This window comes from Furipterus horrens, unplaced genomic scaffold (assembly GCF_987537825.1).
Source record: "Furipterus horrens unplaced genomic scaffold, mFurHor1.1.pri manual_scaffold_10, whole genome shotgun sequence".
Classification (NCBI taxonomy): domain Eukaryota; kingdom Metazoa; phylum Chordata; class Mammalia; order Chiroptera; family Furipteridae; genus Furipterus; species Furipterus horrens.
The window spans coordinates 10,951,976-11,070,098 of NW_028327180.1; the positions used below are offsets into that span (position 1 = coordinate 10,951,976).

Sequence of the window (118,123 nt, forward strand, 5' to 3'; positions counted from 1 at the left end):
ACACTAAAAAATTCACTAGAGATATGGGCAGATAGTTCACAGAAAAAGAAATGTACATGGACCTTAACCAAATGAAAAAATTTTCAACCTCACTCTTAATAAAAGGAAATGCAAATTAAAAATACACTGAGATATTTGTCATCTATCACATGATCAAGATTCCAAATGCTTAAGAATATACTCTGGCAGGAAACAGGCACTCGCATACATGGCTATTTTGGGAGTGCAACATGGAATGGCTCCTATGGAAGGACTGTTTCAATAGCTAGCAAAATTACATCTGTATTTGACCTAGCAATCCCTCTTTCAGAAATCTATCCCAATGATACACTGGCAAAAATGCAAACAAACAAACAAACAAAAAGCATGGAACTATTCATTGTAGCAATATTTGTAACAGTAAATACTAGAAGTAACTCAAATGTTCATCAGTAGGAGACTGAATAAACCTTGGAACCCACACATGGAGTTCTATGCAACCGTGTAAAGTAACGAGGACTATCTCCGTGTACTACAATAGCGTCATCTCCAGGTGCATAGCTAAGTGAGAAAAACAAGGTGGAGAACTGTATGTATGGTATACTGCAGTTTATCTGACAAGGAAGGGTAACAAATATATACGTACATATAGCTTATACCGAAATATGGAAGAAAAAACACCCCACAAAGTGGAAGGAACCAGATGGAAGGAATAAAGAGAAAAAGTAAACTTCTCTGCATATGTCTTGTTTCACAGATTTCACTTTAGAACCAAGTAAGGAGTTTACATCGTTTTTAAGAAATTTAAAGTAGTCTTAAAAGGCAGTCCTTCAAAAGCAATATGAAACTGATTTGAGTTATGGCAAAGCTGCACACAGAGGGACTGTTTGTTGCATGTGGCGTTAAGCCTCAGTATATCACTGGTTATACACTAAGGATAAAAAGTACTCCAAATAGATTCTCACATGTTTTTAGTAATTTTATTATTAATGAAAGCATTTGTTATTTTGAGACTGCAGTTTGTATTATGGGGTAATTCACTTGAGTAATTATGTTGGTGTCTTTGAGATGCAAATTTTTGGAGTAGAATGGAAGACTGATGAGGTTAAATAAAAAAACCTGTGGTTCTAACTTTGAATTGGAAGTATCAGTATGAATTTATGATGTATTTTATCTTTAAAAAAGAACACTTCTTAGCTCTGTCTACTTAAAGGCCTAGATACGGTGGCCAGCCCAGTAGCAGCAATGGACACCCCTTAGTCACCCAGATTGTAGTTTAAATCCTTAAATATTACAATCACATTAAAAAGAAGCAGGGCTCCTGCTGATTTCAGTTCTAGGGTAGGATATTTACATCTTATACCAGAAAGCAAGGATGATATCCAAGACTATGAGCATTAAGTCAAAAAGATTCAGAGGCCCACTTGAAGAGTCTCCCATTTGTCACTGATGGAAAATTTGAGCATTAATAAGGATAATAACTGCAACTGATTGAAGTGCATAAATTATGTTTAAATTTCTGAGTTTATAATGATGCTAAAAAATAACATTGCTCACCTATGGAGAACGCCATCTTATGGATTTGAAAACTGGGAATAAAAATAAAGATCCCGTTATTTATTCTATCCTCCCTGTATGAACTGTATCTTAGTGTAACCAGTTGGTGAAAGAAGTTTCCCTTTAAAGAAGTAGTTCTGCTAATACATAAATAATGATAAAATTACAATATCACTATTTTACAACTCCTAATGAAATAATGGATAAATAACATCTAACATCACAAAGGGAAAAATCAGACACGTGCATCTCCTGATGGAAAGAAGAACCCCACCTATGAAGTATTCCTGCCAAAATGATATACCTAACACTGATAAAATCTCTAGATCTAAAGATTGTACCAATGGGCAGGAACATGTTAAAACAAAACAAAAAAGACATGTTGCAATAACCAAAACCCAGACTGTGAAAAATTCTGCAGATCAAATGACCTCATTTATTTAAAAAATAAATTGCAAAAGGGAGGTGGAGGGGGTACCTCTAGAAAAGGGGACTTAAAAATATGTTGACCAATTGCATTTTGAGGATTTTTATTTGGATTCTGGTTCAAAAAACAAAGCGAAGCGGGGGTGGGGGGTGGTGGAGACCGGGGCAGGGGGTGGGGGACCTTTATGAGGCAGTTGAGGAAATTTGATCACTGACTAGATAATTAGGAATATTGGAAAATCACTATTGTTGTTGTTACTACATCCAGGCAGGGGTCGTGGTGGAAGGTGAGTGGGTGGGACCGTGAATACCAGGTTTGCCCAGAGTTGAGATCATTAGTAAATCTGCGTGTAGAGCCTGTGAAGGTTCCTTACGCTGTCCTCTACACTTGTATTTGAAATTTTCCACAACTTCTATTTGAAAGACTTCTAGTGGACATTATCGTGGCTCAATAAAATACCCCAAATTGTGATGATTCATCTGGTAATTAGGAGGAAAGCCTAGCAAGGATAAAGACCACATGTTGCTAGATAGAGCCCTCCTCAGATTACAGGATTTCAGGATGATATTGCAATGTTCATGTAATGTTATATGTGTGTATGTTAATATATGCTATATTATTTATACATATAAATATTAGTAAGTGAAAATAGAAGCACTAAGGATTTTCCAATTTTATTCAAGTGAGTTCAAATCAAAACTGAAGAGTCTAGATTTACATATATTACAGTAAGGTAAAGGTAAAGCAAAATTAAAGCGAATGCAGTTGTATAGATAGCTCAGTTCCTATGACATGAAACGTAAATCCAGACTTGAAAGTCTTGAAGCTCTTTACTGTAACAGCATGTTCTGACCTTAGAGACTAGACAGCGTCAGACCCATAACATCTAAAATCTTTCAATCCTGAAACCTATCAAGTAGATACCAAAAATCTTCAAGGCACATGAAAGTTTTCTAGAAAAGAAGCCTTTAAAAAAAAAAAAAGAAAGAAAAAGAAAAAAGGAAAGAAAAGAAAAAGAAAACCTAAGATGACCAAAACTACAAAAGCACCTGTCAGGCACTATGGCTTTTTTTGCCGAAGTGTCAATCTGCATGCGATTAGTCTTGAGCTGGGGTGGCCTCAGCCCCGACCCCGGCTTCTTCCTGTAAATCATCCCCAGCGGAGGATTCTGACTCAACCGGAGAATTTTCTTCTTCTCGTTCAGCACATTCACCAGAGCGTTCGTTCTCTGTCATACCTTGATCATCGTTGATGGCAACGACTCCATCCGGAGCTGCGCCGCTGACCTCCGAGGTCGCTGCGGCGCTGCCTGCGGCGGTTGCGGCCACGGCCGCCCCGGGACCGTCGGGCCCGGGGTCAGCTCCGACGGCGGTGCTCTCCACCTGCGCAGCCCGCGCGGCGTCGGGACCGGCTGCAGCCTCTGAGATTTCTTCAGCATCGACCACCTGAGCTTCCACTGAAGGGCCTTCAGGGGCTCCCGAACTTGCTTTCTCCGCTCCTACAAGGTTCTCTTCTTCACCTTTAAGATTTAGTCCATGAAGCAAAGTATAATATTAATTGAAAGAGCATGGGTAGACAGTGGAACACGGTGCAGTCACTTAAAAAAATGAGACAGATCTACGTATATGTACTGATATGTAATGTCCTTCAAGGTAAACTGTCAAGTGAAAAAAGCAAGGAAAAGAGCAATGTATACAGTTGAGTACCATTTGTATTAGAATACAAGAAGGATCACTTACTCTGCCTAGACAGTTATATTCGCGGATATTCACAGAGATTCTCTCCAGGAGGATTCAGAGAAACTGATATTATGGGTTAACTCTGGGAGGGAAAAGGGGGGGAATCGACTTTTCTGCAAACCCTTTGAACATGTTGAACTTTAAAAAAGGATTTACATATGTGCATTATTTATTCAAATACAAAGAACAGGAAAACAAAGAGCCAACTCATCATGAGGTAGTGTGAAAAAGTAACCAACTTACTAGCCAATGACTGAGGAATCACTCATTTATTCTCAGCCTCAGTTTTGTCATCTGTAAAATGGGCAATATTAAAAATATCACTGTCACAGATCTATTGGGAGGATTGAATAAATTACTGTATATAAAAGGGGGTTTAAAACCACTAAAATGCTATGGAAATGCTGCATTTTATTATTATTACAGTCAGTCTTCTCTTCATTATACGTATTCAATAATGTTTACTAACGACATTGTTTCTTATTGTTGTCATGACTGAAAGGTTAAAACTGGTCCATGAGCAGCTATTATCTGACACTAAATAGTGATCATAGTAATTGATAATAATAATAGTATTACAGTTGAGATGGAAGGAAGTATAGTTTAAGCAGGTATTTTAAGGCAAGAAATATTTATTAGGGTGAAAATATAAAGTTTCTGTTCCTGTAATTGCCATTTTATTAATCAGATCAACAGAGGGACTCGACAGATATGATTGATTCTACTAATGTCAAGTGTACTTCGGGCAAAGATACCTGGATGGTCTTAGCCAAACCTGAAACAAAAATTAGTTTTCTGAATTAAAAAAATAATGAGGGGAATTGGAGGTCAGGCTGATGAGAGGCAGATACTACAATTATGCCTGCATGAGTGGGACCCTGGGTAGGGGAAAGGTAGTATTACCACACAAAGAAGTCAAATCTGCTGGTCAGTGGTATAAATGCAAAACGATTTCATTTATTAAATGTACTCATCCAAAACATATAACAATATTCTCTAAGTTTTGATTGGGCTTTTCCTTTCTGAACAAACTCCTACCCAGAGTCATTCTGGATTAAGTTAGTGAAGAAGCCAAAAGCAAATAGGGTTCATTGTTAGGATAAGATGATGAAAATCAGAGCCTTAAGGGAAAAAAATAATAATAAGAAGAAGAAGAAGAAGAAGAAGAATAGATTCACTTTACCTTGAAGTGGCTGTAACTCTGCTTTGTTTTTTTCTTTCAAATTTGTTATAGGTTCAGTGTGTCTGGCTTGCTCTGATATTACTGTCCTATAAGTCTGAAAGCAAACGTATAATTAAGTTTATTTCTTCAGCTATTTTTCTGTCATGATTTATATTTATCATGCCAAGTTCAAAGGTAAATACACAATTCAAACAGAAGAAAGCAATACACATCATGTAGTCTTTTATTTCCTTTTTGGAAACCTTTGTCATTAGGTAGAATCCATAAAGAAGGAAAGGAACAAATGCTCTAACAGGGGTCAAAGATAACGGAAAACATGCATAGTAGGTAGAAAGACAAAGACAGCTTATAGGACCAATATGCTGAGTCAGCACCCTCAGTTCTCAGGATACCAATGCTGAACCTGTGCAGAAGTTCGCATGCCAGAATTAACCATCCCAGCAGCAATGTCCCAAGGGATGTTAGTCTTATTGTTTAAGGGGCTAGAACGCAAGATGAGGAAAAAAACTACTTTAAGCAGAATTAAAGAGATGGTGATATTAGAATAATTCACACTCATGTGTGGCCTAGCTTTGTCAAAACTAACCTAGTCAAACACAGAGTAGGCCTTTAGAAGAGAGGGCCTCAAATTTAGACCTTGGAAGTTATTTCCAAGTGATATTGTTTGTTAAACATAAGCATTTAAAGTATACCACAAGTTTCACAAACCAGTCTGGCATTTCAAACAATTGAAATGACTGGGCCTTTCTCAGAGTCCCATATCCTGACCTTAACATGGCTTTGAGTTTACCACAAATTCCTGAATGCTATGCATAAATACTTACATAGTATCCACCAGCACTGGCTGTAATACCTACAACCAAATAGTAGATGGTGTTTGATCCAGATGACCCAGGGAACTTTTTAGATGACATCCAGCGAAAAGATGCTAGAAAAACAAGTTTAAACACAGTTAGCTCTACCACTTAGCAAAACTTCTAAATAATTGTGTCTTTAAAAAAATTTCTGCTTAGTGAACCTAGAATCTATTAACATCAAGTGACTTTAGCTTAAGGGAATATGGTATTATGAGCCATGGTAATAATTCCACTTGACATTTCCCCAATCTAATTTGACAGGTACTTATGAAACCTGTCACTTTGATGCTTAGCATTATGCTTTTCTTGGAAGGAGTGTAGGCATGAGTAAGGAGAAATGACAAAAGCACTAAACAATTTTAAAGTCAAACAAGATGCACATAAGCAAAAGAAATCCATCTGCTAAATGTACTCTACCACAAGATTTAGTGGAAAAGATTATTTTCCCCCCAAAATGAGTTAAATATATTTGTACTTAAAGTTTATATGTTAAATAAAACATTATATTGAAATCTAACATGCTTCTATAAGTTTATAATACAAATGCAGATATATTTTTCTAATATAAAGCCTTCGAAGATGGGCAATAAGAAGCTTTTCTAAGACAAATGTTGCAACAAGATCATATCTGAAATAGAAGTACAATTCTGTACAAACTAATTGGTAAAAGTGCTGTGTTCTTTTTAAAAAATTTCTTTTTTTATTGTTGTTCTATTACAGCTCTCCCAATACCCCACCTGCTCTCCCCTGCCCCGCTCATGCCTACCCCGCTCCCCCAGTCAGTCCCCATCCTGTTGTCCATGTCCATGGGTCATTGATACTAGTTCCTTGAGGGTGTTCTTATATTTAAATATATTTACTCTGTGGTGCTGGAATTTGTATATAACCTACTCCCTGGAATTGAATTTTTATAATAGACTTAAAGCCAGAAGGAGCTTTAAGTTCACATAATTGAAATTCTTTATTTAAAGATAAAAATGTAGAGACATTTATTTATCCATCAACAAACACAGCTGAGTACCTATTATGTGTTTGGTATTCTTACAAGTAGTAAGGGTATAACTGTGAACATAGCACACAAGATTCCTGGCCTCAAGGAGCTCACGGTCTAGAAAGAAGGAACCGATGTTCAGACAAATAACTGCAGACAATAATTTCAATGCAGTCTGATACATGCTGCCATCGATGTTAGTAGAAGCTGCAACAATAGCATGAAGACGCAGTGAAAAACTTAGCCAGCTGGCTCACGGTAGTTGTCACAACTGAAAAGGAAGGGGCTGAGTTTGGGAGGAACATAGGAGTTTGTCAGATAAATAGGGGAAGGGAAAGTGGGCAGAGGCTGTGTGACTGGGAAAAGACAAAGGAATCTGATGTGGCCTGACACAGAGTATAGGTGTGGGGACTAGAAATTTGCACTGATTACAAGTCTTTGCAGTAATAAAATTGGAAAAATTAGTATAGATGGCCTTAGTTTGAATATAAATGTCCATCTCTTAGAAAAAAATATTTTCCCTACAAATGTGCCCAACTAGGCCATGATAAGAGGTTATGGAATTGACTTGTAATGGGGCTTTTGTTTGTTTAAAATATATCTGTTATTAAATAGAAAATATGTAAGACATAAATATCAAAAAGAATTTTTAAATAGAAAGAAATAAAATTATTAGAGATTTAAGTAAAGACTCAAATACAAATACAATTATGGCAAAGTTATTTAAAAGAGCAATGAAATTGGAAATAAATATTCCATAAGGACTAGTTGGACAAATTTTAGCATATTCATACAATGGAAACAAATAGACACTCTAATTTTTCTAGAAGAACATTTACTTACTTGAGAAAATATTTACAATATATTAAGTGAAAAGTTATACCAAAATAATCTATATAGGACTATCCCAGATTTGTGCATAAGGGAAAAATGCATGAGGAGAAACAAAGGTCTGGAATGTTATATATACTAAAATGTAAGTAATAGCATTCAATGAAGAGTAGGATTACAGATGACTTCTCTTTTGCCTTTCTGTGCTTGTTTTAACGATCTGTTATAAACCTAAGTTATTTATTCATTAAAAGGCTACATTTTAAAAGGAAAAACCAGAGAACAAAATTTGATGAGGCAGTTACAATTTTATCCTTCACTAAAACTGAAACAATTTTATTTTTCGTCAAAGTAGAAAGAACCAATAAAAAGTTAATTAATGTCCATGACTGAAGCCAAATTTCCATTCACTAACAGTTCTTCAAACACACAAGCAAATCAGTGCTACAAAAAAGTAATTAGGTGAAAACTAGAGAAAGACCAGTACTGCTACAACTAGTATTACTAACTACCTATTTAAGAATTTTAAACCACTTTTCTTTTGCCCCAAGGTGGGGAGGAAATTATTTGCATCATCTGCAGACAGACAGACAGACAGACACACACACACACACACACACACACACACACACACGTGCGGGTGCACAATGACCAGTGGGGTATGCCGATGGATAACTCGCAAAAGGCCAGGTCAGGGGGTCTCATCTTTCATCCCACCCCACCCCCATCACAACAGCCCTTTACCTTCAGAAGTTTAAGATGAATGGCTTCTCCATTTAATCAGTGAAAAAATTTTGCTCTAATTTACTTGGCATAAAGTCCAAGAAAAACGAAGATGCGTTATTTCTGTTACTTGTAAGGGAACTTCTTCCCACCAGCATTTTAAGAGAAAAATAAAGCTAGTTGGACAGACCTTCCCTCCCTCCCACCACCATGACCAGCATAGAGCTAATCGAAGTGAGGGAATAGAAAAAAAAAGGCCCATCGGATTTCCGCAAGAGTTTTCCTTCTCTCTGGCTCAAATGCACAAACTAGGCTAACGCTACCTGAAAATCTTTAGGAAGAGAGACGACGTGAAGGGGAACTGAGAACTTCCCACTAAGTGATCTAGGAGCAGCCCCCCAATCATGGACACGGAAAAGGGTGGGGGATGGATGAGGACTCGGGAAGAGCCGGCCGGAGCAGAACCGCATCCAAGCGCGAGCGTGGTGCGATTGACAAACACTCCCACGCTCACACTCCGGCACCTACGGTGACCCAGGCAATGTGCTAGGCGCTTTGGTGCCTGTCAGCTGTTAAGCTTCTGGTTCTCAGTGCAACTTCCCCGCGAGGAAATTTCTGAATACACTGCCTTTTCGCACATCGAAAGGTGATAGACACACGGATGATGGAGGCAAACGGTTGCCCAGCTCCAGGCCTATTTGCAGCCGCCAAGGAAAGGGCTTCGAAAGCCGCTTCCTCGCCCGGGGATGCCAGGACCCGGGCTCGTGGGTTGAGGCTGCCGCGCGCAGGCCAAGTCTTGAGTTTATTTACTTAAGAGTCTTACCAGCTTCCACTGGGCCGGCACTCTGTCCTGCACCGTGCCTGGCTCCCTGGCCAGTGCCCACCTCCCTCCCCACCTCCCCGCGCCTTCACTTCCCCGCAAACTTGGAGAGTGCATTGGTTCCTACAGTAATAAAAATGGTAAGCCAAGAGCATGTTAGCCGGGCGCTTTTCTAAGCGCGTTAACTGCACATTAACGCATCAAAACTCAACCATATTGTCCCCATTTTACAGATGAATAAAATGAGGTTAAAGCACTGGCTTAAGATCAAGATTTGAACCCACGAAATCTAGTCCGTATCCAGAAGCCACGCTGGAAGAGTCTCCTACTTTCAAAGTCTCCAAGATCTTCGAGGCGTCTTCCCCGTGACCCTCCCCTATTACTCCCCCACCCCCACCCCCAACTCAGGCTTATGCTGCTCTGGGTTGGTTTTGGCCCACTGGGCGCAGACTGATACAGGGGCGAACGCGGGATCCACGCGCAAGTCTCCGGTCCTCTTCAGTTTCGACCACAGGAGAGGCGCCCGCGCCCGCGCCTGGCACTCACCGTCCTTTCGGAGCGGCGCGGGGCTGGGGGGCGCCCTCCATTGAAGCGCCAGGGTCTTAGAGACGGCTCTGCGAAGATACATCGTGCCCATGGTCCACCACACCGCAGCATCTGCAGCCCAGCGCTCTGCCGAGTCGCGGTGAGCCCCGATGAGCCACGCCCCGGGGAGGGGCGCGGACCCCAGCCCAGCCCCGCATGGGTGGCTCCTGCGGGTGGGTAAGGGTGAGTTGTCAGCACCACCCCCCTTGACCGCAGTCTCCAGGCTCTATTGCTTTCTTAGAGGTCCAGGAAACTGATAGAGGCATCTCAGAAACAGGATCGGAAACCGCGGAGACGTCGCTGTCACCTGCCTGCTCGGTACTGTTGCGCTAAGCGGAATCCCTCAGTGAAGGATGGAAATGTTTCGGAGTTCGTATCCAGAATAAGGCATACACTTGGTTTATCGTGCCAGATGAAATAGGAACCCACTTTAGCCACGCACTCCGTTAGCTCCCTTAGGCGAGGAAAGGGAGCGGGGAGAGGGGTAGCCTCGGCGTTCCCTTAGGGCAGCAGGTGATGTTCAGAACCTTCAAGTCCCCAGGCAACGGCTGACTCCCTAAGCACTTGCCTGTTAACAATTACTTTACCATAAACCCACCAAATGCTATGTGTTCCTCTATGAGACGTGACACTGGTATTTCCACATCAGTTAAATCATTAATTTCTTCACCCAGATTTCAGTAACGTGACTCATTGTCGCTAATCTGTCGGAGTTTGAATATGAAAACCAATCATTTATAGCATTTTCTAAATGAATAACCTATGGTAGAGATGGTGCCCGCTATAATCCCGGATGTGTGTTTGGCACGTTACAGTTTATAAAGCACTTTCCTGTATTATCTCCTTTCATTCTTGTTTGAACCCTCTGAGGGACGTGGCCATTATCCCTTTAGCAAACAGCAGGGTGGTGGGGAGGAATGTCTAGGGATTAATGGTCATTTAAAAAAAAGAAAAGGACACGAACATCGTTTTTCTAGTTCCAAGTTCTCTAAGGCATGTTACAGACAAAATATTTCCTCATTTGCTACTTGATAACTAAACATTCTTTGGAGATTCTAGTTCTGGACATAGTTCTAATATTATTTCACATATTATCACTTGGAGAGTACAAACCAACTGTCAGAACTGTTTTTTCTGATACAGTAGCTAGCTATCCCTAGGGATAAAACACTTAAGAGCAATCAGGTAATTTGCAGTAATGAAGAGGTCAAATTCAGACTTCTAAGCAGCACAAGAAGGGGCTAGACCTGGACCCCCCACCAAGAAGTTGGGTAGTCATGAAAGTAACAAAATAAAGATCAGTACACTGGGCACCTCTGACCAGCATCAGGTACACATCCTCCTGCAACCAGGGGTTAACTATCTCTTTAAACATAATGTTTAAAGAGCTGCTCGCAGTTAAGACAGATTGACACATAAAACCAAATCTGCCCAGCGCACTCCTAACCACCCCAGTTTGGTGAGACCAGATTTCAAATTTAAAAACAAATCTGTCTGCCTCTACCGCTCATTCTTTCCTTCTTGTACTTAGGGCTGAATTTTGATTTGGTTGCCAGGGAGAGGAATAGTCAAAGGTAGTAAATCCATGCATTTATATTGCATGCATTATAGTTATTTAATGTGTTGGAAGCTCCCCTAAAAATAATTCTTTCTGAGTGGACATTTGTAAGTGATGATGGCTCCCAGGACATTATTTTAGACTCCCCTTCAGAATTCAGTTATAGGCTGGGGTCTGGGTATAGTCTGAGGTCTTATCCCCAGGTTTCATCAAACTGTCTATAAGTATTTGTCAAAATGCCTACAGTATGCTAGGGACTGTGCTAGTTGCTGGGGACTGCTCATCATTTATTTCACAAACATTTACTGAGTAAAATGTATTAGGCATGGTTCGAGGGCATTCTTTGAGTAAGATATGCTTTCTGCTGTCATGCACAGAGGTTAAAATATCAGGCTGAAGACACTGAACCAAGCCCACCATCAATGAGGCCAATGATCACAAAGAAAGCTCTGGTCAGATGTCAATAATAAATATAATATAAGGCCTTTGGTTACAACCACACTGGTTTAAACCATGCAGAACTAACACACACGTATATAGGGTCTTAAAAACTTTTCCCAGAGTATTGTCACACCTATTTTTGTAGTTCATCCTCTTAACATGCCTGAAGAGTAGGTAGGGGAATGCTGATTATGTTACATATGAAAACAAAATCAAGTTAGTATAATAGTGTGGGTAAGAGCATGAGTTTGAGAGTCAGACACCAAGTCTGATTTACTGGTCTGAGTAAAATGTGGAGCCCTGAAGCACGGAAACATGGCAGGCGTGAAACACGCCCAGCCTGCTGCAGGAGGCAGTGCTAGATTTTATTTCAAGCCTAAGCCAAGGTCAAGGCTCCCTCACTATGTCCTACTGCCTCTCAGTGTGCACATGACGGGATCCACTGAATTCCACCGTCTTCTCTGATAGATGGTACAGTCCGGCGGGGAGCTTATCATGTCCTTTAAATTAGATGTGGCCTCCCAGCTGAGAAAGGCAAAAATGGTGAGAGAAGTAGTCACTTCTCCAGACCCCTTTTCATCTTAGTTAAGAACTCATGCCTCTTGGATGGAAGAGGATTTTCTTCCTACTCTACTTGCTCCTGGAGGACATTTGACTTTCCATTTTGATAGCAAACTCTTTTCACATACTGAAACATCTCTCAAGAGGGGACATGCACCCTGGCTGGTGTGGCTCAGTGGATTGAGTGCCAACCTGTGAACCAAAGGGTTGCTGGTTCAATTCCCAGTCAGGGCACATGCCTGGGTTGCGGGCCACATTCCCAATTGTGGGCACACGAGAGGCAACAACACAATATTTTTCTCTCTTTCTCCCTCCCTTTCCCTGTCTCTAAAAATAAAGTAAAATCTTAAAAAAAAAAAAAAAAAAAGGACTTGTTTGTGGGTTGTCAGATTCACTGCGGCAAGCTGTTTCTCCTTAACCTGAGAGAATTTTAACATTGGGTCTTTGCTGTAGAATGCTATGTGGGGCTTGGGCAAGTTTCCCAGCTGTTAGTCTCATTGTCCATGATGCTGCCCTTGAGCACATCCCTGACATTTTCCTTGGTCTTGGAAAAACAAGAATCTAGGCTCAGAGATAACTTGGCTTATCTAAGATGACCTCCACCTAACTGTGACTACTGACCGAAATACTGTCAATAGTTTTGAAAACATACTGGAAGAGTCCTCTCCTGGCAATCTTAATCATTACTTACTCAAGGCTTAAGTGGTATATAATTAAAAGCAATTTTCAAAGAAGATGAGTGATTTCCTGAACTCCACAGAAAGCTAGAAACAGCCTTGTTTTTCTTAGCGCTACATTCTTAGGGTGTGACCTATACTTTCACCTTACATGGATATAAACTGAAATAATTTAGAAGAGTGTCTAGGAAGACAAATGAGCAGGCAATTAAGAAAGTCCTCATAAGCACCCTCCTGATGGCCTAAAATATTTAGATAAAATGAAGGGGAAAGGGTAATCAAAATGGTAAATTCTGAAACTATTCTTGGGGATCACTTAGTACTCTCCCCATCTACTCACTTTCTCACCTGTAGCAAAACAAACATGATATTCCGAACACTTCTGTTTTATTTTCCTAAGGCTACCATAAGAAATCACTAAAAATTTGGATGGCTTAAATCAGAAATGTATTCTCTCCTAGTACTAGAGGCTAGAAGTCTGAAATCAAGGCCTCAGCAGGGCCCGGCCCCTTCTCACACCTGTTGGGGAGAACTCTTCCCTGCCTCTTCTGGCTTCTGATGTTTGCTCTAATCCTTGGCTTGTAGATGTATCACTTCAATCTCTGCCTCCATCATTACTTGGCTGTCTTCTCCTTGTGTCTTTCCTTGTAAATACACCAGTTATACTGGATTAAAAGCCTGCCCTACACCACTATGAACTCATCTTCATTACAATGACCCTACTTCCAAATTAGGTCATGTTCTGAGATACTGGGGTATTAGGACTTCAACACACCTTTTCTGGGGTCACAATTCAACCCATAACTTCTTATACTTGGAATTGAGTTTATATAGCCTGTTTTTTCCATGGCAAGAAAATAATTAAAATCACTGCCTCACAGACACTAAATCTGAGAAAAGGTCAATCTTATTTTGATCTCATAAAAAACTTGACGGTGTTTGATGTATGACTACATTTTGTCTGCATCCTCTTTTTCATGGAGTCTTTTACATTATTATTAAAAGAACCATCAATTTGATCATGGTTCCTCTTGGGAATTTAGAATCAGAATGATTCTTTTCCAGTCCAGTGACTCTCTGGAACTGAAATATAAACCCAGGAACTATTGACTTTGGCCAACTCTTTACAACATGGGTTGGGGTAGAGGTCTGTATGCAGAGGCTCTAAAACAGAGCCAAGAGCAAAAGTCTCAATGACATTTGAGTCCCAGGCCTGTTATCCTGAGCCCAGATGTATTCCTATTGTTGGGGTCTGAGAGGCACTCTGCATCCTCACCTCCTTTTTCTAGCTTAGTGCAGTTTGAGTTAGGTTTCAATATTTAATTTAGAAAGTTGTTTTTGTTGTTTTGTTTTGCCAACAGCACTCTGCAGTACAACTCTTAAGACGTGTTTACCCATAGGATAATAACCTTTGTCTGTGCTAATACAGCAGCTACCAGCCCCTGGTGGCTACTTACATTAACTAAAACTAAGTATTAAAAATTCAGTCACATTAATGACATTCCAAAAGCTCAGCAGCTGTACAGGAATAGTGGCTGCTATCCTGGACAGCAGACAGAGCGTTTCCATCCCTGCTGAAGCGCTCCTGGACAAGCCCTGTCTTCCAGAATGTCTCCCCTTGGTTATACTGGCAACAGTCATGATGAACATCCACACACGGTCACAACTTTCAAGGCCAGACATATAGTAGACGGTATGTCTATTGCAGTTCTGTTTATTTCCCACTAAGGCTCCCAGCTTCCAGAATTTCAAGTGTCCTAGTTTTTTGTTGCCTCCAGGAATACGAACTTTTAAGTGTTTTAGTGAAAAGTGCCTTGAATTGGGAGTTGATACTTCACTTCTTGGTCTCTATAGCCCTGTGATAACAGTAGTTTAAAACACAAAACCCGACAAGGGACTCAACGGGCTAAAATCAAGGTGACAACAGGGTTGTGTGACTTTGACCTTTCCATCCGCTGGCTCTTGGCCCCCCTCCATCTTCAAAGGCGGCAATGGCCTGTTGAATTGTCCTCACATTACTTCACCTACATACGCTTGTGTATCCCTCTTCCACTTGTAAGGACCCTTGTGATTACAATGGGCCCAAAAAGCTAATCCAGGACAATTTCCCTACCTCAGTGCCAGCTGATTAACAAAGTTGATTCCACCTGCAACCTAATTCCCCTCTGCCATGTAACCTAACATGTACATAGATTCCAGGGAGTAGGACGTGGTCATCTTTGGAGGTCCATTATTCTACTTACCACAGTGACGTTGAACAAATCACTCTTCACCTCTGGTTCTGCATTTGTAAAATTCTGAGCTTGGTCTACATGATCCCTAAGGTTCTTTCAGCTCTATCAGCAGGACTCCAAATGGACAAAAGTTAATAGTTACTGTTATATCTGGTCTTTCACTGAATTTTGATTAAATAATTATCCCAAACAATGTAACTCTAACTCTGAATTTATTTTCAGAAGTGACTTCCCAAGATATTGTCATGAATCTCCCACAATAAACATTGGCCACAGCCCAAAACATACAAAAAGCCAATTACAAGGCAATAAATCTTTCTATTTAACACCAGAATGAAGACACAAATAATTAATTTTTAAATATATGATATACTAAGTGTTTAAATTACAAGTTAACAAAGTGGCATGTAAGTTTTAACTGATTCACAAGAAAGGGTTTTGATGAAGAATAAATGAAGTGTGTTTTAATTTATGTCTATTACTCTTCCTTTCCTCCCCTCCTTTTTAAGTCAGGAGTTTGCTATTCATTGGACGAAAGTAACATTAGCAAAAAGGGACAACAAATTTCTGTTGCCATAACCAATCATCCAAGTGAAAATCACTCAAAATCAAAGAATTGGGGTGAGAAGAAACTCATATATATATAAAAATAATAGGATTCAGCTTTACTTTATGACTTAACCAAAATGACTTCTCTAAAAGAAAAACAGTATTTGGGCTCTTTTGTATTTTGATTAATAAAGTAATTCTATCATCCTAATACACTAAAGAATAAGTGTTCTGATTAAAAATTAGAAGTTAATATAAGGAATAAATCCTTCAGCACTGATTTTTTAATCTAATCCTTAATAAGTTTTCTTACCAATGGGTTTTTAATTACCACTGACCCTGTTACCAGAGAGTACCTTTCACAATGAAATACTTCTAGTAACATACCTTAGAACTGACATTTTCCACACATTGTCACAATATTCACAATCTGAGGAATACAGAAATATTTTTATTTTTTCATTTAATGATGTAAAACAAATGCTAATGACATATATTCACATATAACTTTTCTCTCACGTTTACAACTCAACAGACTGGAACTGCTTTAATCACGATATGGATATCTACAATGAAGAGAAAAAAATTAAAACTAGCATTAACCAGCAGAAATATTAAAATCAGACCATTCTAAGTAATTCACCTTAAAGCATCACGGCAAGTCTAGAAAACAAACCCACAAAGAGTATCCACCCCTCATTTTAAGTTGTAGCAAAAAATATTTTATTTGAACTATAAAAAAAGAATAGCAAAAGCATCTGGTTTTGATTTAAATACCTATTTCATTTTTATCTCTTGATTGGCTGACTAAAATAGGGATATGAGCAAGGTGACATTAATAGAAAAAAACTCAAAAATTTGGATAATCAAATCCTTAAGAGTCAAGTTTGAGAATATGGGAGAAAAAGTATAATTAGTGATTACTCTTTTATTTAGCAGATGTAAGTTATCTACTTTAATCAACCTAATCTATGGAAATTGAGATTTTAAGTGTGATTTTTTAATTTTTATTTTTTAACTATATTTTATTGATTATGCTGTTACAGTTGTCCCAATTTTTCCCTCTTTGTCCCCTCCATCCAGCATCCCTCTTCCTTCCTGATTATTTTAAAAGAGGATTAATACAGGATTTCCTTCAAAGGATTTGCAAAATTATAACATATATATGTATATGTATAGATACACATACACACATATATACTGTAACACACACACACACACACACGCCAGTGTGGCTCAGTAGCCAAAAAGTTGTGGGTTCAATTCCTAGTCAGGGCATATACCTAGGTTGTGGGTTTGATCCCCAGTCCAGGTGCATATGGGAGGCAACCAATCACTTCCTTTCTCTCCCTTCCTCTCTACTTAAAAGCAATGAAAAAATGTCCTCAGGTGAGGGTTAAAAAGAAAGTGCCATGAAGGCACTGTGTATAGCCTTCTTAGATTTAATTAAATAATATGATTTTGGTTTCATTCTTCAAAAATTTTATTTATTGATTTTAGAGAAAGAGGAAGAAAGAGAAAAAGACAGAAACATCGATTTATTGTTCCACTCCTTTATGCATTCACTGGTTGCTTCTTGTATATGCTCTGACCAGGGATTGAGCCCACAACCTTGAGGTATCGGGACGAAGCTCTAACCGACTAAGCCTTCCTGCCAGGGCCTGGTTTCATTCTTAAATATGATTTTCTTTCAACATAAAGCATAATGGTTAAAAAGGATTGTGCTAAGTGATGCTAGAGCCAAGGTATTAAAAATTCATAGATTTGTCACAGACAGGAATATATGTGCTAAAAACATAAACCGAATTTTTAAACAAACCAAAATACATTATTTAAAGAGTTTAGATTAACTTGGAAAAATCTACTCATTCTATAAAATTGTATACTTACTGTATTAGTATTTAAAGTTTATTCCAACCCATTTCTTCTTTTATACTCTGAAACGTCTTCGTTATGTTGCGTGATGAGCTTGGAGGAGGTAAAAATTAAAATTAGAAATGTAATCTTCCTGCAAGTTAAAGGGGATGAGGCTAACTAATATTTACATTTTGCAAAGGAATAAGGATAGATTAAAAGAATTACAACTACATATTCTAGTTAGAAATAAAAGGCTAGGAGATGCAAAAGTCCAAAAACTATCGTTAAGTATATGCTTGTTCATTACAATTTGACATACTCAATTTGACAAAGCAACTTTTAAAAGTTTAAATTTAACTTCTTCCAAATAAATCACTTCATTCAGTGGGTAGTTACTGGAATACCTTACCACAGAGCGGTTGAACCAACAACAAAGCAGGACTTCGTTATTAAACGGGGTCCAGGCTGGTTGGTGGGCGTGCGTTACACTTCTAACCTTAGCAATCGGATACTGTGAGTGAATGAATAGCCCCGCATCCACTAGATGGGTATTAATTACATGTCAGGGAGGACAGCCACTTTTTTAGAACCATTGTCTGACAATGCACAACTGGAACAATGGTTGATGACATAGGGTGACATTTGCTGCAATTAAAGATTTAATTTCAGTCAGAGCTCTTGGCAGCAATCAACCTCCTTTTTAGGAAAACTTTAAATGAAAAATGCATATATCTGTCTACAGTGCAGCTAGCTCTGAAGTTAGGGAGAACAGGGTTCAGCAAATTACTTTTCCAAGTGTTTGCCTTTAAAGGTCAACAATAATAGTACCATAGAAATGGAAATATACGTATGCACCGATGTGCTTTCGGGTGAAAAAAACAACAACAACAATAATAGTACCTACCACACAGTGTTGTTGTGAAGATTAAATGAGTTTTTACATATGAAGCATTTAGCATATTGTAAAGACCAAAAACAAAAAACAAAAGGCTGCCCCGTACCTATATACTAATTACCATTTCTAAGAATGTATTTATACAAACCAATGATTAAAATCTCATGTTTTGGAAGCCCAATGGGGTTTATGTTATGTTTTTTAAGTTTTAACTTCAGACCATCCCATGTGGTTACTTTGGTTCGCTGAGATTTTTTGTTTTTTGTATTTTAGAGACAGGGGAAGGAAGGGAGAAAGACAGGGAGAGAAGAACATCAGTGTGTGAGAGACACATCCAGCAGTTTCCTCTCACGCGCCCCCAACTGGGGACCTGGCCCGCACCCCAGGCAGGTGCCCTGACTGGGAATGGGACCTGCCACCCTTTGGTTCGCAGGTCGGGGCTCAATCCACTGAGCCACACCAGCCAGGGCTAATGGGGCCTAATTTATAACAGCTTGTTCATTGATGGCTTGTCTCTATGGCATCTGAAAAAAAGACTGCCCTCATAAACTCCCAAGCAACCTCCATCCTCATTAAGAAATAAAAGATAATATGCAGTAAAACTGCCATTCACGACAAAATCATGTTAAGTAACAACGAATGAGGGAAATTTCAGCTTCATCAAATTTTCTCGATGCCGATGAAATCTTACTATTTTTGGGCCTTGGGATCTCCCTCAAGGAGAAATATGTCCTCAGCAGTCCCATCCCTACGCTGCTGCACGGGACACGGGCTCACACCCTGCCCTCTCCCGCGGGTGTTTCCCCTCCCCGATGTGCTGGGGTCGCACGCCGGGGAGTAAGACTTACGAAGATCCACAAGAAGACGGAAGTGCCCAAGGTCAGCCCAACTTTCGGCCAGTCAGGTTTGTCGTGCAGCGGCTCCCGCACGTAGAACTTGGCCCGCGCAGGCGCTGGAAGGGGACAGAGAGTCTGTAAACCTGCAGCTTGTCGCCTTGCTGGGCAAACACCTAACGGTTACGTGTGCAGCGTCGCCTTTAATTCTCCCCTCGCCACCACCCCACCCTTAAACAGTCAAGGAAACAGAGGCTCGGAGAGGTCGATTCACTCGCCCTGGGCCACCAGCAGAGCCGGACAGGTTGCCCCTGCAGGCTCGGGAGTGGGCGTATAACAAGCGCCTCCCGGAAGGTCTCCCCTCCTTCCAAGAGGGGGTCGGAGGCACCCCAAGTCCATCCTCACAGACCAAGGGGGGGTCGGGTGGCACGCGGAGAAGGGTCGGCGGAGAGCGATGGGGAGCCGAGAGTCGGCTGGGGGTAGGCGCGGGCTCCGGCCCGCGAAGGTCACGGCAGGACGAGCCCGGGCCGCAACCTCTCCCTGCCCCCCGCGAGCTGGGCTCACCCTGGGAGGGGCCGGCTGCGAGGTCGGGTCGGCGCGCGCGGGGAGGGATACTCACAGCCGCCCGGGAGCCGGGCCGGGGCCAGCAGCCTGGAGAAGGGCCGCAACAGCCTGGAGGGCGCCATGTTGCCGGGCCGGGCTCCGCCTCCCCCAGCGCGGCCTCCCCGCGCGTCCGCGCCCGGCCGCGCGCCCCCTGGCGGCAGGAGGCGCGGGGCTCCCGGCTCTGCAGCCGCGCCCCACCGAGGCTGCCGCTGAGAATGGATCGCAGTTACAGCCCCATAACCTGTCTGTAAAATGGAGAGTCGGGAAGGAAAAGATTAAAGGTGTCGGTGGTGGGGAAGAGGGCGGGGCGAGGAGAAGGGAGTTTATCCTCTGTCCTCTTAGAGTTTATTTCGGGCCCCTGCCCTAGGGACACTCACCAAGACTTACCAAAATCTGCCACCAGGAGCCAGAAAACCGAAAATGAAGCGCCCTGTTGAGTAACTAGCATGCTGATTGAATTCTGTGTTCCAGGTACTGTGCATTAACTAATCACACGGTTTTCCATGCATTGTCTCCCTTCATCTTCCCCACGGCCGCATGCCGAGTCATTATTATCTTCACTTTACAGATGAACCTCAAAGAAGACAAGCTATTCATCCAAGCTGACATATTCCACCTTATATTTGGAAAGATCTCTTGGAGTTCCTGAAATCGGTTGACTCGCACTGTCATAGCAAAGCCTCACAACCCTGTGAGGAAAAGAGAATCCTTGCATTTTAAAATAAGTGCCCCGACGTTTTCAAGGTCACCCAGCTGGGGGAGATGGGACTCAGACAGGTCTTCTGATCCCGGATCGAGGATTCAGTGATCCTCCTTAGCCCACCTAACAGGCTGGGACAGTCTCCTGAGGCCACCAGCGGAAAGGCAGGGTTCAAAGTGCCATTCCTGCTCACACCTTTTTAGCTGAAGGACTTTTTAGGCAAATGACTTAACCTCTCTGTGCCTCAGTTTTACACCTGGAAGATAAAACCTGTCCTATAGGGTGGTTGGGACACTTAGTACTTAAACTACTTGGTTTTGCCCATTAAAGACATCGTACTGATCAGTAGGTTTTGTTTTTCACAGTCGAACCAGATTTTTGTGCATTCAATTCTCATCTTGATCGGATGTCTAAAGACCTTGTAAAAATATGTATAGGTGCAATTTGAATACTTTAATCCTCTAAGCCTTAGGTCATTTAGGTTCGTTTTAAAAGCAAGATAAATATTAACAAATCTCTTTTCCTGCTGTATTTTCTTTAACTATGTCTCTGGGGAAAATTGGTTTAACAAAAAATTATCCACCAAAGAGTAAAATAATTGTATTATGCTTTCTGGTTCACTTTTACATGTACTTGGTAGCTAAATAGATTGCCTAAGTTGTGCGTCACTTTATAGTTGGTAACCTAGTTTGAGCCTCTTGGACTCATGCTCATGTAAGCAAACTGCTCAACTAATATGCTGACTCGGTTGTTGGTTCTCAGCTTCTTCTCTTCTTGTCCACTCAGCAGCCCTTCAGTTGTATATCCTTTCTGCACCATCCCTCAGAAGCGTGTCCTGACACAGCTTTTGCTAGGATCCAACAAGTTGGGACGAAAGCCATGGTTTAGTCAGAGCATACAAATCCAGGAAGCAAACTGCTAATTTCAGTTCTGCTCCTGGAAAAGGCTGTTTTGTTCTGTTGGTCCCTGGACCCTTCTACTGGTGTGTATTTTAGGAAAGTGATGAAGTATAAGCACATTTCTCTCACCGTGTTAGAGCGGATAGAACCTCACACTTGAGTAGGCAGCTGTAGGTGAAACCACAGCTTGGAAAGAATCCTGGTGAAGCAATTCTAGCCAGGAGCTAATAGGTCTGATATCTTGGTAGAAGTTGCTACATGAAATTATTTAAGCATCTCCAGAACTGGAATGCTAACACCTTATTTATGACCCAGGCAAAGGGAGAGATTTGAATTAGCAGCTAGAAAACCAGAAATTTAGTCCCTCTACATATCCCCTTTGTGGAATTAAAGTTTGCAATGTAAATAACTTACTTGTTTATTTTTGGTTAATTTGGGGGGGAAGTAGCATTTTAACAGTAGTCATATACAAATATTTGGGGTAGGATGAACTAACCACCACCATCATCATCTAGCCTTGGATATGTTAACTCCCTGCATAGCTGTCATTCACAGCATAAATAGAATCTCCATCTGTCAAATAGTGGTGACCTATCAGAGTAGATATTTTATTGTTGAGGTCAGGCTATCAAGTCACTGTGTGGTCCAACTGTTATCTCTATCTGTAGGTCCATTTTAAGTAGGATATGATTCAGATAAATGTTGACACAGACTAGTATTCACCGAATCTTAAAAATTGGTATTTGTTATTAACCAAAAAGAATGTAACATTTGTCAAACTATATTGCTGACTCAACTATTTAGGAGCTTAGCTTCTGGTGGAAACTGTTTCAAAGGCCAGAAAATTTCTTCCCCCAAGGGAAAAACAGTATATTATTTATAGGAGAAATTTAGAGAACCAGAGCAAATAATAGGGGCTTTTGGATATGAAGCCAACCCTAACCTGAAACCTAACTGAACCCTAACTCTAAACCTAAATCTAACCTCAGTCCTGAAACTAATCTAACTCTAACCCTAAACCAAAGCCTAATCCTAAACATAACCCTACCACTAACCATAAACCTAACATTAATACTAAATATAATCCTACTTTAACGCTAAACCTAACTCTAACCTTAAACCTAACTTAAAAGAAAATTCTAAACCCAACACAATGTAAAGTTGGGCAATTTTCCTATCTTTTTACAGTTCAGATAGTTAAAAGAAAGACCTTTTAAAAAGGGGGCAGTGAATTTAAAGGTTATTACAAATCAACAACAGTTTTTATGAATTCTAAGTCTGTTTTTAGTTTTATTTATTTATTTTAAAGATTTTGTTTATTTTTTTGAGAGGAAGGGAGGGAGAAAGAAAGGGGGAGAAACATCATTGTGTGGTTGCCTCTGGTGCACCCCCAACTGGGGACCTGGCCTGCAACCCAGGCATGTGGCCTGACTGGGAATCGAACTTACTGCTCTTCGGTTGACAGGCCGGCACTCAATCCACTGAGCCACACCAGCTAGGGTTAGTTTTATTTATTTATAAGATAAGATTTAAAAAAAACTGGCCATATTCCAAAATAATTTTCGCAACGAAGCTTTTGAAGCTAGATCACAGAAACTGAGGGCATTCCAAGATTTGAGTCCTAAAGCCTTATTTATGAGCCAGGCAAACAGAGAGAGCATTCGAGATAGCAGAAAGCCCAAGCATCAGTCCCAGATTTTTCCACTGGGAAACAGCTTACTTAACTCACACCTTCTAGAGGGGGTTAAGGAAGAGGAAGCTGAAACCAGTAAAATATCTGGGTAAATAAATTTAAAAGAGGAAAGCTACCGCACATATTGCTTAACGATTCATGATGCAAAGAATGCTATGGATCAAATTCAGGATCTGGAGAGAGAGAATTAAAAATAACGAAGGGTAAAATGTTCATATGTGAAAAATTGTAGATCATCAATGGAATGCCACTTTTAAAACTTAGTTCACTTCAGGGGGGTGGACGGAGGTGGAAGAGGGTATAAGGGGGATAAATGGTAATGTAAGAAAATAAAATAAGTGAATTATCAAAAAGAAACTGAGATTGTTAATGAAATGACGTATGTGGAAGAGGCCTTAGCGGGTACCTAGTCTGACCTCGCCTACGGCAGTAGTTTTCTGCTATCAATGGCAGATACCCGTAGGCTTCTGAGATTTGAGGATTTCGGGTGATGGGGAGCTCAATGAGTCACAATGTCAAGCACTAGCTGCAAACCAGCTCGCGAGGAGTCAGTGTCCCTAACTCGACTACCCCAAGGTGACTCAGACAGTCGTCAACCTTGCATTGTATGGACTCAACAGTGAAATAAAAACACTTTTATGTTCAGATGCTTCTGTGCCAGTGCAAAACGACGCTTTGGATCTGGGCTGACTACCTTTCCAGGTTCGTCTTAAGGAATAAACTAAATCACCGGTACTCCAACCAAGTCCATTTCATCGCTCAAGCTCTTTCACGCTTAGTAGACTCCATTAAGCACCCTCCTCTCCATATTTGCAAGTTTCCACCGGCCTGAAGCCTCTTCCACTCCGCCCCCTGCTACTTAACCAGGCACTTTGTCCGTGATCAAACAGTGCTTCTTGAATCCCTGCATCTTAGCATTGCAGGCTCAAGCTATGTCGATTCAATGAACGAGTGGCCAGTCCAGCAGCAGGAAGGCTATTTTTAACGCAGAGGCGGTCGGAACCGAGTTGACTACTGCGTTCGCTCACCCTCGCCGCCCCTGAAACACTCGGCACGGAAGGGATGGGCGGGGCCTCCGGCGACCTTCCCGGCCGCGGCCCGCCGGCCGCCTCCAAGTTTCCCAGCAAGCTCCAGGACAGAAGAGGTGGGAGAAAAGAGGTCATCGCGCCTGCGTGCTAGGAGGTGTGACCCGGGTGCGAAAACCCTTCGCGTCCGCCATTTTGGTTGCTCTGTCGGTCTGTTCAGTTACCACGTGAACCGCCGACGGAGACCCGTGGTGGGAGGGGGGGGGAGGCGGCGGTAGCATTAAGTGAGAAAGGAAAAAAGACAACGAGGGGAAGGGGGTGTCAGGGTTGGACGACGCTGTGACACCCGAGGCCTGGTGGCGGCGGTGGATCGGGGCAATCAAGGCTGAAGCAGCCAGGGAACGGCGGCGGTCGGACAAACACACTGACCGAGCCGGGCGGTGGCGGGAGCAGCGGGAGGAGCCGGAACGATGCCGGCCGTGAGCCTCCCGCCCAAGGAGAACGCTCTCTTCAAGCGGATCTTAGTAAGTGGGAAGCTCCGGGCAAGCAATGGGAAAGATTCCGCCGGTGCATGGGCCTGTCACCCTTAACCTCGGCCCGACGGGCACCGAGCCACCTCGGCCCGGGACCCCGCCTTCCTACTCCTAGTCAGGCCGAACGAACTCTCTCGTCCCCTCCTTGAGGTTCCCGCTTCAGCCCGTGCGCGGGGGACCCGAGGCTTCCTCCTCCCGTCCTCTTGCTTCGGAGGCCGTGATTCCGGACTAGGCCCTGGTCTCCCAGCTTCTAGTTCGCCGGTTTCCATACGCCCCACGGAGCGAAGGGAGGCGAGGCCCGGCCTCTAGGAGAGAAGCCGGCAGTACGGGCAGGAGCCACGGCCCGGGTGGTGCGGGAACCCTGCCGGCACCCTTGGAAGGAACAGGTGGCGCGGATGCAGCGCAGCTCATTCATTGCCCGAGCGCGGCTCTCCCCGCGTCGTCTGTCCCTCCCTCTTCCTCTCCTCTCGGGATTCACCTGTCCCCGCCCGGAGTCACTGAATGACCCGAAAGGAGGGAAAGGCAGGAAGGAGTTCGGAAGAGAGAAGGAAGCTTTCTTAACGACTACCTCCTTTGGGTCAGGTGCATCCTGGAGTCTTCAGCTCCTCGGCCCCTCTCTCCCTCCTCTTAGAGCAGGGAAAAGGACATTTATTTCTTAGTTTCGGAGCGGGAAACGGCCCCACCCCGTTATCCTCCCGTGGAGGTGGGGCGCGTTGCTTGGGGGCGGTCCGGTAGGAAGTGAAAAGTTAAGCGCTTTTAGTTGAGATGTTCTAGACCCGGATTTTTCTTACAGACCCAAGTGCATGAACACCGATGGAAAAATGTAGCAGCAGAGAAAGAGAATATAAGAACTTTTGAGATGGATCTTTGACGCTCACTCAAACCCACTTATGCATTTCGAATGTGTGTGGTCTTTCTTCCTTTTTCTTTCTTTCTTTCTTTCTTTCTTTTTCTTGGAATCGTAAATGCAATATTCGGAGAGACTGTGGTACTGTAAAGGCAATGATGTTTGGAGGGACTGTTTATATTGTAAAATAGGTGGTGTCGCCTTGGCGCTATAATTAACACACCGGAGCACATTTGTTGTTTGGCACTTAGTGTGTGGGTTGCCTCTTTCAGGCAAACGTTTCTTCTGAAAGCATTAACTGTGTTTGCCCAACTTAAGACTTAACGTTTGGACTGTGTTTATCAAAGTGTTTGCTTTTTTCTTTTGCTGTTTAAATTTATTCAGTTGTTTGGAAAGTAGAGCAACTCTGGGGATCCAGTTTTTCTAGAAATAAGAAAGCAATTCAATATGTTGAACTACCTTCGAGTTTATGAAAATACTCATATGCCGTACAGATTTAGTCGATTCATGTTGAAAAGCATCAGAAAGTGACGTCAGATACCATGTAGCTCTTAACTTCCTTGAAACCCTTATTGCCATTATTTAAAGACTAATTGGAGCGTAGGTGGGACTATAGTATAGTTTTGCCAGAACAGTTTATTTATTTTTAAACTGCTTAAGAGACTAATTGGTGTGTAGGTTCAACTATAACATAGTTTAAGAGTAGCAATTTGTATTTAACCACCCCCAAATCTCTATTTTGAAAAACTTTAAGTAGAGGCAAGAGTACAAAAAGCACTCATAAACCCTGTACCTAGATTTAATATTTAACATTTTGCTAGATTTGCTTTCTTTCTCCCCATATATATAAAAGAGTTCAAAGTGAGTTGCAGACATAATACTTCATTCCTAAATGCTTCAGCAAGCATCTCCTAAGAATAAGGTCATTGTTCTGTAAAACCATAATATCATTATCAGTCTTTCCCTACCACTGTTTAATATCCAGTTCATGTTCAATTTCTCCCAATCGGTAGGGTCGCACTTTTAAAAATCCCACTTTTTCATTTTGAGCCACACGTAGTTTTAACAAAAACGCGTTGCGGTGCCTTGACCCCATCCAGGTGCCACAGTGCTAATGCCTTTTAAAACTAGTTCAGTATCATAACGTCGATACAATCTGCGTCTTGTTCGTCTTTCTCCGCTTTACTTGCACTCATTTTGGGTGGTCAGTTCTAGCCTGAGTGTGTCACTTGTGTGGATTGTGGTAACTCCCACCGCAGTCAGAGTACAGGACAGGTCCATCCGCGCTAGGACCCCTCTGTTGCCCTATTCGAGCCATACTCACCTCCCTTCCGCCCTGTCTGCCCCCCAACTCTGGCATCCACCACTAACTTGCTATGTTCCTATAGTTTTGTCATTTGGAGAATGTTTACTAAAAGGTATATAACTTTTTAGGATTGGCCTTTTTTATACACCATAATTCTCTTCAGATTCATTTAAGTTGTTGGGTGTATCAATAGTTTGTTCCTTGTTATTGCTGAGTAGAATTCTATGATGTGGACTTACCACAATTTAACTTCATAGAATAACAATTTTTGATTAAGCATCATTAACAAGTTTTTCTGGTAGTGACAGGGAGACAAAACATTTAAATTCATTGCTAAAGTCAAAGCGCTAAAGGATTAAGGTGTGTGCAGAAGAAATGTGAAAATCACACGAAATGGAAGAAAAGGGGGATTTAATGTCCTTGTTCTCTTACATTGGGAATGAAGAAAATGTTACTAACCAAAAGTAAAATTAGTATTTCCTTTTTCAAAATGGCTTCTGCTTCCTCAGTTGTTATAACAGTTAGCTCTTTCGACTAAGCCTTTTTTCCCCTGTGGGATACTCTAATGCCTTGTAATCAGGTGTTGCTGGGTTGGTAATGTCATTTCAGTGGCATTTAGTTTTTGAGCTGCTTTTTGTTAGTTGTACTATACTTGTAATAAGCTGGGTAAGAAATGAAATTAGTTTGTGTTTTAAAAAATTTGAAACTTCAATTTCGAAATAATGAAGTATGTTTTTGCCTTAATTTTTTCAAAGAAAACCTCGTTTACACATCACTTTGCAAAAAATTTCACTTTCTGTAGTGGATCTGCCTTGTCCTGGTGTAGTTGATACCTAAAATTTAATCTTGTGACATATTTGGACCATCTTTCCCACAGTAGTTTTCTGACTATAAAACATTGTAATAGTTGGTTAGAATGCCTGCAAAATGTGTCTTGTTTATAATTTGTCTAACAAAAGGGCGGGGATGAGTTTATTGTAATATATATTGTGTAGGAGTTTAAAGAAAGGATATTTGTTTTTGTCAGAAGAGATTTTGTGGGGTTTTTTGTTGTAATTACACACTATTTTAACAATTTGAAAAAATAAGTCATTAAAATTATGGCTTTGCCTACTCTTGATGCTATTTGTTTATATAAATAGTTTGAGAGATGTTATCAGATTTTTATACCACTTTCTCAGGATGTAGGTGAAGGGTAGGAGAAATGAAGTGGTCAGGGTAAAACAAAATCCACCCCTCTTTAGATTTTAGCCCACTTGGAAAGGTTGGATATAGCCTTGCAGTCAGTGTGGCGAGGCTGGCCACTGTTGCTGCTTGCTTTCTTTTAATGTTAAAGTGAGCTGTAAGAAAAACATCTAAGTTGGGAGGACTTAAAATATTGTACATTATTAATCTATTCTTGGACTTTTGCCTGAATGATTTATGTTGTTAGTTTCAAGTCTAAAGGACAAAATTTTCCTTTCCTAGAAAAGTGGTAAGAGAAGTAGCTTAGCATGGTGATAATATTTGTGATTTACTGAAAACTTAACATTTGCACTTGAGAACACAGCTTTCTGTGTGATGGGAATGTTCTACATCTGCTTTGTCCAACATGATGGCCATTAGCCACATGTGGCTATTGTATACTTGAAAAATGGCTGTTGGGAATGAGGAACTGAATTTTTATTTTTTTACATTTTATTGACTTTTTAGAGAGAAAAGAAGGGAGGAAAGGAGAGCGGGGGGGAAAGGGAGAAACGCTGATTTGTTGTTCCATTTATTTCTGCACTCATTGGTTGAGTCTCGTCTGTGCCCTGACTGGGGATCGAACCTGCAACCTTGGCGTATAAGAATGATGCTTTCACCACTGAGCTACTGACCGGGGCAAGGAACTGAATTTTTAATTTTAATTAATTTAAATTCAAATAGACACAGGTGAAGGGTTATCATTTTGGACAGTTAAAAGACAGTTTCTACAGAGGCAGACATGGTGCTCTGTATGATGGGAGGGCCGGAGAGCTACTGGCCAACTGGCCTTGACAATAGGGATCTCTGCTTAGTGTACATTCTTAGTTTTTAAAGTAATTCTGCTTCTGAGAATGCAGTTCTCAGCATTGATTCAGATCTATCTTTTTTGTTCATAAAAGTGTTTTTGGACATTAAAAAAAAAAAAGGGTTATATAAGCATCATATGCAAAGGCTTGTTGGTTCAGAATTTTCTCTCCCAGATAGCTGCATGGCTCATTTCTTCTCTGGCTTCTTTTAGAATTCTGCTCAGATGTCCTCGAAATGTTATATATAGAGGCCTTCCTTGACCAGGACAAATCCTCCCAATCCAACCTTCTTATTTTCTTTGCTTTCTTTTTTCTCCATATGTCCTATAACCACCATCTGACATATATGTGCAAGTAATTTGTTTTTCATGTCTTGCACACTTAAAATGTAGGTTTTATGAGGATAGGAGCTTTTTTCTGTTCATTGCTGTACCCCCATTGGTTAGAATAATGTACCATAACAGATTTAAGAAATATTGCTGTGTGAAGTGAGTGTTAAAGAGTGACTACAGGGCAAGAAAGCAAGCTTTGGATTGTGTGCTTGCACAGAGAGGTTTGTAGAAGGGAGGGAAGCTGCGCCCTGGCTTTGTAGAGTACGTTACTATGTGAGGTAATTGTAGGCTTTCAGGCAGAACCTGTACTGCCTGGTAGGAGCTTGGACGTTTCATTTATGAATGAATCATGGTGTTAGTTTGTTTATTACATGGCCTTTCTCCCACCACAAAAACATAATAAGAGGAAATTTGTTTTTTGAAAAATTGTTTTAGCATGGGAAGAAAAATGGCGTCTGGGTTAAATGAGAATGTTTGTTGTGAGGCGCTCGCTGAATCAGATAGCAAGGTTCAGTCATCTGTGGTTTCATAAAGCTCTACAACTGATACTGACAAAGTCAGGGGTGAGGACTTCTGTGTATGCTATTATGAGTATAAAATGGTAGGAGGAGAAACTTTTTTAGTTTAGAGTTCCTTTGTGATTCATTTTGAGAAAATTTTAAAACTCAAGTTGAGTTCTTAGACTTTGGAAGGCTATGCTGTTAGCCGCGGGGTCAGAGCAAGCCCTTTAACTGATCAGTGAGCCCAGCCAACCATCTCGTTCACATCTCACTACTACTTTGCTCTCTGTTTGTGGCAGTAGCCAGATTGAGCAGAGAAGTGCAAGTTCTTAGTGAAAACGGTTTTGAGGAGAATGTCATTTGCCGCTGCTAATGGCAAGAGGAGCAAGTGAAGTTCAAAAGAGTGATGGTTCTTAGTATAAAAATTAGGGTGTGGAAGGGAGGGAATTTTATGCTGTGATTGTATTCTTGGCTTTTGGGAACGTCCCTGGTATATCTACACTGTTTGTGATGCATGCTGTACAAACCGGTATTGGACTTAAAAAAACTAGCTTAACTTGTTGCATATGGTTTTTCCCTCTTAGGTAAGCTGTGAGTTATATTGTCCACTGGGTAATTTGGAATTAAAATGATTGCTTAAATTTTTAATTTAATAAAAGCAGTCTTTTTTTTTTTTTTTTTTTTTTTTTTTAGCTATTTAAAAGTAAAATCACTCTGGCTGGTGTGACTCAGTGGATTGAGCGCCAGCCTGCGAACCGGAGAGTCGCTGGTTCGATTCCCAGTCAGGGCACATGCCTGGGTTGTGGGCCAGGTCTCTAGTTGGGGGCAGGCAAGAGGCAACCACACATTGATGTCTCCCTCTCTTCCTCCTTTCCCCTCTCTCTAAAAATAAATAAATAAAATCTTTAAAAAATAAAAGTGAAATAAAAATTGCACTGTAGAAATAAATGAGAGGTTAATGTTTGTTTGTTTTTTAACCTGATACGCTCTATTCTACTGAGATTTTATTAGTAAAATAGGAACATAATTTCAGTTGATATAATTTGAAATTTCTACCAAAGCCGACAAGGGAAATTGTAATCTTATTTTTTTAATTGAATTTATTGGGGTGACATTGGTTAATAAGATCATATAGGTTTCAGGTGTACAGTTCTATAATACATCATCTGTATATTGTATTGTGTGTTCACCATGCCAAGTCCTATTCCCCTGTACCCCTTTATGCCTCCTAACCCCCTTCCCTCTGGTAATCACCATACTGTTTATGCATTTTTTTTTCTTAATCCTTTCACCTTTTTCAGGTAGCCCACCAGCCTTCCTCCCTTTTGAGAGCTGTCAGTCTGGTCTCTGTATCTGTCCATTTCTATTTTGTTTATTCATTAGATGCTACATGTAAGTAAGATCATAGCACATTTGTCTTTTTCTGACTTATTTCACTTAGCATAAACCGTCCAGGTCCATCCATGCTGTTACAAAAGGTAAGGTTTCTTTTTTATGACCAAGTAGTATTCCATTGTGTAAATGTACCACAGCTTTTTTATCCACTCATCTACTGATGAGGACTTGGTCTGCTTCCAAATCTTGGGTATTGTAAATACGCTGTAATGAACATGGAGGTGCATATATTTCTTTCAAATTAGTGTTTTGCGTTTCTTTGGATATATACCCAGAAGTGGAAGCACCGGTTCAAATGGAGTAGCTGTATCAGTCTGCAGTGGCGACACGAATCTGCATTCCCATCAGAGTGATGAGGGTTCCCTTTCCTCCACATCCTCGCCAACACTTGTTTGTTGATTTGTTGATGATAGACATTCTGACAGTTTTGAGGTGATACCTCATGGTGGTTTTAATTTGCATCTCTCTGATTAGTGACAGTGAGCATCTTTTCATATGTCTTGTTGGAGAAGTGTTTATTTAGGTCCTTTGCCTATTTTTTAATTGGAGTGTTTGTTTTTTTGGTGTTGAGTAGTATTTTTTATAAGTTTTGTATATTAACCCCTTACCAGGTGTATCAGTGAGTATGTTCTCCCATTCAATGGGTTGTCTTTTCATTTTGTTTTTGCTGTGCAAAAACTTTTTAGTTTGATGTAGTCCCATTTGTTTATTTTTCTTTTATTTCTCTTTCCCACAGAGATATATCAGAAAAAATATTGCTATGAGCAACGTCTTGAGATTTTACTGCCTATGTTTTCCTCTAGGATTTTTATGGTTTTGAGTCTAACATTTAAGTTAATAAACTTTTGAGTTTATTCTTGTGTATATGGTGTAAGAAAGTGGCCTAGTTTCATATTTTTTGCATGTATCTGTCCAGTATTCCCAACACCATTTATTGAGTAGACCTGTCTTTACCTCATTGTATTGTCTAGTCTCCTTTTTCAAATATTAGTTGACTGCAAAGGTGTGGGTTTATTTTGGGGCTCTCCATTCTGTTCCATTGATCTGTGTCTTTTTTTTTATTTATTTAAATTTTTATTGTATTTTTTTCCATTACCATTTAGTCCCCTTATACCCCCCCAGCAATCACCATGAGTCCATGAGTCATTTTTCCTTTTTGCTCAATCCCTCCACCCCCTCATCTCCTCACCCCCCACTAGCTGTCATTCTGCTCTTCATCTATGAGTCTGTCCCCATTTTCCTTGTTAGTTTCCAGTTTGTTCATTATATTCCACATATGAGTGAAATCATATTGTATTTGTCTTTCTCTGGCTGGTTTATTTCACTTAGCATAATGTATGTATGTTTTTATGCCAGTACCATGCTGTTTTTTGTTTTTAAATAATTTGTTTATTTATTTATTTTTAGAGAGGGGGAAAGGAGAAAGAGAGGGAGAGAAACATCACTGTGTGGTTGCCTCTCACTTGCACCCCCAAATGGGGACCTGACATGCAACCTACTAATGTGCCCTGACTGGGAATCGAACCAGCAACACTTGGCTCGCAGGCCGACGCTCAATCCACTGAGCCACAGCAGCCAGGGCCATGCTGTTTTGATGGCCTCGTAGTAGTATAGTTTGATATCAGGTAGCATGACTCCTCCAATTTTGTTCTTATTTCTCAAGATTGCTGTGGCTATTTGGGTTCTTTGTGGTGCCATATAAATTTTTGGAATATTCTAGTTCTGTGAAATATGGCATTGGTTCTTGATAGGAATTGCGTTGACTCTAGATTGCTTTGGGTAGTATGCATATTTAAATTTATTTTATTTTTACTTTTAAAGAGGGGATCACTCTTTAAAAATATTTTATTTTGTAGAGAGAGGGGAAGGGAGGGAGAAAGAGAGGGAGAGAAACATCAGTGTGTGGTTCCCTCTGGCACGCCCCCAACCGGGGACCTGGCCCACAACCCAGGCACATGCCTTCACCTAGGAATCGAACAGGCCACCCTTTGGTTCACGGGGTGACATGACACTTAGTCCACTGAGCCACACCAGCCAGGGCAGTATGCACTTTTTAATGATGTTAATTCTTCTATTCATGAACACAGTATATGCTTCCACTTACTTGTATTTTCTTCAGCTTCTTTCTTTAGCATCTTATAATTTTCTGAGTACAGGCCTTTCACATCTTTGGTTAAATTTATTCCTAGGCATTTTATTTTATTTTTTGATGCACTTGTAAATGGGATTGTTTTCTTAGTTTCCCTTTCTGACAGTTCATTATTGGCATATAAAAATGCAACTTATTTCTGGATATTTATTTTGTATATTGTTACTTTACTGAATTCATTTATCAGTTCTACTATTTTTTTTTTTTTGTGTGTGTGTGTGTGAATCTTTAGGGTTCTCTATATACAGTGTCTTGTCATCTGCTTTTAACCTTATTTTGAAGCTAGTGATATTTGTAATCTTAAAATTCCATTTGATGTTTTTGTAGAGATTATTTAAACATTTCTGTGTGTCATCTGCAAGAGTTGTTTTATCTGATTGCACATAAAAGGAGAAATGAAAGTTTGCTTTTAAAAATAGAGATCTAGAAAAAAGTATTTTAGGGGTCTGTTTTCTGCTTCCACGTGTGGTGGTTCCAATTTAAAAAAATTTTTTTTTTCATATGATAGTGGCTTCCATTAATATGGTACTTCCTTATTTTTCAGAGAGCTGTCTTGGAGATTACAAGATCACTTTTGATATCAGTTTGGGAACTGAGACAGAATCTTTAGGAAGGGGGAAATGAAGCAAACTGCATTTACTTAACATCTATTTTGAGCAAGACTATGCTAGACCTTTTTTACACATTAGCTGATATAAACTTTGCATCATTCTTTTGAGGAAATTATAAAAAACATAGCCAGTACTTGTGATTACATTGTTGAAAGTATATTTCTAGTTGCTTTATATAGTCAGTTGTGCTATATCAAGAATACGGGTTCCTAAAAGTTACTGTGCTATGCAAAATCATGCAATAAAACCCACCAGGCTTGTGGGAAGTGGGATTCACACAACACTAAAAACCTTCATTAGTGACATTAAAAACAAAGATAAGAACCTAATGAAAATGATAGCACAGTTTTACAGATGGCAAATGGTTAACAAAGACAATGTAAATACCGCACTTGGCCTTGGAAAAGACCTGAAGTTTCCTGATCGAAGTAGGTGTCAGAAGGATTGCAGTGTATGAGTTAGTGTGTGAAGTGAAGGAAGGAAAGCTATCTGAAGTCTGAGGGAAGCCAGCACCAGGTGTGGATGGGTGTGGTCTATACTACAAGAAACCCGGAGGTCGGTGTTCCAGGTGTGTGTCTGCTGTCCATGCCTGTTGGCCTCGTTTCAGCGGGGTGCAGTTTTCTGTGCTCACCTGGTATTTCTGGTAGACAAAATCCCACAGGAGCAAGCGGGAAACTTGAAATTCAGTAAGCTCAAAATGCTCCCTGATCCATTGTGTTGGGGCAGATGTGTGTTTTCAAAACAAACATTATCGCAGCCTGACTGCATTGTCTGACACAGTGATGTGGAAATCACACAGCCTGGGCCTGGGGCAGCGCCTCCTTCACTTTGAAGTGTGATGGTTACTAAGCCAGAACGTTTCATCTAGTGCCTGAAGGGTCACATTCTCTGCCATCTTAGTTGTCACTGCCACTAAGGAGACTTAAACTTCTTTCAACGTTTTTTTAGAAGAAACTGTACTTATCGAGTATCAAAGTTTTAGGCTGGTTCTAAAGATTTTTGTGGGGAGACTAATCTTTTAAAAACAAGGAAATAAAGTATTACACATAAATGTGTGTTTTGAAACAATTTTGATGCTCAACTGGGTCTCCTGGTGTGAAAAGAACAATGGAAAGATTCTGGGTTTGAATCCTGGCTCTGCTTTCCTTCATTCCTTACCCTTTTTAAGACTCAGTTTACGAACCTGAGTAAAAAGAAAGCAGTACTATCCTAACCTACCTCTGGTCAGGCAGTGAGATAGTCTGAAAGTGCCTGGTACTTGCTCTGTTGTAAGTGTGGTCTAAAGAACGTGGCCTTTTCATCGAATTGTCTCCGTCTTTGTTTCGTTACCGTTACCATGTGTCTTACATTCTATTTGATATTTTTATGTATTTACTTATTTTTATATTTTTGGCAATTTTGAAGTTTTATATTTTTGTTCTAGTCAGTTACCTTTATGTTTATACCTTTAAAAATTATCTTAGTCCTTTAAAAAAAAATTAGGCTTCTACTATGAGATATATTAGCTTTAAATTTCTTATGTGCGAGGCAGTTAATGAGCTTATTCTGCTTTACTTTTTTCCCCTTTCTTCTGACTTTTAAAAGTTATAAAAATGACTTCTTTTGTGAGAGCATGTTATTTTACACACCATTCTTTTACCTTCATCAATATCTTTGTTTTAGATTTAGTTCTGTAATTAAATATCGTTAATATTTACCAACAGACCTTTTGCTCAGGGTTTTTCCCTGTCATCCCATCGTTGGATGAAGCTGTTGTCTAGTAGAGTTTCCTCAGCAGTGCTTGTGAAAATCTCTTGTCCTTATATATTATAACAGATTTCTTATAGCCTTGATATTTGAAGGACAACTTGGCTGGATATAAAATCTTTGATTCATATCTTTTTTAATTTCTTGAAAATACTGTCTTGCTCTTGTATGTTGCTGATGTCAACCTGCTTTTCTTTGTAGATGAGTTGGTCTTTCCTTTTGGAGATTCGAAGGGTTTTCCGTAATCCTTAATATAGAAAATTGAATTGTTTTGCAAAATATATCTGTTGATTACTCTGGATAAATTTTCTCTAGAATGTGGTTTTGAATGTAGATTGATTTTTTAAAAGTTTTTAAATAAAGTTTTTTTTTTCAATTACAGTTTCTATTCAATATTATTTTATATTAGTTTCAGGTGTACAGCACAGTGGTTGAACAATCATATACTTTACATAGTGTTCCCCCTGATATTTTCAATACCCACCTGGCACCATACCTAGTTATCAAAAAATTATTGACTACATTCCCTGTGCTGTACTTTACATCCCGTGACTGTTTTCTAACTACCAAGCTATAACTCTCAGTCCCTTCACCTTTTTTTACCTAGCTCCCCAACACCCCTCCTCTCTGGCAACCATCAGTCTCTTCTCCGTATCTGAGTCTGTTTCTGTTTCATTTGTTTGTTTATGTTCTTTAGATTCTACATGTAAGTGAAATCATCTGGTATTTGTCTTTCTCTGTCTGACTTTTCACTTAGCATAATACTCTGAAAATCAATGTCTCCCTTTAATTCAAGAATTAGTTTTGAGCATTCTTTTTTTTATTCTTTGAAGCTCTTTGCCTATTGGATCTTCTTTGCCTTTCTTTTAGATCTATTTTCCTTCAATTCTTCTTTATTTTTTTTTTATTTGAAAAGCATTCCTATTTTCTGTCTTTTGAGATTATGTATCTTGTAATATAGTTGTTATTTCCAAGATGATTTTGTGTTTTCCTTGTTTCTTAAGTTCTGTCTGTTCCTGTTTTATATCTTCCTATTGTTTTCCACTCTGTTTTAAATTTTGAATATTGGACTATGACAAGGATTTTTGGTGTGTTTTTTATCTGCCAATTTTTTTTCTCCACTTCTTAAATTCCATGTAAGTAACTTGAATAGGGATGCTGGGTTCTTTTTTCTGTTCAGGTTACTTATGATGGATTTTACTGGACCAACAATACAGACAGTTTAATTTTTTGGAGTGAGGGTGGCTTCTTTAATCTCTTGGTCAAGAGCACCCTCTTTTTTTCCCCTACAATGAAGTGCAATTTTTAAAAATAAACGCAGGCACCGCCCCCCCACCCCCCAGGTCTCTCTTATTTTAGTAAGGCCTTTATCTTCATTCACCTCCTTCTCCACAAGCCTTCAGTTGACACTCCTACCTCCGCAGCTGCCTCTTTCTTTAAAGCTGTGTCTTGCTAAAACTGCCACCTTTGGTCTTACAGACATTTCTCATCCTCTTCTTTTTGACTCCCTTAGTGGCCGTTGCCCGTTGGGCTCATTCAAAATGCCTCTCAGTCCTTCCTCCCAGCAAGTGGCCCTCTCCTTGTGAGGCCGACCCCTAGCTGATACTGCGTGCGCTCAGCCACCACTGGCCCCTGCTGCGTGGTTCTTTTGGACAGTTCCCATGGAGCTTCTGGTCTTGGATGCTTTGCATTTACATGTAAATTGGAGTTTTTAGTTGTCTTGTCTCCTTATAATGCTCTGGATGATTTTATTAGCTATATTTCCTGGCCTGTATCATTTTTAGGTGGATTTGTGGAGTGTTTGGAAATGAGGGGGCAGCCATTATCCTGTAAGGAATTCATTTTTGTTTTTATCTGCTATGCTTGGAAATATTAGAGCTTGCTTTAAAAGAATTTGTATTTCAGGTTTTATATAATTGAATACTTGGTTATAGATCTGTTTTTGTGTCTCCATGGCCACTTCCTTATACTCTTCATAGTCTTCCGTGAGCATTTATTATTGAAATAATTATGAGGTTCTATTATGTTGGTTATATGTACATACGTTGAGTTTCATTGAATTTTGTTCTATCCCTGTAGTCAGAGTTCGTACCTTACAGCATTCCTGTAGCAGAATTCTACTCATATTAAGCAGGAAACCTAAATCTTCCTTCAACTTTTTCTTAAGTCACATAATTTAATGCTGAAAAAAGACAGAAAAAGATAAGATAAAATCTGGTGCATTTTACAGATTATATCTGTAATTAAAAAATTTTATTTATTTATTTATTTTTAGAGAGAGAGGGAGAGAAACATCAATGTATGGTTGCCTCTTACACACCCCCAGCTGGGGACCTGGCTCACAACCCAGGCATGTGCCATGACTGGGAATCGAACTGGCGACCCCTTGGTTCACAGGCGGGCGCTCAATCCACTGAGCCACACAAGCCAGGTTGTACTTGTTACTTTTAAAATATTTTAAGATCTCTTGTGTTCTTTTTGAAATCCTAATGACAGATCTTTAAGAAATGGTTTATTTAGAAAAATAATTTAACAACCCAATTTAAATTATCCAGTTTTTTAAATTTTTACTAGTTTTAAAAAATATACAAGTATGGGAACCATATTGTTTCAACCTCACAGGGTGGCCATGAGTGTCAAAGTACTTTAAACTCTAATATAAGGAACAGCCAAAAGAACAATTGTGTTTAGCTTGAATAAGAGGAAAACTGAACTCTTAACAAAGCTAGAATCAATAAATGGAAGTTTGAGGAAGATGGAGTTTGGCTCAGTGTGTCTCAAAACATTTTAATAAAGAATGAGCTGGAACCATATGTGAGCTCTGACAACTTGCACTAATGTTAAAGTCTCTTTTGATGAAGAAGAAATTCTATAAAGTAGCCTTGATTTCTTACGTCTTATCTCAATGAATCTTATTTTGTCTTTTATTATAGAAGACAAGCTTATTTTTAAAATAGCATAAAACTAAAAGGAGAAAAATAATTCTTAAGATTTGTTTTTATGGTTGTAGTAGTTTTCCAGAAGTCGTGTGATATGAAAAGGACAACATTGTCTGCAAATGAATGTTCTAACGAAAAAGAATTTTAGGAAAGAGAGGATAAAGGTAGTTTTTCAGAGACTCTATTAAAATTTCTTGAAAAATTAAAGTGTGATTTACCTACAGTAAAATGCACGGGTCTTGTGTGTACTGTTGGAATGGTTGTCTTGAGTGTACTATTCTATTAGTTTTGACCAGTGTGCACAACCTTTCAGCCCATGCCCCTTTCAAGGTGTAGAACATTTCCATCTCAGAAAGACCCCTTGTTCCCCTTGAGGGTGTATTTTTAAAAAAATATATTTTTTTATTTTATTTTATTTATTTGTTCTTAGAGAGAGGGGAAAGGAGAAAGAGAGGGAGAGAAACATCACTGTGTGGTTGCCTCTCACCCGCCCCCAACTGGGGACCTGGCGGGCAACCTTGTCATGTGCCCTGACTGGGAATCGAACCAGGGACACTTGGTTCACAGGCTGCTTCATGGTGTATTTTAATTCAGTTTCTGATTTCTCTATAGTTAGTCAAGCTGGGCTGGCCGGCCATGACTGCCTTTTAAAGCCAAGTTTGGCTTTTATCATTTACCTTGATTTGAAGTTGCATTCCTTTAATCAGTTCCAAAGAATGAAAATTTTTTACATTAGCTGAAGGAATTGACAGAAAGGCATGTTTAATACTGATGAAAATCATCTAACCTTATTGCCAAATCTAAATGGTATGTATTTTATTGAAGTTTTTGGTGTCACTGTCTAATATTCATGTGAATAGCCAGTGTGTCCTGTCACAGTTCCTGCTTCTAGGGAACTCGTTTGTTTGTTTGTTTGTTTGGTTTTCTAGTTTTCCTTCCCTGTAATAAGGATTTGAACAAAGAATGAATTTTATTCCTTCAGTAGATCACCTTAGGCTCCTTTTTTTCCTTTTTTTTGGCTTGTCACAACTTGTTTAATTGTTCTGTAAATAAAAGCAGCCAATTGTTTTCAAGATGATTTTCAATATTGTGACAAAAATTCTGTTTCTTAACACTGCATAAGTGCTTAAGGCTGTCCATTAAAAAAAAAAATCTTTCTCTGTTCTTCAGAATGGGTTAATTTTGTTGTTCCATTTTTCAATACACGGATTCCTGTTAATCTCCAATCTGGTATTGAGCCCATAAAATGAAGACCCTTCCCCCCTCAAAAAGAAAAGTGTTCCCAAGTGTTCACTAGTTGCTTCCTCCAGCATCTTTGTAATAGCTAAAGTCTTAAATATCTCTCTCATCTAATTGGTGGCTGTTGATTGTCTTTTCCCATGCAGATTGAGATTTTCCTGTTTCTTTACATGCCACATAATTCTCGATTTTATCCTGGACATTTTGAATATCAGTTTATCAGACTCTGGGTCTTGTTGAAGTCCTGTACAAAGAAGAATGTTCGTTTTGTTTTAGCAAATTTGGTTAGATTCAAGCTGCAAGTCCCAGCTCTGTGGGCTGTGGTTCTGGTTTCATTTCAGTTTTCCAAGTCTTTGGTCCTGTTTAGATCTGTCCTGTTTCTGTGCCACCCAGTAAGTAGCTCATCTGGGGCCCAGGACAATGTGTGTTAGTTCAGTTCTCAAGGTCTTTGCTTTTGTGAATAAATCTATGAATATGTAGTTGAGGGGGATGAACACTGGAACTCACTAAACAACTGTGAGGGGTTGCTTTCCCCAGTTTCTCCTCTGTGATCTTATGATCACTGTCTTCTTCCCTGAGGCTCCACTTTTCATTGTTTGACTAGAAAGCTGGGGCTGTGGTTTTTCACTGTTTTGTGCACTTTTGTGATTATGCCCGTGTCTGCCGAGAGATTTGTCAATTTTATTGACCTTCTCAAAGAACCAACTTTTGCTTTCACTGATTTCTATCTCTTTTTCTCTTTCATTCACTGCCTTTACCTTTTAAATTTTCTTCTGCTTACCTTAATTTGCTCTTAATTTTATAATTTCTTGTTTTTATTTTTATTTATTGATTTGAGAGAGAGAGAAGCGGGGGGAGACATGGATTTGTTGTTCCACATATTTATGTGTTCATTGACTGATTGTTGTGTGTGCCCTGACCGGATTGAACCTGCAACTTCCGTGTATCGGGATGACACTGTCACCAATGGAGCTACCGGGCCAGGGCACTAATTTTTCAGGTGATATTTGGAGACCATTTTATAATAGAGGCCTTTTTTTTTTTTTTTTTTTTTTTTTTATATACTACTTTCCAGTTTTCTTCTTTTGCCATTAGTTTTCAGCGCTTGGGTTGTAATGTGTCTGTGGTTTCCTTTCTTTTCTTTTCTTTTTTCCTATCCTTTTAGTTTATTCTGCTGGGGTTTGTTGAGATTCTTGGATCTGTGGGTTTAGAGTTTTCATCACATTTGTAACTTTTATATTTATCCCACTTTGGTCTTTCTGTTCTCTCCTGATACCATTAGTATTGTTCCATGGCTCATTTAATTTCTGTATCTCCTCTCTCTCTCTCCCTCCCTCCCTCTCTCTGTGTATATAATTTGCTTCCATTCTGGATTATTCCTATTTTATATTTTCACTACAGTGGTTTTATTTTTCACTGCAGTGTCTTAATATTTTAAGCCCTTCACAATTTTCATTTTTTTAAAGTTTTTATTTGTTGAGATTTTCTATTTTAGTTGTGTCCATGCTTTCTTTTCAATCCTTTATTATTACATACTATTTTAAAGTCATTGCTATTAACAATTATTTTTGAGTCATATATATCAGTAGGTCATGGGTCAAAATTTTGTTTCTTCCCATTTTTAGTAGTTTTTCCATAATATTGGATATTGTGCAATGTCTGGCTCCTGCTGTCTAGTAGCTTTTTGTTTTGGCAGTTAATTTGCTTGTGCATCAGCTTGTTCTTTTTGGAACAGATGGGTCTGGAAGCCTTATTCCTAAGGTCTGGAATTCCTGGGTCTCTGCTGAATCCTGGAGTGTTTATTGAAGTCTCTAACTGAATGTTTGGAACTCAGCTGTCTCCCGGCCTAGTATGAGCAGCAGTAGTTGCTCAGGTCATGCTTCTTGGCAGTTGATCTTTGCCCACCTTCAGTAGAATCTTCGAGTGTGCCTGCTCAGCTTCATGTTTTACCAAAGATTCCTGTGCAAGTTTCTGAAGCTTCATCTGTGTACAGTTCTCTGGTACCTGCCTCGTGAATTCCAGCTGTTCAAGTAGTTTCTAATTCAGATACCTGCTTATGAGATCAGTGAGACTACCGTTTTGTGTATGGGTTTTCTCTATTCTGCATTCTGGAAGATGCCTCCAGGATTTTCTTGGGATTTACTTGGTTTCCCTTCTGAGATCACTGTCCTGTGCTGGCTCTCATCCAAGAGTTGAAAAAATATATTTTATACTTAAGTTTTAGGCTTGGCAGAAGCATGATTTTGTGTCAGTTATTCCTATACTTTTGGAAGCAGGAATTTCAGTGTGTATGGTAGCAGTACTTGGCACATAGGATTTTTTAAATCTCTTAAAACAATTTATTCTGTTTAACTTATATCCTGTTTTGCTTTACTGTTTCTATAGCACAGTGTGAAAATTTATTTGCTAATAAAAGATAATAGTCTACTGTGTTCTAGTATTTTTTGTTTAATTTTGAATTAACATATGCCCATATTATAGGCAGGAGGACAAATAGAGTACTGCAGCATTCAGGCTGTCCCGAGGGAAACCCTTATTCACAATTCTGAAATGTCAAGAACTTCTCCAAATACAAGTTTAAGAGATGGGGTTGTATAATTATATTTTTATTTAATTGGATATTTCTGTGGAGAATTTGTCTAGTTACCATGCATGTCATTTTACAAAATCTTTTTGAAATGCATTGAATATGAAACCTTTGCTCAAAGTCTACTAATGTGCAGTATTTTGCATCTCTTCCTGTAAATAAAAGTAAGTACAAACTTAGCCAATGGGTTTGGTTAAGAATTAAGAATCTTGTCATGATACCCTTCTTCCCATATACTTCTATAAAATGAGCTTAGTGATAGTGGTTACATAGAATTAAAAAAACAGATAAACCTGTCTTTAAATTTTGTACATCTCCTACACCTTTTGAATGGTTCATAAAATAATTCCTTATGATTATATATTCTGTCATATTTTAAGACTGCTTTTGGCCCTTGCCAGGTACCCCAAGGTTGCGGGTTTGATCTCCAGTCAAAGCACATACAAGAAGCAACCAGTGAATGCATAAATAAGTGGAACAACAAACTAGTCTCTCTCTCTCTCTCTCTCTCTCTCTCTCTCTCTCAAATGAGTAAAGGTTTTTTAAAAACTGCTTTTATAAGACCCATTTTAATGAGACAAAAACCTGTGTTAAAGCCAAATTATATATGGATACATAGATCAGACTGCAAACGTTTGTAGGTTTTCTGTAGTCCCAGTTTACTTTTACTTTTGTTGCCTTTGTCCAAGGAAACATATCCAAAAAAAATATTGCTGAGACTGCTGTCAGAGAGTTTATTCCTAGGAGTTTTCTTCTAGGAGTTTTATGGTCTCTGGTCATCTTTTTTTTTTTTTTAGGGAAGAAGTTTAATGTTTTATTACTAAACTTTATGGTTTTCCTGAAACAAACAAAAACCTGTGTTAGAGCGGAATTATGCATAGATCTGATAGATCTGGCCTTATATGTTTGGGGGAAAATTGTTGAAAGAAATATGGTACTCTTATTTCCTATTTTTCTTGTTAACCCTATTTGCTAGTAGGGTTTATCCTTGGGCAAGAGCAGAAGTTTCGAGGAAATTTTATGAGATAAGCTAAGTTGAATATTTGTTACTTTTTCCATTAAATTGTGAGATGACTACTCTCATTTGTAATGCGTGACCTATTATTATAGTAGTGCTTTTAGGACAAAAACATATTGAGACATCTATTTCCTTAAACACTAATTCTTGATGGGGAGAATAAATCCTAGCAGTTATTTGGAGAAGTATGCCGTTCTGAATTATTTTTACAGGTTATAGTGACAGGAGATAATTGGGTTAATGGCATTGAGTATAATTTCAAAATGGAAGACTGCCAAAATTCATTAATTGGAACATAATCATTAGGAACTGAAGCTTAATTACTGTTCTGAAGTGTGATGAAATAAGAAGCTAAGTGCTGTATAGTATTATCTCATTTCAAGAAAGTGGAGTTTGATTTTTAATTTACTTATTGCGGGCTCATTGTATCGCGGGATTTTTAAAAATATTGTATTTAATTATCGTGGATTTTTCGCTATATCGCGGGATTTTGCAGTACTGTGTATACATATGTTGTTAAAGTTACGTAGGTTTAAGAGTGTAGAATATGTTTAAGAACATAAGTAGTGTTTAGGAAAGTGTGGAAAAGGTTAATAATGGAGTGGGAAAGGTTAATAAGGGACTGGGAACGGTTTATAAGTGTGTGGGAAGGGTTTTAAAGCCTTAAAATATATGTAAGTACTAAAATAAATGTAAGGTTCCTACTTCGCGGAGTTTCACCTATCGCGGGTGTGTGTGTCTAGAACGTAATACCCATGATAAGTGAGCGAATACTGTATTAAACTCAAGTTATTTGGTGGAATTACCTCGTTGATTTATTTTGTGTGTGTATTCATTTTTCTCACCTCGTTTTTGGCATTTTTATTGCCAAAATTATAATAGTACTGAGTAAGCAAAGAAAACGAAAGGTGAGATAACAGTGTTGAATTTTTTGATTAGAAGATCTGTTAGAAAATTTAAACTCTTGGTTTTAATAGTAGTAATGTTAATAAAATTTAATACAATTTCTGTGTGTGGTAGAAAGATCTTTTCAATTGGTACTTAAAGCGCTTAGAATATATTCTAAATTTTGTCACTGACTAGGTTTGTAGTCTCTGGTCAATTGCTTGTTTTCTAAATCTTAGCTATACAGTAAGGATTGACCCTTTTGTGCTTGTGTGAAATCTCTTGGGAAAAATGTGCTGTAAACAATGTAAGGAATTTCCAGTAAAACCAAGGAAAAATTAAAAAACAACGGGAATCCTGAGTATTTTATGTTCAACTATACAAAATAAAGTTACATTGTGCACATTAATTTAGAATATCAGTGTCTCCGATTTTCTATGCTAGTTATGAATTATATTTATACATGCTCACTTTACACTGATATAGTAGACTGTTCTGTAATTTTTGGATTGAAACTTCCTTGTTAAAAACAGAATGTTAATAGCATTTGTCTCTGTAAAAGAGATTTTTTTTCTTTAGCTCTTTTCTACAATGACTTTATATTGTTAATGCTTATGTTAGTGGTTTTATTTTTGAAAAACACCTTTTTTTCCTTTTCTTTCTGTTTTAGACTACTTGACTGTAGTATAGAGGTAGTTGCAATGGTTACGTGGAATGGCTTTGAATCCCGATTGTCTGGATTCATGTTTTCCCCCCATCACTTAGTAGCTGTGCCACCCTGGCCACATTTTGTAGTGATTTCCCTGGACCTCAGTTATCACATCTAAAATGAGAATTAAAAGTACCAACTTCATGCCATTGTTAAGATTAAATGAACCAGCAACAACAAGAATTTATATTATAGTAAAAATAAGTAACAGAGACAACATGTTTAAATGAGTTTTCTCTAGAAAGCACTTAGTACTGTGACTAGCATGCAGTAAATGCTCGGGAAGTATTAGGTATTATTATTAAGTATTTCAGTTGTCTTTCTGACGGTTTTTGATTAAGGATTCATTTTGATATTTAGCTAACTACTTAAGGTTAGGTTACATAATTAGGTTTATTGTCTGAAGTTAGTGTTTGAAACCAGAGTGATTTAAAAGGCAGCTCTTTTTACTACTTGACTAACAACCCCTTGGAGTGAAGTTTTGTTTCTGGTATGTAAAAACTACCTAGGAATGTAATGGTAGGTTTAGAACACAGTGATGATACTTATGATTTGTATACAGAGAAGACCTAGATTTCTTTTGTATCATATTTACCGTATTGGCTTTGGTAAATTTAAGCCTTAGGTGTAAAAGTAAGTTTTAATACAAACTAAATTAAAATATTTTAATTTTTAATTCAGTTTTTTATGCTTTACTACTGTTCTACGAATAACTCGATTATTTTTGTCAATTTCATGGGTTTTTTTTTTGGCAATCTCAACTGTTGATAAACCACGTTTTTCTTGTCTTTTGGTGAACATATGTCTGTATTTCTGTTGGACATATACCTAAAGTTGGAATTGCTGGGTTTGTATATGTGTATGGTTAGTTTTATTTAGATACTGATGAACAGTATATTAAAAAATATTCTTATTTTATGTTACTGTTTTTAAAGATTTTATTTTTAGAGAGAGGGGAAGGGAAAAAGAAAGAGAATAAGAGAAACATCAATGTGTAAGAGAGAAACTTAGATCGGTTGTTTCTTGCACACCCCCAACCGGGGACCTGGCCTGCAATACAGGCATGTGCCCTGACAGGGAACTGAATCCGTGACCTTTCAGTCTGCAGGCCGGCACTCAATCCATTGAGCCACACCAACCAGGGCAGTATTTCCTTTTTTTAAACCTGATTTATTGAGGTATAATTTTTATACCATAAAATTATTCTGCCAGCCCTGGCTGGTGTGGCTCAGTAGACTGAGGGCCAGCCTGTTCACCGAAATGTCGCAGGTTCGATTCCCAGTCAGAGCACAAGTGGGTTGTGGACCAGGTCCCCAGTTGGGGGCATGCAAGAGGCAACTGATCAATGTATCTCTTACACATTGATATTTCTCTCCCTCTCTTTCTCCCTCCCTTCCCCTCTCTAAAAAATAAATAAAATCTTTTAAAAAATTTCTTTTTCCAAACAGCTGAACCAATTGGTTAATCAATTTCCTTTTCTACCAGCAATATGAAAGTTTCAGTTGCTTCAGAACTTCATTGGATATTGTCTAATTTATTTTATTAAATTATATTAGATTTAATGGTATGGCATTGTGGTTTTGATGTACAGTAGTTAATTACCCTTTCTGTGTTTATTGGCCTTCAGGTTAATCTCTTCTGGGTGTGTTTTTTCTGTCTTATTGTTAGTGACTTTTAGGGCTTATATATTCTGGATACAAGATCTCTGTCAGACATACTTATTGCATATGTCTTCTTTGGCTTGCCTTTTAAAAAACACTTCTTGCATTTTAAATTTTCAGAAAGCTAACTGAGGATTTTAAGAACAGTTTACTTAAACTGTTCTTTGTATGTATGGAGTTCGCGGAAAACTGTGACAAATCAAGTGTCCCTTTTAACTGCCTAGTCTTTACATCATAGCTTCCTTTAATGCCTTTTACTGTTGTTATTATAATTATATAAGAAAAACATTTTTAGGCTTTCTGCTAAGTAAATAGGAACACTAAGTTTAGTTGCTTGTCTTACCGTTTCTTTGGTGATATTTGGTTAATGATAGCTCCCAAGTTACTCCAGCTGTCCCCTCCCTCTCCTCCCCCAGGGCCTTCGGCCTGCTGAGTGCTGAGTTGGTTGCTGGAGGGGCAGTTGTAGAGACTCTGGGACTGGTGGGACCTGCTGGAGGGTTGGATGAGTTGAGGGGAGGGTATCTACTGAGATGGTGAAGTCTTGGAAGCGACTAGATTCTGGGGTAAATTCGTTGTGTTTTGGATATATTAGGTTTGAAGTGTGAACAACAAACAAAAGGTGGTGAGTGTGTGTTGGTGTAGAACAGCTCTATGTAGTTGGCTGTAGCTTTGAGGTGGAAGCAATTGATTTCTTAATGTTAAATGTAAAAAGTTACATTTTTATTGTTTTGTTTAGCACATTTTTCAGATTTTGAATATATTGTTTCAAAAGTTGTGGGTAAATTTGTTTAAATTTATGACAGTGAATTCTGGCATGGATTATGCTTTAGTCACAGGTTTTTTGTTTTCTTTTTCCTGTAACAATTAAAATGGTTTCAAGAATAATTATGTTGATACTACCTAAAAGTCAACTAGCACTAAAAAGTTTCTGATGAAAATAAAAGTCATTGCCCGTCTGCCACCCAAGCCTTCCTACTCCAGAGTCCAGTACCCTCAGTCCTTCTAGCCAATTTTTCTATTTGTTTTCTTGTTTAATAACATATCACTATTTCTTGATAAACATTTGTTGGCTTCAGGTTATGGAAAATGAGGACTTAGAATGTCATCATTACCACATGTGCCCACTTTCCTTTTCCTTATTACTTCATTATAGTTATATCACAGTATTTTGGTAAATGAGTGCTTAATATTTACATTTTTAAAATTATGTACCTATTGTTTACTGTTAAGCCAAATATTACACTGAGACCACTCTTTCTTATATAAGCCTTTATTTTTCCTGAAGTTAATACCTGTGTCATTTATGCAGTTGCCTGGTTTCCCGTAGACCTGTTGCTTTTTCCCCCAGATGTGCTTGTATTTCTGTCTTGTGCTTATAAATAGTATTTTTCATATCATGAAGTACGTCAGTTCCATTTTTACTCTTGCTGCAAACTTATTCCATGGTGGTTTACGGATTCCTGTTTCATTTTGGAGTGGTCGTTCTCTCGTTCTTTTTTCCCAGCATTAGATTCCTTATTAACTAAAGTTGCATGGTGTCTTGTTAAATTTGTTTTGATTCTTTTTAATAGCTTCCTAAGGGAGAGTGGATAGAAATAAAATTTTAACTTTCTGAGAAGCCTTAAAAATGTCACTTTATTCATATACTCGATTGATAATTTGGCTGGGTACAGAATTCTAGGTTGAAACTTAAGTTCACACTGAATTTTGAAGGCTGCGAATGGTGTTTTCCAGTTTTTAGCAATATTCTATTATTACTTTGGAATAAAAGTTCAGTGCCATTATGATTACATATCCTTCTTATGGTTTCCCGCCCCCACCTTGGGCCTTGAAATTTCGTTGTGATGTTCCATGGTGTGGGCCTTTATTTATTTATTTTTTCCCTCCCCTTCATTACTTTGCATGCACTTGTTTGTTCTTTTGCAGCTTGAGAGACTTCTTTCCTTCAGTTAAAAATAAAATGTTATTTTGAAATATAATAAACACTTGTACCTTTTGGAGCGAGCTAATGCTTTTCTTACTTTTTCTAATCTATATTCTGTCCCTTCATTTTGCTTTTACTTTCTGTATTTGAATCTTCTGTATTTTTTTTACTGGCATTTTAGTGGGATTTAGGAGACTATGGAAATAACATTTGATCATTCTGTTGTCTTTAAAAGAATGAAAAAATTAGCATTGGATTTGAACTTTTTGCATTTCTTGCTAAGCTCAGTTTCTTTTTTGCTTTGACAGAGATGTTATGAACATAAACAGTATAGAAATGGATTGAAGTTCTGTAAACAAATACTTTCTAATCCCAAATTTGCAGAGCATGGAGGTAAGTGTAAATACCACATACTTACTTGTAAGTGTAAGTAGATAAGGCTTTGCTCACTTGTCTGGCTTTACTGCTTGGCTTCTGTCGCTCCCAGCTGCCTTACTTATTTTCCAGAAAGAACGGACCTTATCTTTGACTCCTGTATTTGAATGTAGTGTCAAGAAAACTATTTAACACATCCTACTTGAGTTCTGATTTATTCTTATTTTGAAAATAAGTGCAGTAGGAAAGGCAGAAGAACCTAGTAGGATGGATATGCTTATTTGAGTTTAATAAATACATTTATTTAAGATGTTGTAAGAAAAATTTGCTTTAGAATTTTGGTTGAGCTGGAGAATTTCATTTCTTGTCATAACGTATTCAGAAAGTGAATCAGCATCTTTTTATTTAGCATTGTATCTTAATTAGTTTTTCAAGACAGTCATATTGAATGTATGATTTGTATATTAAAATGTTCTGAATTTTTTTTGCCTTTTAGCTTTTGCCTATGCAAGGGTAGAAGATTGGATGGTGAGATGTTTATAGAATAAGGGTAGACTGTTTAGCTAAACTTGTGACGAGGCAAAGGAAAAATAAGATTTCACACATCTGATTTGTACAGCTAGGAAGCATGGCTCTTTGGTAATTAATTTGATAATGTTCTCTTAGTGATTTTTAAAAAACTATTTTTAGAGAGAGAGGAAGGCAGGGAGAATGAGAGGGAGAAAAACATTGATGTACGAGAGATACTTCTTTGGGCTGACTCTCTCACGCCCCTAGCCCCAACCAGGACCTGGCCTGAAACCTAGGCATGTGCCCTGACCTGAAATTGAACTGGGGACCTTTCGGTTTGCAGGATGATGCCAACCAACTGAGCCACAGTCCGGGCTGAAAACATTTTTTAACAGTACATAAAATGATGGTTTCTACTAAACTTAATGACAGTCCGGGGTTTCATTAATTAAAGAACTTTAAGATGTTTGGTAAAACTTGTAAGAAGACAACACAGGGCTACTTTCTGCAGTACCTTGCTAATTTGTCTTTTTGCCAAATATATTTATTTGCTTTTAATTAACATGATTTATAACAATTTGTACATGTTTTCTCCTCTTTTTTTGCTTCAGTTTCTTTATCTGTATTTTCCTATAAATATTGATTCTTCAGTATAATACCTTTATTCCTAAGTCATTTTTCTGTAAACTTAAAATTTTAGTCAAAAAAGGCAAATAAATTATAATGAATATTTTTATTTTTGTACTTTATAATATGTATATAATAAAGTTAGAGATTTTTTTTTCTTTTTCTGAAAGCAGTATTGCCCTCAACTCCCTCTCTCTCTCTGTCTTTCTCTTGCTCTCTCTCTCTCCCTCTCCTCACCCGAGGATATGTTTATTGATGACAGGGAGAAAGGCGGTGGGGGGTGAGAGAGAGAATAACATAGATATAAGAGAGAAACATCAGTCGGTTGTCTCTAGTATGCACCCCAACCGTTGCTGAAACCTGCAACAGTTTGGTATATGGGCTGACGCTCCAACCAACTGAGCAACCGGCCTCGACTTTCTGCGTTAGTCTGTAGATTGTGAGTGACAGGAGTCTCCTGTCTTCTTTTACTTGTATATTTAATAGTATCCTAAATAAACATTGTAAAATCATGAAATTTTATGCAAACCAGAAATATATCTGTGTATAATTTATGTGTATGTTTTAATCATAGAACTGTGATTTTAATCTTTATGTAATTTGGGATCAAAGAAGTAAAGTCTTGTTTCTAGATAAAGTTTTTCATACTTTAAAGGTGTAGTTATATAAGGTCATTTAATGGAATTCCCCTGAAGAACAGTAATAGAGCCATTGTATCTTGTTTAGCATATGAATTACCAGATATTAATTCATTTTTGTACCATTTAAGAAAAAAATCTAGGGAGGCCTAGAGTAGAGAAATGTGATTTAACTTGGTTTGTTGATTTTTAAAATACTTTAATTCTGTGCAAACCTAGAAATTTTCACAATAATCTTCAGTTCTTAAAAGTAATTTAACATTTGTTTTTGAGATTATGATTACCTGTTTTGTTGTTTATTATTTTTAATGTTTAATTATTTTTTCACCTGCCTTTTCTTATTTTTAAAAAAATAGAAACCCTGGCTATGAAAGGATTAACATTGAACTGTTTGGGTAAAAAGGAAGAAGCTTATGAATTGGTTCGTAGAGGTTTGAGAAATGACTTGAAAAGTCATGTATGTATCCTTTTTGATCTATATGTAAGAATTAGATCGAGTATCTTGACCTAAGTCAGTTGTCTGGGAGTCAGAAGTTTTCTGTTCATGTTCATACATGTACAGAAGAGTGTATACTAAGAACTGTTGGAAACAATCCGGTACAGTGATGAAGAGCACAGGTTTAGGAGTAGCTTCACTTGGGTCTGCATCCCAGCGGTCCTTCTTTCTAAGTGACCTTAGGGCGTAGTTCCCTCGTGTGTAACATGAGGGTAATAAGAACCGCCTCATTGTGGTGGTGTAAAGATTTAATGATGCTTAACAAAGTCCTTGATATTGCTAATTAAATACTATAGTAGATAAATTTTATTAAAGGAAGTACAAGGATAGGAGCAAGTACGATATCTGAGGGAAGATAGAGGAAAAATTGTGGGTTGCTATTTATTAAATAGTTGGGTTTTTTTTAAAGATTTTATTAATTTATTTTTAGAGAGATGGGAAGGCAGGGAGAAAGAGAGGGAGACAAACATCACTGTGTGGTTGCCTCTTACACACCCCAAACAGGGGACCTAGCCTGCAACCCAGGCATGTGCTCTGACTTGGAATTGAACCGATGACCCTTTGGTTCACAGGCTGGCACTCAATCCACTGAGCCACACCAGCCAGGGCTTAAAAAGTTTTAAAACGAACATTTTCCTGCTTATTTTGTGGGCAAACACAATGTTAAGTGTTTACCAGCCGCCTCCCCCCGACCCCCGCATAATACAGACTAAGAAACGATGGGGATTTTGCTCTTGAGGACCAGTCCAGTGAAGGAGGAAGATACTTATTAGAAGTGTATACAGAATGTTTCTGATATTACATAAAATATTAACAGCATGTAAACAAATTACTGCTGTTCTAGTAAAGCAAAAGGAAGTGTGTTGAGAATAACCAGAAACTAAAGAGGTAAGCAAAGTATTAATAAGATTGTTGTAGATATTTCTTCATCACTTTTAATGATTGCATAGTGTTCTATGTTATTTACCATGATTTCTATAATTGGGTTCCTCTTGTTGGACGCAAGACTCCTTGAGGGTAGGTTTTTAGGAGTGAAGATTAGAGGCAGGTAGACGGGAATGGGGAGGTGGGGAGGCCGTGGGGATGACATTATAAAGGGGTGGTAGTGTGTCTTGGGCTTTTTAAGGCCATATTCCAAGCAGTTGAGAAGATTTTGTTAAGCTTTACTTTGTCATTTAATGAAAATGAAGATTATTTTTCAAGTAAAATTTTATAATATTAAATATGTATTTTTAGTTATACATGCTATTCCTAGACACTGTATTTTACTACTCCGTTGAGTATCCCTGGTATAAAAGTTGTTAGATGGAAAAGTTTGAACATAATCTGAAAGAGAAACTTCTATAAATTTCTGGAAAGGGGAGTGGAGGTTTTTTCTTTTAATTATGTATGTTTTAGAGAGGTTACTTTGGCAGGAGAGAATAAAAGCAGACAGAGCTGAAGGTGGGAGGATGGGTGACTGCTGTCGTAATCAAGATCTAAAGCGAAAAGTACCTGTGGTAGGGGAGTGGAATTACTTACATATTTCCCTCCTTTATGCCATTTTTTACACCCTGTAATTTTGCTTACTTCTCTGTGTCCCTTACTAGACTAACTTATTTGCATGCTGGAGACTGCCTGTTTTGGTCACCGACCATCCTAATTATTAAGAAATTTTAAATATGAAGTGAATGATTGTTTTTATTTTATGTGTAGGTGATTTTTTTTAGGAACTGTGTACTGTACTAAGGGTTCTCTCCTAAAGACCTTGTTAGCCAACAAAAAGAAAATGTACATTATTTAAAATTTAAAATAATTATATGTCATGGATACTCATTCCCTCCTTTTCCTTTAGAAATTATCTAATATTTATTGAGCATTTATTTGGTGACAGCCAGTGACTATTTTATATGTATTCCATTTAGTCACCAAACTGCTATGTTTCGCTTTACGGAATTCTATTTACATTTTATAATTGAGGAAACATAACCAGACTAAATAACTTATCCAAGGTCACAAAGCTAACAAGTCAGGCTAAACCTGTTTTCTCTGAGATGCTTGAAAAGCTGTACTATTTTTCATTGTATTAAACTACCTTTTATCTTTATATCTTCTTCTTTTCTTTTAAGCTTGTAATTTTATAAATAGCTACAGTTCTCTGTGTTTCCTAGGGAATATTACTGGAATATTATTTCTTGACTTAACTAAATCCTTTAGGTTGTATCCTTAACTAAATCCTTTAGGTTGGCATGTTTATGGCCTTCTCCAGAGGTCAGACAAGAAATATGATGAAGCCATTAAATGTTACAGAAATGCGCTAAAATGGGATAAAGACAATCTTCAAATCTTAAGGGACCTTTCTTTACTACAGATTCAAATGCGAGATCTTGAGGGTTACAGGGTAAGTACGATAGAAATTTTTTTTTATTATAGAGGAAAATATTGTTGAAATATTTAAACCTTTTTGAGTATTTCCTGATAACAACAGTTTTTATTTTTCAAAAGAATTTAATTTAATCTTATACACTCCCCCCCAAAAGAGTTGTGTTTATCACTGAACTAATTAAGATTTTAAAAATAAATTTACTGTGTGGTAGAGAGTTAGATTACTGCATAGGATTTAGTAGATGGATTCAGTGAAAATTAACATCAATATTCCTCAAATGGGCAGTGCCTTTGTCTGTTATTAACATATAAATAGTCTTTATTACAGTTTTGGGGGAAGCAAATTTTCTTTTGTTTCTTATTTTACCTTCATTGAAACTAATATTCTCTTTGTAGCTACATTTTAATTCTTGAATCATTCTATTAAATCAGATCTATTTTGTTCCACTCTTTTTTCCATGTAGTACCTGCTGAATTGTTTTCTATAGATCTGAATTCAGTAGTTGGACATTGTATTTTCAAAAATGTTTTTTATTTGTATTATCTTTTCCTTCCTGTCTTTTCCTAGAGTAAGTAGATCAGGAAATAATATAATAAAGAGTACTTGTTCATAATTTAAAAAATTACAAAGATTATCTTGGAGGCTTCATTGGGCTTTTTAACAAATAACTTTTTTACTTCTATAAAGCTACACAATATGGATGTTTGAGACTGTTTTCTGTTACTATTCCCAGCATTGTGTTACAGATTGCTCAGTGCTGTGGGGGAATTAATGTCATCTTTTTTAAGGAACATTTGCTTTCACTGTAAACCTAAGAAAAAATATTATTTTCCACTTAAAGGAAACAAGATATCAATTACTTCAGCTTCGACCTGCCCAGAGAGCATCATGGATTGGTTATGCTATTGCTTATCACTTATTAGAAGATTATGAAATGGCAGCAAAGATTTTAGAAGAATTTAGGAAAACACAGCAGGTAAACTAGGTTCGATTCTAAATATAATTAAAAGAAAGAAGTGTATGTAGACTTGCTAACTTTTTATTTTGAAATAATTTCAAACTCATTGAAAAGTTGCAAGAATAATATGCAAAGAACTTCATAGAGGAGTTCATGCACATTAATTGTTAATATTTGACACATTTTACTTTGTAGTCTCTATATCTATTTAGCTATTTAAATTTTCTTCCCAAAACACTTGAGGGTAATTGTAGACATCATGTCCTGTTACTCCTAAATGCCTCAGTGTGGAATTTCCTAAGAATGACTCTGTAATTCTGAATTCGGTAGGTAGTACTATTATAGATTATTTAAAAATTAGGAAAGTTAACATCGATAGGCTGTTATCTAATCCATAATCTATATTCAGAATTTATTAATTTCTATAGCCTTTCCTGAATTATTTTTTCTATTTCAGGATCCAGTTTAGGATCATACCTTGCCTTTGCTTGTCATTTCTCTTTGGTCTCTTTTAATCTTTGGAAGTTTTCAAGACTCTTTGTATTTCATGACATGGATATTTTTGAAGAGTATAGGGTAGTGCTCTTGTAGAATGTCCATCAATTTGGATTTGTTTGGTGGTGTCTCATAATTAGACATAGTTACGTATTTTTGGCAGGAAACCACAGAAGTGATGCTGGGCTCTTCTCAGTCCATCACCTTAAGAGGCACATGGTATCTGCTTGTTCCTTTTGATTTCTTGGTTAAGGTGGTGTCTATTCGGTTTCTTGGCTGCAAACTTATTTTTTCTCTTTCTGTTTAATAAATAATCCGAGGGTTTATGAGTAGCCTTTTCTTCATCAAATTTTACCACTGGTTTTAGCATTCATTTGTTATTCTTGCCCGAATCAGCTGTTCCAATGGTGGTTGTAAAGGGGTGGTTCTCTGATTCCCCCTAGATTTATTATTTGACATTCTGCTGCCAAGTAAGAGCTTTCCTTTTCTCCTGTTTATTTATCATATGTAAGGACTTCAAATTCTTAGTCAGTGGGTTATAAGTTAATACTGTCATTACTTAATTGCCCCCTGGACAGATATTTAGAAATCTTTAAAAAATATGTACTATTAATCAGATAGTATTCTTAGACTTCTTGTGTGTATTTGAATGTGTAAGCAATTTTCTAATATGAAAACAAAGTTCTTACTGTTAGTGTTTCTTATATCCATATATAGACATCCCCTGATAAAGTGGATTATGAATATAGTGAACTCCTTTTATATCAAAATCAAGTTCTTCGGGAAGCAGGTCTCTATAGAGAAGCCCTGGAACACCTTTGTACCTATGAAAAGCAGATTTGTGATAAACTTGCTGTAGAAGAAACCAAAGGTATTTTTTTCAAGAATGCTATTTTTTAAGTATATTTATTGATTATGCTATTACAGTTGTCCCAATTTTTTCCACTTTGCCCCCCTCCATCCATACCCCCTTTCCCTCCAGCAACCCCCACCCCAAGAAATGTTATTTATTCTAATATCTAATTATGACTAAGAACAAGGCTGAAATTCTAATTGCTGTTGATAATTGCATATAATTCAATTTTTTGATGATAGAAAATTGTTTCTTAAGTATGTACTTTGAATAATTGGTAATGTGAGAAAATATACCTTTAAACAATATTATTGATATAATTTTTTAAAAATTGTGAACAATAAGTTATTGAAGTGACTCAGTAAAAATTTTTTTTTTTTTTGAAATAAACGATTTTTATCTTAAAATATTACAGGATTTGATCAAAACACAGGTGGTGATTGCTTGATTTTATAAGGCATAGGATGAAAATTCTTTGAAACATCTTTTTAGCAGAACAGATTGTACACCAGCTTTCTTTATTGCCAGTCATATATATATATAATAGATAAATTAGTCTTTACTGAAGAATATATGGGATATCCCTAGAGTCCTTTAAAGTTTATCTGGTGGGCATAGAAGGAACATGAATCAAAACCAGAGATTTGGGTTGTTATGTGTAGATCGCAGTAGGAGGGGTAGATCTTTAAATAAAGATCTTTAGTGCTGCTGTTACTGGAGGGCTGAGGAAAAAGAGTCTTAACCAGTTTTAAGAGTTGAAGGAGGGAGTGATAATGGAAAATAAAAAAGTAACAATTGAAAATACAAGTAACTTAAAAAAATTTTTTTAAAGATTTTATTTATTTTTAGAAAGGGGGAAGAGAGGGAGAGAAACATCAGTGTGTGGTTGCCTGTCATGTGCCCTCACCTGGGGACCTGGTGCACAACCCAGGCATGTGCCCTGACTGGGAATTGAACAGGCGACCTTTTGGTTCACAGGCCGGCACTCAGTCCACTGAGCCACATCAGCCAGGACAAGTACTTTTTAAGACTTACCATCTGAAATGTTGCTTTGCCTCTGTTAGCCCAGGTAACTAAAGTTTGCTGGTTTCAGATTCCCTTGGCTCCCCTTGAAGTTGAAAACAAGAAAAGTGTGTGGTATCTGTATGCACACTGGAGATAGTCATTATTTGCCAGGTGAACTTTGAACAGATGATAAAGCCATGGAAAGAAAAAAAATGGAAGTTTAAGGTTCCTGGACCTCAGTTGTGAACCATAGATTCTGAGCAGCTCTTTTTCATTTGAGTTGTCAGTCCCTTAACCATCCATTAGTTATAAAGGGAAGAGCTTTATGACTTACTGGGAAGATCACAAGATTGGAAAAAGTAGTTCGGTTCCTTCATTGGCTGGCAGCTCACTAGCTATATGGTCAGGGGCAAGTCTTGGGCCTCAGTTTCTTTATGAAAGTACACAACAGTTTTCAAAATACTCTTTAATTCCATCATTTCATTTGCTCCTCTTGATAACTTTATTAGTGAGGAAGAATGACAGATAAATCAAGTTAAATGAGGACTCAGAATTAGCCAGTGGATTTTAGCAATTTGGAAGTCATGGTTGACCTTAACTAAAGCACTTTCTGGATGTTTGGAAGGAAGGTGGTAAAAGCCCAAGCAGATCTAGTATATTTAAATGAGATTGAAAGTAGAGGAATTGCAGGTATAATGTGTAAATGGCTCACACAAGTTTTGCTATATAGAAAAACAGTGGTGGATAAAATGGGTTATAAGATTAAATAAAAGGTTTTTTTATAGCATGTGCTTATTTTCACTTGGGAATGATCTAGTAAAACCATATACAGTAGAGGGATTGTGATCTGGTGGATACATTGAAGGATTAGCCTTGGGTAACACACGTGCCTGATCCCCAGTGACAAGAGATGGTAGAGCATATGGGCAAGTGGGCGTGGAGATGGAGTGGGCAATTGGGAGTTCTGGTTTCTTCCATTTTCTCAGTGAAATAGGCAACGGCCATCGGTTCATTCCATAGTCTGTATGGAACACCTGTGGTGAGTCAGGTATTGGGGACAGTGTATGTAAAGAGAATAGAATGGAACTGACAGAAGAGTTATCAGTCTTTGGGAATTTCAGGAGTAAAGGCATTGTTGTTAGTGGCGGGAGGTCAGAATAATTTGGGAACTTCCTGGAATGGGTGAGTGGGCACACAATTAGGTAGAAGTTTCATTAATTCTTATTCTACCAGCTCCTTTTACAAAGAAAGTGTGGGAGAAGATTAAAGGAAGGAAAGGGGGATGGCTATAGTGTAGAGGAGAAAAGTCGCAGGATATTTTGTTTGTTCTTGGTGAAGCTCACTTTTGGTTAGTACAGAGCAGGCTGTCACCCTCAGCACTTTTGAGATTTGGGGACTGAGGTGTTGGAGAAAGAAGTGTCCTGTATGTTGCAGAATGTTTAGCAGCATTCCTGGCTTCTACCCATCAGATACCAGTAGCACCCACCTCCCCTTTACTGTGACAACTAAAAATTCTCCAGATATTACTAAATGTCCCCTGGGTGGCAAAAGTACCCCCGGTTAGAACCACTGGTATAGACATTAAGAATATGGGCTCTTCAGACAAATTGCTTGGGTTCAAATACTGACTCCAGCAGCTGACTAGCTGGGAGACCCTCAGCGGGTTTACTTAGGTGTCTTCTTTAAAATGGTGAAGGTTATGATAACCTGCCTCATAGCATTTTGAGAATTGAGTTAGTTCGTGCATGTGAAACATTTTAAAGTCACTAGCACACAGTGTTCATTTTTATTATCTGGTGAGAGCCAAAGATGTAAGGATAAAATTATGGTTTGCAAATAATACTTTTGGTTAATAGGAGTCCATTGAGGATAAGGTTTCTGAGCAGTGTTTGAGGCTTATGTGAATTTGGAGCTCATATTTCTAGTGAAACCAGTGCCTCTGTCCATTCATCTGATGACTGCTTTCTTTTGTGAGAAAGTGTGGAGCAAACAAACAAGTGGAATGACCCAGGCCTTAAAATTGGTAAATAAGGGAGCTGAGGTTTTGAGACTGATTTTGATACTTGAGACTACTAATAATATTCAGGGATAAGATTGGTGCAGCCCAGAGGAGACAACAAGGAAGGAGTCTACTGGTTGCCGAGACGGCCTAAAGAAAAAAAGGGAATGGTTTTTCCAGAAGATTGACAGATAGGATTGGTGAGAGAGGAAGAAGGAAGACAAGCCAATTAAGCTTAATGCAAGATGCCTGTTTGGTAGTCAGAAGCGCTAGAAAATGCAGGTTTTAGATGTGGTCATGAATGTGGGCTGCTACAGCAGAATAGTTTTATAGTTGATGAAAGGATGATATATTTAGGGTATTGGATTGATTCATTGATTTGGATGTTAAGCGCTGACTGTTGTGGCTCAGATGGGCATCATCCCATTAACTGAAAGGTTGCTGGTTTGATTCCCAGTCAGGGAGCATGCTTGAGGTTGTGGGCCAGGTCTCTGGTTGCGGTGTCTGAGAGGCAGCCGATCAATGTTTCTCCAGCACATCGATGTTTCTCTCCCTCTCCTTCTCCCTCCTTTCCCCTCTCTCTAAAAATAAAGTAAAATCTTTAAAAAAATAATTTGGACATTAAAATTGTCACTATGATGTCAAGGATGATAAGCTGAGTAATAGGTACTGGTTCGGTGATTGTGTTCAGTGAGTTTGGGAAAGTAGTTTGGAGTTAGACCAATATTAGAATACATTGAGGATGTGACGAGAATGGCATCTAGATGGGAACTTCAGAAAGGGGGAAACAATAAAATTACATGGCAAAAGGTCCTGTTAAAGGAAACTGGGAACTCAGGAGGATGCCTAATCCATCCACTTCCCAACACTAAAGAGATTTTAAGGGAAAGTTGGAGGGAAAGTTAAAGTTACAACTAGAAAATATTTAATTTGATTTGTTTTTATCAGGGGAACTTCTGTTGCAATTAAGTCGTTTGGAAGATGCAGCTGATGTTTATAGAGGATTACAAGAGAGAAATCCTGAAAACTGGGCCTATTACAAAGGCTTGGAAAAGGCACTCAAACCAGGTAGCATTGTTTAAAACTTTATAAGTTCTAATTGCTTCTTTTGCTATTGTTGGCCAAAAAGTCCATATGGCTTTTTCCATAAAATAAAAGACACATTTTCATTTCCACCATTAACTTTATTGATTTGGATATTTTGAGTATGTCGGCTACTTCCCCTGTGGTGTAGCATTGATTGTTCTCAATTAATGTCTCAATTTGGTCGTGATCAGCTTCAACTAGTCGGCCTGACGGTGGCGCATCGTCGAGCGAGAGGTCCTCAGCACCATCCAGCCACTCACAGCGTCTTCTCCGCAGGCTGCACAGATCTTTGTGTTTCAGTTGCATTTTTACCTTTCTTTCTTTCTTTCAAGGTTTTATTTATTTATTTTTAGAGAGAGGGGGAGAGAGGGAGAGAAAACATTGATATACGAGACATACATTGATTGGTTGCCTCTCGCGTGCCCCCAAATGAGGACCTGTCCTGCAGTACAGACATGTGGCTTGACTGGGGATCAAACTGGTGACCTTTTGGTTTGCAGGCCAGCACTCAATCCACTGAGGCACACCAGCCAGGGCTTTAAAAAAAAATTTTTTTTTAAGATTTTATTTATTGAGTTTTTACGTTTCCTGAAATAAGCATAATATGCCAAAAGTGTTGTGTATTTCCTTCCATATTTAATATTAAATGCCTACACAGAAATTCACCAGTTATGATACTTTTTTTTTTAATGCATGCTGATATGACAGCTGTCACAATACAATCTAACGAAATTGTTTCAAATGACGTTAAAGACAACTAAGCGCTACTAGAGCCATCTTACCGAAAAAAGGCAAATGAACTTTTTGGCCAACTCTGTATTTTATTAACTCATTGAGAAACATAACTAGAAAAACAGTGGCTAATAATTGGTTCAGAATCTGAATACAGAAGTACATTTGCAAATTTCCATTGAATATGGCAGATGGAGCATTTTCTGAAACCTCTCTTACACACAAATTTATAGAAATAGTTGAGAAAAAAATTACAAACAACTTTAAAAAATTCAGAAATGCATAGCAACACCAAAAGCATGAAAGGGAAGTTTCCACGGACAGAGATGTCTCCCTAAAGGAAAGAAGCAAACAAACTTCTGCGGTAACACGTGGCCACAACATAGTGGCCTGCCAGGGGCACATGATTACAGCTGAGAGAACTGCACTTTTCTCTGTGGGAAGAGGGGCTAAGTTTCCATTACTCAGATAAACTTGGCTCCAGAGACTCTCTTCTCCTCTCCCTGTCCCAACCCTTTTTCCCCATCACCCTCTCCAGTGAATGGTACCCACTTGTGAGGACAAGCCCAGAAACATGTCGTCTACAAATAGGCCTGCCTGTTTCTCAGCCATGAGGTTTCCTTCGAGACTGGTGCTGAGCCATTTCTGATCATTGCTATATGCAGCAGAAACTTCATAACACAATGTCATGCCACCGTAGGAGCACCAGCACAGGGGTGATACTCACCTGTGCTGGTGTAAGGGAGAGTAGAGGCAATGGGAGGAATCTGGGACAAGGACAGGCAGTTGCAGCCGTGAAATCTGAATGGTTATGAGAAGGTACCAATTAGCCCTCTGGGGAAAGAAAGACCTACTTACATAAAAATCTTAGCAGAGTGAATAAAAGAGAGGCCATGGCTGAAGAGAAATTGGTATAGGGAAGATTAGTGAACCTAGGAAAGGTCAGAACTGAGAGTGAAAGAGAAAATATAAAAGAAACTGGGAAAGATGGAGCTAGGGGGCAGATCCAGAAGCTCCAAAATAAAATCAGAGGAGAAGAGGTAGAAAAGCAGAGGCTGAAAAGAGAGGTGGGGAAGCCATGTGTCGGAATATCATAATCCAGCCTTTCTCAGAACTAGAGTAAAGGCCGTCTCAGGGTTTGAGAGGCTACCTAGGACAGAGCAGGGTAAAGAAAACTATGCACTTTACACGAGTGTGGGTATTTAAAATGTGAAAATATTAGAAGGAAGGGAATATTCTGAAATGATTGTTGATATATTTAAGTGGTTAGGTTATAAATAATTTCCTTTTCATCTGCAAATTTTCTGTTTAACATGGTAATTTTTGTATACTTTGAGTAATTTGTAATTTGCTAGAAAAATATATTATAATCATATATAAAAAGAACTTTTTTTTTTTTTTTTGTCTCCAGCTAATATGTTAGAACGACTAAAAATTTATGAGGAGGCCTGGACTAAATACCCCAGGGGACTGGTGCCGAGAAGACTGCCATTAAACTTTCTATCTGGTGAGTGAGCATACTTGCAAAGAAATGAAAAGGATGCTATGGTTTATGGTTTCCTTGTTTTTAAATATATGAGTGTGAATACTGAGATTAAAGTATGCATTGTTAGAGTTATCGAGGTACATGTAAGTCAACAGGATTTTTTTCTTTCAAGGTGAGAAGTTTAAGGAATGTTTGGATAAGTTCTTAAGGATGAACTTCAGCAAGGGTTGTCCACCAGTCTTCAACACTTTGAGGTCCTTATACAAAGATAAAGAGAAGGTAAAGCAAAATACCTATTTTTTAAAAAACTATCACTTGTTTACTCACTATTTGGAATAATTGATTCTTGCATATCTGTGCACATAGTACACATTTTCTGAATCCAGAATCAGTCTTCCTAGCGTGTAATTTAAATGCTCCCATGCCTCTTCTTTTTCATCCTCTACTTGAGCTACAAAATGTATTCTTTGTTTTCTCTGTCTTCTCCTTCTGCTGTATACTTCGATAAGTCAGTATAGGCATGAAAAGTTGGTAAGGTACTGATTTCTTCAGTATTTTCTCGATACCTTACTACTAATGGTGAAACTCAGAAGTGATTTCTTTTTTAAAACTAAGTTTGAGCTTAACAATCTTTTTCCTGCCCTGGCTGGAATGGCTCAGTGGATTGAGCACCGGCCTGTGAACCAAAGGGTTGCTGGTTTGATTCCCACTCAGGACACATGCCTGGGTTGTGGGCCAGGTTCCCGGTTGGGGGCACATTGATGTTTCTCTTTCTCTTTCTCCCTCCCTTCCCCTCTCTCTAAAAATAAATAAAATCTTAAAAAAATAATAATCTTTTTCCTTTTTATTTGGTAGAAAAAACTTCTGTCAGAAGAGTCTCTTTGCTATCCCAGCAAGTTGACTTTCTCTTTCAGCTATATATTACAATATTCAAATGCTGTTAAGAGGATACTTTGATCTTCATTTAGATTATTTTGCTTGCAAGTGCAGTGGCATCAAGACATGTTGGTTGGGTTTTTTGTTGTTTTTTTAAAATCATTTACAGTGAAGGATCAGAGAAGATGGGACAAATTAAACATGCTAGACACTTAACATAAAGCACATAAGGTACACTTATTTGCCAGTCGTTTGTTAAATGGCCCAAGGTATGGGCTTGATTGATGACTGTTTCACTTATTTTTCTTGCATAAATCACTTATAAAATGTGGTCTGTTATTTTCAGTTTGGATAGAGTGTGAACTTGATGATTGCAAAGCATTCTTAATTGTAGAATTCCTATATGTTTTTATGGTATATAAGATTCTCATTTAAAGCTAAATTGGTTAAAAATATGATTTATCCTTGAGTCTTTCCACAGTGTTCAACTTATAGAAACAGCTCTTTTTGTTCTCATTTCTTAAGTTTACATAACATTGAATTAAATTCTGCAATGATGATAATAAATGCAACTGATTCAAACAGGTTTGGCAGAACAAAACTCTTAGTAAGGATGTAGCTCAGCTTGTGGGAGCAGAAGAACATGGGCACACCAGCATAACCTAGCTGTGACCATTCAGTCCTCACAGTTTCCTGAGGTAATGGAGAGAGCTGGTGTTACTCTGTCGGGTCACTTACGTTGAGGTTATTTAAGAGAGCTTCGGTAGTAACAAATCCATTATAGGTGGATTAAATAGAGAAGGGAATTAATAAATTAGAAGTACTCATAGATCTCTTAGGAAGCCAGGGGCAAGTAGTATAGTCATGACTCAGGAGAAGCCAAACCTGGACAGCCACTCATTCTCGTGGACCTCAGGAACCCACTCATGGTTCCATGTTGGTTTCCCTGATGCTGTCCCCTGGGTTAGGAAACTGAGAGCTGGTACTCTCGTCTCCTTACAGAATTTCTCTTTTCACATAGTATTTAATTTTTGATTTCTTGAACAGTGAATGCTAACTTGGGTGTTATTTATATGGATTGAGATAAATATGAACCAAGATAAAAATCATCAACAACATTATTTCTTTGTGTCCAACTTTTTTCTGATTATCTAGTTCAGCTCGATGCTTTGTTTTCTAGCAGGGAATGGAGTTGCCAGTAAGTTTTTAGAAAGTTATGTCTTAATACACACCTTTAAAAATAAAAGGTTTAATTTGCTTAAAAAATTTTTTCCATAGGTTGAGATTTATAAAAATGTGTCTCAATATTTATTGAGCCCTTTAATAATAAGTAACACATTTTGCACAGAAATGGTAACTATATATATATATGTGTGTGTGTGTGTTCTTTAAATTAAAGCGTGTTTGTGTATTTGTGCTCTAGGTGGCAATCATAGAAGAATTAGTAGTAGGTTATGAAACCTCTCTTAAAAGCTGCCGGTTATTTAACCCCAATGGTAAGTGCTCAAGTTTTGTTTTAAAAACATTTTGAAGTTTTTAATATACCATGAAAGTCTTAATTACAAGATCAGTGTTGTTCATTATTTAGGCAGTAAGCTTAGTATATTACACTTTTTCCCCTATAATATATAGAGATGCATTAATTTGAACATTGTGTGAAAATATTGGTAAAAAGAGAATCACATTAGCTTATTTAAAAACATTTTATGTAAAATTTAAAACTAGATATAATAACAGTGATTCTCCATTTACCCACCACCGAACTCCAGTAATTTTTAACTCATGGTCAAGCTTACTTCAGTTGTATTCTTATCTACTTCCTTCTACTGCATGTTATTCTGAAGCAAATCCCAAACATCACATCATTTCATTGATGAATATTTTAATATTCTGAATATTTTAACCATAATATCACCACATCTAAACATTAATACTTTCTTAATATCAAAGAAAAGAGGTGCAGGCTTATATTTCCAGTTATCTTACACATGTAATTTTTTGTTTTTGGAGTTTGTTTGAAGATCCAGATGAAATCTATACTTTGAATTTGGTTGGTGTGTCTCTTAAAGCTCTTTTAATCTGTAGGTTTTCTCTCCATTTTCTCTTCTTCCTTCAAATTCTTCGTTAAAGAATTTAGATTTTTTTTCTTGAGTTTTTCTACAGTCTAGATTTTGCTGAATGTACTCTCATGGTGTACCTTAACATGTTATTTCTCTGTTCTCTAAATTTATTATAAATTGGTAGTTGGACGTATAGCTGTGCTGTCTAGTATGATAGACATTAGCCACATGTGGCTATTAAAAATTTTAAATTTCAATTTCTCAGTTTCAGTAGCCACATTTTAAATGCTGCTCAATAGCCATCTGAAGCAACTGCCTACCATGTTAGACAGGGCAGATACAGAACATGTCCACCTTCGCAGAGACTTCTAATGCACTGGTCTGACCAGGGGCTTGATGAGCTTTAAAACTTGGGGGGTTGTTTGCTTTTTTGTTTTGCTCTAAACACAGGAGTCCTAAGCAAGATTATTTCGCAGGTGGTGGTGTGTCGTTCCATCAGGAGGCACATAGTGTTTGTTACACATGTTGGTAACTGTTAGGAATTACAAACTGGTGATATTCCATTAAAAGAGAACAACTTCTGCATCCATTTCTGCTTTTTCTTCCCTGCCTCCTCTACCCTTTTTCCTCTACCTGTTCTTTACCAGTTTTCAAAATAATGAATTGGTTTAGTAAACATCCTTCAAAGATGGTTCGTACACACGTTTTAAAGGTATTATGAACTCCTGGATTTAAACATATTTGATGTTTTAAGTCATTGCAGTTTTAAGTGGGAGTAGATGATAGCTTCCTTGCAGTTTGGTATGACAAGATTATTCCAGTTTATCTTGTACACTGCCCATAATGGACCTGGAATCAGCTCTTTTTCCCGAGGAGCCCTAGTTCTGACAGGGGAACACCCAATATGGGACCTGGGGTGCTCATTGCTGTTGGGGTGATCATTGTTTTTAGGTCTCAGATTAATTTTAATAATACTTTTTAGAAGACGTTACCATGGTTTCATTGGTTAATCATCATAATGTTCCTTTGATTATCAGCATTTTCCTACATATTTTACAAATGTGGAAGAGGTTCAGTGACATGCCCAAGAATATGCAGCACTTTAGTTGCAGATCTGTCAGATCGGGAGTTGGTGAGTTCCACTCCTATTGTTTGTCCGCTGAGCCATCCTACTTTTACCAGAAAAAATAAGCAATCTCATGCTTTCTCTGAAAGCAAATAAATAATTCTGAGCTTAGAAATTTGTGTTAAAAAAGCACTTTTTAATGTGTGGGTTGTATATTTAACTTACACATTTTCTTAATGATACATAAAAATTAAATGACAAACTAAAACATAGAATAAGCATTTTTACTTACCTCCTTTTTGGGTGTAGTGTTTATTCTACCTCAATTATGAATTGTTGCATATTCAGCATAATACTAAAATATATTAAGAATATTATAATCACCAAAATTTAATATAACCACATCACAAGTTTATTTATGTATAGTTAATACGTTAGCTAGAAACCCAATTAAACAGTTGGGCCTCTTTTTTTTTTTTTTTAACCTCACATTAATAGAATTTTTTTTTTCTTTTCTTTTTCTTTTTTTCTTCTCATATAACATCCTGATCATACACTCTCATAGTTCTAGTACAACTTGTCTTCCCCCACACCTTTCAGTTTCCTTTCAGGTAATTTCTTGTATCTTTGATTTCACTTATCTGCCATAGTTATGTGAAGAAAGTTCTTACTAAACGCAGAACATTGTGCAAGGGGCTATCATGATACAGAAAAGAAAACGTGGTCACCTTCAAAGACCTTATAAATTTAGGGGTAGTTTTATAGCTAGGTACATAAATACATGGTTCAAACTAGTTTCCTAATTAATAAGGTATCCATTTTGAGGTGGGTACCCTCTGTGTGTGTGTGTGTGTGTATATATATATATATATATATGTATGGTGTATAAATAATGACTAATCTTGTTGTTGTTTTTTTCTTTCTCGCACCTGCCTCCCCTACTTTTTAAAGATGATGGAAAAGAAGAACCACCAACGACATTACTTTGGGTTCAGTACTACTTGGCACAACATTATGACAAAATTGGTCAGCCATCTATTGCTCTGGAATACATAAATACCGCCATTGAAAGTACGCCTACGTTGATAGAACTCTTTCTTGTGAAAGCTAAAATCTATAAGGTAAAAATCTATTCCTTTTTTTCTTATAAGGTAATGAGACTTATGAAAAATTTTTCTATATTTTACAGATTCTGAATGCTATAAGAACAATGACTATTTGATGGCTCATAGACCATGGAATAACAAGTATAGTACATATTTCTCAGTCTGATTACTTGTAAATTTGTCATGGTCATGCTAATTGGATCACTCATATCTATATATACACATATACATACATATATATGCTTATTAATATATGGTTATTCATATTATATATCCTCATACATTTAGTACACATACATCTGGTTTTTTTCTTGGTTTTAAGTAGTAAGAGTATAGGTAATTGAAAGTAATTGTATTTTCTGTGAGATACTTGTTTCTATCAACACTTGAGTATGAGCATGTATATCTATGTCTGGTAATGTTAATAAAATTAAACTAAAGATTTTACTGTGAATATTGTATATTATCTCTTTTGCCTCCTCAGCTTTTGGGTCTTACATGAGAATCTCTAATCATGTTTTACCATCATCTTAAAATAAAGTTGGCTCTTAATACAAATATAATGTAGTAATAAAAGCTCTTGGGGAAGAGATTGTAAACCGGTAATTTATTTACCAAAATAATGAGATTAAGTAAGGTTTTAAAAGTACTTTTCAAAGCCAGGTTATGTTCATTGGTTTTGTGGTTTTGCCAAATGGACTAGTTAGGTAATGATCCTAACCAGTAATGTTTCCATCTTCCTTTGGGTAGAAATTTGGTCATGCCTTTGCCTTTTATGACCTTTACATTGAATTTTGTTGTTCTCACTTAAAGATTTCAGTTATTAGTTGTTCTTTTATTTAACCATTAGTTGTGAGTATTCACTGTGTTCCAGGCACTGTTGTAGGCAGGGAGGTTATAACAGCAGACAATGTTGTTAAAGCAAGTCTGCACTATTAGAGCGTCTATGTTCTCCATGGCCAGAAGGGTATCAGAACTTATATTATGGCACAATTTATGCATCTACATTGATTAGGGTCTTAAGGGTCAGAAAACTACCTTCCATTTGTGATTTTAGTCATTTATCAACAGGTTACTAATTACTAATTACTTGCATAATAGTTTCAGCATACTGACTGGTTTATTTTGTTTTTGTGCCCTGTCAGCATGCTGGGAATATTAAAGAAGCCGCAAGGTGGATGGATGAGGCCCAGGCCTTGGACACAGCAGACAGATTTATCAACTCTAAGTGTGCAAAATACATGCTAAAAGCCAATCTGATAAAGGAGGCTGAAGAAATGTGCTCAAAGTTTACTAGGGTTTGTACAGCTAATGTTCTTACTTATGAATAAACAGTTCATACTTGTTCACCTTATTTTTCAAAATGTATACCTAATATTTTTAATATCAAAATAGTCAGGACTTTAATTTATCACCTTATCAAAAAAAAGCCCTGAAATCGTCGTCGTCGGCAGCCGTCCGTCTCGAGAGACGATGGTGTAGCTTCTTAAGAGTCTATCTGCACTGCCGAGAATGGCTGTGCAGTCCGACTCGGGAGTGACACGGTATCTGTCTCCTCCCGTGTTGAATCGACATCTTGCGATGAAGCTACAGAGCCTGGGCAGGGTGATATGGAGGGTCTGCTGTTGCCCATGCAGCAGACCCCCCCTCTCTTCGCAGCTGAAGGATCCAAGGGAAAGACGGAGTCAATACAGCTTGGCTTCAGGTGCGCCGCAGGAGTTGCCGGTGTTGACTACAACGTCAAACCGCCTTAGGGACTCCGGCTCTGGATTTTCTGTCGGGGTTTACTCCCTTAGCCTTTCCCCTGAAGAGGTATGCCGCAAGGCAGCGGAGGTTTTTTGGAGTCAGAGTTTTCCTTCTCTGATGTGCCCTGACTGGAAGATCGAACCAGCGACACTTAGCTCGCAGGCCGACGCTCAATCCACTGAGCCAAACCAGCCAGGGTTTTATATTAGTATAAAAGATTATTTCCTTTTTAGATGGTTATACAGTGGGTTTTTAAACACTGATTTAAATTTTAAAAATTTATTTACTTTTAAGAGAGATGGGAAGGAACGGGGGACCTGGCCCACAACCAGGGCATGTGCCCTGACTGGGAATAGAACCAGCGATCTTTTGGTTTGCAGGCCAGCACTCAATCCACTGAGCTAAACCAGACAGGGCTAAACTCTTAATTTATATTGATGGATGTTCAGATGAATTTTTAGGGGTGAAGGAAACTCATATTAATGGAGTACCTGCTATGTGCTAGTGTTCTATTTCTTATGTTACTCTCCAATCCCAGTTAAATAAATACTTGGATTGTTTACAAAGGTACGTATTCTGTTCAGTGGTTAGAAATATAATTTCAGTTTCTTCCACATGGTAACTATTTCCTCTGACTCCGAGAATGGGTTAAAAAACAGAAAGTGATTTTGAAAGAATTCAAATGATTTGACCATCTTTTTCTTAACTTCTGTGGTGGAATGATGTATTTGGTAAGAAATGGTCTTGAATATGTGTGATTTTTACATAGGAAGGAACGTCAGCAGTAGAGAATTTGAATGAAATGCAGTGCATGTGGTTCCAGACAGAATGTGCCCAGGCTTATAAGACAATGAATAAATTTGGTGAAGCACTTAAGAAATGTCATGAGATTGAGAGAGTAAGTACCCTGTACATATGATTTTCTCTTTTTGTTCTGTTAAATGTTAACAAATCCTATTGCTTTTATATTTTCTTTCAAAGTGATTTCTAAATACTGGTATTTACATTTTTCAGTTTTATAATTGAAATAATAAACTACATTTTCTGCAGACTTCCTCATTGTCTACTCTTCCTGCAAGGATTCATGTAAAAATCTTTATGGAAAGTTTGTATCTTATGTTTTCATTGGTTTTTGAATGTTTCTTTCAGATAGCTGCCATTTCTTTAGTAACACATATGAAGTTCATTAAGTTATCGTAGAAATCTGTTTGTCATAGATTTGATTATTTTATTTATTTGTTTATTTATTTATTTATGGGGGGACCCCACTCTGTAACAATTCCCCCCTCTCAGACTTAAGACCCTTTCTAATTTTATAAAGGACAATGGGTGAAGGTCTTGTGCTCCTCTAGCTGCCTCAAGCTGGACATGGCCGTCGTCCTGCCTACCCTTGGGTCCAGAAATCCCTAATAGGAGTGGGGGTGTGAAGGGGAGGGTGGCCTTCCCACATGGGGAAGGACCGTGCAGATTCCAGGTCGGTGGGCTGTCCCCGGGCAACGGTGTGCTCGGTTTAACAGGCTGGCATCCTTGTATTCTAGGGGTGATTATTGATGCCATATACCTTGATATTTATAAAATAGGAGCTTTGAAAACTTTTTACAATATTTCTATAGCTATGTAATTCCTCATTTTTTGATAAATTCCTTGTTTTTCTAGTCCTCTTTACTTTTGATTCATTTTTGTGTTTTTCCCAGATAAAAATAGTTTATATAATTGCATGCTGGTTTTGTTGCTAAGTAGAGAACCCCTGAGCTTAGTTGAATTGTCTTAGTGTCTGGTTGCTTGACCTACTTGCTAATTGATTTCTACATACCAGCATTACCATTGCACAGGATTCAGATTGGTAACATCCGAAAAATTACCAAATAATTCATATTGCAATATTTTGCACATCATTATAAATATAAAAACTGACTGTTTAATGTGTAAATTACTGTATTGCATCATTTTGTATACTAGTAAATTACATTTGATTTGTCATGATAGCTATATTTAAGTATGACTAAGGAAGGAATAAATATATATTTAAAATACTGTGTTTCCTTGTAATTTAACAAATATTCAGTGCCTTGTGTATGCTATATACTATGCTACATGATGGCCAATTGTATTTACTTATTTGATATGCAAGGTATTTATATTGAATGACTATTTATGCCTAGGACACAAGTAATTAATTCCAAGGCTTTGCTTTTTGTAGTTTTCTTTGACATTGCTCTGCTTTAGTATAATAAAAAGACAATTTTGTTAGCATTTTATAGAAATCACTGATGACCAGTTTGACTTTCATACGTACTGTATGAGGAAGATTACCCTTAGATCATATGTGGACTTATTAAAACTAGAAGATGTACTTCGACAGCATCCATTTTACTTCAAGGCAGCAAGAATTGCTATAGAAATCTATTTGAAGCTTCATGACAACCCCCTCACAGATGAGAATAAAGAACATGAAGCTGATACAGGTATAATGTACAAAGATGTCTTATTCCTTGCTATGGTGTGTGTATGTGTGTTTATGTTTTTGTGTAATACAGATTTTTTTCCTGAGCATTTTGTTAAGCATCTTGTAAGAAGATAAAATGGCAAGCCTTTCACATCGGTGGGTTTTGCATCTGGATTCAGCCAACCATGGGTTGAAAGTAATGGGAGAGGCGGGTGCGAGTAAGTTTCAGATAGTGAAACGTGAATTTGTCATGGACCAAGCACTAAACTGAATGCACGCAAATGAAGTGATGTGTAGTCAGACCCTTTCGTAGCCTGTGTGCAGATGCAGGTTATATGCAAATACTCTGTTACGTAAGGAACTTCAGCATCCATGGATTTTACTATCTGGAGGGATCTTGGAACCAGTCCCCCAAAGACACTGAGGGATGACTGTGTATATGCTTAGAAAATAATTATAGTCGTTTTGCAAATTCTTCTAGAAAATAAAAGAAAAATACTATTTATTTTATACTTTCAAAAGTTTAGTAAGAATTTAATTTGTAACCAGTCATTAGCTTTTAAGAAGTTGAATTTCATGAGTTTTATATTTCATAACTGGTTTACCCAATACTGTAATTGGCTAGTTCCAGTAGTATAAATTGATAACTATATAATTAATATTGGCATTCTTCATTAGTATGTTGACTCTCAGTGTACCTAGTTATTGTCCTTTTTAATAATAATTTATAATTAACATACTAAAAGGTTAATATTGGTGGAACATTAAAAGCCAGCTTGGAATTAAGCTAGTAAAATTGCCCAGTGACTTACACGTGTGTGTGAGTGTGTGTGTGTGTGTGTGTGTGTGTGTTTAAGTGTAAATTCTCACCTAAGGGTATATATATTGATCTGAGAGAGAGCACAACATCAATCAGTTTGCCTATCATACGCATCCCAACTGGAGATTGGACCGGCAACCTTTTGGAGTACAGGATGACACTTAATCAACGAATCCACCTGGCCAGGGCAAGACTTCTCATTTGACCAGTTTTTATAGCAGGGTGTCAGGGTATGTAGGGAGAAACCTTCCTTACATATTTATTTGGGAAAGAATCTCAGAATGAAAGTGATCTAGGCATTAGAAGGATATAAATTAATCGTACGTCCAAATATTTTGTGATTCATGGCAAAAATGTTACAGGAGTTGGCCCTGGGTGGTGTGGCTCAGTGAATTGAGTGCCAGCCTGCAAACCAAAAGTTCACTGGTTCGATTCCCAGTCAGAGCACATGCCTGGGTTGTGGGCCAGGTCCCCTTTTGGGGGCGTGTGAGAGGCAGCTGATGGATATTTCTTTCGCACAGTGATGTTTCTCTCCCTCACTCTTCCTCTCTCTAAAAATTAATAAATAAAATCTTTAATAAATGTTACAGTAGTTGGAGCATAAAAAGTGTGTCTGATTTTTTTTTCAATCATAAATTTATTTCTCTTCTGATGTTATGGCTGATTGCTTTGCTCATCCTTCCTCCTGCTTTGTTGTTGTTAATTTGTTACTAAGTTTTACTTCCTGTTAGCCAAGAACAGTTTAGAACTTTCTAAGGTCACACATCGAAATCCTTGTACAGATTTCACATGAATCTGGTACTACCTGTTACTGTTTCTTCAGGTAGAAAGAAAATGCCAGTAAGATTCTACAGGACAATTTACAGTTGAAGCTGAGAGCTGAGAGCCTTTGGCTTTTTTTGTTTACCTTTTTGTTCACACTTCCTATCTTCCTCCTCTTCCTCATGTTGTACAAATAATCCATAATTAATTCTAATTATGCAAGTTGAAACAGTTCAGAAATATACCTTGCAAATATGAAAATCTTTCACTTTTCTCCTATCCTAAGCTGATCTCCTTTTAAACGGTTATCCCTGTGGAAGGTTCAATTTCCTTTGTACCCAGTTACGGTTTTCAGAGTTTCATGTGTACATATGTGATTGTATCTTTTATTTATAAGTATGTTCTATGTTTTTTATAATGTTTTGTTACTTTTACTTTTACATTTAATCATCTGGAATTGATTTTTATGTGTGATGTGGGATGGAGAATGGCTCTTTTTTGAAGCGGTTTCAGGGCTTTTTATCAAATACGGAATTGTTAGATGTCTAGGCACACATTGGCGTATGAACATGTATAATGTGACATTTTTATGGAGGTTTGCATGGGAATATTTAGTAGTAATTGATCATTACTAATCTGATCAAATGCTTATAATTTTATTAATACTTATTGCCTACAGCAAACATGTCTGACAAAGAACTAAAGAAGCTACGTAATAAACAAAGAAGAGCTCAAAAGAAAGCCCAGATAGAAGAAGAGAAAAAAAATGCAGAAAAAGAAAAGCAGCAGAGAAATCAGAAGAAGAAGAAAGATGATGACGATGAGGAAATTGGAGGTCCAAAAGAAGAGCTCATACCTGAGAAATTGGCCAAGGTGCTTGAAGCCAGTGTTTAGCACACCTGAGTGAAATATCACGACCAGCTGTTGTTATTTTATATTTTCCTATAACTAATTGGATTTTAGATTTTAAAGTGAAAAATCACTTTAATTTTAGTCTTCTTTTTCTTTTGTTCTTTTTTTTTTTTTTTTTTTTTTAATCACATTTCAGGTTTAAAACTTGAAATAATAGTCCTGATCCAGACTAACCTACTATTGGTGTAGTGGGAAGTGTGGCTTTTGAGTCTTTCTGATCTGGGTCTGCATATCAGCCCTTACACTCTCTGTGTGTCTTGGACACTGTGTCTAACCTCTCTGATATTTTTCTCATCTATAAAATGGGACGAGGAAAAATCCCTACTAGGCAGAGATATTAGGGCTAGAGAAAAATAGATGTGTAAAGAATGTAGTGTCTGTTATAAGTGGTAACATGTATGTTTTTATATCTTAAGTGGGTTTTTATACAGACACTTCTTAAAAAGTGAGTTCTATAAGTGTATCTTTCATTTACCCATGTTCTCTCTTTATTGGACTTTGCTATTTAAACCTAATATCTTAAGCTGAAATTAAGATATTCGCCCTGGCTGGTGAGGCTCAGTGGATTGAGCGCCAGCCTGCAAACCAAAGGGTTGCCAATTCAGTTCCCAGTCCGGGCACATACCTGGGTTACAGGCCAGGTCCCAGTTGGGGGCGTATGAGAGGCAACCACACACTGATGTTTCTTTCCCTCTCTTTCTCCCTCCCTTCCCGTCTCTCTAAAAGTAAATAAATAAAATCTTTTGGGGGAAGAAAAGATATTCATTGTCACGTGAAACATACCTATTCAGTTTCTCTTCTGACCCTTGACATCCTCCTACTCCTTGTAAAAATAATTGCATAATTTATGTTAAAGCAATATAGTAATAAGGACATCTGCCTTACTAGTAACTAAAAATTCAAAATTATTAAATGCTTTATAACTAAGGAAAATTGTAATACCTGACAAATAGTTGGAAAATAGTTTCAGAATTATACCAGAAAAGATGGGCAGTACTATCTTATAGCATTATTGCTATTTAAGAACCACAGAGAAATCTAGCTTGGATTCACAGGGATATATTGACACCTTTTCACAAATAATTGTGTATTTTCTAGGAAAAAAGATACTAGCTCGATTGTTTTGAAGAGTTTATTGGAAGGCTCTACAGGGAAGTGAGTAAGCACAGAAAATCGACCTTGTAGGCCTCATGGGGAGTTGCAGGTACTCAGGGATAATTCCGACGTCAGGCCTCTCCGTCCTTACGCCTCGCTTTCTTTGTTCCCACCCCCTTCTCCACCGTGGCTGGTTCCCCGCCACCTTTTCCTTTCTCCATGCTTTCCCTCTGCCTCAGGGCTTTCCTTTGTGACTTTTTCCTTTGTAACTCTTCATGTCCTGCATTATAGATCGTAAAGGAGAGGACCTCTTTGGATTGAGTACCCCCACAAAGCAGAATTCTGTACCAGGCCTCCTCATAGGCTGTTGGGATTTCCTTGTGTCAAGCTTGTAATGCCTGCTTTTGGACCCGATGTCACGTTGTAGCCTAATCTGCGGAGCTAGGGGATTGTAGAATCTGAGAACAAAGTAATGCTTACACGACGGGCTTTATTTGGAAGAAGCCTAGTGGAAGACGCCTAGTTTCATGGATTACTCTTCAGTATATTCTGTTCTTACCTGTTAGTCACATAACAGTCTTCCTGGGATAACGGCCTCCAAGGTGCCCTCCATCTGATAGCGTCCACATTCACCCATATCCTCACCGTGGTGGCAGGGCCAATTTACATCAAGCCATCACAGCCAGCGGTGGCACTGACAGCCCCTCTGAAAGCTGCCTGCCAAGTCTGGACCTGTAGTCTAGACTTGCTTGTTCTGTGACGCTGTATTTTAGCATTCTTATGTCTAGTCAATGTAAGTTTAGTATCTCCAGTTCAGGATAATACATAACATAAATAAAAGCATTACGAAGTAATTGCAGTAAAGAAGGAGGAAAGGGAAATAGGAAGAGGTTTAGTTAGTGAGTTTAATACTGAGTTACTGGAGCATGAAGTCTGAAGCGCCTAGGTGGGCGTTGCGCGGCTTGTTTCTCCAGCTCGTCTCGAGGCAGTGGTTGGTGTTTCCCAGCCTCCTCGTGGGCCGCCCCTGCTGTGGCCCTCCGCACTTGCAGTCTGTCCGTCTCAGCTGGGTTTGTCTTCCCTCGTCAAGGCTAGTGAGTCTTTATATTCCGTCTGTATAGGGCTCAGTGGTTTTACATTTTTTGTTGCTGTGCTGGGAGTACTGTATAGGGAGATACACTCCTATGCAGCATATCTTAACATGGATCAGATTTCAGGTGAGTTTATGAATTAGTAAGATCAAAACTGCCCTTGCAAATGTCTTACATTGCCCACCTGTGCAATTCCATGCTACATTTATTTAAGTAAATTCAAATCTTTATAACAGGATGCCTTTTTTTTTTTTTTTTAAAGAGCCAGACAGAAAAGAGCATGTATCATTCTGGCAACTCCATCCATTACTTCACTCAGTGAACATAGGACCCCCACTGACCCACTGAGTATGAGATGATTTCAGTTAATCTAATGGTTGTATCGATTCAAATTCCCTATATTCCTTGTTTCATTTTTTAATAGCAGTTGTGTCTTAAGTGACCCTCATTTTCCGTCTATATCCCTAGAGTCACGAAAAGCTCGATATAGACGGGTGGCCATATCTGTTACCAGTTCTTTACCTTTCCCTGGTAGATATTTCTCCACCGGATACTACAAATTCTAACTCAGTAGAACTTAGAATTATGGAAATAAGAAGTAAAGTATTTATACATGTGTGGGAAAGGCCCACTGACGAGGGCCCGTTTCCCTCTTTACGTCTTGGGATCTGTAGCTGCTGCAGTGGCAGTGCCGTATACTGCTTTCTGGTTCAGCGCATGTATTCTTCAAAATAATGCGGCCCTGGTTGGTGTGGCTTAGTTGGAGCGTTTGTCCTGTGAACCAAAAGGTCGCGGTTTCCATTCCGGGTCAGGGCACGGGCCTAGGTTGCGGATTTGTTCCCTGGTCCAGGGGCATACAAGCAGCGGCCGATTCATGCTTCTCTCCCTCCCTCTCCTTCCTTTTCCTTCTTTTAAAAATGAACAGGCATAAAGTAAATGCCAGCTGCTTTACATGCTGTGTAGATGCCATAGATAACACTTTATTGCTTAACTTTTTCTTTTTAAATGCTGTAAGATAATATCCTTGGCTAGTCTGTGTTGGCAAAACAGCAGGGATTGCTATACTGGTGGATGCATGTTGGGCAGGTAGGGCAAATCCACATTCCATGGATGAGAAATTGTTACTGCCTCTGTGCTGAGAAAAGGCAAATACAGAACCCCGATGTTCAGTGCCCTTGTGGTAAATATGGTGGTGTTCTCTATCCCTACCCCAGTCTGCAGAGAAGAGTTTTGTCTCAATACTCGGATTAAGAGTGTAACAGTAGCACAATTCTGTAGTAAACATACATGCCCAGCAATGATTACAGGTATGTAATTTATATAATTACTAAAAGGTGGGAGAGACAGGTTCTCTGAGTAGAAATCTTTTGAAATGTCATCTCACCGTTACTATGGCATTTGAACAATACGGATTTCCATGGAACTTGTAGAACAGAGCAAGACAGAAGGGATATTCTTTTTTTAAATAGCTTGATTATACTCACTTCGTTTAAATTAAAAACACACACACTCAATCATTCTGTAATGGTCTCTCCAGTTGTCTTCTTGCCCCTGTCACCCTACCTGACATCTTCCCACTGTCTCCCCCGCCTTCCTGTTCTCTCACCCTTTCTCTCCCTGGTTTCATTGTATCTTCTTCCTCCATTGTTGGATAGTTTCTATCCAGGGATCATGTAATCTCTATGGTTAAAAACCAGTGAAGAGTTCTAGAGTTCAAAGTCTCCCTTCTCTAGGTTTTGGGAATTCAGAGTATGACAGTTATCCCTGGGTGACGGGTAAGTGATTTTTACCAAAAATTTTAAAAGGTGTTTTTTAATAGAAAGAGTAACATCACATCCTCCCCCAGATTTTGTTTCCGTTTGTATAATATCTTTTATTTTTGTTAGGTTGAAACTCCATTGGAAGAAGCTATTAAATTTTTAACACCGTTGAAGAACTTGGTGAAGAACAAGATAGAAACTCATCTTTTTGCCTTTGAGATTTACTTTAGGAAAGGTAGGCAATTAGGATATAGTGGCTCTGACAAAATCGATCACTGTATTTCCTAGATAGTCTCCCAACTCCAGTAGCCTCACTACTATAGCGGGTTTTTTGGTTTTTTTTTTTTTTTTTTTTTTTGGCAAATGCCAATTCAGCTTCCTCACAGAAATGCCTGCTATGCACAAAATGTCGTGGAGAGCTATAATGATAGGGTTGTCTCTTCTAGGACATTAAAATCAATAATAGATATACATACATAACTAGGATTAGGGTCAGATATAGTAACTACCATATGTGTGTGTGGATAAAATTAGTTAATACATGGGGAGCCTAGAATAATGTCTGGTGCACAGTAAGCATTGATAAATGTAAGCTATTATTAGCTGTTGTTAAAAATAGATGATGTGATACTTAAGGTGTATCTTCAAGGATGGATCATATTTCTAAAAGAAAAGATGCCTAGAAAGGAAGAGGCTTTGTTAAGAAATCACAAGTATGTGTAGATAATTTTGAGGTTGGCTCAGGCCCAGGTAAAATATAAATGAAGGGTCTTGACTGCCACGTTTAGAATGCTTATACTATGTATAAGTAGATACTAAGATTTTATGGTATCGAACTGATGTAATCTAAGTGGTTCTTCGGGGGGAAAAGTTTACCATTAAGGTGGTGTGTACTGAAGGGAAGAAACACTGGTTAGTAAGATTCTGACAGAAGGTTGTGTTCTCCAAACAGTGTGACTGGTCTCCTAAAGGAGATGGAATAAAATGGCACCTCTGTGGAGTAGTCATTAAAAATCATGTTTATCAGAAGTAATATGTAATGTTGGGGAAAGGTTGCCATATATAACATTGTTTGAAAATAAGACATAAAACTAAAGCTTGATTTTTCATTTTAAGGGGATCCTTAGATGTGTATGTAAAGTAGAAAAGTGGCCAGGAAGAAATAGATCAAAAGTTTGAAACAGATTATTTCCTGGTGGAATATGAATGGCTAAAGTATTTTCTAATACATTGTCTATTTTCCACAATGATTATGTTTTAATTTGGAAAATAAGTTTAATAAATAGCCCAATAATTTTAAATTTTTAACAGTTACTGCAACTTCCTCTTTAACAAATACTCTTAAATCCAAAATATAAAATGCAAAAGCTGTTCTGCTTAAAGAGGGGAAGGGCGATCCGAGCTCCCCTCCCTCGGCTTCCTGGCTGTGTGCTAACCCCTTGAAGGGCCCCCAGCCTGGGCTGCCCGCTGCAGTGGGGTGAAGCAGGCTGTCACCAAGGGCATGGCGGTGCTATTAGCTTTCTGAGTGTTGGGGGAAGGGGAAAGAAAGTGTTGGAGAAGCCTGGGGTTTTGAATTTTGATATTTGGAAAATGATACCAAATCAGGGAAGCCTCAACAAAGAGGTGTAGTCACGGATGATAGACGTGCGGAGGGTCTTCTGGTGGAAGCCCTGCTGAAGCTTGGGGCCAGGGCGGGGGAGGAGCAGCGGAGGGCAAAGTTAGAGCATCACTGAAAATCCTGCCTCCCGACAGGGCAGAGAAGCCAGGATGGACGGGAGAGGGACAGTCAGGTAGCACGCAAACCACTACACCCGTCAGGAAACGAGAAGGGAGACCGTTTTAAGTCTCGAAACAATGAAGGTTTCTTGGTGAGGAAAATCCCTCTATTTTGATTAAAGAGGTTAGGAAATGAAATGGTTTCACATTTGTTTGTTTATATGGCATTAGTTCAAATACTGTTGAATGCTGTCTCAATTTTTTATACTTCATTAAACCTTATTTCTTAAAGAAGGTTGTGTGGAAAATAGTAGCTGATGTTGCTAATCCGAGGAAATCATTTGCTTCAGTCATATGTTTTGTAGTTCAGATATGATTGAGTCAATTAGTGTTTCTATTTGTAAGGTCTTAGTCCTGCAAAGGAGGGCATCTTATTTCATCAAATGATAAAATATATATCTTTTTCTTTTTATAGAAAAGTTTCTTTTGATGCTACAATCAGTAAAGAGGGCATTTGCTATTGATTCTAGTCATCCCTGGCTTCATGAGTGTATGATTCGACTCTTTAGTACTGGTATGTTTTTGTTTTCCATTTCTTAAGTATTTGATAACAGTAGTTGATAGTGACTGTATAAGTGATCTGTACAAGTTTATCGTTATAAACGCAATCCTTTTAAAGCTATTGCACATTAAATTAGCTGAGGGAAAAAGCAGGGCTCATCTCTTTGTGTTAAAGGTCTTTATCTTTTAAGGCTAGAAATGTTACCTAATTTTGACATAAAATTATTCAGTCCAGATATTTGAGAATCACCTTTGTTTCTGTTTCTAAAAAGTTAACATGTAAGTTGAAATTTTGAGTCGTATTTTATTATGGTAAGCCTCTTAGTTAATTGATCTAAAATTGAAGAATCTCTTTGAAATTGACTTAATCTCCTTATTTATCTGCCTTTAGCACAATTCTTTTGAGTCATAAAATTTTTGTTGCTAAATACAGGTTAAAAAGAGCATTAAGAGCCCTGGCTGCTGTGGCTCAGTGGATTGAGCGTCGGCCTGTGAGCCAAGTGTCGCTGGTTCAATTCCCAGTTAGGGCACATGACTAGGTTGCACATCAGGTCCCCAGTTGGGGACATGAGTGAGAGGCAGCCACACAGTGATGTTTCTCTCCCTCTCTTGCTCCTTTTCCCTCTCTAAAAATAAATAAACAAATAAATAATTTTAAAAAAAGTTGATAGTGAAAAAATTCAATTAAAAAAAAAAGAAGAGCAATAAGGCAATCATTGTACTTTTCAAATATTTTGACAAGATTCCATACATTAGTTTTAATGTGAAGTAGTAGAACTACAGAATTTTTGACAATGAAAGACAGAATTTTATGCACATTACCTCTCATTTTATAGTTGAGAAATTTGGGCCCCTTACAGCTTTCATTACTTACTCCAGGTAACATAGGTAACTAGTACTGAAGCAGGGGTGAGAGCCCAGGTCTTCATCGTGTTCTTTCTACTACAAGAACTCTATAGTCAAGTAGTGTTGTTGCTGTTTTGATTTTTAAGTGACTGGGGAAGGAGAAATGGAATTTTTAATAGAACAACCTGCAAAATTTAGAAATTCTTTTAAATTAGTTATCTCATTGCTAAATACTCAGGTCCGTATGAGTTCATGCATAATATAAAAATAATGAGATTAAACTGGGCACCCCAATCATTGTTCTGAAAATTGCTAACTTGTCCCAGTTAAGAACATTTGTTTGTAAGGAAAAGTAAAGCCTTAAATTATATTATACTTGTCAAAGAAATGATTCCTGTTATAGAAACTGAATCAGAAATGTTTTACCTCAATCTTTTTAAATTCAGAAAGTAATATATAATATAACCACATTACAAGCAGTAAAAGGAGTTGCTGTATTTAGAGAAAAGACTTTTTTTTAATCTCTTTTGTGTTAAAAAAAATAAAACTTAGATGAATCAGAAACTTAAGGCTAGAAATAATAGTTTTAATCCATTCCTGGTTAGGAGGGAATGCACATAAACTATTTTCAAAAGTAACAGACGCTTTGTTTTTATACAATCAATTCTTTCCTGAAAGGTAGAAAGTAATATGTACAAATGCTAATTAAGTGGCATTTCTTGCGTGTAATGAGTAACAGTTGTTTCAGAAAATTAAACTGCATGTTAGCTATTCCCATTTCTCCAGGTGTTCAGCTGACATTGTCAGAAAGAGATTTACAAAGAGATCCTTATTTTGACTAAATTTAAATAATGAAAGCAGCTGTAATTTGTATTGCTAAAGATGCATTGCATTTTCAAAAAGCCTTCAAGAAATTGGGTAGACAGCTTAATGACTTTGTTAAGAACGTGTGTGTAAAGAGACACAAAATTGGGGCATCTTTGTTATACCTCACAGGTTCCCTTTAAACCAAGTTGAAAGTACAGCCGTAATGGCAGTAAAACTAAATTATTTAACTAGTAGCTCTTTTATTTGAACCACCCAGTTTGCAGAATGATAGAAGAAATGCTGTTTAACCAACATAGGACACCTCAATCAATTATTCAGTTACTAATCATATGTAGACTATTTTACTTAGATATTTACGAAAGATATTTTAAACTTAGGATAGTGATCTATTATTGAAACAGTGAAAGGAATTTAGTGGGTCATTACCAACATTTGAAACCCTAAAATAAAAATAAGTAGAAAATACCAGCATGTGCTGGACAAAGAAAGAATCAGTATTCTGGGAAACTTTAGCTTCACATAATTTATGTATAAAGATACATATTCATCAGAATACAAATACTTGGTTCTCGGCAAAGTTTGAAAACTACCACTATAGTCCCTAACCAAAAGAAAATTTGTTTGTTTTCAATTTATGACAATATAGTAACTACAGTTTAATGAATATCTATTACATAACTAGCTTTTTAAAATGTAGCCTTTCCTGACTGTGACCCTTCTGTATTGGATAGCACCTCAGTTTTATAGATTAGGAAATAGGTTCAGAGAGGTTAGGATTTGTCCAAGCCTAGATCCGTACCCAGGTCTGTCTGGCTCAAAGATCCAGGCTGTCTCTCTATACCAAAACAATGCAGGCATACCTTGTTTTATTGTGGTTTGTTTTATTGTACTTTGCAAATACTGCGTTTTTTTTAGCAAGCTAAAGGTTTGTGGCAACCCTGTGTTGAACATATTTTTTCAGCTGGCTCTTAGGACAGTTAGCATATTTTAGTAATAAAATTTTTTTAATTAAGGTTATGTACATTGCTATTTTTTAAAAAGATAATGCTGTCTAAAAAATAGACTACAGTATAGAATAAACATAATTTTTATATGTACTGAAAACCAAAAAATTTGTGACTCCCTTTCCTGTGAAACTTGCTTTATTGTGGTGGTCTAGAACCGAACCTGCGGTGTCTCTGAGGTCTGCCTGCAGTGAAACAAAGCATAACTAGGAGGCAGTCCAGAGAGGTGTCCCCAGAGGGGAGGTCAGCTTTCTGTCTCCAAATCCCAAGACCTGGGACTATGATGGCAGCAGTGTATTTATTACAAGATAATACTTTGGTCGTCCTTCGGAGTTTATTATGTATGTAGTGATAGCCCAGTTCCCATAGCCCCTGAAAATACAGGTCAGTGAAGTCAACCATGTTTTCTTATAATATGGATAAGTTTCTAATGCCTTACTTGGCTGTAGAAGAAAATGGAGATGGGGAGGTCAATTCTGTTGTCTTCAGCACCACTACTTGCTGTGACTTTACTTAACCAGGTAGGCGCTGTCAAGCTCCTGCTTTGCGGACCCCCTTTCAAGTTGATGGGGCAACACCTAGGAGTTTATAAGGCTGTGGAACTATGTCTTTTGTCGTCTGTTTTGCTTTCTGTTCTTTTCTGGAAATGAATCATCTGCCAAAGAATGTCTCTGAGTGCCTTTAGAAAGTCTTTAGATTACTTTGCTGACAAATTTAAATTGAGATTCTCTAAATTTATGTAGGGAAGTTCTTTCATTGTTGAATTATCAGTAGATTAATAATTGTATATAATTGGTCTGTCTCCTTGGCCTCATCAAGTAGATAATTTTTTAACTCTTACAAACTTTAGTGGACTCTAACTGCTAACGGGGTTTGTTTTCTCATTTGTTCAGCAGTGTGTGAAAGTAAAAATTTGCCTGATACAGTTAGAACAGTATTAAAACAAGAAATGAATCGTCTTTTTGGAGCAACAAATCCAAAGAATTTTAATGAGACTTTTCTGAAAAGGAATTCCGATTCGTTGCCACACAGATTATCAGGTAATCACTTTATTTTGTCCTTATCTTAGCCACCTGACACAACTTCATTTTTTATTTTAATGGGTCAATGACATTACACATTTTTCGCACAGAAGAGACAGCGTGTATATATCACATCTTAATTCATGAAAACAGGCAACTTAAATAAGCTTCCTATACAGTTCTCAGTTTCTTAGACAAAATTATTTCTGTGAATCAAGGTCAGTAGTTTCTCTTGGCTCAGCATAGGCATTACAAAGAAGCAAGTATCACTAAATTTAGCAGTATGTTACATACGATGAAGGAATAGCTTTCTCTTTCTTTTTCCCATCACTGTGCTCTTAAATAAAATTCACTTTGATGTGACTATAATCTTCCATGTTTCATGGTTATGTAAGAGTGTAAACTTGACAGTGCTGAACACCTGAAACCATCTCTTGGGCAGGGTCACCTGTCAAGAGTTGTGCTGCTCAAGTCTGGGCCCAATGGGAAGCATGTGGGTGGTTCAGTAGGGTGCTTTAGAGTGCCTGGCTAAGAAAGCAGCAGCTTTGTGTGCCGCTGTGGAATTTAGATTTTTGGCTCATATCATCAGTGTTGGGTATTTCCCTGAACCCCCAATTATGCTCATTGTAGGAAAAAAACTACCCATGGTCCCATGGTCCTGCCATACAAAGACAGATATTATTAGAATATTTGCATTACTTCATAGTCTCTCTTACCTTAATCATTCTCCTAGTTTGGAAAGAGGCTATTTCTCATCTACTCTCAGAATTAAAAAAAAAAATAACAGTGTTTCAAATGGCTGTCCTCATTTTTTTAACAGAATGCCACACTGTGTACACATATATCTTGTTATTTTATACTTGAGTGGATGGAGCCTAAGGTGCTGGTTTTACCTTGAAATAAAAACATTTTCTTTTTTTCCCCTCATTTAGCTGCCAAAATGGTACATTATTTAGATCCTTCTAGTCAGAAGCGAGCTGTAGATTTGGCAACAACACTTGACGAATCCCTCACTAACAGAAATCTCCAGGTAAAGTTTTTCATACCTTCTCTATACAAGTCCCTGACTGCTTTTTGTTCCTCTTTTCATAAAGACAACAACTGTCACAAATAATAATTGTTGTTATTTATGCATGCTGTGTTTTAAGCCATTATGAATCCTTGTCAGAAACTTAACCCTAAAATTTATTTAGGATTGTGTGTGTGTGCACACATGCATAGTTGAGTAGTTGGTATTTAATTACTACTGTAGTTTCACATTTGTTACTTATAGTAACATTTTTTAGAAATATGTTTTAGGCCCTGACTGGTGTGGCCCAGTGGGTTGGGCGTTGACCTGTAAACCCAAAGATTAACAGTTCGATTCCCAGTCAGGGCGCACATCTGGGTTGCAGGCCAGGTTCCCTGTTGGGGCATGTGCAAGAGGCAACCAATTGATGTTTCATGCTCTCTCTTTCTCCCTCCCTTCCCCTCTCTCTAAAAATAAGAAAATAAAATCTTTAAAAAAGAAAAAAAATATTTGTTTTCGTAAAATCATATATACATTTAATGGTTAATGGATTTCAATTCATATTTTACATTTCTGAGCAAGCAGTGGTCCCAGTGATGATTCTGACATTTAAGATGTATTTACCATGGGTTGAATTAAAATAGCTTGCAATATAACAAGATTAAGTAGAGTGAAAGATAGTATGGGTAGTTAGAGCGTCATCTTGATATGCCAAGGTTGTGGGTTCAATCCCTGGTCAGGTTACATAACAAGAGTCATCCAGTGAATGCATAAATAAGTGGAACAACAATTTGACATTTCTGTCTCTCCATTCCTCTCCCTAAAATATCAATAAATTTAAAAAAAAATTTTTTAACCTTAAAAAGATGATACGGATATGTTGCAAAATAACAGATTCTAGTTTAGACTACAAAGGACCAGCTACCTTATGTGATGATCAGCCAGATTTAAAAAAGCACTTGCTGAAGGAAAGTTAAATATTTTCCTTTAATAGCAAATGAAGGAAATATCTTTATGGAAAAAATTAAGACTTGTTAGTTGCTAATTAATGCTGCATTTAAATCAGAACTTTCCTAGACAGGCAGTTTGTAGGATATTATATATCTGGAAGCCACATGGTATTTTCCAGGTGAAAAGATGAAGAGAGAAAACATAAGAAATGCGAGTCAACAGGAATAATTTAGAAATATAAGAAGCATATGTACTTAGGGGTTTGGTTGGAAAAATGATCAATTTTCAAGAATTTTTTTTTTTGCATGCCCTTTGTGTTTGACTCTCCTGCTTAGTTATTGGACATACCTTAAGGTTCTCTTTGCTTTGAATACTTAAGTTCAGTAATTGACATTGGCATGTAAATTTTGACATTTAAATACATGGCCAGCCCTGGCTGGTGTGGCTCAGTGGATTGAGTGCTGGCCAGCGAATGGAAAGGTTGCCAGTTCAATTCCCAGTCAGGGTGCGTGCCTAGGTTGTGGACCAGGTCCCTAGTTTGGGGGCGTGTGAGAGGCAACCCCTACACATCGATGTTTCTCTCCCTCTCTTTCTCCTTCCCTTCCCCTCTCTCTAAAAATAAATAAATATAGTCTTTAAAAAAATAGATAAATAAATACAGGGCCAGGCTAGCCTGAAGCAAGGCTGTCGCCTAGGATCCAGCACTTGCTGCAAGTGAGTGTCTCTTTAAATGTAGTGCTCCATACACCTTGCCTGCCCAACCTTAGTCCTGGCCCTGCTTAAACATTCATCCCTTGTGTAAACCTTGCAATTCTGAAGAAACTAATTCTAATGGAATATATATGTGTGTGTGTGTGTGTGTGTATGTGGGGGGGGGAGAAAATGCTTTTGTTTATCTTAAATATGTACATTGGCCTGTTATTTCAGAAATCTAAAAATGTCAAATTCACAGTGATAACTTTTCCTTTGGACAAGCTATAACATGACCTTTTTTCTTTCTTTAGACGTGTATGGAGGTTTTAGAAGCCTTGTGTGATGGTAGCCTAGGAGACTGTAAAGAAGCTGCTGAAGTTTATAGAGCAAATTGTCGTAAGCTTTTCCCCTATGCTTTGGCTTTTATGCCTCCCGGATACGAAGAGGATATGAAGGTCACAGTTAATGGAGATAGTTCTGCAGAAACGGAAGAACTGGCCAATGAAATCTGAACTTCATTAAACAAGCAAATGGATTGACTTTGGACCATATCTAGTATATAATATTTTTGTCACGCACCTGCTGCATTGCTCTGACTTACACAGAATGAAAAGAGTAAATGTTTTTGCCTTCAAATAGTGTTTTACGTTTTTATCCTGCTGAAAAAGTATGTATAAAATACCTAACATATTACAGGATATAGGTTCAGTTTCTTAAAAAATTAAAAGCTGCTAAAATTGAGGGGTTAAAAAAAGATACCTATCCTCTTCCTACCTACCCACCCATGTTTTTAAACTAATTTATATAAAATCTGGAGGCTGTTACAGCTAACAAAGCAGGTGTGTGGCAGAAATATTACTTTAAATTTGTCTTGTGAGATTTTACTATATCTCAGACAGCGTAAATGCTGTTTTAGCACTGGATTCTTTCACTGAGCACAAAGAGTTGTTGGGGCTTTAGCATCTGACTGGTTTTGTTGCGGGGTTGATTCTGGCCATAGGAAGGACGCAAATGTGAATCACTATTAACAGAGAAACCTACAACAGACGCGCGACGTTGTAGCAGCTGGGGCATAGAGATTCCAGGCAGGATTCTAAGAAGCCTAGAGGGTGTTCAAGACGCTGTGTTTTCAAAATTCACTGTACATGATCAGTTTGGTGTTCTTGTACCACAGTTTTTAACTGAAGAAACCAGTTGGAACAATCTCAATTTTAACTTAAACTTGAAGAACTAAAATAACAATGCAAACCTTTCAGCATTGTTTTGGCCAAACTTGTTAAAACTGTAATGCAAGAACCAGATGCACTGTGATGTGGCACCAACTAATTAGCAAGCGTGCATTTTTTTCACCGCAGAGTGAAAAGAGGAAATCTCCCATGGCTTGAAGTTAAAAGAGCAGAACTCCTGACTCCCCTTCTCTGACTGATCAAGAGACTCATAGTTAAAAACCTCAGCAGGCCTTGTTCACGATATGCAGAAAAAAGTGCTGCAGTTTAGATACCTCTGGAATTTTTCCACAGTGTCACAGGTTTGTAATACTTGAAGCCCTACATTTCTAAGAATATATTTCTTGCTCAGTTGTTTCAGGCAAGCCCAAGACTTTGTAATTTTTAAAGGGCCCAAGATTTTTTTTTTCCAATAACAGACCAGCTTCTTTTTCCTGCAATTACAGATGTAATTTCCTTTTTGTTGTCAAACATGAGGTACCAAATATGATGCAATAAATTGTTTTGAAAAACAGTTGTGTGAATATTTCAAATAATCTGTGTTGGGCTTCTGTGAAAGTACACAGGTGGAAACAGAGGTGCGAGCCAGAGGCCATGTGCAGTGTGCTGGGGGCTGGTGCAGGCGGCAGCGCTGCAGGGCCGCCCGCGGGGGGTGCTCTGCCGGAGGCGGGCCGCGGGCTGGGGGCAGGCGCTGGGAGTGTAATTCGTGCCTCAGAAGTTGGAAGGAGAACAGAACTGCTATTTCGATTGAGAAAATGAGCCTTAACATGTTAAACCTACACACTGAGAACTAGCCTCTGGCTCAAGGTTCTCGCAGTATTTGCAAGATCTGAGCAGAAAAGATCAGCAAAATGAATCGGTTGTACATATAATTAACCTTTTTGTGATACTTCATGGAAAGCCTATTCTAAAGGGAATTTTCAGGAGACCCGATCCTGTCAGTGAGTGGACAGTTCTGCTAAACTCAGCCTTCCGTAGTACATTCCTGCGTTCCACGTCCCAGTCTGATGGCCGAGTGGCGTTCGGAGAAGTCCAAACTGAACTCCAGTGCTTTGATACGTTTCATTAACTGGCCCTGTCTCAGGAACATCCTAATAGATGGGAAAAAACAAACACTCTTTTTTTTTAACTTCTGTGAGTGGCAGCTGAAGTTCTCGCTGTTGGGAAAGAACACTAGTGCTACCTCTGCCACGGACGAGGGTGTGGAGGAGGCGCCAGCCATATGATGGGGGGGGGGTTGTGAATTATGTTTGAACGCTACTGTATATTGAAATGAAATTCATATATTTGTCTTGACAATGTTCCAATGATGTAGATTGTCTTAGAATGAATATCCTAAGTACTCAGAGCTCTCAATGCAGATGCCGCCCTGAGGAGCTAAATTCCTACCACGTATGTTGTATTCCACCCCGATTTTACTGGAACTATTGAATAAATATTTTATTTTCTTTCAGGTTTACTTGCTAGTGGATACGTTGTCTGGTGTCAGGGGACCTTGACAGGGGTCCATGTGATGTCCAGACATCACCCCTACACACTGTACTGTACTGTTGTGCCCTGATAGTGTCACCTGGGTCACCTCACATTTGCCTCATTCACTATTAATTCCAAATGATACTGTGGGGGAACAGGGTTAGAGAAACAAGTGGAAAAGAAAATGCAGTGATGTTGTAATCTAAACAAGTGCCTTATGTTTATTGCTAAGAAAACTGGTGTTATCAACCCTTTTGAGAAGAAAGGGTCCCTTGACCTGTATTAACATAGGAAAGTAAAGTTCTTCTTGTTTTTCTTCATATTTACTACTCTTGTCATTTCTCATTTAAAAATTAAGACCTGACTAGGTTAGTTTACTCAGTTTTAATTTAGATAATTGAATCATACATTTTTCAACATTTTTCTGTATCTATTTATTATGCACAAGAATAAAGTGTGATCTTTAATAGAATGACTAAAAGCAGTCCCGACATTAGTGAAGAGCTTTTCCGTGGGTTTTAACAGGCCCTTGTTTTTCACAGTGTTGTTTGTCCTCCATGGTGTATTGCTGTTAAGAGCTGTGAAATGAAAGCTGTGATTATAAAAGACCAGGGGTGTATGGTCTAGATTCAGGTAGGTTGTGATAAATTCAGGGAAATCTCTCTTCTGCACAATTTCTAGGAATATTTCAGTTGCCATGTGTAGCATCTGTTCAGAAATCAGTAACAAGTGAAGTGTTGGATTTTCTTACAAGAAATGTATGTACCTATCTTAGTGATAACCAGCCTTAAATTTTGAAAGTACTCAAGAGACTTCCGAGGAAGACTGACCTTTCAGGTGGAAGGCAGGCTTGCTTTAGCTCACGCTCCACTTCTTTAAGTTACAGACAGGGTTTCTTGATACCATTTGCTAGCATCTAAACTTCGCTGAGCCCACTGCCAAAACAAGGTCCTGTGAAATGGCTACGTTGTGCCATAGGGAGCTGAAACCTTAGGCATTGTTTAAAAAACCTGAAGTTTTTGATAGTTGGAAACCACACAACTTGAAGCAATAAAACATTTTGGAAGAGATTGTTTATTGAATTGCACTTTCCACCTTCCAGGATGGATGTTGAATAAAAGTATTGGTAGTGTGCAGAAGGTTCTGGAGAAAAGAATGCTCTTATTCTGGTAAAGCAGAAGGATATGACATGCTTTAGCTGGGACAGCCTATTTCACCTGCTGCCTCCATAGAGGGACCCGCCCCCTTTTACGATGACACCGTAATGGGCAGAAGGAAAGGGAGCCGTACGTTGTAGAAAAGACGGTCTAAAGGTTTCCAGCTTCTCAGTTTATCCAGTTGCCTTTGAAGTCATGCCATCTTGGGATTGTAACAAGGAAAAGAAAAAAGATGGTACTATTTAAGTTAGAACTTTACTAGATTGTCGATGACTGTAGACAAGCTTTGCACCTTAATCGTCAGGGGTCTTTATAGAGTTCTTTGTGCTGAAAACAACATAGACTTTGTTTCAAGGCTTTTGCTTATCGCAAAAGTAAAGTCGTTAATTGATGCTCTAATAAGACCAATGTACTTCTTACATTTTTTTATATCAGACTTCTTTGTGTCTACTTTAAGGGTCTGTTATTTCAAACAAGTGATATGTCTTCCTAATTGAAAACAAACTGATGGTGATGAATAATGATGGAAACTATCTGTTACTCAAAGATTTCTATTGTTGCTGAATCTTTAACTGGGCTTCAATAAATACAAATTATCTTCCTCTTTAGAAACAACATAGAAGTGAAGAGATTTTTGGAATTGTTCTGGATCCTATGGTTTGCTTTAAGCCAATAATTACACCTGTGTAATTACGTGTGATTTGTATAACAAGTAAGAGACCTCTCTCCATACCATTTTATGGCTGTCTTTCCAATTAACCCTGGTTTCCTAACACTGGGCTTTTATAAACTTGCCACTAGTTTACTTTGCTCTGTAAGTTTATTGGGTCCATTGTGTAGTGCTTGATGACTCATTGCAAGTGGAATAGGAACCGAGTTTTCCCCAGTGTTCTTCCAAAACGCTCTGGTGTTTCTTCATTAATAATGAACAACTAAATTAGCTACCACCTCTCATCTTTCTTTTGAACAAATTTTTTTGCCTTTGAGTAGTCATACTGCTGGTTGATTGCTTTAAAAATGAAAAGAAGTAGATAATAACAGACCTGTCTCCCAGATTATTTAAATTCCGAACTATGGAATACTAAATACTAATTATTAACAGTAAAGAAATTTTATTATGCATTAATAACAGTAATAGAAGTATTCAGAAACACAGTGAGCTAGCATTGTTACTCCGCTTACATTATTTGCTCAGATGTTCATTGAAAAGGACTGAAGAATAAGCCAATACTTCACTTGTTATTTTTTTATAACTTAAAATTTGATTTCAAGAGCCTACTTGTTATTTCAAACATTCAATTTCACAGCATTTTTCTGAGAAATGTCTAATTACAGTATGAAGTTAAATGATTAATGCTTTGGTTCAGACTCATGTAAATCCATTTCTGTTGTGATGTTTGAAATCTTCAGGATTTACAGTGGGTGCATTTTAGTATAAAGGTATAGTGACTAGCAAAATACATAGTAGATATTCAAATTCTTGTTAAATTTTCTGTATATATTAATATTGTTCTACAGATTGTAGAAAATAGCAATAAAGTACTATTAACTTCCAGGTCACCTGCAAAGGCTCACAAATTTTTTTTATCCCTTACTGGTTGATTTAAAGTATTCCCATTCATCTTCCTCTTGGCCCTCTTTGTTGGTCTTCAGGAATTTCCTCACAATACCACAGGTCCATTGTATTTTTTTTATGTTGAATGGATTTCTCACATTTAATTTTTTTTTTCTTCCTGTAGTTTGTCGAGAATGGTTGTGACTGGCCTTATAGGAAGCAGATGACTGAAAGACCATCCTCCCTAACTTTCCTCAGTCGCCTGTCGTTGTGACAGTAGTGGCGGTGGATCTATTCATCCTTCAGGTCTTTAGCAGCCAGCCCGTCCACATAACGTGTCTGGTGCGGTTAGGTTACTACAAAGACAGCCACTCGGTGGTATGAGAAGACTGGTACCCACCAGCTTCCTGGAGGGCTCTGTCTTCTACAGCCCAGGGTCTCCACCTTTACTCGTGACAAGAAAGGAGACACTGGGTGGGGATCTGCAGTGGTTATTTCCAGACACTTGACCTCTAGCCAGTGTGCTTCACAACTAACAGCTATACTTCACCGTTGATCTTCTCTACCTAAGGGAGCAATTGACTCCTTTTAAGTTACAACCTTAACCCTAGTTGTGCATTAGAAGCCTAGGGAAACTGTTTGAAAGACACACAGACCTCAATGCCCAGGCTCACCTGCAAAGATTCTAATTTAAGTGATCAGGGCTCAGGCCTGAGTATTGGTCTTTTTCCTTTCCCTCTCCTTTTCTCTTTTCGTTTTCCTTTCCCTTTCCCTTTCTCTTTTCCTTTCTTCTTTAAAGACTACCCTTGAGATTGTTGGATGCATCCAAAGTTGAGAACCACTGTCGAGGGGGCAAACAACTATGTGAGTACAAAAAGATTAACTTTCCCCCATTTTATATTAAGGGGAAGAACTTTACTTTTCTGTCAAGAGCTGCTGGTTACTTTTAAAGTCCTTGTTTTTCCCTACTTAAGTCACCTCATCATAGTTTTGTGAGATATGGTAACTTGTCTCCATTGAAGCTACTGTTGTACTGTAATTGCCATAAGTAGGTAGATGCTTGAGTTTTTGAGTGGCTGAAAGTGCCAAAGCAAAGCAGTGAGGCTTTTCCGTAAGGATGGGTGGTAGCGACTCCTCCCTGTATACACCTAAACCCCAACGGAACGCCTATTTTTTCCCTCCCTGAAGGAATGCATTTTTTGCAAACAAGTGAATTTACTGTTACAGATCTCAGATGTGGAAGGAACCATGATTCTAGGACGGACAGACAAAAATCTAAACGGCCTGTTGGTGGAGAACGTGTGAAGGAGACTGACTTGCTACCAAATCACATAGCGAATTAAAACCTGCTTTGGGAGATGTGTTGACATAACATTCTGGGTAGATGTCCCCAATCTAGCACTTTTCTTTGATAAAATAGGAGTTGTTTTTTATAGGCCACCCTCGATTCTGTCTAGTTTATCCTTGGCTCGTCCAAGCAGCTGATAGAGGAACCTGGTAGGGTGGGTGATGCCGTCCATCGCGCTCCTGGTGCTGACAGAGCGTGGCTGCTTTGCCCTCACCTTTGCAAACTGGAAGGTCTGAAGCGTTTCAGACTTCACGGAGAAGACTTGCCTTATGCTCTTCTCTGATCCTTGCGACTAAATGCCAAATTTTTCATATAAACCCTGTGGCTTGATGTGTAACAACAGAATGATGTAGTTTTAAACAAGCTTTTTAAATCAAAACAGAACTAGGTTTAAATCCTGGCTCAGGTCCCTTAGACAAGATGCTAAGAATTTCTAGTTCATCTAGTTGTTGGAAGCAGTACGTAACATATGGTAAATAAAGAGACTACCACAAGCATGCATTATAAATATTCATTATAAATAGCATTATTTTTGCAAAAGGATGTTCTTTTCTGTTTGTCAGTATTCTGCTTGGTTATTCTTATTTGCCTTCTGCAGTACATTGGACCAGCATATTCGGGAAATACGTAGTTTATAGTCTTTTCCTACATGCCAAAAATTCAAAATTTGAATATTTCCCTAGTGTGTTACCTAACATGTGCTAGTACTTCACATTATTTTGCCTTTTCACACACTAGAGGAAATCACCTGTAATACCTCATCATCATTTTGACATTCACGGACACTTACTGGTGTTAGTGAACTCAGCAGATTTGTTGATGCTGCCGTTTAAAATTATTGAGAAGATGTGAAACAAGGCCACCCAGAGTGCGCCCCCTTCCACCCACCCAGCAGTTGCTGAAGGCCTACTACCCCCAGGAACCCTGCTTCCTGTTGGGAACAAGTGACACGCATAGTCTGTGCCCTCACATGCTCCACAGGCCCAGAGAGGAGTCAGACCTGAGTCAAGAAGTGATTGCAAGAGCAGCATGGAAACCCCTGAGAGTCAGGACCCACTTCTGTGTGGATGTACTAGGAAGAAACAACGCTCACTTAAGCTGGGAAAGAGAAAGATGAGTTCCCTAGACGGACAGAAGGATGTGTGCCTGAGCACCGGACAGGGAACGAGATCCTTTATTCAGGGACTGATGTGAACTAGTGTGAACAGAATCTGCGGGTGAGGCTGGGGCTCAGATGAAAGAGAGACTTAGATGCCTTACGAAAAGGCTGGATTTATCTTTGTGTAAGCAAAGGGCAGTTACTGGGAAATTAGGGAAGGGTGGTAAGTGTTGGAGAGAATTGCACTAGCAACATGATGGTAGCGGGGAGCAAGGTTGGAGGTGCCGAGACTCCTCAGGAGACTCAAGCTGCGCCGGTGAGTGAGAGCTGACACGGAGCTCTTCCTGCAGGCCAGGCACTGGAGTGAGCATTTTGCGTTTGTTAGCTCAGGTAGTCCTTTAAAAAAAAAAAGTGAGGTTAAGTGTGACTTCTATTTAACGGGAAACTTGATCATCATTTGCCCATAGTCACACAGCTTGTAAGTGATAAAAATCTGCATTCATTAGAACAACAATAAAAAAATTAAAAAAAAAAAGTCACATTGGATAAAAAAATTAAATAAAAATCTGCATTCAAGCCCAGGTATGTCTAACTCCAGGGTGCTCGCTTCTGCTTAATAAAGCCTCCAGCAAGAAGGGTAACAGCAACAGCAAGTATGAAGAGAGCAAGGTAATAAGGGAGACATTAAGGAGGTGGGACCTCGCTCAGCTGACTGGTGGAAGGACGTGGGTAGGGAGTGGAGAAGGAACAGTTAACAATGATGTCCGGGTTTTTAAAGGTATAAAACACTGTCTTTGACAGTATCATTAAATGGAGCAGGAGTTGGAAAAAACAGAAATTGAGGGGAAAGGTGAGGTCCTTTTGAGACATGAATTTTAGGTGCTTTACATGTAAGTCCCATTAAAGAATTTAGTCAATGTCCTGGCTGGTGTGGGTCAGTGGATTGAGGTTCTGTGTGGAAACGAAGGTCGCTGGTTCAATTCCCCTTCAGGACACATGCCTGGGTGGGGCCATGCAGAGACCAAGAAATGGTGGTAGAGAAGTTAGAAGTAGCAGATCATGGTATTAAGGAATCAGACTTCCTCAAAGATCGGGGTCAACAGGGTCAAGATACTATGATTCACATCTCTCTGGTAACATTTTACAGATCTGAATATTCAATGTTGGCAACGATGTTGAAAAAACCAGAAAAACAACATGGGAACTTTCAGGCTCTGCAAGTGAGAATGGATAGGATCGTCATGCAGGCAGTGGGCAATACTCATTTACTAAAATTAAACGTGCATATTTTAGGAACCAGCCATTCCACCCTGTAAACATCCCTACGCCCAGAGATGTGTGAGAATGGCCATCACAATATCGCTTCTAATAGTGAAATTTGGAACATGGAAATGGATAAATTGTGCTATATTCACTTAATAGAATGCTGTCCAGTTCAAGTGAGTCGGCTTCCATCAAGTGAATCGAGGCTTACCCTCCAAAACGGTGGTGCTCCAAAAAAAGGTAAGATAAATGACATATTGTACATCTGGTATGTAAAGCTTTTAAAATGTAAAATAATACTAAGTATGGCTTGTGGATATATTCATGCAAAGTAAAAGTGTGACGTCTAGCTTAGGAGTTACTAACAAAATTCAGGGTAGTGGCTCTAAAGAAGGGAGAAGCGTGCCGGTGGCCTGTGATTTTTGATTTCTTCAAAAACATGGTTGAGGTAAATGTGGCAAAATGTTAAGACTGGGTGTTTTTGTTAGTTTGGGGTCTATATGGTGTACTTTTTTCAAAGTGAAAACAATTTCATTTTTTATTTCTCACTGAAAAAGTGGGGGGACAAAAATACTGGATAACACTCACTCAGGATCTACAGTGGAAACTACTGTCACGTAGCTTTTTATACTTTCCCTAGGAGCAAGGGTACTTTTACTTATTTATCGAGAGTGAGAAGATGAAAAGCAAGAGGGGGTGGGGTATCAGGAGGATGTGTAACATAATTTTTTAGGAGGAAAAGAGGCTCCAATAATATCCAAAACATGTTTTTGCCCTCTGTAATTTCCAAAGTGCTCATATGCAGGTATTGTTTCCCTTCTTTACAGATGAAGAGATGTGTCTTGGAGTCTTAAATGACTTGCTAAAGAGTCCCCAGCTAGTCAGATCAAAGGACCCGTGTGTGTCTGTCCCTGAGTTGCTCCTCCCAATCGGCTGGGTGTCTGGGGTCACCAGACTGTAGATGTTAGAGCAGGAACTTGAACCCAGGGTTTTCATTTCAGGGCAAGCTACGCTTTGTTCCTGGGTCCCATTATTCTGCCTAGAGAGCTATTACTGAAAGTTAAATGCCTTGTGCTATTTACAACTTCCTTAAAAGAGAAACTGTTGAAATAAAAAATGGGTGTTTTCTAAACTGTTCTTACAATATTTGTTTACCCCTCTTAATTATTCACACTTGATGCTGACACTGCTTTATGTTTCAAATTTATCTTTGTCCCCCCATAACCTCCTGTTCATGCTGGCATTTGGAGTTCCTTTTACAGTGGGGAAGTGGATCTTTAAGGTGGTGACGATAAGGATCTAAGGTCCTTTACCAGTTCTGTGAGTCAGAACCCCCCCCCCCCCCGCTCCCATATCCCTTAAGTGAAATACTGTGTCCCGCAAGGTAAATGCTCCGGTGGAAAGGATACCAGCAGTAAAGTGGCCAACAGGTGTATGTCACAGATGTATTGATTATTAGAGATTGCCAGGCCATCTTACTAAAGTGTTATAATCAGAAACCAACAAAATAGGGTCTGCCTCTACTTACCTTTCACCCCAACCTACATACACTGTTACAGGCTTCAGGCCGAAGAGCGCCCACTCCTGCGTAAAACGAGGGGTAATATTACCATTACTGAAAACTGTTCTAAACTCACAAATTCTAATGTTTATTAGATTTTGCAATTAGGAAGCCCATCAAATTAGCAAAATTGGTTTCCACAGAGTGGTGGGCATCGAAGCCAGGACTATGAGCTGCACAGTGAACGAGAGGTGTAGATGAGTAGACTCCAAGGGAACACCTCTTTTCCCAAAAAGCTCGGAACAAGAGGGAAAGAGACGGAGCGCAGAAACAGAAGCAGATCAAGGATAAAAAGAAGAGAGATTTAAGCATGACTGTAATTTGAACAAAAGGAACTTGTAGAGGAGGGAGAAAATTGATGGAGCCGGACCCTAAAGCAGACAGGAAAAGCAGGCTGTTGGAAAAAGCCATCTTTTCCCCCAGAAACGAAAAGGAAGGGAATGGTAGTAAGTGTGAGACAGGGTTATGCTAGGGGTCCTCAATGTTTTTTGTGAGGTAGGAATTAATAGCTGATGTTATCTGTGACATAGCAGAGGGGGATAAGAGAGTAGTTCTGGGGCTTTGAAGGGAATGGAGATGGTTTGACTGCAGACGAAAGTGTTCATGACCGAGTTGCGTTTGGAGATCATGAATGTCAAACCTCTGCGTGATTGTCTCTAGCACCTCAGCTGGGGGGCTAGTCTCAGGCAGATGGTAGGACTGACCTGGAATTGTGACTTGCATGACAGTGAGGAGAAACACAGGGATGATGGGTGCTGAGGGCCACGGCACCAGAGTAGAGTGCTATTCTAGAAGGGTGATTTGGAAGAGATCCCAGAGAAGGAGATATCGGGGCCGGGTGGTGGAACATACCCGTGAGAAAACAGGTCATAGGAGCAATTAGGAGCACCAGGGCAGCCCTGGCTGGTGTGGCTCAATGGGTCGAGAGCTGGCCTGGGAACCAAAGGGTCGCTGGTTCAATTGCCAGTCAGGGCACATGCCTGGGTTGCAGGCCAGGTCTCCATATGTGGGGTTTCCATTTGGGGTTGCTTGAGAGGCAACCACACATTGATTTTTCTCTCCCTCTCTTTCTCCCTCCCTTCACCTCTCTCTAAAAAGAAACAAACAAAATCTTTAAAAAAACAAAAGGGCGCCAGGCCAGATCTGGCAGAAAGTGGGACCAAGAATCAGTTGGGAGAGAAGGTGGTATTGCAGGAATGAAGGCCTTGAGATTGCGGGCTGCGCACTCGGTGGGTAACATGGATGGAAGGATAAGGATAGGGAACTTAGAAACTACGCAGTAACAAAGGGAGTAAGGGAGAAGTGGCCTTGAAACTGCAACACTGGAGTGCTCAGCAGACCAGTCACATGAGTGTTGAAATCTAGGAAATGATGAAATGGATTGCAGTTTAAAGGATTAGCTTGCTCTGGAGGTTAATGGCTGTGAGGAACATAGCAAGGGGAAGGGTGACAGACCTGGGTGGAAGGAACTTCAAAGGAATCAAACAGTTTACAAGAGAGTGAAATGGTTTAGAGGAGGCAATGGGGGGGAAATACCAGTTCTGAGCCTTGTACATAGAGTTTGAGGAAATTGAAAAGGAAGCAGTACAGTATTCCCTCACTTATCGCGGGTATTACGTTCCAGAACACACACACACACACACACACACGAAGTAGGAACCTTACATTTATTCTACACTTTTTAAAAAAGTATATTTTATTGATTATGTTGTTATAGTAGTTCCAATTTTTCCCCCTTTGCTCCCCTCTGCCCAGTACCCCCCTTCCCTCTAGCAATCCCACCCCCCCTTAGTTCATGTCCATGGGTCGTGCATATCAGTTCTTTGGCTTCACTCTGTCCTATATTATTCTTAACATCCCCGTCTATTTTGTACCAACCGATTATGCTTCTTACTCCCTGTGCCATTTCCCCATTTCTCCTCCTCCCCGCTCCCAGCTGATAACCCCCCCAAATGATCCCCATACCTAGGATTCTATTCCTATTCTGGTTTGCTTAGTTGGATTTTGTTTTTATTTTTTAGGTTCAGTTGTTGATAGTTGTGAGTTTGTTGTCATTTTAGTGTTCATTGTTTTGATCATCTTTTTCTTAAGTAAGTCCCTTTGACATTTCATATAATAATGGCTTGGTGATGATGATGATCTTCTTTAGCTTCACCTTGTCTGGGAAGCACTTAATCTGCCCTTCCATGCCAAATGATAGCCTTGCTAGATAGAGTAATCTTGGTTGTAGGTTGCTTTTCATCACATTGAATACTGCTTGCCAGTCCCTTCCTGCCTGCAAAGTGTCCTCTGAGAAATCAGCTGATAGTCCTATAGGCACCCCTGTAGGCAACTCTCTGCCTCTCGCTTGCTGCCCCCAGGACTCTGTCTTTATCTTTCACCTTTGGCATCTCAATCATGATGCGTCCTGGTGTGGTCCCCTCTGGGTCCAGCTCGCCCAGGACCCTCAGTGCTTCCCGGACCTGTATGTCCATCTCCTTCGCAAAATTTGGGACGTTTTCCTCATTTTTTTCAATTCTTGCTTCCTCATTCTGCACTGGTTGACTGTTTTTTTCTTCCTTGTGTTCCAAGTCATTGATTTGAACCCCAGTTTCCTTCCCTTCACCATTGGTTTTCTGTGGATTTTCCTTTGTTTCACTTAGCATAGCCTTCACTTCTTCTCTTATGTGTCTGCCATACTCAAGCATATCTGTCAAGCCTGTGAGCATCTTTATCACCAGGGTTTTGAAATCTGCATCTGTTAGGTTGTCTCCTCATCTGTGAGGTTGGCTATCTCCTTGTCGCTTAGTTCTCCCACTGGAACCTTGGTCTGTTCCCCCTTTTGGGCCATACTTCTCTGTCTCCTCATTCTGACAGGCTCCTGTGTTTGTTTGCCTCTGCGTCCCAGGTAGAACTGTCGCTCTTGTTACATTGTAAGGGGCAGAGCCTTAGGGATTCTTCAGTACAGGGCGACCTGTTTCACCATGTTGTGGTGCTGTATGTGGGGAGGGGTCTGAGAGGGAACAATGTCACTTGCTCAGCACTCGCCCCTTTTCCAGGAACCTCTCCCACTTTCTCACCGGACTGGCACCCCTCTAGCTGCTGCCCTGGCCGTTGTCCCCAGAGTGGGTAGGTCTGCAGACATTCTAGGACTGTGGGGTCCCTTTAAACAAGCGGACTCTGCTGAGAGACCGGCACTTTCTGCCTCCACCACAGCCCCCACTGGTCTGCACAGTAAGAAGCAATGAGGCTTGGTTTTCTCCGGTGCTGAGACCGTGAGCTGTGAGGTCTGGTGAGGAGCTGAGAACACTCCCCAGGTGTCCCTCCTGGTTTTTTAAAACATGTGACTGCATTTTCTACTGACCTGCCACTGCCACCGCTGCTGCCACCACCATACCGCATCCTCTCCACCCAGGCTCCTCCCCTCCTACTTGTCTGGATGAGTATTTCTTCTTTATATCTTTGTTTGCTGGACTTCCATGCAGCTTGATTTTCTGGAACTTATGGTTGTTTCTAGTTTTGAGGTAGTTGTATTCCTTCTTAGTTGTGGAGGGAGATGGAGCGTGTCTGTCTACGCCTCCATCTTGGCCGGAAGTCTTATTCTACACTCTCAAACCTACGTAACTTTAACAACATATGTATACAGTACCACAAAACCCCACGATATAGCGAAAAAATCCACGATAAATAATTAAATAAAATATTTTTTTAAATCCTGCGATACAGTGAGGCCGTGGTAAGTGAACTGCGATATAGCGAGGGGCTACTGTATCTTTGAGAAAAAGGTCAGAAAAATGTAAGGCGTATTCATCAAAACCAGCTGAGGGTATAAGTGAGTTTATTGGTAGGGGAACAGGATGCCACAACCTATGCTGGGAAGGACTGAGGGAGGATATTGCAGGAAAGGGGAGAATGAGGTCAAGAGGGCACGGTCTCAGGTACACAGCAGCTTGGAGACAAGAAACGAGAGGAAGCTGATTGGTGGGCATTGTAGCTGCTGTCTAAGCAGTGACCACGTATAATAGGAATGAAAATTTTGGCTGGAACTACAGTTTCTCAGCTTTGGCCCGTTTGTTTTGAACAAAACTGGTAAACCGAGGGTCTCAGGCAGTGCTTGACCTTATCTTTGTAAGAGTGTTTCCGGATGCGTGGTGTCCTGGTAATTGATGGATCCTTATGGCGGCCGCTGTGCAGAATGAGGGAGGCAGCCCTTGGCCTAGTCTCCACTGAACTTCCCTGCGGTTTGAGAAGAGCAGCCATTGACTTGCACATCCCAGAAGACAGAGCGCAAGGACCGTCCTCTTTGGTGTAAGGATCTGTATCTGCACTTTACATAAGATACAGTCCCTTTTTTCCTGCTTTTGTGAAACACAGGCTTCCTTCACCCATCTTTGGAGAGAATGTATAGTGAAAAAGGCATGGCCCCACGAAGACCGATCTGAATCCTGGAAGCTTGGGCAACTCACTTAACTTTTCTGAGTCTTAATGCATCATGGGTATAATAATAGCCCTTGTATGTAAAGTGCCTGAAACACAAAAAGTATTCAATAAATTTTTCCCGTCATTAATTATTTCATCAAAGTCTTATTAGAAACTATCCACCAGGCACTGCTAAGTCCTGGGAATCCAATAATGAATATGATCCTTGCCATAAGATCCTTAGAGTTTAGTAGAAGGAGAAACGAAGATAAATTTGATGACAATAAGGAGTGCCTTGACAGCTGCATAGATTAAAAACAGTGGGTGCCCAAGGGAGCAACCGTAAGTCTTGCCTGCCTGCTGCCTGGGGCGGAGAGAGAAGGCAGGGACTTGCTGGGCTGTTGCTTCCCAGTTTTCTCTGCTCATCTTCCTTCCACTCTGTGTGCATGTCTGTTTTCATCCAAAGTGCATTTCCTGAAATATATCCAGTGCACCTTTTGTCTAATTTCTCTGGGATCAGTGACAGCCTATGAGGTCTGTCCAGAAGGCATCCAGCCATGTATTATGAAAAATAGACATTTACTGAAGAAGATACAAGATACAAGAAACATTGTACACAGGACAATGACTATTGCCTCAGTCCCCTTCAAAGTAGGCACCCTGAGACCGCACACAGTTCTCCCAATCGCCATCAGCTACCCTGTCATATTTTCCTGAATCTCATCGACAGTCTGAAATCTCTTCCTTTTCAAAAGGTGATTTTCGTTTTGGGAAAAGCCAGAAGTCACAGGGCACCAAATCTGGGCTGTAGTGGGGCTGAGTCACCTGAGCAATTTGATGTTTGGCCAAAAAGCTCTGCAAAGACGTGATGCATGAGTGGGAACGTTGATGTGAAGCTGCCAATCACCAGTGGCCCATAGGTGCAGCCTCTGAATCTGAATAGTTTCTCCAGAGGACTGTTCAAGCTTAACACAAAATTTGATGCAAAGTCGTTGCTCTCCCTGTCATTTTCAATGTGATGGCCACACAGTGCACATGATCACTGAATGGCATCTACCGCCCCCACTGACTAGTACAGTGAAGTCGTCATTGTTCACACATGCGCATTCCAGGCCACTCTCCTTGGCTGCCAGGTTACAATCCATGTCGTGCAAACTGTTAACAGAGTTCCAGATTTTTCTATCAAAAACCACACCATACATCCAGTTGTTGAACAGATACACTTGGGTATACCATGATTCCTTCAGCTCAACAGGAGCTAAAATTCAATTTTATCTTTTTTCAAAACCTGTTCCTCCAATTTTTTTGGCACCTCCTTCCACTCAGTTGTCAAGTCAGGAACGTGAAAGTCATCTTTGGTGTTTCTCTCTTCCTCATTCTCCACGGATAGCTTTTAGCAAGTCTCATTTATTCTCTCTGCAAGACATCTTTCAAGCCCGCCCACTTCTCTCCATTTCCATGTGTATAATCCTAGTTTAGTCTCATTATTTTTTTCAGCATCTCTTTCCTAAGTTACTCCAACAACCTATACTTGGTCTTCCTGCTTCTAATCTTATCTCCTTTTAATCTGCTCTCCATACTGCCATCAGAATATTTTTTCTAAAATAAAAACTCTTGTTACTTCATTCCTTGGGCATGCGCTCTGTGATCTTTAATGGCTCCATCATCCTCACCCAGGCAAGCATAAAACACAACTAGAGTATAATGGGGTTTATTCTCATCAGAGAGGCCGCCTAGTAATGACTGTTAGGCTCGGCAGAGTGAGAGGAGAAACGACAGGACAGGACACGGGATTAAAAGATTTATTTGGCCAGCTGCACACAGGCGGGCTGAGACTGAAGCCTGTCAACGCCAACAGCAGGAAGGGGGGGTGGTGGGAGGCGGGTTGGCTGGACCCCCTGCAGATGGTTCCTTGGGGGAGTTGATTGGGAACAGGGATTGGTTCTGAGAACAGAGAAGTTGCTAAATTCCTGTCCGCAGATAAAGATCTTTGAAGAACACAGGCAGTTATTGTGGGGGCAGACTTATTGGGGGCTAGGCTAAATTTGACCTGAAAAGACTCCAGGGCTCAGTGCCCCCAAGTGGCGCACCTGTGATCTACTCTACTTCTTGGGCCCCGCGGCATTAGCGCAAGGAGCGCTGCGTACCAGGGTCCCGGGGTATCATCACAGAGCCCAGCAGGCACCTAACCAAATCCTTGCAGGCGCAGTGGGCGCCCGGAACTCCCGCCCGGTCCCCCACAGCCCCGCGCTGGCCAGGCCCGAAGGCTGCCCCGCTGTGAGTGGCGGCAGCTCCACCCCAGGGGCTCCCCGCACCGGGCTGGCGTTGGGCAGCACCCAGCGTCTCGCCCCCTCCAGTGCAGGTGGCTGTCCCACCTCCCAGGGTGCAGAGATCCGGGAGGAGGCAGGGGACACAGCGGAGGCCGCAGCCACCAGCGGCGGGCCCGGGGAACCCGCCTGCACCTGCACGCGCGGGGAAACCCCAACAACAGGTCGAGGGCTGCGCCCAAATGGGTGCCCGGGCCTCCCGACCACCGTCCAGCCCCTCCCCGGGCGCACGCCCCGGGCAGAGGCGGCTCTGCGGGCCTCTCGCGAGAGCGCGCTGGGCGGTACCTCCTTCCTCTCCGCCGTCTTTCTCTCTCCGCCCCCAGACCGGTTGCGCGGCTTCCTCCGGGGCGCGGGGGCTTTGGACGTGGCGGGGCGGGGCGGGCAGGGGCGCTCCGCTCGGCCCCCGGCAGGCTGGCCTTCGGCGCCGTGGTCGAGCCCCCGACAGGCCCCGGACCCCAGCGGCAGGACCCGCGAGTCCGGGCGAGCGGGCACCTCACCTGCGCGGCGGGGTCGGGGCGGAAGGTGCGTTCGCGCACGGCCGGCCTGCGGGAGGGGGTGGCTCCCGCGACATTGCGCAGCGGAGCCGGCGGGCTGGGCGCCCTCGCTCGCTCGCAGTGGCGTAATCTCCCCGCCGGTGCGCGTCTCCTTTCCTCCGCCTCAGCTTGGGGCGGGTCAGGAGAATGGCTTCGGAAATGGAGTCGTCGCTGGAGGCGAGCCTCACGTCCAGCGGAGCGCCGTCGGGGTCTGCAGGGTTTCTGCCGCCGGCACACTCCCGCATCTTCAAGATAATCGTGATCGGCGACTCCAATGTGGGCAAAACGTGCCTGACCTACCGCTTCTGCGCCGGCCGCTTTCCCGACCGCACCGAGGCGACTATCGGGGTGGATTTCCGAGAGCGAGCGGTGGAGATTGATGGGGAGCGCATCAAGGTGAGCGGATGGGGGACTGTCAGGGAGGAAGGACGCCCCGGGATGACACGGCCCCAACCGCACCGCGAGATAAACGCCGGCCCCCTGCAGGGGGTGCGCTCCATCTTTTCTCACGCTGATGTGGACACTAGAGTTAGGGGCTGGAAGGATTTGTGTAGAGCAAACTTCTAAGGCAGCCCTTCATCCGCTTGAATGTCATGCTAATTCACACGGGGATCATGGGTGTTTAAAAGGCAGGCTCGGACTTGCTAAGGTTCCAGGTGATGCAGATGCTGCTGGCCCTTGGACCGCACTTGGAGTAGCAGGAGTGTAGGGGGCGTCCACGGACTCATTGTCAGTGTCCCATGTGCTGGGGGTCCGTGAAGTAAGACCAAAGGAATTTCTCGAGAATGGAAAATTCATTTGATAAGTATTATTTATTAAACAGTCATCTGAGCACTGCCCGAGATATTGTGGCAGTAAAGCCCTGTTGCCTTTCAGGAAATACCTTGCTTCTGCTACAATAGTTTCTGTATGACGTTCAGTTGTTTAGCAAAGTCTCTTTTCCTGCAGAGAAACAGTCTGTCCATGATAGTTCCTGTTTGGGGGGCAGAAAAACATTCCACCGTCTCCCAATTCTTCCTTAACTCTTCTTGGTGACTCCTGAGGCTCCGGACACCTGAATAGTGGAGAAGGCGGTACTGTAAACCCAAGGCCAAGACCGGGGTTCTGAGGACCTGGAATGGGGGGGAGATTGGAGGATGAGGATTAGTGACAGGGCCGAGGCCTCCTGACGGGACAAACCTTAGACACACTTCTTCATTCTAAGCCACCAGCAGCTCCTCAGCCGTCTGATACACCCCTTACGGCGTGCGGACCGAGGGGCCCGCCCTGCCTTCTGCTGCGTTTACTCTCTTGCTTCAGGTTAGAATGCTCATCTTCGCCTCCTTTCCGCGTGGGGGGAAGTAGGCTCACTGCTTCCGACTCGCCCTCACATCCTTAAACCAAGAGCCATTTATGTTTTAGTTCCTTAGCCACTGTCCTACTCCTCTTCCGCAAAGAGGTATAAATGCTAACGATGGTAAAGGAGAAGTGGGGTTGGAAACAAATCAGCCTTCTGTAGGTTCTTTTGTTGTTTAACTTCCACTCCAGCGTTTCATTGTCCCATTCAAGTCCTGGTCCTTTGGGCGCGCACTGTATTAGGGAGTTCAGAACGATTTGTGCCCTGGCCGGGTGGCTCAGCTGGTTGGAGCATCATCTGATACACCAAAAGGCTGAGGGTTTGATTCCCAGTTGGGGCACATACCTAGGTTGTGGGCTCAGTTTCTGGTTGGGCGCGAATGGGAAGCAACTGATGTCTGTCTATCTGTCTCCCTCTCCCTCTCTCTCGCCCACTGTCCCCTCCCTCCCTCTCTTGCACTCTCTAAAATCAAAGAGCATGTTCTCAGGTAAGGATTCATCACAGAGGAAAAGAGAGAATAAGAAGGGACTGAATATTTTTTTCTCAGAATTAGGTCAGGCCTAGGAACGTGTGGGCAAATTAAATACTGGGGCTTCTGAAGTTTGAGAGGGAGTTTAGTTTGGAAGAAGCAGAAGTTCTGGGAGAAAGTGCTTGGGTGTTGGAGCCCAAATGACCTGGCCCAAATCTCAACCTGTGAAAGGGTAAGGATGGGCTGTGTGTCCTTAGTAGGGTGACCAACTTTGCCTGAGACTATTACAGTTTTAAAACCGGAAGTTCCAAATTCCTGGAACCCCCTCAGGCTCAGGCGAACTGGGGTAGTTGGTCACTCTGGTCCTTAGGGCAGTTCCTTACTCTTTCAGAGTCTTTTTTTCTCTTCTGCAACACTGGGGTAATAATACCATGCCAGGCTGGTGTGAGGCTGAGATGAGGCCCTGTGTGGACCATCGGAGTCATAGCTGGTGATGTTGGGAAGAGTCGTCGTGCTCTCTGATGTCTTCACCTCATTATTCCTCTTTCTTTCTTTGTTTGATTCACTTGCAGATCCAGCTCTGGGACACGGCGGGGCAGGAACGGTTCAGAAAGAGCATGGTGCAGCACTACTACCGAAATGTACATGCTGTGGTCTTCGTGTACGACATGACCAACATGGCTAGTTTTCACAGCCTGCCCTCTTGGATAGAGGAATGCAAACAGCACTTACTAGCTAATGACATACCACGGATTCTCGTTGGAAATAAATGTGACTTGAGATGTGCCATTCAGGTACCTACGGACTTGGCACAAAAATTTGCTGACACGCACAGTATGCCTTTGTTTGAAACCTCTGCTAAAAACCCCAATGATAACGACCACGTGGAAGCCATCTTTATGACCTTGGCTCATAAGCTGAAGAGCCACAAACCATTAATGCTCAGTCAGCCCCCTGGTAGCACAGTTACCCTGAAGCCTGAACCAAAGCCTGCAGTGACCTGCTGGTGCTGAACAAGTTTTTATTACACTATTTAATTCTGACTAGAGAAGGACCTTTGAAGTAGGCCAGTGATAGTCGTTAAATTTCATCTGAAATGTGATGGATCATCCTGGCGCCTCACTGTTTACGGACATCACGCTCACTTCTGTCTTCACATAATCATGCTTGTCACTGTGACAGCACAGGAAAACAGTTGGTTGTCAGGTGAGGATGACCACGAAGCGAAGGTAGGACGATCAGAACATCTTTCCATTAGAGGCCAGGGAAGGCAGCGTCAAAGGAGAGCATGATGGAGTTTCAAGAGTCGGTGACTGTTCAGTCCTGTGTTCTGTGATTGAAAAAAATGCCAAGGGTTTAGTACACACTTAATGGGATGTCCTTTGAAAGCGAAGTTTCTCAATAGGATGAAAACTTGTATTGACCTCTTCCTATAGTTCTTTGTATTACTAAAGGAATTAATTGCATCATTACTGGTATGTTTTAGAGCCAAGGCTTTAGTTCCAGTGGGAGGAAAAGGCATAAAATGTTTTCTGGGTTTCAGTCCATAAAGAATGACTTCCCCAATAGTTCTAGACGTTTGATATTTCAATCAATATCAATGAGTTCTACAAAAATCACTTTTCAAAAGAATAATTTGAATTGTTTTCTTGCTAAATTCTATTAAAATATGCAAAAATAAGTCAAATTTTAGTGCAAATGTGACATAATAAAGTGCTTTACATTTTATTATGGTATCTTTAAACAGTAAAAAACAAATGGAAAGTCTACGAGGAGTTGTAATTTGGGGGAAATAGATAAACATGGTCCCTGGCTATCATAGGAGACTTACTCTCAGCTTTTAGTAACTTTAAGATGTGTATTTGACGTAGTATCTGTTTACAGACATCACGCTCACTGTTTCCCCCATCCCCAATCAACTTAATGACTAAAGCCTGAATGGACAAAGTATCTTCTATTTGGATTGTAGCTCTGAGGAGATACCTTTAATTGCTATGAGTGTACATGCATTTCTGCAATAGTATTGTGTTACAGTACATCAATTTTTAAAATCTTTAAATTTTATGGCCACAATACGCTATTCCTCCTCAGTATGAAAAACAAGTTAGATATTTTAAAAATCTTGTCTATCCCTCAGTGGTAGAAAGCATATTTCAAACCTTTTTTTTACCCCTAGATATTTTTACTTTGAATTTAAGACTTTGCACATAGAAAATAGTAAGCTTGCATATGGAACTGTTACGTGAATGGAACATAAGCCATGAACTTGAACTGAAGTGTGCACATTGATTAATTCTGATAGGTTGTTTTCCTTGATCATTTTTGAGGTGATTAAGCCAAAAGGTGATTGTACTTACAACATTTTCAGAATGTGGGGAACCAATTACATATGTATCTAATTTAATTTAGGATTTTTGTTTTATCATCATGGTGGTCCTAACTGGATAATTTAGTTATAAAAATGAGATAATTCTAAAATAAATGAATTAACTAAAAGTAAAAATTATAGAAAATCTTTATTCAGTTTTAAATATTAGAACTTAAAAACAAATTGGCTTTGTGTTTAGATGATTAATTCATTTTTTCTTATGGTAGAATTAAGAATAATTTGACTATCTAATGTTGATTTGTAACTTTTTATAGTGAAACAGTGACAACTCTAATAGTTGTGTTGGGCTTAATAGTTTTTTTGAAGAAGGGAATCTGTTTATTGCTTTTCAAAACATTTTCTAGAGTGGGGGAAGAAAGTTTACAGACTTTCCAAGCACATTTATGTTTTTTCAGTGCTGTTATTAATGGCCTTAAAAAAGGAATTCATTTCTTTTTGTAAGAACTTAGTAGTAAGTATTCTTTACCGTTCTGTGAAAGGACTTATTTTTTTCACTTTAATATTTATTAATTTAAAAATATTTGTATCTCATTTGTAATGATTTACTGTTTTAATTTTTTCTATGTATGTTTTATTTTTAAAAAGAACATATTAATTGAATGGGAATAAAGCTTTTCAATACTTTCTAAAATATTTATAAAATACTTCATTGACTGTTGAGAAATCACTTCCAAAACGGTGGCTATCAAACAACTATTAATTTTTAAAGCACAGATCACACATTTGGTAACTCCTGTGTGAATTTATTTTAACTGTGACCTTTCGTTGAAAACAACAGATGTGTTTTGGAGACGTCTTCATTTGAGAACACCAGAAGAAGCTAATCCAGAATCTAATGTAGTGAGCTCTTAATGCATTGCTTTATTGACAGTTACTGCTGTTTTCTCATGAAATCTAAACACTTTTGTTGTAGAATGACATCACTGTAACATTGTCCTCATGATGTTCAATAAACCAGCTTTGCCATAAAGAAGTTGTGTTTCGAGTGGTGCCACTTAGATGACTCCCCGGTTACCTCATGGCAGAGAAAGACCCGACTGAAAGGTGTGCCACACATTTTTCTTTCACAAAATGACACGATTCACATTGTTCCCCATTTCTGTATGACAGGTGTTTGGAATATATCTCATACTCAGGAATATGCTACTTTAAGAGCTGGTTTTAGAAAAACTATCTCTTCCTGGTAGATGTTCAGACATGTTTCCACCTGATGGGCTTTGTTTCTAAAATCTGCATCACCGATAAAAATGCTTCTGTCTGAGCATTTCAAAAGTTAAATGTTCCATTCTGTTTAAGTTTTCCAAACTAAGACTTCTGCTAGAGTTTGGATCCATTTGTTAAAATGTAAAGGCAACATCCAGTTAGTTTGTAAGAACAATCTGGGGGCGTGGAAATCTAGCCAAGGAATTCCAGTAAAACCTTTGTGTAGCTGGTGGGTGGCACTGAAATCTCGGCTTTCAGGCTTAATAAGCCCGGTCAGCAGTGTTCTTTTTGGGTCCAAGGATCTTTGTGAGGTCTTCCCCCCACTCCCCTTAACTTTGATAGTCATTAAATGCAAGTATCAACATACACTGGATTTAGAAACAGATCACGAAGGGTTAACTCAAGATTTTCAAAATAATGAAGCCTATTTAATCCCAGCACTTCCGCTCCTTCCTAGAATATTACCCTTCGAGGAGGGGGAACTACTTTCATTAATTCTTCCAGGAGCCTTGATTGCATAGAATAATCCTCACATCTTCACAGTTAGCACCCAGTATTTGATGTCATTTGTCTCCTCCACAATCCCCCTTTTCCCCAAAGTGTTCCCCATTTGACAATTAGTCATATCCTTAAGTGGTTCCTCTCGATTCTTCAACCATTTGCTCCAAGAGGTTTGAAGAGGAAAAACATTCCTGATGCGATGGCTGAGTCATGCTTCGTGAAAATGAGCAATTCATGCCCAGCACCATGAAATAGCAATAGCGCATTCAGACTTTGCTGAGAACATGTATCTTCTGGGAGTTTTGTTAGATGAAAGTAAAAATGAAGACACTCTGCTTTTAACTCTGTCTAAGCTTAAGAAAAACAAAATGGCAATTCTTTAAAAAGGTAACGAACTTAAAACCCTGATGTCCTCATCTTTTTTTCTGGAATCACGATGGCAAGCAAGGTCCATCCAGTTCTGCCAACTAAATCTTGGCAAGTCCTCTACAATCCATGTCACCTCTCTGCCAGCCTCACTTCCCCCAGCTGCAAAATTGGGTCAATAATAATACCTGTCCCCTTTTATGTCTTAAGCCAATTACTACTGGGTTGACTTATACTAATGAAATCCTTTTAGAAGCATCAATAGGACTCCTTTCTTCTTCAATTGACAGAGTCATTTCTAATGCAGACATCTCCACTTTCTATTGTACCTTTGTCTTACCTAGCCATCAGCCCTCAATTCCTACAGCCAGAATCGTTTGGGGTTTTATGAATTGAATTCAAAAGAGATACCCGTGATTTCAGATATCCTCCACAGCAGAAACAAAACAAGACAAAAAGCTACCAGATTTCCGGCTTGTGTGCCCCAGTCTGTAGAGTTTCTGGCCCGCGCAGAGGCTTGCTCAGGTGACCTCTCGTGAGGACTGTCCTAAAGCCCACAGCCTCAGAGGTGACCGTTGAGATGGCTGCACAGGCAGGAATCTGTCTCCCTGAAGCAGCTTTCGTTTCTCACCCTTTCTTCTCCTCTGAGCCTCAGGACTGCTCACTTCAGCCCAGGTTTTGGAACTTGGGCAATGGCAGCTGCCTGAGGGAGGCAGAGGTTTGGGGCTCGGAATTGTTTCTATTTTGGAGGCCACTGGCTCAGTCACCCTCCTATCTATCTCCTCCCCTCAACACTAGCTTTTCTATCCCTGAGGCAGCTCTGCACCACGCCATGGACCAAGGTGCTTTCTGAAGACCTGTGAAAATTTTCGAGATGTAAAAAATATGATTGACCCCAAAATATGAAAAAAAAATTAAGAAACAATGTCTATAAATGAAAAGTATGCTACATTATTAATATGTTGATATTCATAAAAATAATTATATTTAAATCAATTAGGTTAGATTATTTCCTTTCAAAAGGACCATGTACCATGCTTGCTGAGAAACTAACTGATCATAAAACAAATGGTTTACTTGTAGCTAAATCATTAAAAAGTTTTCTCAGAAAAACATTACTGTGGGTACATTTTAATCTATAGGATGTGGAATGAGACCTCCAAAGGAAAGTGCTTGGAAATTTGAATCCAGACTAGATGATATTATGGATGCTTGTTAATTTTCTTAATTGTGATAATGATATTGAGGTTAAGTGGGAGAATCTTGGGAGATACCTGTATCAGTATTTCAGGGTAAAGTGTCTTGACATTTGCAACTTGCTTTTAAAATGTTCTGCAAAATAATAACAGCTCTCTGGTGGAAAGGTGGCGAACAAGTCTCATTGATTCTGCTCATAGTAGCCTCGATTATGGGTAATGGTTTCTGCGTCTTCATGGTCAGCATCTTATATATTTGAATGTCATTTATTTCCTTCACAATCATCCCCTTCCCTTTAGTGCTTCCCATTCGAAAATCACTCAGCATGTCAGCCGCCCTCTTTCAAAAGCTTCTGCGAAATGATGACATATATATGTACATGTGTTTATATATACATATAGATGGTCCTATCTTCTGAGAGTTTGACTTAGGATTTTTTGACTTTATGATGGTCTGAAGACGACACACGTAATAATTTAGACGAGCTATTCAAAACTTTATTATAAAATAGGCTTTGTGTTAGATGGTTTTGCCCAACCATAGGCTAATGTAAGTGTTCTGAGCATGTTTAGGGCAGGCTAAGCTAGGCTATGATGTTTGGTAGGTCAGATGTATTAAATTCACTTTCCACTTAGGATATTTTCAATCTGTGATGCGTTTATCAGGATGTAAACCCACTGAAAGTCAAGGACATCTGTACAAACACACACGTACAGAGAGAGACTAAACATGATCAATGTTAACAGTGCTTTAAAGGGCCCCAAGGAGATGGTTCAGAGGACAGTAGTTGGTTTGAATAGAGGAGCCTATGAGGAGAGGAAGGAAAGAGAAATGGAAATTTAAATAGACAGTGAGAGTCACTTCACCCTGGCATGCGATGCTGAGTTCATGGGACACAGGCATCTCACCTTGGCTGGCCAGGTCACCTCCCTTCCAAATGTGTTCTCCCAAGAGTTCCCAAGGTGCCTGCAACCCTGCAACCATGGCAATCCAGATAGCCGGTGGGCGATGACGGAGACAATCTTCCACTACTCAGCCAATCACAATTGCTCCCCCCTCCCCTTTCTGCTGCCAAGTTGGCCCCCCTGATGACTCCTCCCTGGAAGTCATCATACATGTCCTGTGTGAAGCACTGGTCATCCCCACGGTGAACTCTTTCGCCTCTCATTTCCTTTGATGAAGACAGGATCAGTAGAAGAGGGTGGGGATGAGCGGTAACAATGAAACGGGTTGGGTGATGAGATAGAGGGTAAATGCAGGGGGCCTGCTAAGACAGGATAGTCAGGGAAGGCACCTCTAACACTGACCATATGAGTTAAAAGCTGACAGTTGAGAGAGTAAGTCATGCAAAGAGCTAGAGGAGAACACAAGGCAGAGGAATGAGCAGGTGTGAAGGCCTGGAGCCAGGAAAACGCTTGGCATGTTGGAGGAGCAGAAGTTCTGGCCGGCCTGCAGTGAGTGGGGGAGAACAGACTGAGTGACACCGGAGAGGTAGACAGAGCCAGCCCACTGTGAAGAGTCCGGATTTTATTCTAACAGCAATGGAAAGCCATTGAAGGCTTTCAGCAGAGCAATGGCATGATCTGCTTTACTACTTTAAAATGTCACTCTGCTTTGTGGAAAGGGGATTGGAGAGGAAGAGATGAAGGCAGCGTGCCTGCTGAGCCTTCCTTTTACACAGTTTTTCTGAGGACTCCACTCTGGGACTGCCTGCCCCTCCTCCTGACATCTCATTGGCCAGAACTGGGTCTGGTGGCCAATGTAGCTGCAAGGGATTCTTGGAATAGGCATATTTTAGGCTCAGAAAGGCAAAGGGGAGGATGGCTTGTGAGTAGCTTTTGAGTAGCCAGTCCAGAGTCTGCCACTGGAATCATCTGCATTATTCTTAAAACAAGCCTGTGAAATAGATGGGCAATTTTTATTGGACTCACTTAGGAGCACAAAGAGCACAAAGCTCATAGGGCTTGGGTCTTAATCTTTTGACCTCAGACTGAAGGTGCTCTTCTCACGACCCTTCATTGTTCTGGGCCCTGAGAAAGGCACACATGTTCTGGTATTCCTGCTGGGGAAGCGTTCTTCCAGCTCTGTGTGCAATGTCCTGTGTGCCTGAGCGACCATCATGGCTGAAAACCAGACTTTAGAATGGAAAGGAGCCTTTTAAAAATGAGAAGAAAAAATAAAAGCATCTTCTGTTATGCTAGGAAATACTGTATCATTTCACCACACAGAGTAGTATGAGCATGTGTGCCCCAGGGGACGCGGAAGACAATTCACTGGAGCGTGGGAAAGACAGTAGAATTTTGTGTTTGCCCGAATATAATAAATGATGTACATCCAGACCCAGAAGTTCAGCATCACTACTGTTGACTCCATGAATTGACACGGGTGTCAGACACATGACTTACACACATGGATGCAGGGACCCTGACTCTCTGGCCCACTCTGTGGAGAGGCTGACCACAGCACCCTCACATTCATTCCCTTTACCGTGGGCTGTGGCAAGATGCGTTTACCTGTGCCTGGCTAGGTGGGTTTACTAGTAATATTCTCTTAAATGGTAAACTTTTCATAATTCTTTGTAATAAGATCAGAATCGAGATCAGAATCCTGGCCTGGTCACAGGTAAAGAAGAATTTGGCTGTGGACTGAGGAGCTGGGGGAAGCTAACCCCGTCAGAATATTCCCTCCAGGGATGAGGACACGGGAGTTTTCACTTCCACACACGCAACATTGAGTGTTGCCTAACATACTTCTCACCATAGCGATTAGTTTGCCAACGAGTCAGGAAATTCAAGGCAGGCAATTATGTGACAGAGTCAGGACAGGTAATGTTCACCTCGGTGACACTTGTGTTTAAATGTGCTTGTAGTCCATGATGTTTTCTTCTTTCTTTAACTTTATTACGGAGGCTTGGAAACGTGAGAACACGCAGGATAAGATGATGACCCCACGTGGCCACCTGCCAGCTTAGTCGTTATCACATGCGGCCAGTGTGGCTTCAGCTACACCCCCGCCCACTTCCCCGCCTCCTGCACTGTGATTTGAAGAAAATTCCAAACAGCCTGACTGTCTTTAAAGACATTTTATCAAACGAAGCCCTGCTGGCTTGAGCGCCGATTCTTTCTTCCTCTGGTGACTTTAGATGCCTCTGCCCTTCTCTGAACGCGGCTCCCGGAGAGCGATTTTTACTGTTACCATAAGGCAGAGTTCACCCCCCTCACTTTGGTGGTGGTTCCTCGGGAATACCATGCTCTGCATCACTGCAGTGCACGGCAGTGCAGAAACACTGGGCTGTCTGTGCGCTGCCTGGGGACCCAGTCCACATGCGGGACCGCTGGGAGGGGACCAGGAACCGGCGTGGTGCACATGTTCACAGTGGATTCTGCCCGCGGGAGCTGGGGAAGCACAACGTGGGCAGAGACTGTCCAGGTCACAGGTCTCAAGCTCCGGCGCTGAAAAACTGGGAAAGAGACTTCTAGAAAACCAGCCGCACTTTTCTGATGCTTCTCCCACCGCTCTCCCACTGGCCTCACATCTCTCTGGGGCATCGGCCGTGAGGCTGGCACGTGACGTTCCACGTGGCTGTGTCAGGCAGCGCTGCAGAGCAAAGGGCACGAGCTTCTGAGTAGTTATTGGTGGCTTGGAAGTCACCTGTTTTCAGGTTTCTGGCTGTGTGCCACATTGCTATGGGTGATGCAAGTCTTACTAGATAAGTGGTGTCCCTGTGCGCACGCACACACACATGCATGCATGCACACATGCCAGCACACACAGCCAAGTGCTGTACTGTGAACTGCTCTACTATGTCAAGAAATCTCTAGAAATTTCTCTAATATCGTCATCCTACTGGGATAAATTAGTTTCCTGTTAGGGACCAATTTCTGTTGGTGTGGGATGGACCCAATGCCCCTCAGTGTGTATCCCGCTCACACGGTAAACTGGAATATAACTTCACCTTTTATATTCAAGCTACTGAAGATTTTCTTGTTTTGGAGAAACGATATTCCTCTGCTCGAGCTAGGAGCTAGAGTCTAGGGTCTAGAAGAAACTGAGGAAGCTGGTTGTCAGGGATGCTATGTAACTGAACTCTGCACACTGGGCGCTTGAGGTTAACAGAAAGGTAACTTCCCCTGGGGAGTCGGGGACTCTCTTGCCACGCCGTGGCTGACTCATTTTTTAAAAAAGAAAAAAAAAAGTGGTAAGTCAGAAAAGTACAAGATTTGATTAACCTAAGAATAATAAGCTCATAACCCATGTTTTGCAGAAAACTATGCTCTAGCCAGATAGATGTTCAAGAGCCATATGACATGAAAATGCTTTTGTTTGTTTTAAAGATAAACAAGCTTTGCTCCACATAGTTAGCTGCAGGCTCCAAAAGGAGCCTTTTGAAATTTCGCCCTTTTGAAATTTCAGTTTATTTAAAAAACAAAAACGTCCTGGAAATGGTGTCTTCTTCATCGGGCCGAAGTTCAACCTGGTGGTAGAAATAAACACCGGCCCTCCTGTTTGTTTTTAAAAATGGCTTCATGTCAGAAGCCGTATGAGAATAAATTCTCACCACAAGAGGGAGCTGGACCAAAGAAAAACGAATGGGCTGTTCGGGGAACTAGAAATAAAACGGGGAGCACCGGCGATGCGGGGCGAGACCTTCAGGATTCGCGGTGGTGACAGAGCTTATTTTCCCAAGAGATTACTCCATTCTTTTATTACTTGCTCTGACCAAAATCCAGAATTGGCTTTGATTCCTTATTTTCCGATGTATCAAGTCTGTCTTTTTATTCGGATGCTTTGACATCTGGGGTCTAGCTGACCCCAGGCTACCAATGTCTAGAGATAGCAAACCTCTCTCTGCAAACCACCCGATCCAGAGCCCACAGGGCAGCCAGCTTCTTTATGGTCTCTTGCCCCCACGCCTCTCACCCCAGAACCAGGTACCGGACAGCTGGAGGCAGCCCCTGCACCCCGGAGCCTGCTGAAGTTGTTCACGCCAGCCAATCCTAAGCCTGCTTGCGCTGCTTTGCATTAGTTACCCCAGAAGCCACAAGAGAGGCCCTCACCCATACCCCCCCCCCCACATCCCACCCCCTCTGCCTCCTGACTGTCCCAGGCACTTCCTTAGGTGGCCCCCAGGCTTGGTGTACCTTCTCCTCCTGGGAACTGTAACTACCTTTTCAAGGGCACATGTCTCCTGACCTGTTGGCCTCACCATACCTGAAAAATGAAAACTACATTTAAAAATTCTTCACCCCGCATCTCAGCAAATTGTGTCGTCTGTCTTTACGTACGATATTCATCCACTGCTCATTGCCATCACCTCTTTCATTCCCCTGCCACCTGCTGTGCTTCCTGTTCCCACCTGGGTCCCCACCCCAGGCCAATCTATGCTCCCCCTGTTAGCAGACACCCAGAGCGACCCTGTTACCAGGGGAAGGCAGGTCTCACCTCTTCTGTTCCGAACCCTCCACTGGAAGGGCTAATAACAATGAAAATGTCAGTGTTTGGAACCTGCAGTAAAGGAAGCTGGACAAAGCTGGCTTGTTTAATATTTTACATCATTGGTTGACCCCCCCATCACACCCTGAGTTAAAAACAAAGTCCTTAAAATGGCTTTGGGGGCCCTAGAGAATCAGATTCATTGGTCTCCCTGTTCTTAGGCACTCCACACAAGCGCCCCCCTCAGGGCTCAGCTCCTTGCAGCCCCTTTTGGGCTGGGAACCTTTCCCCAGCGCCAACCCCCAGCCCCGATTTGTGATCCTGCCTCTCTGCGAGGCCCCCCTTATCCTGCGCCTGCAGCCCCTCTCCCAGGACTCCTTCCCCCCTCCTTGTTCCACAGCACTTAAGTGGCACACACATCATTCCCCGGCTGGCTTAAAACTGGGGTCCCCGTGCAAATGTAAGCTCCACAAGGCAGGGACTTGGCTTTTGTGCATTGACTTGTTAATGGCCCAGAATAGTGACTGCTAGGTGGTAAAGCTTGAGAAATATGTGTTGAATGAATGAACAAACTGAGAACATGATTTAGAAAAAAAAAAAAAAAGACAGTCTAGGTCAGTCATTCTCACATCAAATATTTGGAGACTGTTTTGTGTGCACCCAGTA

At 39.7% G+C, this 118,123-nt stretch overlaps 4 protein-coding genes and 1 long non-coding RNA gene across 7 annotated transcripts; 3 read left to right on the forward strand and 2 right to left on the reverse strand.

Moving 5' to 3' along the window:
• Window positions 1–2,981: 2,981 nt before the first annotated feature.
• MGARP (mitochondria localized glutamic acid rich protein) lies at window positions 2,982–15,337 on the reverse strand. 2 transcript variants are annotated; one of them, XM_090289053.1, is made up of 4 exons: window positions 15,173–15,337; window positions 5,710–5,813; window positions 4,886–4,979; window positions 2,982–3,482 (listed from the first exon to the last, which is right to left on the reverse strand). In XM_090289053.1, exons 2-4 carry the CDS (start codon window positions 5,797–5,799, stop codon window positions 3,061–3,063), a joined length of 606 nt encoding a protein of 201 aa, XP_090145179.1. In that variant the 5' UTR covers window positions 5,800–5,813; window positions 15,173–15,337; the 3' UTR covers window positions 2,982–3,060. The 2 variants fall into 2 exon arrangements, with proteins under 2 accessions (XP_090145179.1, XP_090145178.1); XM_090289052.1 differs by lacking the exon at window positions 15,173–15,337 and adding an exon at window positions 9,654–9,748.
• Window positions 15,338–15,358: 21 nt separating this feature from the next.
• On the reverse strand, window positions 15,359–20,029 carry NDUFC1 (NADH:ubiquinone oxidoreductase subunit C1). Its single transcript, XM_090289054.1, has 4 exons — window positions 19,917–20,029; window positions 19,313–19,416; window positions 17,603–17,680; window positions 15,359–16,278 (listed from the first exon to the last, which is right to left on the reverse strand). Exons 1-3 carry the CDS (start codon window positions 19,981–19,983, stop codon window positions 17,621–17,623), a joined length of 231 nt encoding a protein of 76 aa, XP_090145180.1. The 5' UTR covers window positions 19,984–20,029; the 3' UTR covers window positions 15,359–16,278; window positions 17,603–17,620.
• On the forward strand, window positions 20,028–20,945 carry LOC149999231 (uncharacterized). Its single transcript, XR_016513448.1, has 2 exons — window positions 20,028–20,371; window positions 20,469–20,945. It is a non-coding gene; the product is annotated as an uncharacterized LOC149999231 (long non-coding RNA).
• A 3,493-nt stretch (window positions 20,946–24,438) lies between these two features.
• Window positions 24,439–88,363, forward strand: NAA15 (N-alpha-acetyltransferase 15, NatA auxiliary subunit). 2 transcript variants are annotated; one of them, XM_090289050.1, is made up of 20 exons: window positions 24,439–24,741; window positions 48,940–49,024; window positions 51,138–51,242; window positions 53,500–53,657; window positions 54,484–54,618; window positions 55,813–55,966; window positions 59,901–60,020; window positions 62,182–62,277; window positions 62,429–62,535; window positions 64,556–64,628; window positions 67,210–67,379; window positions 68,510–68,662; window positions 69,880–70,008; window positions 71,362–71,575; window positions 73,818–74,011; window positions 78,120–78,228; window positions 80,185–80,283; window positions 83,842–83,988; window positions 84,903–85,000; window positions 86,935–88,363. In XM_090289050.1, the coding sequence occupies exons 1-20, from the start codon at window positions 24,688–24,690 to the stop codon at window positions 87,133–87,135; spliced, it is 2,601 nt and encodes an 866-aa protein (XP_090145176.1). In that variant the 5' UTR covers window positions 24,439–24,687; the 3' UTR covers window positions 87,136–88,363. The 2 variants fall into 2 exon arrangements, with proteins under 2 accessions (XP_090145176.1, XP_090145177.1); XM_090289051.1 differs by having other exon boundaries at window positions 83,845–83,988.
• Window positions 88,364–104,489: 16,126 nt separating this feature from the next.
• RAB33B (RAB33B, member RAS oncogene family) lies at window positions 104,490–107,563 on the forward strand. The gene is made up of 2 exons (XM_090288971.1): window positions 104,490–104,959; window positions 106,941–107,563. Exons 1-2 carry the CDS (start codon window positions 104,711–104,713, stop codon window positions 107,379–107,381), a joined length of 690 nt encoding a protein of 229 aa, XP_090145097.1. The 5' UTR covers window positions 104,490–104,710; the 3' UTR covers window positions 107,382–107,563.
• The last annotated feature ends 10,560 nt before the right edge of the window (window positions 107,564–118,123 follow it).

What these genes read in the sequence shown, in the direction of transcription:
- NDUFC1 (XM_090289054.1), bottom strand. Translation starts at nt 19,983, where the DNA reads ATGGCGCCCTCCAGGCTGTTGCGGCCCTTCTCCAGGCTGCTGGCCCCG. An exon ending in GGCCCGGCTCCCGGGCGGCT is followed by an intron (nt 19,417 to 19,916) that starts GTGAGTATCCCT and finishes GTCCCCTTCCAG; the next exon opens with CGCCTGCGCGGGCCAAGTTC. An exon ending in CCGTCTTCTTGTGGATCTTC is followed by an intron (nt 17,681 to 19,312) that starts GTAAGTCTTACT and finishes ACCTCCTCCAAG; the next exon opens with CTCATCACGCAACATAACGA.
- RAB33B (XM_090288971.1), top strand. Translation starts at nt 104,711, where the DNA reads ATGGCTTCGGAAATGGAGTCGTCGCTGGAGGCGAGCCTCACGTCCAGC. An exon ending in TTGATGGGGAGCGCATCAAG is followed by an intron (nt 104,960 to 106,940) that starts GTGAGCGGATGG and finishes ATTCACTTGCAG; the next exon opens with ATCCAGCTCTGGGACACGGC.
- NAA15 (XM_090289050.1), top strand. Translation starts at nt 24,688, where the DNA reads ATGCCGGCCGTGAGCCTCCCGCCCAAGGAGAACGCTCTCTTCAAGCGG. An exon ending in TGACTTGAAAAGTCATGTAT is followed by an intron (nt 51,243 to 53,499) that starts GTATCCTTTTTG and finishes TAAATCCTTTAG; the next exon opens with GTTGGCATGTTTATGGCCTT. An exon ending in TGAGATTTACTTTAGGAAAG is followed by an intron (nt 78,229 to 80,184) that starts GTAGGCAATTAG and finishes TTCTTTTTATAG; the next exon opens with AAAAGTTTCTTTTGATGCTA.
- MGARP (XM_090289052.1), bottom strand. Translation starts at nt 9,744, where the DNA reads ATGGGCACGATGTATCTTCGCAGAGCCGTCTCTAAGACCCTGGCGCTT. An exon ending in CGCGCCGCTCCGAAAGGACG is followed by an intron (nt 5,814 to 9,653) that starts GTGAGTGCCAGG and finishes TTGTTTTTCTAG; the next exon opens with CATCTTTTCGCTGGATGTCA. An exon ending in CCAGTGCTGGTGGATACTAT is followed by an intron (nt 4,980 to 5,709) that starts GTAAGTATTTAT and finishes GTTTGCTTTCAG; the next exon opens with ACTTATAGGACAGTAATATC.